The sequence below is a fragment of the Teleopsis dalmanni genome, chromosome X (genome assembly GCF_002237135.1).
Source record: "Teleopsis dalmanni isolate 2A chromosome X, ASM223713v2, whole genome shotgun sequence".
NCBI lineage: Eukaryota > Metazoa > Arthropoda > Insecta > Diptera > Diopsidae > Teleopsis > Teleopsis dalmanni.
In genome coordinates, this window is record NC_051848.1 from 61,394,093 (window position 1) to 61,538,271 (window position 144,179).

Genomic DNA, 144,179 nt, shown 5'->3' on the forward strand with positions numbered 1-144,179 from the left:
CAAAATTTGATGCAAACTCTTTGATCAATATTTTTTTCCATTGTTTTTTTCGCAACGCACTACTGAGGTGAACTGGTTTCAACAGCTGCCGTAAACGAACTGTCTGACAGATCGCGCTCATTTTTTGCATAGTAATTTTCCTTAATTGCTGCCAAACTACATAAACTTAAAATATCGAAAAATATACAGCGCGCGAATTTTAAATGAGAATTTCCGAAAACTTTTCGGTCTTAATGTATTTTTATGCATACAAATCACATAAAGAGTGTATTTGGTTAATCGAAATACATACTTCATAAGTGATATATGTCTACTATACATCTATACTTTTCTCTTCTATACTTCTTCTTAGAAATTTTATTTCTTTAATAATTCAACTAAAAAGTTAAATTGTAATTCAATTAATGTCGTTTTTGATCAAAAATTAGTTATTCAGTTTATTTGTAATATTGAATACATACTAAGTACTTCATTGAGTCACATGAAGCTGTGCTACAGCTAAAAATATAATTAATATGCTCGTTAACATTACGACTCCCACGTTCATTACAACGGACCGGGCCGTCTTTAAGAATCTAGTAGATGTTGGAGGAGGGTTGAACCAACCTGAAACTTTAATGGACCTGGAAGAAAGTATTCGAAACCTTACGTATCAAATTAAGGTGGCTTTACACAACAGCTCTACTATCAAAAATAGAAAACCCATCAACTACTTCAACATTCCTCAACATATTAAATACATGATCAGGCACCGTAATAGAGTCCGTAAATTTGCCCAGATTACTGGAGACCCGGAAAGTAGAAGAGAACCCAACCGACTGTCTAAGGAAATCAGAAGAAAGATTGGCATCTTTAGAAATGAAAACTGGGGCGAATTCCTATTGGGACTAGAAACCGGTAATAAATCCTTCTGGGCCATAAACAAATATTTCAGGTTGAAACGCAAATGGGCAGTGCCGCCTATTCATAGGGCGACTGGCATAGCGTACACAGATTCAGAAAAGGCCGAGGCCTTTGCTGACTCTTTGGAGCTTCAATTCCAGCCAAACGAAGACTATAATTATGACTCTGAAGAGGAAGAACATATCATCGCAGAGGCTTACAATATCTTGGCACAAGAGCCTGATGGAGACATCGCGCCTTGCTCTAGTGATGAAATTGCTCTAATTATCTCAAGATTGAAGATAAAATCTGTTCCAGGGTACGACAAAATTAACAACAGATGCTTACGTAACCTTCCGGAAGATGCGATCCATCTCATTGCAAATATAATAAACTGTATGTTTAGGCTAGGTGAATATCCTAAAATTTGGAAACAGGCTACAGTTGTAGCTCCCGCAGAACTGGCGCCCGATTAGCATACTGTCAGCTCTGGGAAAGTTAGCTAAAAGAATTATCCTAGATAGACTTAAAACTTCGGTGAACTCACTGAATATTCTCCCTGATGAGCAATTTGGTTTCAAAGAACACCTCTCCACAGAATTACAACTGGTACGAACAGCTCAGCTGATACAGTCTGCCCTGAGCAGAAGGGAATCAACGGGTATGATTACTTTTGACATCGCCAAGGAATTTGACAAGTTCTGGCACGACGGCCTTATAGTTAAAATATCTCGTTTTGGTATCCCAGTCGGGTTGATCAAAATCCTTGGCAGCTTCCTTCGCGAGAGAATGTTCCATGTAAGAATCAACAGTACCACCTCATCAGTACGAAGAATAGAAGCGGGTGTTCCTCAAGGATCCCCGCTCTCCCCCTTGTTGTACAACATCTACACGTCTGACATCCCAATGCTAAGTCCTTCGGTATTATCATTATACGCAGATGACACATGCTTGTTATATTCTGATAAACTTGCCAGAAATGTCACCAACATGCTGCAGGAGCATATTAATCTCATCCTGGGGTTCTTCCATAAATGAAAAATAAAAATTAACAATGAGAAAACTAAAGCCCTGTTTATTACACGTAAACACAGGCAACATCCACCGAGAGTAAGAGTTGGTGACATTCTGATTAATTGGGAGGATAGCATTAAATATTTAGGTATCACGTTTGATAAGCGATTCACTTGGCATAAGCATATACAAGTCAAAAGAAGTAGTTGCGCTAAAACACTGCAATGCTTACAACCACTTTTCAAACACAACAACCTTAGCGTGAAGAACAGAAAACTGATCTATAACCAGATAATTAGACTAGCATTACTTTATGGGTGTGTCGCGAATAGCAAAGCTGCCGACTCTACTATACAAAAGCTACAAGTCGCTCAAAGTCAGGCTCTCCGAAGACTCTTCAAAGTGCCTTGGTACATCCGCACAAACGACATGCTAAGAGACCTTAGAATAGACCCGATCAAAAAATACATAAGGGACATAGCCCTGAAGTTATATGCGAAAATTGACAGGCTATCCTACCTACCACTATCTAATCTTAGAGTAATCACTCTCCCCATGGGGAAGTACGCAGATCTTAGATCAATTACTGAATAATTATGAATCTTATGAGAGATATACAAATTAGTCAATGAGATGGGTGGGACCCTGTAGTACTCTTAGCTATCAACGAGTAAAAGTGCCCAGTTGCGCTGACTCGAAAAAAAAGGATCAACATTACTCTATATTCAAATTTTTGTTAATTATAATTATCTATATAATAATAATAAAAATTCAGAATTCCAAAAAAAATTATATAAAATAAATTTCAAATTTATTTTATTGCATATACGTTTACTTCTAAATCGCGCTCTTTATAATTCTGCATATAATTATAATCAATCCTAAAAATAAATAAACATATTTAATATTCTACTTATGAATTTTCTATGCTGCTTCATCTTCATATTTTTACTACTACTATGCTTCTTTTGAAGAGGCGGTTCGATATATTACCACCGATATATCCTTTCGTTTTTTATAGTGCACAAGAAATATTGAAATCGTTATATGTATATATTTGTATTACAAACATAAAACTGAAAAATAAATATAGTTCGCAATGTTTTTGACTGATAAATATTAGATCAGTTTGTAGAGCTCAAATTTGATAAATTGCATACCACATACTTATTACTACTTAAATAAATTCAAGACTTTAATTTTACGCTTGATACTACTGAGTTCTTCCAACATTGAGCAGTTAGTTATGTAGCGTCGTTAAGACAAAAGCATTCCATAAGTTAATTCTTCTTTATAGTCAAAATGAGAGGCAACACTGTTAGAGTTATTTGTTTTGGGTCGAATTTTATTCCAATACTTGTAAAAGTGCCATCGATGTTAGTAGAAATAATTTTCCAACTGAGATAAATAAGATATTGCATTATCCAATAGTGAAATTGCATTGATAAATGATTATCATCTTAACTGAAAAATATGATTTTATAAGAAGAGATGAAATAAATAGTACTTAATTATAAAGACGACTGACAGGCGTCTAATTCAATCACCTGGATATTTTGTTAAGTGTATTATATAAAATGTGATATATTACAGATAAATTAAAGTAAAAAAATTTTATTAAGATAGAAACGTGATATATATAAATCAACTTAATGTTTAAGTTGTTGAGGGAGGAAAATATCATTTGCCCGAATTATAGATGCAGTTACCTTTTATATCTGATATACCATGTTGTCATAATGAGGAAGTGTCCAAATTACTAAATGGTTCTTTTATATAAATATATATTTCTATTGTATACAGACCATAAATATATGATATTTATATAAAACACATTTCAGATATGCAGTCCATTCTTAATATATTTATACTTCTTGCTGAAAACAGTTCTATGCCAACATGATCAATATTTAAAATAATATACAGATATTTCTCAGCGTATACATATATAATTTTATGTATTTTTTATATATAATAGGTATAGTAAAACAAAATCCATTATTTTTGCAGTGAATTGAAGGTTTTTTGCATAGTTAGAACGATCCGTTTTAGGTCAAATATGCGCCGTTTTGTTCGATAATTTCTTACCATTTTGAGGGCAATAACCATTTAATTATGTCACTCTCATTTGCACAAGCTTCTCTTGAACAGAATTTTTCATCAGAAAAATGTTCGTAATGGACAGGAACAGATGAAAATCAGTTGGTGCAAGGTCTGGACTATGTGCATAAAAACTTCCCAATTAAGCGTCTAGAACTTTTGGCGACTCATTATTGATATGTGTGGCCTTGCGTTGTTCTGATAGAACACAATTCCTCTTCTATTGCCCAAAGCTGGTCGTTTGTGAGCGATTGCTTCCTTTAGTGGATCCATTTGTGCTATTGTTGACAGTACAGTTCCTAATTAAGAATTTTATCGTAGGTGGACAGCTCATAGTAGATAATTCCCTGCCAATCCCATAAAACCTCCATGGCTGTCAATCCTGGCCGTGGCTTGGGAACCGTTTCAGTCGGCTTACCACGATTCAATCACGACCGTTTTCGCTTGACGTTGTTGGAAGTGATCCAGTCAACATATTTCATCACGTCACCAACCGCTTCAGTAATGGGTCGATTTTGTTGTAATTCAGCAGCGATTCGCAGATGTAGATTTGGTCCATAAGATTTTTTGCATTAACTCAAGTGGCACTCATATATCGAGCTTCTTTTCTAAACCGAAAACCAAAAACAACCGATGGATTTGCTGAACCAAAGCTGGATGTTTATGGTGGATCAAAAACCGAAATAAAATATTTTTTTTTCAATTAAAATAAAAAACATTTCAAATTCAAAACTAATAACATACCGAATGAATATAAAAAATATATTTTCTATATTGTTTATTTATTTCTTAATTGTTTTTATTTTATTAAAATTAAACTATGTATACTGTATATAATATACAAATTTTTTATATTATAATTAAATATTAACTCTTTTACGCTAATAGGTTTTTAATAATCATAATACAATATAATATTTTTAATAATTAATATATTTCACAAAATCAAAACAAAAATCATATATTTTGTATGTATTTCTTTTATATGTACGTCTATTATATATTATGTCTGACTTTTATATTATATATAATAAGTGCTAAAAAAATGTTACCGATTTCACAAATACTTTTAGATGAATATATTTTTCATTATGCCAGCTAAGAATTCAAAACAAAATAATTATTAAAAAATAATCTTTAAAAATATTCTCAATTAAAAATAAATATTTAACAAAATTTTAGACTTTATGTAATGCGATTAACGACTAGTTAAAATATTAAAAACAAAAGCATTCAAGCAAATGTAAAATGTACAATATATAACAACAATAAAATTAATAAAGATAATAGATCTTTAAAAATATGTATATATTAAATACATATTTACGAACAAGAAAAATAAAAATATATAGAAACGTATTATAGTAAAAACGCATTATTTGACAATTATAAAAGGTACTTTCCATTTACATAAAGACGAATATATATCATCTATTTTTATACATATATATAAAACGTTTCTACAAGTATTTATTTACTATTATGTTATGTCTTGCATTAAAATATTGCTACCAGGAACCGTAAGGCTAAACCTATAACAATATATATTTAAACACGAATTTCAACTTCCAACTAACAATCCAGTAAAGTGTAATCATTAAATATAATTTTTAATATTATATATATTTTGTTCTTATTTCTCGTACGCAATGTTAATTTATATGCCCATATATGTACATAAATAAACTTAAACGTAAATAACTGTGTATTGAGAAAAAATAACTTTGAAATTAAAATATTTTAGTTACAATTTAGTTAGATACATATTTATTGAGATTATTTCAATTATTTAAAATATTTGATAACAAATTTTATAAACATTTTAAAATTAATCATAAATAATATTTCGACACATATGTACAATTCAGCAATGGGTAAAAAATACAATTTTCATTATTTTCATTTCTTAAATTAACATAAAATAACAAAAATACAAGTGATATACATATACACTCATTTTTATGCAAATAATATTTAAACATTTTTAAATAAATGACATTTTCTTGAAATTATAATAAAATAAAACACATTGAATAATTAAAAAGTATTAATTACATAAGATATTATTAATATCATAAAACGTAATAAATAATGCAAAAATAAAAAATATACAAAATATATAACAGTATTTAAACATATATATATAGTGAAAAACTATTTAAATTGATAAGAAGAAATTACTGTTTTCTTTTTTTGTGTTAATATTTCTTAAAATTAATAAAATTTAACAAAAAAATTAATTACAAAAAAGTAATTAAAAATATTTATATAATTATTAAGAAATTTTAACGGATTTTACATATACACATAAATGTATATACAATAATAGAATAAAGTATTAATTAAAAAAAAAATTGTAAAAAAACAAATTGTTACAAAATATTTACATAAATATTAATTACTTTTTTTTTCACAATAATCTTTTGTTTTATTTTTATGCTTCTATATAGGTAAAAAGAAAATTGCAAGAAAATTGTTATAAAGATATTAACACAAAAAAAAAATAAATAAATAGAAAATATTAAAATTTATAAAAGACGGTAATCATGGTAAGAAATTTTTTATAAATATATCAATACATTAAAAAAAAAAAATAAAATTTATGTACAATAAAATCTACAGAAGATATTAATATTGAGAAAAAATTTTTATAAAGATAATAATACATAAAAAAAATACCGGAAAATAATAAAATTTATAAAAGATAATAATCGTTTTAAAAAAATTTTTATAAACATATTAAAACAAAGATAAAAAAAATAAAATTTATATACGCATACATATGTGTTATAACGTACATATATAGGCAAATTTGTATATAATTAATTACTTAACTCTTAAAAAAAGAGTATTTATATAAATATGTAAATATTCAAGTGTGTTTATAATATATAATTTAACGTGTTTCTGTGTATTTGTGTATATGTAATATATATAAAATTAAATATATATACGGAATAATTAATATATAAATATATAATATAATAATATTAATAATGTCTATTTTTTTTTTCTTATATATGTATACATACATTTTTTTATACGCAAATAAAGTAAAATATTTATAAATATATGCATTGGTGTATATCTATATATTTTCATATATGTACTTAGTTCAATCAGTTAACAATTAATCACGACGTCGAATATTTAAAGCAGCGCGGCAGCGGCATCAACAATAGTAGTCAGCATTTCGAAGATTATTTGGCGCTAACAATATTAAATACTGGACCACTTCGCAGAAAGACTCGTCTAAGGACACTTCTAAGTTCAGGTTTTAAATCGAACCACATAATTTCACAAAGTTGGGTATAATAATTGGAAACATGTGTTGCAAACTAAAAAAGTCAATAAAAATGTATATATGAGTAATGATCTATATAGCAATTAAAATATAATAATTATTATGTTAAGTTTATTTATTAACAGTTAGAAATCCACATAACCCTGAAGAAGCCGAAAAAATACGGGAAACGTGAGGTAAATCAAAAGGAAAAAACTATTTTTAGAATATAGAAACTTTCTATTAGAAAACAATATATTGAACCATCAGAATTTTTTAAGTAATTTTAACAAGTAAATTTTAGTATTTATACATATAATTATAATACTTATTATTAAACTGAGAACGGTATAACTGAGCGGTATAACTGTCTCCAACAGCTAAGTCACGTGGAAAGTAATATCACCTAATAAGAAAATAACGAAAGACAGATAGGAAATACCGTCCTTATTTTAAATAAGTTAAAAATAATAGCTCTATCGCATTATGAAAATAAATAAATAAATATAAAATAAAACAAATAAAATAAAAAATTATAAAAATTAAAAATGAAATAAATAAATAAAAAACAAAATATATAAAATATTAAATAAGTGAAAAACAAAAATACAAAAATAATATAAGTAAAAAATCAAATAAATAAAAATAAAATAAATAAATAAAATAAATAAATAAAATAAATAAATAAGATAAACAAAAAATAAAATAAATAAATAAATAAAATAAACAAAAAATTATGCAATAAAAATATAAAATGATAAATTATTGTTTAAAAATGATTTATTTTATTTCTTTAAAGAATTAATTTTTTTGTTAGAGTTTTTGTGATATATTAAAGAATTCATATTATTATCTATTATTATTGAAAATTACAAAATCGAATAATGATAGTTGATATTAATTAGAAAACAAATAACCAACGGTCAATGAACAGTTTAATTTATGAAGTTTAATCAATAATTATCAAGTAATTACACGGTAAATACAAAAAAGTATAAACCTCAATTAAAAGTAATCTGCGTCCGTGCAAAAATGTTTCAGACTTAAAGCAAAGAATTTAGTAATTAATTCTGGATCACTCACGCAATATGTCAATTTCTTTCACCGACAGAAGTTCCAAATTTTATTTACTTAAGGAATTCATTTGAAATTAATAATAAATTTTTTTTTGTATAAGTAAATATTTTCTTAGAATAAATTTAGGAATAATTTTGGTAAGAGTCTCACTATCAATTTAGTAAGCTCTTAGCCAGCAAGAGAAGCATTAATCATTTGATAAGATTATATTAAAAAAATATATAAAATTATTAAATTATTTATATATATAAAAACATATACTAAATATATAAAAACATATATTAAATATATAAAAAAATTTATACTATACCCTGGTATCATCTAATTTAAGAATACGCGTCAGTATAAGTAACAAAAGCGTCGTCCATGCATCACGATGTGCTTCACTTTTCAAATTTAGGAAATAGGACAGCGCCTCCTTACATACACGCACCAATTCGAGCTCAATACTTTGCCAATCACTTCGTCGGTTTTCATCACAATACATTTTAAAGTAGATTCTAAGCACACAAGCCAATGAGGCAGTCTCTTGTTTTAACAAATTCGGTTTTACAGAGCCTTTGAAACCGGCACGCCATAAAAGATTACGTTGATCTTGATCTGCATTGAAACGTTTGGCGAAACGATGTGATTGCATTAAACAATCAGCCAGCTGCAAAAGTTGTCGTGTTCGTAAATAACTATACATGCCCTGCTCTTCTCGCTGACAATCGATAATGCTATGAGCGGCACTAGTACCTGTTAAATCAGCAGCCGCTTGAGCTAAAGTTTCAGCATCTTCCTTACGCGATGTTGCCGGAAAGAAAACAATATTGTCCATTGTCTGTATTAATTCTAATTGCACAACGCATTTTATGAGCAGATTTTCGAAGAGGACATTATGTGGAAAAAGCTGCGTCTGCTGATGATACATAGTCATCGGTGTTCCCACATTTTCATCGAAGCTGGTATTATAGACGGAATGCTGAGAATGGCTATGATTCATAATCATTTCACCTTTTGAATTTTTATCATACGAATTTTGTCGTGAGAAAGTCTTCCTCTGTGGATATTGTTGCTGTTGTTGAGTCATTTGGATTTGTTGTTGTGTTGGACGCCATGTTAACAGTTCTGTTGGTAAAGTGGCATCGAATATATCTAGTATACACTGACAAGTTTTATCCCAAGTTGCCTCATTAAATTTAAAACCATTTGAGATTACAAGATTTTCCAAACAATTTGTACCAGATCTTGCTAACTGTTCATTGCTTTGCTGTACACACCAGTGCAGTTGTGCAAACAAATCTTCCAGTAACAAATGTCCAAGAACATCAAAATACTGCGTAAATACATCAATAATGGCATACAGCGCATGGTTACAAGTTGTTGTCATCCATTCAGATTTTTCAGTTACATGTTCTGGTAACTTCATATTGTCGAAAATGCGGAAAATAATATTAAACAAATCTTTCCACCAATTTGGTTTAAAACTTTCGCCGTGTGTTTTCACAATTTCGAAGAGCACCGTCAATCCACGTGTGCGTACATCCAATTTACAGCGATTCACAACACATGATAATGAAAATAACATTGGAAACCAGCCACGCACCCATACACGATCCTCCTCCGCTACGGATATATCATTTTCCATACCAGCATGTTCGGCAAACAAATGCGGTGCATCGTGTACACATAATGCGCATGTGCGCACCAAACGTATAGCTTCCATACTTGTATCTGGAAATCTTGCATTACAAGCAAATTCTGATAAACATTTCACAGCATCTTGGAACGAGTCTACCATTATGGCAAATTGTTTTTGATACAGCTCACCAATGATTTTGCCCGTTGTTTGAAATGCCAACTCAACTATAGCCTCCTCATGATCACCAGCAGCCAGATGGAATATCGAAAATATGTTCTTCCAACCGGATTTGATATTATGTGCCTGTGAATTGACCATTTGCGCTATGCAACGAACTACCATATCACGTATGGCTGGTGATTGATTCTTTTTCATTATATGCTCAAAAGGACGTAAGAAGTCTTTTTGGAAACGGAAATTAGCGAATTCTCCCTTTTCCATAAATTTCATGGACAATTGACGCAAGGAATCGAGTGCAAAAAATGCAATCTCTTCGTTTGTATTACAGCCAACAGTGTTGAAGTGCTCACCCAGCACTTGCCAAATACGTGACCATTGCAAACGTATACGCTCCATATTATAATAGGATATCTCAACGATTTTTTGTAATGAAAACATGCGCGGTTGAACATTTTGCAATTCGTCTACAGATACCTACAATATGAATAAAAAATAATTAATAATAATAATAAAAATAATTAATAAAATAAATAATAATTATAATTAATAAATAAATAATATAAAATATCAAATATACTACAAAAGCAGTATTTGACAATACAAATTATATATTACAACGTGTAACTGACAAGTTTATTATAGGTAATTATTATTCAGTACTCTGAACAACTTTTTTCATACCCTATGTGTCTATATAGGTTAGTGCGCGAGACATCACGCTTCACAATTGCATATTTTTAGATGAAAAACACTAACAAAGAGTAATAGAAGCATCGTTTGTGGAAATAATGTAATTGCATATACTTATTGAGGCTTGTTGGCAGGTGCAGTTTTCTGTAAATGTAATCAATGTAACCATTTTAGAACTAAGAAGAACGCATCTCGAAAGTTATACTATATCCCTATATCGCACTAGTTGTTATGGAAAAGGCTACACATCGATATGGAATGCGTTTTCATATTACTACACCAACAAAATTGTAATCTCTTTCTTTTTCAATAATTTTATGCACGGAAACTGCTCGTGATCAAGTAAACTTCCACTCAAAAGTTTTCACTCTCTTTCTATAATGGTTTTATAGTAAAAAAACTATAAATATGAATTAAATATAAATATAATAGTCACTTCCGTCTGAAAAATTTCGTTAAATTACAACTTATATTTACAAAATATTGGTCTCGCCCCTGCGATTCGTGGAGTAACATTAGCATGACTTTCTCAGCATTACGTTCCTAGATTAGTTTCTATACACAAGAAAGAATATATAAATCATGCAACAAATAATGCCTCTACAAGCAGAATAGTATTGAAATTTAAATTACAGTCTTAAAAAATTATTTACGAATAATTAAATACAAGAATTATTTCCAAGACCACTGATGATGGATATTTGGCAATACTCGAAACAGCTATATGGTCAACCAAAAATACAATTAATTAAAATAATATAATGCATTTTTGTTGTTGTAGTTCACTACTATTCGAAAAAAACCTCCTTGTAAAAAAAACAAACTAAATAAAAAGTGTATAAAGCAAATATGAGATTTTTATTAGAAATAAAATAACTTTTATTAAAAGTCATTAAAAGTAATTAAACTTAGACTAATCTTCGGTTGTTTAAAGTAATTTCAATCTTTAAAGATTAAACATGCTTCACTTTTACGTCGTAAGTAATAATTTAGTCAAGATTAAAATTGTAATACTAACACATCAGCGAATTTTAATGTCATTAATATATAAATTTGTAAATGAACACATTTGCATGCACGATTTTTGTAAAATAATTTTGTTGCGTACTTAACATAATTAACACGTATTAACCAATTTAATAAATTGGCTTTGAAATGAACTTAAGTTTATCTACACTTACCTGACACAATGCTTTTACAAAATCAACAATCGCATCACCATCCAATCGTATTGACCCAGTAAAAATGCGGTCTACAGCAACAACGACGCTTTGACTACTCGTTTCACCGATATGTTCTTTGACACTAGGATTCAGTGAGTCTTTCAACGTTGTCTGTGCGCCGGACAAAAACTGTGGTCTTACGCCAGTTCCAATTAATTGCGCTAATTCCAATTGACTAATGCACTTGACTATATCCAACCAGCTAGATCCTAAATAATTGCCATCAGTATGTGCAACCATAATCAGTGTTTTGATAGTATCAATATTTTTAGCTTTCATCTCGTTTATAGGTGAATTAGCAGTAAGCAGTGTAAATCGTGCCAACGCCTGTACGTAAGCATCACGCTCCAGACTCATATGGAATATGCAAGCTATACGTATTGCACAGCGTATGCCATCCAAACACAAACAAGCAATTTCCGGATCATCACAATCTTGAAGACCAACTGAGAAAGCAGCCAAAAATGATGTCCATGCCATTTTAAACATTGGACGTACATGCTCCAAGTGCTTAGCAGATGTGAATGGTGACTTAACATGAGAAACTGATTCCATTAGATTCTTTGCTGTTGTCGATATAGCTTCCATTTCCATGTTCCACAATAATTTACGTCTCTTTTCATTAGCAATATATTGTTTACCAGGTTTGTTGACTGTCGTGTTCTTCATTTTTATTTCTTGCCCAGCTATTTCATCGTATATAGAAGAGAGATATTCTTCGGGCAAATCATCTTTACTATCCTTGCTTATGCCTTGATTAATTTTAATGTATTGTTCTTTTGTCATTTTGATTTTGACTTGCGGTGAATGCAGATCAGTTGTTAACATTATGATCGAATAAGCAAGCACGTAAACTGTATCAGCACTCTGGAAGATTTTTATATTTGGATTGCATTCCCAGTAACGACTCGCAAATTTTTCCATAAGTCGATCAATTTTTTGTGCTTCGCCTGGTAAACGAAATTCTTCAAGTAATAAACGTAAGGCCGCCACTACTTCCATACCATGAAACTCGAATGCATCAATATATGCGCACATAACTTCTTTCGAATGCTCATCATTGTCACCAATGTACTCGCCAATCATGGTCTTATCAAGACGTTCATCTTCATGTAACCATTTTGCAATATCTTTACAAGAAAGACCCAAAAGATTTTTCTCCTGCAAAAATTGTACGCCCTTCTTAGGTTTGCGATTAAAAAGCTCAATCCCAGTCTCCATAACCTCTTTACGCATTTTACGTTCTTCTAAAGCCTCAGGCAAATCAAGTACTTCATTATTTTTAACACTACCGTAGGAATTAAGACTGTGGCTGGAACCACCATGTACAGAATGTATAATTGTATTGGTTTGCGATACATTATCGGCATTGTCGTGAGACACATTCAGCTCATGATGATGATTAGTTCTTTGCGCAGTGCCATCATGTGCATGTGGAGAACGCATGTTCGGATTCACATATAAATCTTGACTCCATTCTACCATACATTTCAAAATTGATACCAAACACTCTAAGCCACGCTTTCGCATTGACTTCTCCTGCATGGGATTTGCACCCAATTCTACCGCTTGACGCCCTTGAGCAATCTTAGATAAATCATTTACCAAACGTTCAAATAAATTAGCTGCCGAGAAATCGCAATCATAATTCACATAAATATCCACTACAGATTGTGCATCTGCACAAATGCGCGTCAAAGCTTGTATGACCATCCACTTATGCTCAAAAGAACTTGATGTTGCTTCCAGAATATTAAGAAAGATTTCCTTAAAGAACACTTCAATTTGCTTCTTGAGGTGCACTTTGAAATTAGATAAAAGCGCCACAAATATGGATAATGATAATTCGAACACTTCTGGTACTAAACTAACACCATTTTTAGATAGCGCTACGCACAAATACTGTTTGATTGCCATGATAAACATCTCATTGGAACGAAATACTGGACCAGCATTTTGTAGTATTGAAAGCAGCAAATGCAATGACAAAACCTTTGAACGTAACTCATGTGACTTTGGATCGGGATGACCTTCTGGTAGAGGCTTCATAGAAAGTTTACAAAGTGCACGAAAAACTAGAAACGCATCTTTTTGCAGCACGTGCGTAAATTTTGCAGTAACAATAGCATCGCTTTCACTATGGGCTTCAACACTCTCTTCGGATGGTGCATGATTTAGATCACCGTCAATTGGAGATAAATTATTGGATATAGTGTCTTCGCCATTCACTTTAGGAGATGCCGCTTCTTCCTTAAGTACTTCTTCTATTGCAGCTAAAAGAATATAAAAATAGACATATTGTAGTCAATTAAAATAAATAGTTAATTATATATTGAAAATATATCTTTAAATGTAAATATGTATAATGCAAGAATATGTTTTATTAATATATAGACTCTTTAAATAGAATGTATAATACCAATTGTTTATACAAGTAGTAGAATTTAGCATTTAAGAATATGTGAGGAAAGACACATTTTTGACAGATCAAAATATGTCAGCTAGAGCAAACTCCCAGCAGGTGTATTGAGATCCCAATCTCTTCCCCTACAAAACTTACAAGTTTCATTAGAGTAAATTCCCAGTTTTGTAAGGTAACAGTTCAACCTAAAGTGACCTATCAAAATTTCTTTAATTATTCTTATATTATTTTTACTTAGTTGCATACAATCCTTAAATCATTTTAAGTTAAAAGTTCCTATAAGCGATTTTGAATGCACTGGCCTGGGTTGTTGTTGTTGTAACTCGCTAGGATCTAAAAACAGGATTCACGATTACATGGGATAGGATGAGGAAGAGTGGTCGTTAAAGGTAGGGGAGTTGAAATAGGGAGAAGTGGAGTATTGCGGTGGGTAGGACTTAAAACTTGACCAGTTCAATGTGGTGGATCCAAAGGTCAATTGGACGGAGGTTTGTGTGTGCGGTGGGATAAGAGAACAGATGGGTGACGCCATAGGAGGTAAAGCTGCAGTTTGAGCAGATGTTAGGAATAGACGTTTTTATATTCTTGCTTCATGGAGGAGACGTCGTTCTTCCTGGGAGATGTTAAGCGGAAACCTGTTGAGAACCTTGTTGTGTTGATCTCGAAGAGGATACTGCATCTGTGTGGATGGCTGTACGTATACGTTTAACTCCCCCCAAACGGATTATATCAGCAATAGCCTTAATGGATTATCCCAATATACTTATCTTTGTTATTCTTCTATTTTTTAAATAGACTAAAAGAAATAACTTTTAGTTAACTAATAATACAAGCACCACGGTTAACCTTTTACTAATAAATTTGTCTGCAACTTACTGCTTCAATATAAAAGCACTTTACTGGCTTTGTGTACCCCCCACACCCCTTCCTTTATCCCCCTAACTCTAACTCCACCTATCCACTTCCTTACTCATGTATTCGTCTTGTGATTCTTACATGTTATCTGCTTTCAGATTCCGGAGGACTACAACAACAGCAACAATTCCACTACATCTTAATTCCATGTATGTGTCTACTCGTGGAAGGAGACAGTACTTACTATAGCTAGTAATAATGTAAATTATCGAAGGATCACACAATTTTTTTTTTAATCTGAAGGTAGAGTTTTTTTTGTTTTTTCATATATTTATAGGAACTAAATCAAATTTCTATATAGTGCCTAGTAACACAAAATCTTGATTCAATTAATTTAAATAAATGATGATAAATAATTTTAAACGATGGAAAATAAATTTTATAATAAAAAATAGTTTTTTAAGAACGAATAAAAACAAATATTAACAGCTGTTGTCTCAAAGCAAAAGCTGAACAGAAATACGGTCCACAACACGTTATGTGGCGTCATAAAAACTTAATTGAAAAGATAAATATAAATTAATTGAGTTGCGTACAATTCAAATGGCTTGACTTTAATCATTTATAATTATATAAATTTATGTATAAAAACAAAACTGTTTCATTTAATAATAACAAGCACTTCAAAAAACAGACACTCTACTTAGTTAATAGAGATTTTTTTTAAATAAACACAACTGCTTTTAAAAAATAGATATTTGATATGTAATTGAGATAAAATTGTTCTACTAAAAATGATGATGCATTTTTGACCTCTGCAGAACTTAGTGCAGAACTAATTAATCCTTGCGACATATAAATATGAAATTACTTCCAGAAATATTAGTTCATATGTGATACTGATAAGAGGTGCAAAAAGGTATTTTGTTGACTCACACATATCAGTTTGATTAAAACATAATGGAAATTAATTCTATTAAAAATATAAAATTATTATTTTTACTGCATTGATTAATAAAATCATATCATATATATTCATATTTATATACTTACAGCTTATTATCTCTTCTAACACAGAACTTGCAAGACCTTCAGGCGAGTCATCATTTTCGATTGCATCATGCGTATTCGACGCTGCTATTGGTGTATGCACCGAATTGCTATCACTGCCACTACTATTGTGATTAACATGATTGGCACCTGTTGTCTGTAGGTTTACTGGAGGCATCTCATAGATTTGATTCTCCATACGTGCAAATATTACATTTAACATTTGTGTAAGTGTAGCGCGTGCCGTTGTTTGGTTAACCAAATTTTTGCTAGACAAGTAAATGTCATAACACGTTCGTACAGCTTGCAAAACGGTACCTTCATGTATCTCCACATGTTGAGATGTGACAACTGTTAACAAAGCTTTAATTATTTGCAATTGCACACCTTCATCGGTTTGTGGTCCATTGAAACAACCACAAATCGTATTCACAATACGATCGATTAACAGGTGACCTGGACTGGCTGAATCTTGTATGGTACCCGTCAAATGGCCATAAGCTATTAATTTTTGTAAACAATCCAATGCAGTGACAACAATTCGCGGTGATTTACTTTTACATGCTAATTCGAATGGCAGGAAATATGTTTCTGCATTAATAATGCTAGCAGCATCATTTTTAGGTAATGGCAATGCAGCACAAGGTAACTCATTACCCTCGGCTATTTGTCCAGCATTTATTAATTCATTCTTTATTTGTTCCAATGCGGAATCGCAGGACTTTTTCAATTGTGAGTTTTGCGAACGTCTTATATCCTTGTCCGCAAGGATTTTCTCTAATGCACGCACAATAAACATTTCTTTAGTTTTTGTGGGGTAACTTTGCATATTGCCAAGGTCCTTCACTATAAACTTGTCTTGGATGCTCAGTGTGCAGGCAATAGCAAATCAACACATCCTCCTAGACTTTGTTTTGATTGTTGTTATGATATCGTAATTGCATTTTTTATATATAACAAAAAATTTAATTACCAAAAATAATCGCAATTAGTAAAGTGAAATCGAGCACTAAAAATTATCACTGTTCATTGAAAAAAAAAACGTCATCAAACGAATGTCAACGAGAAAACCAATTTAGTGATGACAACTTGGAATCGATAAGACTCAATAAAATCGATTAATCTTTAACGTGTAACAGCTGCTTGCGACATCAAACGTCAATTTCTAATTTAATTCAATGTACTAACATATTTTGCTTACTAATTATAATTATTTTAATTATTGTTCAAATACTCACTTATTAAACTTCTTAAAGTTGTTCTTTTAATTAATATTTGTACTAAAATTTTTATTATTTTTAATGAATTGTACGAACAAATAAATTTTCGCATGCGAATATCTAAAAAATATATATTTTCATTCTCCACTTTCATGTGTTATAATTTTTCAACATTTAATTTTGCTTCAGTAAATACTTTCATAAACACAACTTAAATTATAAAAAACTATAAAGTTTTTTGAAATTTAAATCAAACTTTTCTTTCATCTGACTTATGGCAATGCCTGCCTATTTGATCTGATCATTTTTACGTCAACATTACTGAAATAATTTTTTAGCCTAACATTTGAGCATTTATGTATGTACAGCCAATATGTCCCAAATGTGGATATATTGTAACCATGAGAAATCTCAAAAACTGTTACAGCAACCCAACCAACGATCCCAGCATTTTGAACGCAATAACGAATAACGACTACAATATAATAAAGCTACACCTACCAAAATATCTAAATATCTATAGCTAAATAAAATTTAGATATAATTGTTAACATTAATATAAGCACAAGGCGAAGGATCTAGCACTCCAGTTCATTATTCTTAGTTAACTTTAAAATAAAAGTTTAAAACTGGTTTAGACCCATATATGTATATAAAGACTTATATACAATAAGATTATATATTATCGTAAATAGAACTAATAATATTCGTTCTATGAAAATCTACTTATTTAGATTTTTGAGACTTAAAAAAAGATTTTAAATTATCAAAAACATTTAAGAAACAAAATATAAGAGCTCTGAAAAACAATGACTTAATTTAAACTTTAGTAAAATCTATAAACTCATTTAAATATTTACTTAAATCATTATATTTTTTATATATTCACGTTCTAACTGACTGTAAAACAAATCAAATTCTTTTAATTTTCGTCCAACCATTCCAACAACGAATGAATTCACTGTACAGCTCTAATAAACTCGATTAAAGTCATTTTAGAACAAAACTATATTATCAAATATATGAAAGTATCACCCCTATTCTGAATATTCCTCAAAGTGTATTCCTTCCTAGAATTGAATTCCCCTATATAATATATAATAAAAACTGATCATTATTGGTTACTTACATATTAAATTAAACTCTTTTTTTACTAATTTCCCACACAACTTGCTTGGGAAAAGATTGGCACGAAATATAGACAAAACTCCAATTTAATTCAAAATAAAGGAAATGGGAAAAGAGAAAAAACTCTCATTCCCATTTCATTCAGAATATGGGATGAATTATTTGTTTTTTGTACTATTTTTGGCGATAACGTACTAGTATTTAAAAAGTAACTTGTGTATTTTATTAGAGGTCTAAGAGAAAATAATTATAAGGAATTATTTTTTAATTATTGTGTCTTTAATTTACGAAGAAGTTCCCTCATTAATTTTGATATTAAAATATTAGAAGAAAAATTAAGAGTATCATAACGAACTAAATCATAATTTCATAAATAAATTTCATAAATGTAATCATTTCATTTCATTTCAATTTATTGCCTTTACTTTATTCATGAACTGACATACACCTAATATACACTTCTTAGAAGGAGATACATGGGTCTAAATCAGCAAAAATGGTTTTGATCCAAGTACTGCAACCATTTGCTTTATTTAGCGCAAATAAATACCTTAATTACAAACTTTTGCTCCATCTGTAGTTTTTTGTCACATAAGTTCTAATTATTTCACCGCACAAACTAATTATTTAATTATTTAATCTATACTTTCATCTATTTAAATGAGTAGAGGTCTTAAACTTAGATTCAATTTGAATTCAATTTGTCCCCACTTTTCACTAATCAGCTACTAACATTTTCCTTTACATTATAACATAATATACAACTTTAATTGATGCTATATTCTATAACTAAACTACTACTATAATCTATAACTCTATTTACTGCCTATTATTGTTTTCCTCTCAAACATCAGAGCCAAAATATTTGAAGATAATATATATTAAATCTTATAAATTTATCCAGTAACACTCTGTTTCTAATACATTCTCAGCTTCACTAAAATTGTGTAGTGAATCTGAGAACTTATACTCTATAACAATCTTTAACTTGCCGAAGATATTTTTCTTAAAAAAAAACGAACAAGATAAAGTTGAAAAAACTCTATATCTCTTGTAAAGGACCTGTAGAGCAGATGCTATTAATGGATCACAAGTTTATATAATTTACGATGGGCTGTAAAGTGTGCGCAATGACGGGGCAATCTCGGTGTGGTGAAGTTATAAATATGACTGGACAACACTTGGCATTAATTCTTTAGTGATATTTGTTCTTTAAAACACAAAGTATGTCAAATCCATTCGAGTCCTCCACTTAATATTTCCTGAGAGGTGCAAGGCGTCCCCTTATGCAGCAATAGCTGTCCTAACTCAATTGAGTCCCGAATATAGCCATGTACTAAACAAACAGTTACAATAACAACTTTGAGCTAAGCAAAAGGTTAATTATACTATGATGCAGACCTGATGGTTGGAAAGATCTAAACCGTGTTCCGGTTGTATACTTCTGTATCCAAATTATGTATTCATACATTTTTCAATTAATTAATAATTTATTTATTTTTTACTGGTATGCATAAAAAAATATATCTCGTCTGTAAATTTAACAACTTAAATTAATCAATTACTTAGATTAATTATTAGATTAATTAATTAATTATATCTGAAAAAAAACTTACTAATTAATTAACGACTATTTACAGTTAATATACAGTAGTTTATGTTAAATGAAGTCTACTCTATTAATTGTCATTGAGTCAAATCATTCTCGCTAACCTTTTTAATAGCAACTTTTTATTTTATCCACTCCCACTGTGTCAAATCATTTCCACCTGCCTTTTCAATGGACTCGTATATATTTAAACTTTCTCCAGGCGGTATTTCGTAGCCAATTTGTAGACCATATGGATTAGATGGAGTTTTACAATCCATTGTGCTTTCCTTTCTCAATGCTGTGTCTATTTCCACAGATGAGAAAAAGGCAACAGACATAGGTAAATCTTTTAAACCAATGCGTGATGAACAAAATGAACGCGTTAGTAAGTTCGTTATGTGCATAGCCAACGCAGCCTTATAAGACATTTCATCCTTAACCAGATATCGTATTTCATCATGAAAACTAAGACAAAAACGTACATGTGGACCCATAAGCCAACGCATAGATACAAGCATTAGATGTAGAAAATCAACTGCACCGCTTTGTACGACCCAGTTGATGCGTGTTGGCAGAAAACGGCTTTCATTGCCAGAACTGCTTTCTAAAGAACGACTTAATCGACAGCCCAAAAAAGGCGTTACGGGATAAGTACTTAAAGCTATACTTTCAAGTCTGTTAAACATGGCACTTTCAGTGCCACCAACGAATGCTGATTTGTGAAACATTTCAGCAAGCGGCCGATTGCATGAAACAGCAATTTTCATAGCCTCATAACTAGAGTAACTGGAATAAAGATGATAAATATTTGACTTAGGAGTGTATAGGAGTGCACTATACTTACTTCTTATCTTCATATGAATCCAAATGTTCTTCACGTATTTTATACAGACGTTTACCTTTGGTAATAGCAAACATTTTCATCGCTTTGCTTTTAGCTTCAGTGGCTGAAAATGTGGGATTAAATTGCTTCAGTAATCCTTCGGTAAAGTTTTGCCCTGCTCCATAAATGCGAGCATAATTAATAACTTTGGCGTGATCACGTGAAATTGCAACAGCTTTAGCTGTAACCGAATGCATGTCAGTGCCATTCTTTTTGGAACCGCTTAGTGTCATCCAACCTAATGGTGTAGCACCATGCACACCACAAGCATATGCATCACCAAGTACAGAAGCAATCCACAACTCCTGCGAATCAACATCAGCACCAATTATTTTATAAGTCGGCGGTGCTTGCACCATCGCTCGCAATTCTGAACCAACACGTTCACGTTGTGAGTTAGATGCAGTCAACCAAGTGGGTTCCATAGCTCTGCGTGTAAGCGTACCACAAACCACAATTTGCGGACATATCGCACCATAATAAGTATTGTCATTAACCGTTGATTTTAAACGTTCTGGCAAATGATCTTTTGGCAACCAAGTAACCATCTGCCCAATGATGCGATCACGATTATTACGCCAATAAGACATCATACGTGCAATTTCTATAACACGTGACGCAGAGTCGTTCTCTGTATCGCCACTACTCAACACATTTTCAGAAAATTTATTTAAGAAATCTTTTGACAATGGATTGCCCACGCGAAAAGAACTACCATTTTTGTGTGGCAACTTCAAGAAGTAGCAACAGTTTTCTAGTACCTTATTACACCAAACTCCTGTACCTTTATACTGTCCGCCAGTGCGATCCTTTTTTATTTTTTTATAAAAGTCACGCTTACTTAAATTGATGTCCAATTCATTGTTAAGATTGTCAAATGCATAATCACTTTCATTTTCGCTAGCGCCCATATGGTCTAATTCAACAACTGGACAGCGTTCAGATAACGCTTCAATCGGTATGCGACAATTTACATTATCCGCATTATCAGTTAGATCATGGCTTTTGCGAAACGGCACCAGAAAACCCCAGCCTTGTTCTCGTAAATAATGCAAAGGATAACCCTCCCAGCATAATGATAATAGTTTTGGTGCAATTTGCATGCCAGTAGATATTTCAGTGGCACCTGGATGCCACTCTTCTTCATATTCTGCATTTGATGCTTGCATAAATGGTGGCTTTTTACACAACTTACGATACCAAGCCGGATAACCGGGTAAAATTGGACGTCTTGCTGGCAACAACTGTTTCATATCATAAAGATATTTAAATTTTTCCTGCAAGTCATGTTCTTCTTTCGGCAAATCCTTAGAATTTTCACTAACGCTTTCACTTGCAACCACTGGAGTATGATCAAGCGATTTTGTTTTAGCACCAGATTTTGAATGCTTCATTTTAAGTTCTTGTGTACTCCAATCTTCATCCCAAAGCCATAAATGATTTCGATATTGTCCATCATGCATAAATCTACAGGACTCATCCGCGCGACGAGTTAAATGGTATTTCGACTCAATGATAAGATCATCATAAGTTAAATCGGACTCCCTAATATAACGCAACCAATTGGCATTCACTGGTAAATAGGCGCAACCAATTTCTAACATGCCTGCAAACGTGGCTGGATGAGGAAAACGTTCAGCAAATAATGGAAAAAGTACCTTTAATATTCGGTGTGTAGCTTCCACGTCACTAGCACAATAATCAACAAGTGCTTGAAAGCTTTCGCGCACATCATTAATAGAACCTTCAACAAATATGTTACGTGGTTCTTTTGTCAATGTTTCACCGCCACAATATAATTTGTGCACTTCTACGAGATTATTTAGTGAACTTTGTGCTCTCCATTCAATATCTTCTGTCGGTAATTCTTTTTTGGATTTCATCATAGCACGCTGATAGCTCGTTATACCACTTACGCAGACATGCAAAGACATTGTGTCAACAAAACGGGTACCCACATCATCCAGTAAATATTGTTCACGTATACGCGCTCGATCATATGAAACATTATGGCCAACGATAATTTTCGGACTTACTTTACCCAATGGTATAAGCTCATCCAACGTGTAGTTGTGATATGTATCTTTTTCCAATTCTAAATTATCTTCTTCAGCACTTGCTAATCTTGGACTTACCCAGGAATACCAATGCTTCGTACCAACTGCAGTCGCTAATACAGGTGCACCACTCTCTTGTACACATACCTCCACATCAAAAACCAAAGCATTTTCAGTAGGATATTCAATAGAAGTGCCTATACCAGTGTTGTTATCATAAACGGTCCAACCCTCACGAAAAACCCACTGACTGGGACGTTTTGGTAATTCTGCACATTGTACTAAAGGCATTAAGAGACTTTTATATGGCGCCACCTGTTCTTCAGCAATTGTATAGAAATGATCTTCAATGTTATTACCACGTAGTGGTGGTAATTTTATTTGCACATCCTCCAAGCGTTCAGTGTTTTCTATTTCAATGCCGTGTCGCTTAAACTCTGACAAATAAAGACGTTCGGTAGCTTTGTCCAAGTGTGGTTGACGTTGTGCCTGTTTGAAAATCTGCTCATGTAGGTTTTTGGAGATCATTTGCACCTTAACCATATTTTCAAAATACTCACTCGAATTATTTACATTTTTTGCCTTTGGTTTTGTATTACTTGCATTCTCGAAACTATCGCTTGGACTATTGGGTGTTGCGTTGATTCCTACTTCTAGTGGTTTAGACTTTGGGACAATTTTTGTTACTGCCTTGGCTTTTTTAAAAATTTTAATGCGACTGGTTGGATAAATTTCACGATTTAATTTTTTCGAATAAGAACGAATAATATGCATATTGCTTTGCTGTGGTCCAAATCAAAACATCTTTAATTTTCGCGCACGACCGGCAAACAGTGATAATTTGCATTGTAAACTTATCGATTACTTTTGTATTCGATACATTTTATATTGCAAGTGAAATAAGTTCAGAATATATAAGAAACTTAACATTTTACAAATATACACCATCTTCTTTTTCCTGTATAGGACTTATAATTTCATCAAGTAAATTCTTGAACTGACCATAAAGATGTTATGGATAGTGCCAAATATCCATCATCAGTACTCTTTCCAAACATTGATTGGTTCTACCAATAAGTAGTCCAAGCCCATTTATAACTTATTGAACTGAAATTCGACACTAGGGGCTGTCAATTCGCTTAATTTTTTTTTAAACAATGCAAAATACTCCATTAAAAATTAGCTCATAATATCAATATACATTATGAACTACATGTTTTTTGATAATTTGTCTGTCCGTCCTCATAGTCGGTCAATTAAAATATAAATTACTAAGTACCCTAGTTTATCATATCTAAGATTACACATACGGTAAACGTGTCTAGCTTGAAGTATTCAATTAGGTACATATTGAAAACTACTATTAAAATATTGAGTAATTAAAACATTTTTAATAAAAACCAACTTTTAAAATTCAATAAAAATTAAATTAAAATTTTTAATAAAAACTTAAAATTTGATATTATTGGATTTTAATATTAATTGTAGGCGTTTTCGGTCTATAGTTGCTTTTTTGTCTAAACACCTTATTGTGAACTTTCATTGGAAATTTCAACGAATATTCCAACCAAATGTCAAAAGTTTCAAAATTAAAAAATTCAAGCAAAATTAAAAAGCTTCACGAATTTGAAAATTTGGAAATAAAATATTTAAAAATTAGCAAAACTGTGGAAAATAAATATTTTTCAAAAATATATACATAAATATATACAAAAATATATATGAGTACATAAAGAAAATATAATTGAAAACCGCTTTTAATTTTTTAACTTATAAGTTGTATAAATATTGTAACCTCTTATTAATTTTGTTGTAAATAAAAATTTCACAATTTCCTGCATTCTTAAAATTGCTTTTAATTCATTATTCATTTTAATTTTCAATTTTATATTAATTATATATTTTTATGCAAAATGTAATTTGCTTACACTATGTGCACATATGAAAGATTTTGCAAAACACAAAATTACGGCTATTGATATATTTATTTTATATAAATTAAATGTTAATATATATATAAACCGTAATAATAAGTATGGAATGTATTCTTACTACAAACTATTTAGTGCGAGTTGGAGTAAATTGATGGTAAATTGAGGGAAATAGTAAATTCTGCGAATTTACTATACCAACATTCTGGCAACAAATGTTGGTATTTACCACAATTTCGAGTAGGATAAATTAAGTAAATTGGGTATTACCATTGTAAAAATTTTATAAGATATTTAATAAATAAATACATAAATTTGAAAACTTTTGACAGAAAAATAAAAAATAAGTGCAATAAATAAGTGTAAATAAGTGCAGTGCAAAAAATCCCTAGGAAATTTCAATTTACTTTATATGAATTTACTCGAACTCGAACACGTCCTTAACAAGACTATTATAAACTTAAATTTATTACTCAGCATGACAGATATATTGAATTTTATGTAAGAATATTATAGATCGAACGAGTTAGTTCGAAATAATTACACGAAATTGAAAAAAATGTTTATAGATTTATATGATTTACATATTAGAACAAATTATTTAGTATTTTTCCAAAACATTTTTTTATTAATACTTAAGATATTTATAAAAACTATAAATGTATATATTTTTATTGAAATTAAATAAAATATATTTTATGCCATGATATTGCTACATAAGAAGTATTAAAAAGGATAAATTATCTCTTACAATGTTTTTATATATTTTCTAAAAACTAAATACATATAATACTTCCAATTACTCTCAACACACAAATAAAAGTAACCATATAAAGTTATATTTCATGAATCTTTTTATTATCGCTAAACATTTATCGATTAATTCAAACAGCTGTTTCACACATTGATGAGGTTATATTCCAAACATTGTTTTATTACTTTTTGTTTCATAATAAAAATAGTAAATATAAATAAAATAAAATGGCACAAAGTAGACTCGAAAAAGTTGGCACAATTTTCACAAGGTATTTGTAATTGTTTTATAACTGAGTGCACATACAAATTAAATTAATATTTTCAAGGGTTCAAGGTTTGTTGCGTGCCGGTGCCATGAAACCAATGGACAAGCCACTGTGGTATGATGTTTATGAAACATTTCCTCCAAAATTAGAACCACGTTTCGATCGTCCAGCACCAGATATGAAAATAAGAGATATCTTCTATGAAGAAGATATTGTTCGAGCGTAAGTAGTTCTTTGCTAAATTATTTATAAATCTGAAATTTGTCATAATGCATTTTATAATTGCAGAAAATATCATAAATCAGTCAAACAAGTCGAAATGGTTGGCTTAAACAATAAAAAAGAATCTAGTACACAACAATTTATACAAATATACAATGACTTAAAAGCTCAAGGTGCACTTGACGAAGAACAAATATTTAACACAGCAAAAGATATTTTAATGGAACGACGAAAACCTACACAGTGGGAAGCAACAGAAACTGCTGAGTTGGAATCTGAAACTAAAATTAATTTAATGTCAGACTTCAAGGAAGCACAAGAGAACTGGAAAACAAAACAAAACACAGAAGCCAAAACCACTCCAAAACAAACCAAAAAACCTTTGGACATTAAAACTCTGTTCGAAGATTAAAATAAAATAGAAGTTCAAATTTTTAAACTAAGAAAAGTATTTGTATTATATATAAATAAATGAGGTCTAATAGCCTAGAATTCGTTGTATATACAATAAAGCGATTAGTGTTTTATAAACAATTTTAACAACTACTAATATTTGTTATGTGATAGTCCAAAATAAATAAGTAAGAAAATGTCTTGTAATGCTATGGATGACCAACAAAAAATATTAATTTTTTGTATAACAAAAGTTTAAAAATAATCTTTTGTCAAAGAGTGAGAAAATGCACACATATAGTTAAACCTTAACCACCGACTTAAACTTGTCAAAAATATAAACATTTCCAATGAAAATTGCATGGACTACTGTCATCAATCTTAAACTGTACATGAATTTATGCCAGGTTATAAGGTTTCTGGCTATTCTATGATATACAAAACGCTTTGTAATGTTGAATGAGTTTTCTGATCGAAATATTGACAATAAGTGTCTTTTAAGCAAATTTCATCAATAGATTTTGAAATTTTGTTAATTTTGAACTATGCGACGTTATCGCCTTATCTTCATATATCTCATATGTTTTTGTTTTTTGTGATTACAGACGACAAATGATTCAGATTAAAAAGATTTAAAGTTAATGTAATTTAATAATGATTTGTAATCCTAATATTAATTGATACAAATTAAAATAGTCTAAATCAAAAATTAATAAAAAATATGAACAGAATTTATTTTTAATTTATTCAATAATAAATTTTTAATCAAACTAATTAATTTTTATTTTATTTGAACATTACATTAAAATTAAATTAAGATGTAATTAATTTGTTATGATGTATTAATTTACATATTTATTTATTAAGTAGACTAATATTTGAATATATAGTTCACAAATTTTTTCAATGATGAAATATACGTAGCGCATGAATTCTAAGATTTACTTTCAGATTGCTGCACCAAGCCTTTTCACATTAGGTTAATAAACATTATTTTTCAAATTTTATTCTAAACTATTTTTGTATAAAGTTTGGAGTGGCTAAAAAAATTTTAAATAAATTAGTTTTCATAGTATTTTTTAAAAACGTGTGAAATATATAAAAAACTGTCGTTTTGAACAACCTATATCTCCAAATCTTTTCAATATAGATTAAAATCATTAAAAAATTTAAGTTTGTCGTCGTGGGTAGAATCTATAGCTATCTTTTACTTTAAACGGCTTTGTAGCATGCGTTTTTTTTTTTTCAAAGTTTTTGCTACATCTTTCTCTTTCCAATAAAGTATTAGAAAATGATATACCAAATCTAATCAGAAAAAAGAATTTTAGACCATCCTTATCAATACCAACACCAACTACTGACAAAAACGCGTAGATTCTTTTTATGTTACCGAATATATAAATATATTGCATGTGAAGTTATATTTATAATATTTTGTTTATAATTTAAGACTATTTTAATTGTTCTGTTATTATTAATTTTATTAATAATTTTAATTAATTTCATTATTAATGTTATTTTATTAATTTTATAGTATTATGCTTTTCTATTTAAAATAAATTTCTTGTTTAAGGAAAGAATGATTTATTTTATTATATTATAACAATTATAATATTTCACAGACTACGTCTAATTGGTACTATACACTATATTTGTATTGCATATATAATTATTATATAATAATTATTATAATTAGTGAAAATAATTTTAATAATATAAACAATGTTGAGTAATAAATATGTTATAATTAGGAAATATTTATAGCAATACATTTTAATTTTACAAAAGTCTTTGAAATGCAGCTCTGTGTTTATTCGATTTAAACATACTCTACATGCTTTCGATAGCTATTTATCAGTGTGCTGTCATCGCCGTTTTCGTGAATCTGAGTCAACTTTGATCCAATTAGGAGCGGTTTTCGGTGTTTTCTATTATATTGAAAAGATTATAAATCTTTTTTGTATTTTTCACAAATTCAACAATATTTTAGAACTTAGTTAATCGTGTAGACGGCCCAGAGTCCGCGATTATCTAAGCGTGTTTTGTCAATTAATAATTTAGAACTTAACATTCTGTTACTTGTTTTTCTGTGAAGCTATTTTATTAAATTCTTAACGCATAACAATGGCAGAGCGGTATACATTTGGTGGCTCATTGGATGCAATCACCTGTCATGCTTGGAATAAAGATCGTTCACGTAAATAAAGTTACAAACATTTTGAAGTGTAATATGTTAATAAGAGTGCACGTTTATTTTTAGTAATTGCTTTATCGCCCAATAACAATGAAATTCATATTTATGGACGCAATGGCAATGAGTGGAAGTTAGCCGATCTGTTAACTCAACATGATTTACGTGTTATGGGCATTGATTGGGCGCGTAATACAAATCGTATTGTTAGTTGTGCTTCTGATCGTAATGCCTATGTTTGGACGCAGAGCGAAGATGGCAAATGGAAACCAACATTGGTGCTATTACGTATCAATCGTGCGGCGACTTGTGTTAAATGGTCTCCTGCTGAGAATAAATTTGCTGTAGGTTCAGGTGCACGACTAATATCAGTATGTTACTTTGAATCTGAAAATGATTGGTGGGTCTCAAAACATATAAAGAAACCGATACGTTCTACTATAACTTCCCTAGATTGGCATCCAAATAATGTGTTACTTGTAGCCGGTTCAACTGACTACAAGGTATGTTGTATTATAGTCATATTTAAAACATTGTCTAAATTTTAATAACTTTAACAGGTGCGCGTTTTTTCTGCATACATAAAAGATATAGAGGATCAGCCTACACCGACTCCGTGGGGAAATCGTATGCCGTTGGGCAATTTAATGGCAGAATTTCGTAATTCAACATCTGGCGGTGGTTGGATCAATGATGTTAGTTTCTCGAGTGATGGTAATAAAGTTTGTTGGATCGGACATGACAGTTGTATTAGCGTTGGCGATGCAACGAATGGCAATGTTGTTATACGTTGCAAAACAGAATATTTACCATTTTTGGCTTGTGAGTGGATTTCACCAATGTGCATTCTTGTTGCTGGTCATAGTTGTGTACCATTAGTATACGCTTTAGACAACGACCGAATAGTGTTTATTAGTAAACTGGATAAGTCACAAAAGAAAGAATCAAGCGGTATTAGCGCAATGCGCATCTTTCAATCGCTTGATCGCAACTTACGTACAGAGAACTCTGATACTCATGTTGAGTCAATCCATCAAAATGCAATCAATTGTATACGTTTGTTTAGTGGCGGCAAGAGTGATGGTAAAAGAGTCAGCACTTCTGGTGTTGATGGACAACTTGTTATATGGGATATTGATACAGGTTTAACTAATTCCATGAGAAATATGAAACTCTAATCATTTGCATTTTTAAAACTTATTTGTTATATAAATAAAAAAAACGGAAAATTCCAAAAAAATATAAAAAGTAAAAATAATGGACAAATTTTTTATATTCGTTAAAATATTAATTTGTATGAATGTATATAAATACTTATTATTTCGTATTTTTTAATCAGCAAGTTAAGTTTTTCACGTTTGTGAAGTTGAGTCATACACTGCAAGACCTGATAAAATTTTTATCAATTTTTTTTGTGCGTTTATGATTTCATTATATAAATATTTGAACAACTGAAAGGTTTATGATTATATGCGTTAGTAAATAAAATGTGGTCTTTAAGATAATATAAAAAAATGTATATGTAGCTCAACTAGCATAAATAAGTTGCTAACATATTCGATGTAGTTCTAATAAATTTGTAAAATATTATATGTTAGGTGTACTTAAGGATTCAAGTAATGTTTGTGTTATATGTACATTATTATAACACATAGCGGCTCAACACTAGTCAATTTCAACGACTAGTAAACTGTTTTTCAACACCCTCCGAAGGTGTTCTACTTTCACAAGTAGGTCCCAGCAACATAACACATAGTATTTTATATGTATGAAAAGTAATGATTTGACATGAAAGTTGACTTCCTGTAAAACTTGTAAATATATTAACATTTTTGATTACATTTAAATTATATGTAAATTTGTTTATATAATTTGTTTTATGTAAAACCCATTGCTTACATCCGTTTTGCACAAATTTTGAACATTGTAAGAAAAATTTTTTTATAAGAAGTTTTATGTAAAAAGCTTACTCATCAATTTGTTAAAATTCTGGTAATGGAGTAAAGAAGACATTGACCACAATATAGATAATGTTAGGTTAATCTGGCCTTTAGTACACCAAATAAAACTATAATTTTATGCAAATTTGTGGTAGAGAGATCATGTAAGATCTTAACATATTGTGAAGTGTAAGAGTTGCTTTAAGCTGCGTTCCTGAGATCTTCTCTAACTTTTGAATTGCTGGAGCTGCCAAACCGTTTAAATTTCTTCAAGACGATGCAGGATTTAAATTTTAGAATGTTTCAAGCTCTGTTTTTCGATAACCATTAAAGTTATGTATACAATGTTATTGATCAGCATTACAAAACTATTAACGATATATGTTCATCTGTTTTTCTGTTTTTATGCAGATTGTACGTCTATCTGCTTCATAATATGCAAACAAGTCTTTGTTTTTGATTTAATTAAACGAATTTATTCATTGTTGTTGTTGTAATACCCTGCCCTATAAGGCAGATAACATGAAAGGATATGGTTACGTAGAGGAAGTATCAAAGGTTAAGGTATTGTTTAGGAACAAGAGTGGATTAAAAATGGATGGGATTTTATTTGAAACTAGCCTGAGTTAAGGCAGAAAAACCTAGAAACTCCAATGGAATGGAGTCAAAGATCAGTCTGGCTCCAATATTTGTTAGTATTCATAAAAAACGACTAAAAAATAAACATATATAATATATAATTACATTAGTTTTTCACTAGGGAACACAAATTTAAGGTATTTGCATAACTAACGAAAGATTTATTAAATCAACACTTTATACTAGATTTTTTACATAATTATTTGTCTTAACTTTAAGAAAATGTTTGCAAATCTTGCTTTTTTTATTATATAGAAAGAATGAAAGCGAGAAATTCCATATAGTGCCACTTTTTGAAATCATAAACCTTTTATTTTTTTAAGAATTTTGAAATTTGTCAGTGTCTTAGATTGATTATGTACGCATACCAAAAATGTATTTATAATACTTTCTAGTTTAGCTTATATGTCCGCAAATAAGATTAAATTATAGGGATTTAGTATAAATTTAACGAGTACATGTTACCAGTATAAGTTCCACAATAATTTAATTTTGAATATATATATAGTTTATGAAAATCAGACTGTGTGATTTGGAAAATATTAATAACTTGGAGACTATATATATGTTTTATATATCATTACCATTATATAGTGGAGATTCTATAAACAAAGACAATCTACATAATATTGTCTTTCTGTTACTACACGTTAAAATGGGCAAAGTTGTGTACAGTATGAAAGAAAATAATTGGGACTTGATCTTTCTGTTGATAATTTAAAGATCTTTCGCAGGAGATATTGAGAGAACTATGAACTTTTAGTTATTTTGAAATAAGTTAAGGCATACTTAACGTAATCTGTATTATTGGTGTTTTGATGAAAGTTAGAATTTTAGAAGAGCTGAGTAAGTAATAAACATTTATGATAAATGTTAGGCATCTAACCAGGGGGGTTCGAGGGTTTAACATACCTCCGATTAATTAAATAAACAAATTTTTGTTTTTTGAATTACTGAAATCTCTTTGTGGTGTAAATTTTTAGGTACGGGTATGAGCAGTGTGTTTATAATTTTTAATAACTGCGTCAAAATGGTTTTAAATCGTGGAGGATTTTCGAAGTTTTGGAAGTAATAAAGGTTTTTTTTATAGTATATAAATATTTTGTTGAATTATACATATTCTCTATATCTGACAAAGCCATAATTTCACGTTCAGAAAACTTCTGATCGTTGCTCACAAAGCATCCTCAGTAATTTTGACGTTTTCATTTTATTATAATTATAGTTGTTATAAGTGTGTTGGGAGAGATGATCATCTGAAAAGACAAATGGCTCCAAGACGTATATCATGGAATTCTTGGGATCTTTTTCTGAGCTTTAGTATTTTATTAATAGTTCATTAATATTTTGCAAAATTAAATTCAGCTTTTGTGAAGAGTGATTTTACTTTTACTTTACTGTAGTTGGCCATTACAGACGTGAGTCGTCCTTGGCCGCGTCGAGCAGCCTCCGCCAGGAAGCCCGATTAGTTACTTGCTGTTGACAGTTGGTAGTACCGTGCGGCCCCAATTCGCTGGTCACCTAGTCATTCCACCAAAGATGCGGACGTTTTTTACCGCGTTCTCCACCTACGGGTACCGATCTTTTTAGCCGGAGTACTTTCTATGTCAATATCGCGGAGTAGTTCATCGTTTCATCTAATTCGATACTCGTCGCCAACGCGTAAGGCATCGTAGATCTTCCGAAGAATTTTCCTCTCGAATGCTCCTCTTTCTGCTTCTTTTTTTTCACCAGACGTCTCTGTTCTCTTCTCTTTTGAAGATGCCGTTCTGTAGCAACGCGCGTTGCAACTGAATGCAGTGTGGCTTGATATGCTGCGTCTTTCTCTGTAGTAGCGTCATGACACTTTTGGTCGTACCAGCTATTTCTTTGTATACGGTGATAGCCAACACATCTTCTGCAGTGGTGTGCATGGGGTTGGAGATGTGGTTCCATTGTGCGCATATATCGGTTTTTTCAGAATCATTTTCCAGATACTGGGAGAGTCGGGTAGCGAAGTCATTAGTTGTCTGTTGTGATTGCAGACTGATTTTGGCTGCCACAATATGATTATACGAGTCGATGTTGGCTTCTCGGAAGTACGTACATCTAAGACACTGGAAGCATGCCTTCCGTCTATTATAACGTGATCAATTTGAGATATAGAGTTTTGATCAGGTGACAGCCATATTGCCTTATGTATGTTGAGATGTAAAAATCTGGTACTACTAATCACCATGTTTCTATCCTCGTCGAAGTTCATCTGCTCTCTTCCATTATCAGAAGTTTTTGTATGAACTTTTTGACAGTAGCACGAAAAATACCTTCTTTACATAACTTTGAGTTGAAGTCTCCTACAACGATTTCGATGTTATGATGAAGACACCGTTCATATGCTTGCTCAAGCTGTTCATAGAAAGTTCCCTTGGTGTCGTCGTCTTTATCTTTCGTTGAGGTATATACACAAATTAGTGTAATGTAGAAAAATTTTGCCTTAATACGGATTTTGGAAAGCCTTTATTGATGTGAATTTTAGACCAAATTTCTTAACCTTCAGTTTATCGAAAATCTGACTTCGAATTTTTGCTTTGTAACATGGCAGTTATAGTAAATGTCACAATGTTCTCGTTTAGAGTATCCTTCTCCCGTCCATCGCATTTCCCGGAGGGTGGTAATGTCAGCCTTATATTTTCTGAGGACATTAACCTGCCTGTATAGATGCACCTTTTCTGTAAATACTTCGGACGTTCCAGGTGCATATTTTTAAATTGTGTTCCTTATAACATTTGCGTGTGTCAACAGTAAAGAGTTTCTTTATTCGAGGCTGCCTCTTCGTTTGCATTAAAAGATGTTTTTAAATGGTGGATTCCAAGCCTGACTCATAACCTCATATATCCATGAGAAGGATTTCGCTGAACACATTATTATACTAGGCACGGATGATTGTAGCTATCCAGAGGAGGCTACGTGGGGACTGTGTGCCAACTTGGAGAGAACAGTGACATTTACCATGATAAGTTAAGTTAAGTTTTGTAATAAATAAGTTTATAAATTATAAATAACTTATACATAAGTTTAATAATAAACAACATTTGTTATCTTAAAGAATTAAGTAAGCTTCAGTCCAGGCCCACAATAATATTTGAAACTGTGGAACTCTTACGAAATGATTATAAAAATAGCTGACTTAAAAAAAAGGATCCACAGAACACATAGGAAACTACAGAAGAACTTTTTCTTTTAAATTTAAAAAAGAAGATTTTACTTTAATATTTTAAATCGTCTTTATCAATTAATGAAATGAAACTATCTTTTAAGTGAAAATCACCCATTTTTTTTTAAAGCGATATTTCACGATTGATGATATATTTAAAGACATAGAAACATACAAAAGAATGCATTTATTTAACTGCAATAATTAAGACTAAACTTAAATTTTTTAAAATTACCTCAAATGATTTGTACAATGAAACTAGCTTTTAAGTGAAAATCATTCAGATTTTCGAAGAAGTTATTCTGCGGCTCTGCGGTATACTTACCCGAACTTTTTCTCTGAAAGGATTTTGAAGTATCATGAAAAGATCATACTATTTTCATAGATTTTAAATGTGTGTTTGACATGATTGGAAAATTTCATCATCACAGGTCTAGTAACTTGAGTGTTTTTACTTCTATGTTCAATATACACTAAACTTTCTATAGTAACATTGATACAGGTGGAATAGGATAACAACCATCTTCTGAAATATAGAAGTAATGCAGGATTGTCCACATAATTTAATCCTATTTGTAGATTCTGTATACATGATGATAGTGATTTACCATTATTTGATAAAACTCTGTCTATTTTGTTAAAACGGAAGTTAAAAATCAATTTAATAAATATATACTACCCAAAATAATGTAAATTATTATTAAATTAATTTAATAATTTATACTTGAAAATCAAAAGAAATGGTAATACAAAAAGGCAGAGAACAAATCACAAAAAAAAAGCTGGAGCCTTTTCGGAATTGATTTGGATATGGTGTGATAGTGTAAGTGTTTAGATATCTAGAATGAATTAAATTATGTTCCAAGTGATTGCTATTATGTTCCAAAGTACTATATATAATATAGCGCAGATTTGGAGATATAAAGAGGTAGAAAAATTGTTCCAATTTTTCATTAAAAAGTATTCTTTTTGAAACTAACCCATTCGAACTTTTTCAGTAAACGTTACATTTTGATTACATTAACGGAAAAAAATTTTATATTAACGGAATATAAAATGATCAAATAATAGATATCAATAGACATCTAAGGGAAATAGCAAATAGACTATTTATATATTTATTAGTCACAATGTCTTGAAAAGGAAAAGCTTTGTTACATTCCCCTTAACAATCCTACCAATGGAAGCAAATTTTTAGAATAACTATTAGTCCACTTTAGGACCCTACTGTAATAACACTCGGTGGATGATTAAGTTCAACCCCGGCAAGATCTCAGCTATAACTTTTCAAGGTCTAAAGCGTTATCATACCTGCAGCTTCAAAGTCTCTGGCATCAAGCTAAAGCTTGATAATACTCCCACTCGGCTTGTGACCAAGCTGAAGTATCTGTGTGTTGTACTGTCCTACCGGCACAACTTTATTCCTCTCATTAACTATGCCATCTGCAACGTTTAACTGAAAAATGTCTTTCGCAGGCACAACTAGCTTAACTGCAAAGTTAAGCTGCTCTGCTATAAACTCCTCGTTAACCCCCTTCTCATGTACGCCTTTCCAATTTGGTCTGCAATTTCTTTCGCCCAGATGGAAAGAATCGGTCTTTTCGAGCGCAAGCTCCTTCGTGATTGCACCAATTACAAGCGAAAGCTTGACGGCAAGCACTTTTCCAACACCGTCCTATTTGACGCAGCAAAAATCAATAACATCGAAGAGTACCTCCTTTCACTCGCTCGAAGGTACCTTACCCGGCTACACAACTTATCCCTTTATTTTGATGAGTTGGATTTTGATCTTTGCGTCAGCTCTCTCTTTAACTTCGCCTCTGGTGACTCTGGTCCTGGACCTTATATAATATATAATAGTTATATAATAATTGTCTCTTCAATTTTCGGTAAGCACAACTTTGAAAGCTAGCACTTTCAACAGGGGAACATTTGGATTTATGTTCCCCAAATGTATAAATCATCATCAATCAATCAAATTGAACGTTTTATTTAGGATATTCATTAAAAAGCAAAATAATAGGCTGAGTATAAAATAACTTATCCTTATAAGATTTATGTACAAATTTATGCATTAAGTTGTATTTTATCTGGATTTCTATTTATAAATTTTACAAAAATATTAGTTGTGTATATTATAGGCATTTTTTTATCGCGTTAAAAAAATATTAAGAGTTGTTTTTGTACTCTAAAATTGTACTCTAGTATCGATAGGCGCCTAACGTTATGTGGCTAATTTTTTTGTTTGTTTATTTTTATTTTATTTTTTTTGTCCTTTCTTAATGACAACATATTAAGCTTTTATTACATTCCAATTACTTCCGTCTGTCCGCACTAGTGGTTGTTTGTTTATATATATCCTCATTTCTTTCATAAAGTATGAGATGTTGTCAAATTGTCAAAAGAGAACTCTTAAGTTTTCAAAAAGTATTTGTTTAATCTTCAATGTTTCCTCCATATTCTTTAAAGTAGTCTCCTTTTAATATTATGCATTTATACCGCTATAGTTATCGGTTAAGGAAATATTAGTGGAACACCATTTTAGGTACGACTTTAAGCTCGTATTGTTATTTCTATTACAAATTCTCCCAAAGCTTGTACCATTAATAAACTTTATATAGTATTGTCACCATAGTTCTTTTTTGACATTTTGATTGCTTTCTCAGATTTTTTGAACTAACATTTTTCCGTACAAATAATGTCGAATACACTATTAGTTCAGCAAGCTCAAACTAAGCATTGCAGTTGCCTTAGAGTTAACACTTCTATTATTTACAGTACAACCAATACACAAAAAACTACAAGTAGCATTCAAAATCAAAATTTAAAATTATCGTTACTATTTGATCGCATTCCGTATATTTTTTTATATCTCTATTTTTTGTGTATAACAGTTATTACAATCACTAAGCTCTTACAACTCTGTGTGGATTAGAACTTCTTTTATGATATTTTTTCAATAATCACGGTTCATGTTGTTAATCTTGCAATTTCGTATGCTCATTATTTTAATGTGATTTTTTGATGAATTTTTGGGTTTCCAATTTATCCTGTGTTTCTGTAAAAACTCTTTTATTCTGCTGTCATCTACAATTCGGATAACGGATAAGTTAAGCCACCTTTTTTGCTTCGCGTTGACTAAACAACTGATGGTTTCGTGGTTCGAGGAAACTCTAGAGGTGTCACCTTCAAGATATTTAAACCTATTGAACTGCCTGAAGTTTTAAAAATTGAGTTTTAATGCCATATAGTCATATGTGTAAGGAACGGCTGTATATGTATTTTATTTATTTTAAATTTGGTCTCTCTGGTGATGTTTTATGATTTTTTTGTAGCCTAATTTTTCGCAATTTTTTTGTTTTTGTTGATTACTATATACTTACTCATAGTTTACTATATTTAATACAAATATTACGTTTTATCGTAGCACTTGAGTACTATCAATCTAACTATATTACATTAAATATGTCATTTATATGATAGATATATTTAAATATAAATATAAATAATTTTGAAATTTGAAAAATATGTGAGTGACGTTATCTATTAGAGATTTTTAATGATACGTATATCCTGGATTGGAGTTACCTTTATCATTTTAATCAATTAATTATTTAATAGTTATTCGGGGTCTTTAGTAAAAGGTTTTACTAAGAATGTTTGCCCTGCTTTCTGCTAAGGCCTAACATTTGTATAAGAGATCACAGCTTTATAATTCAGGCAGTACTTTTAGTTACAAGTGGTTAAAAGTTATATAATATTGCCGATATTGGTACTATTAAAACTAATTAGTTTCCTAGTTCTAGATTGGTTTCTGGATGACCAGATTTAATTAGTCTTCGTACAAGTTGTTTCTTTTTCGCACCTCATTTGTACAAAGAAAAGCATATTACAGATTCTCAATTATTGATATTGATATATAAATATTTACAGCACCATAGATGTTGATATTATTTATTAGTGTGCCCTTGTGTGCAAGCTCGTCTGTTCAACAGTTGCTACGATAGTCCTAGTTTTCAGCTGGCCGATATGTTGTTGTATCCGCTAAACTTGTTAAGTGATATAACACAGGATAGGATGACCACTGATTTGATATATGCAAAGTCTTTGTCAGTAATAACTGTACTATGTTAATTTTAAAAATACTTTTTTAAATATTTTTTAATGGTCTGGTAATATTTAAAAGTTTAAGTTTTGAGGTAAAAGCTTTGCTTCTCTTGTTTTGGTAGCTATAATTTTTTATATAATATTAATAAAATACAATTTACAATAAAGAAGATGTAAAATAGTATATATATATAATAATATAGAATATTCATATACATATTTATATATATATAAAATATGAGACATTGTCGTTGTAAATTTTGACAGCAGATATGGATATGACAAGAATTGGTTAGATTTTGCGCAGTAGGAGCTTTTTCGATATATTTTACTTGAAATAATTTTGAAAATTTATAAATGCTGAAAAAAGCTATTCTTTGAACTTGAAGGAAAAGATAAAAACATTTCGTTCCGGCAATATTTGATATCGAATAATCATCACGTTTTAGATGATGCAGAAAAATTAAATTAACGTATTCGAAGGTTTATATATAAACCGGTTTTATATTAATATTTTTAGTTATAAATAACTTGTAAATCGAAAATATATATATACCTAAAAGGACTTTACTTAGTGTCGAACTTCTATATGTCATATATTCTGTAGCACATATTCTGATAGAAAATAGTTTGCTTCGACGCATTGATTGATTTAAGATATTAATAGTCATTAAAAACAGCAAATTTTGCAATTTTATATTACATTCCATAACTGAGCGATGCAATTTTCGCTTCTTAGTCTTCACATTTTCAAATTAATATTTGGTCTTAGCATCTCACTTCAACTGCAGATGTCCAATGTTAAAAAATCAAAGATGCTGCAATCAAGCTTCTGATAAGCGCTGCAGGTAGATCCTTAATATTTCGGGAATATCGAGCTTCTCTAAACGATCTAGCTAGGCATGTTAGTGTTCAACTCACACAGGTATCTGCACATAGCGATATCTCTGGCAACTGTAGAACAGATAGAACCAAGGGAAGTAATATAAACTTCATAGGAATATGATATAAAAGTATTGGATACTGTAAGCAGTTCTAATATCTATATTGTCAATGGTTTCAGTTATAATTTCTGCGAACTTCAGTTAAGGCTCCGCTCCGTTTGACGTTTTGAGTACACTAATTAACTAACTAGCCAAATACACACAAAGAATTTAACATTTCTTATAAAAAGAACAAAAAAGTACCAACTGCAATAGGCTCTCTAACCACAATAACAGCTTAGTTTTAAACCCAATTTCATAAGGTTTAACTATAAGAGGACTTTGAAGAACCGAAGTACTTCATTTGTCCGATAGATTTGTGAACTACAATATAAATCTGCAGGGTACCATAATTAATAAAATTTACTCAATGTGTTCGGATAGATATGAAATAAATATATGTATATATAAAATAAATATCAATTTAAAAAAATTCAATGATTGATCATTTTTGAAAAGATTTTATGACTCTTTCTCAACAAATGGATTAGTGGATTAGTTGTTTCTTAAATTTGTGTTTAAAAAAATAAGATTAATATTATTTATTTTTATTATTTATTTATTATTTAAATACTTAAATTGTATATTTTTTTATGTGTTTACAATAATAGTTTTTAAAGAAAAATTAAATAGTAAAAAAAAGTTGGCCCTAAATAAATAAAACAAGATTTTTAATTTACATATCTTTGTTATTAGTAATATTCGAACAATATTCCTGATACTTGAAAATAGATCATTTTTTTTTTTTGAACATTAAAGTTCAAAATTTAAAATTCAATTTCACTTCCGTAGCAAAAACGATTTACAACCGATCTGATAGACTCTAAATTTGAATTGAACTACGACAATAAATTCGATTGCCCTTCATATTTATTAAAAGTGCAATATTATAGCACAAAAATGCTGTAAAAGTATATGTAATGTCAAAGATTATCATGATTAAAATATGTGTTGTAAGCATAATGCTTTAATATCCGTTTATCAGAATACAAGAATTCATGCCACGGTGTTCACTATCCGTATCGCAAATTAAAATTGTGAACAACAATTACTGTATACAATGTAGCATAATTAAGATAATTTGCAGCACTAATATTGTTATTCTCTTATAATTTTTCTTAAGATAAGTTAATTATTCTTATGTGTTGAAGTATTTTTAAATTTTAGATTGTGTGTTTGAAACTAAATATAAACGCGATTTAAATTATGAATATGCAGTAAAAATTTTTCTATAGATAATAAATAAATATTATAAAACGGAAGTGATTGTGCCAGTGATATAAAAGTCTTCGAGAAAGTCTCCTTTTTTCATGTTTTAAGTTTAAAATATATGTTATAAAATTGTCAAAAGAGTTTGAAAACCTTTTTCTTTAAGTTTTTATTAGTACACAAAAATCGAGTCCAGGAGTTTAATTGTTAAGATGTCAGAAGTCATTAAAACCACAAATTTTGTAATTTTATATTACATTTTATAACTGAGCGATACAATTTTCACTTTCTAGTCTTTACATTTTTAAATTAATATTCGGTCTTGACTTGGTTCTAACTGGACAAGAAACGTTAAATTAAAACAGGCTATTACATACCAGAAAGACATGCCAACTGATTTAATCTGTAAGAAATCCGTGTTTCACCTTTTTTGTCAATGCTCATCTAGAGCAAATAGAAGATTACAAATCTTTGCGATAATAAGATTCTTTGGGGCAATATAAGAGTTTTTTGGCCTATGCATAAATAAAGCTATTCTTTGTATCACTACAGATTAGTCAAGCCATGATTTAAGCTTAAGTGGGCTTTGTTGTACAAGACCTTCACTCCAATCTAACGTAACCTAATTGAACATTAAAATTGAAGTTTGTACAGAGCCCTGAAGTTATAAGCGAAAACTGACAGGCTATCCTACTTACCACTATCTAATCTTAGAGTTATCACTCTCCGCACGGGGAGGTACGCAGATCTTAGATCAATCACTGAATAATCATGAAGCTTATAGGGAACACATAAATTAATCAATAAGATGGGTGGGACCCTAATACACTTGGTATTATTCTTTAATTTTAAGTTAAAATGTCGTTAAAATTAGAATTTCTTAGTAGTAGATGCAGATAGAAGCTTTTATCTTAGTATTTTCCTCCAGACCAAAATCAAAGCAGGACATTCAAAAAGAAAGTGACTACAAAGTTCACCTGCTTTGACATAGCGTAGACATTTTGTCTCTTCAGATAAAGATAAAGATTGTTTCCAATGTTACTTTAAAAATATTTATTGGTTTTACATGTCCGTATGTAATTGTTGGACTATAACTTCGAGGCTAACAATTTTGAACCTGTACAAATAATTTTGGTACAATAGCTTGAAAAAATAATGATGCAATAATAATGAATATACATATATTTATTATTTTCGATGGCGTGAGGGGGTGAACACAGCTACTCCCTGACTACGTGCCTGCTGTCAGTCCAATATTAAATCTTATGTTAACTATAAATTATTGAGATATCTTTCATAGCGTAAAATACGTATAAACATTGTTGCTTTAAAAAAAATAAAACAATTGTACAATGTATTTTATTTGTTTATATATATTTATTTATTTTAAAATGTGTAACAATGAATATAAATAGGTTTTTATTTTTCATACTAAAATTTATGATGAATAATTTTACTTTCACTTACAACTGACTTCCTAAAGACTCAATTTCGTTAATGAAATACAACATATCAGACTCATTCAAACATGAATTTTGTAAGACCAAGCGGAAGAAATTTGGTGACTGACGAAGTGGCTGATAAGTAATCATCATGGAACCTTTACGTATCATACCTTCCTTAATCTTTGGAGCTACAGCGTGTAACTTAGTATAGAAGGATTCATTACGTTCCATATTTCGTAAACTTGGAGGAATATACCAAAAACTAATATTAGTGCATTCTGGTTTCTCTAAAACCAGTTCGAAACCAGGACGAGATTTGATTAATTTTGTGAAGTACTCAGACATCTTGAATACTTGATCAATATGTGCCTCAAGACCTTTGGTACCCTTTGCTTTCCACATGAACCAAAATTTGAAAACATCAGCACGACGTCCACACTGTATATGCTTATCACCGGTATCGAATGAGGTGTCATAGAATTTATCTTTTTGGAACAGATAAGTAGCATTAGTTGAATGACATTGACCGAGTATTTCTTTGTGACGTGTCAAGAATGTTGAACATTGCTGTGAGGCTGCCAATAATTTATGTGGATTCCAAGTAACAGAATCAGCTCTATAAGATTTGAGATGTTAAAAGATTCAAAAATATACTATTTATATCTATAATTAAAATAATGCTTAAAATATTCACTTACCTTTCAATGCCTTTAAGTAATGAACGATATTTTTTAGAGATTAAAGCACCACCACCCCAGGCAGCATCCACGTGCATCCACATATTGTATTTGGTGCATATGTCTGCAATACCAGACAAATCGTCGAATGCACCTAAAACTGTAGTACCGGCAGTTGCAGAAACCATCAATGGCTGACAATCCTCATTGACGTACTTTTTGATTTGTGACTCCAGTACGTTAAGATCCATTTTTCCAATTTTGTTGGTAGTAACTTTGCAAACGTTTTCACTACCAAAGCCCATAAACATGGCTAACTTTTCAACAGAATAATGTGCATCTTCTGATGTGAATATAATCAAACGTTTTCTTCCGAAAAGACCCTTTTGCTAAAGAACAGAATGTAAAAATTTTATTATAAAAATTAATTGCATATTAATAAAACGATATGTAAATATTTACTGTAGAAAATATAAAATATAAATTTTTCATTCTTCTTCTATGGTATAAATTATTTTTTTCAATAAATTTGTATATGATAAACTAAATCCAAAAGCTACAATTTATAAGGTGTAAACCCTTTCACATAAGTCTATATATGTTAGAAATAAAACGTAAAGTGCATACAGTGAACTTCAGAAAAATCCAAAAAGCTACAATTTATAGGGTGTAAACCCTTTCACATAAGTCTATATGTTAGAAATAAAATGCATACAGTGAACTTCAGAAAAATCCAAAAAGCTAAGATAGTTTTAGCAAAGCGTCTTTGAGCTAAATGGACTAGGATGAAGTTACCACCTTCATCCTAGTCCAGGTACCACCTGTGCATTATAATCTAAAATTGCACAGCATTCTGGATGGTGCCCGAATTTGTACTAGTAACAAGTAAGTTAAGTTATAAGTAAGTTATTATAAAATTAATCAAATTAATAATTAATAAACACATTTTTAGTTTTAGTATTCCGGGGGGAAGAAGGCTACTGATGCAGAATTCTGTTTGAAATATATAATTTTTTTTATAATGATCGGACTATGAGGTTATAATACATATTGAATCCAAAAAATACTTCATTATCTTTTATAATTATATCACAATTAAATTTATAAAATAAATAATACTCTGTGTTTGCATATTTATTTCATGCCCTGAAAAAAGTATAGTTTTCATCAAGCACAGATCGGTGTTAGAAAATATATTTTTAGGGCATGAAATCACATATTTAAAATACTTTATGGGTTTATTTAATGTAATATTTGCAAGGATAAATGTGTGCGTTTTTGTTGAAAAACATTAGATAATTCGCTTTAAATACACAAGGGATGTTTACCCAATTTTCAGATATAGACTGAATATATTATATATATTATATTATATTATATTATATTATATTATATATTTTTCATATAGAGCTTTCTTTGACATTATGTATATCGGTAAATATTGAAAATCTACATCTACTCTCCCCATAACGATGTTTTTTTTAGTGTTTTAAACCATTTTAAAACGAATCACAGATATATTATAGAATCGGCAAGGTTCAATTTCTGTCCGTATAAGATCAATTTTTCCACAGTTTGACTTTATTTTAATAATTTTAGTTGTAGTAGAACTAAATTAAAGAAAACATAATAACGTAAAAAACTGAACAGATAATTGATATAAACAATGCAGAGAAGAATTGTCTTGGTTTTGATATTATGTTGGTTATGCTTTAATGTCCTTTTTTCAGTTGAGCTTTCTGCTAAAATAAATACTATCTTTTATAGTTACTTTTCGACTTGATAGCTTACTTTGACGTTTGATGCTGTGTGCTACCTCTTCTCATTATAAATTATGATATCTACAGACTTAATCGGATTAGCCTTCATACTCCAAATTTGAACTTAATTTTCTTTTTGCACGTAACCAATTTTACTTTTTTTCTGGATATTTCAATATGTCTTCTAGTGGGGGTAAGAAGACATATTCACATGAGAAGACATCATCAGCATTTATGACGGCATCACAAAACTAAATAGAGTGTAAACGATTGATGTTCATTTACTCCCTTGAAGTCAGTGTCTTTCACAATCCCAAACCGCTGCTATATACTTTTTACCTAGTATTTAATCGATTATAAAAAGACTGAAATATGAAGTAGAATATAGGAAGAATCTTTTTGATTCGATGAAAAAGTTTTTCTCCCATATAGTATCAACACATATATTTAAAATTTCAGTGTATATATGTATGTAACTTTTATTTAAAAAATTTTAAATAAATATATTATTATATAATTAGTTTGTGAAATACATAACTCATGAATAATTTAAATTAATAAGTAGAACAAAAACTAAAGATCTTTGGAGAGCGGTACTACCAGTTATTAAAATTTTTTACTAAATTACAGAACTCATTTACAATGTAGGTATGCCAGAAGTAAAAAGACAAGAAATAATTTCCTGAATGATACTAATAAAGTTATACATCATAAATAAACCATACTTATATATTTAACAAAAAAATATCAAATTTTTCTCATCTTTCAAAAGAAAGTATGATGGGACCAAGGGAAATAACATAATAGATTTCATGTGAATATGATATATAAGAAGGAGGCACTGCAAGCAATTCTAATATTTATTTTATCAATGGTTTTAGTCATAAGTTCTGCGAACTTCAGTTAAGGCTCCGCTCCGTTTGACGTTTTGAGTACACTAATTAACTAACTAGCCAAATACACACAAGGAATTTAACATTTCTTATATAAAGGAAAAAAGTACCAACTGCAATAGGCTCTCTAACCACAATAACAGCTTAGTTTTAAACCCAATTTCATAAGGTTTAACTATAAGAGGACTTTGAAGAACCGAAGTACTGCATCTGTCCGATAGATTTGTGAACTACAATATGAATCTGCAGGATAGCATAGAATGTAAATAGAATGTAATACTAGATAAATTCAATATAATTAATAAAATTTACTCAATGTGTTCGGATAGATATGAAATAAATATGTGTATATATAAAATAAATATCCATTTAAAAAAATTCAATAATTGATCATATCTGAAAAGATTTTATGGCTTTTTGTCAACAAATAGATTAGTTGTTCCTTAAATTTTTGTTTAAAAAATAAGATTAATATTATTTATTTTTATTATTTATTTATTATTTAAACACTTTAATTGTATATTTTTTTATGTGTTCACAATAATAGTCTTTAAAGAAAAATTAAATAATTTAAATAGTAAAAAAAAGTTGGCTCTAAATAAATAAAACGAGATTTTCAATTTACATATCTTTGTTATTAGTAATATTCGAACAACAATATTCCTGATACTTGAAAATGGATCATTTTTTTTTGTACATTAGAGTTCAAAATTTAAAATTCAATTTCACTTCCGTAGCCAAAACGATTTTCAACCCATCTGATAGACTTTAAAATTAAATTGAACTACGAGAATCAATTCGACTGCACTTCATATTCATTAAAAGTGCAATATTATAGCACAAGAATGCTGTAAAAGTACATTTAATGTTAACACAGTATATATAAAGGTTATTATAATTTATATATGTGTTGTAAGCATAATGTGTTAATATCAATTTTGATAGAATACAATTCATCGCGTTCCAATTTTTTATTGCAAAGATTTTTAAAATTTTTCTGAATTTTAATATATGTTTAGTTTAATACATATATAAAGGAATTATATATTTTATGTGAAAAAATAAGTGTAAACATACGTGATATTTAATAAGAGTCACTAATGTTAAATTATTGCAAATTAAAATAATTTGAAAATATTTAGTATTTTTTTATAAGTAATAATTTAAAAACGGGAAGTATTCACAATGCTTCAATAATAATCAATAATAATTTGCAAAAGAATTTTATATATTGAGTGTTTTGTTTAACTTCAAGTTAATTTCATTAACTTTGCTTCATAGTGAACATAAATGGTTGGTATAAATCATCCGAAAGCCAGATAACAGAAAAAGTGAACAGTTCCTTACGTGTCCGCAAGATTAGTGTAAGATCGAAGGCTCGGCGAGTTAAAGCGGACCTGAAAATCATATATATACGAAATTATAAAATCCATAAATAACACTATTAAGGAAGCTCTGATCCACATTGGGTTGTAATAGCTATGAATGTTGATTTCATATATTCAGCATCAGTATTCGAAGTGACTAAATCATTTCACCAAAAGTATAAACATTTAATAACTGTTGGCAGTTTCTTTCAATGAGAATCAAATAATAAATAATTATTTATAATTAATGTAAAGGCTGAAGTGAAATGAAATAGGTATAAAGAACTAAAAGAGTGAACTAACAATTACTTTAATAAATAATAAAATTTTTTAAATTTATTTATCGACCTGTTTATTAAAATGATTTTTTAATCTGGCTGTAGGTCCCTTCTTGCAATATAGACGATAAAACAAAGAGGATAATGTACCATATATGTAGTTTTAATAATATTAACTTATAATCGTAATCCTGAGGACGACTCTCAAGGAGAGTCGAAATATAGAGTATAAGAAGTATAAGTATAAGAAATATTAACTATTTAACAAGAAGGAACCCACAGCCAGATTAAAAACTTTATAAAAAATCACTTTAATAAATAATTATTTTCATTCACAAACAAATAATCGTATAAGATCGATCAATAGAAATTCAAGTTCATTGCATATTACCATACATAACACTACGGATCGTATAAGATAAAATTTTGATAATTTTTAAAATATTTGTTTAATTACAATCTGTCAGTTTCCGTAGCAAATTATTTTAATTTTAGTTAAATTGAATTATAGCAAATATTATTCAGATACATTTTTTTCAAAACTTTGAGGTGTTGAGAAGGCAATTAAATTGTATTAATTTAATTTCATTTAATATAAAAAAAACCATATAATTTTTGGCACAATTGATAACCTTTAAGCAAAGAATAATACAAAATTATTTAGCTTTGAGTTCTTTTAGATATGAAATCTGAGTTACACATGAACTCATTCATGAAATTGGTGAACTGAACCAATCCATCCATCAAGACCAAAACGTTATGTGTTAATTGCTGTTGGTTCGCTGGCTTTTTGCTTGTTGGCTCAGTGGTTCGCTGGCTAAGCTACACAATTAAAATCAAGGTAAAGACAAGGTTCAAATCATCAAAAAATCGAGTTGAATTCAATTATCAGTTAGAAATTAGCTTTACATAGAAAAGCAAAAATTTTTTATACTTGCAACTACAAAATTATTGGCTATGGTCAGTTCAGATAGTTTCAAGATCGTTCGGTTTAAATGCAATGGAATGTACGTACTCATATGCGAACGTATGCGGCAGTGCCCGTTTGGTTCTATAATTTGATAATTGATATAACTTGCTGGTATTTACTGATTATTAGTTACTTTTTTAGTATATATTCTCTACATAAATTTGTTATATACATTTAGAACGAAATAAAATTTTAATAAAATGGAACTTTTGTAATTAATACGTTAATTTAAGATATATAAATGAATGTTTTTAAAGAACTTAAGTGATCTGTTCTATGTACAATAAATATTATATTTCAGTTAATGGAAATATTTACTTATTTTGGATACACTCAGAAAAAGATGTTCTTACCACATACTAGGTAAATTGATCCGTATATTTTGTTAGAAAAATTTTAGCTCATGTTGTAGAGAAGATATAAAAGCCAACATATGGTATTATTGAACCAACATGATGCGCCCAGTAAGTATATTTTAACCTGAGATTTAGTTGCAATCTGGTCAAATGAACCAAATTATTTTTCTGAGTATAGCGCACCACATGGTCCAATATTAAAACTTGATATCAAATATGAACTAGATCTATAACTTTAGCAAAGAAACATATCAAGCTAATCTGTATCTAAGCACTTTAGCAATCAAAATCTAAGTAAACAAATAACAGTTTAACACTATCAAATACTAATAAGGCATGAAGTACTTTTCTGGAAAATCTAACAGATGATATGCTATCACAATTTGCTAAAAATATCTTGGATCGATTTTGTAGAGGAACTCAGAAGAATATAACGAAGACAGTGTTAATAGTGTTTAAAAGCAAGGAAACATTGAAGTTAATGAATGCACAAAATATTACATCTCGTAGGTAGTTGGTAGGTACTTTGAACTAGCAGAGGACTAATACACACCGTGCCATGAAGAGAAAGATACGCTGAGATTGTAAACAATATAATGTGATATTATGTAGCTTAAATCAAATCTTCCACATATAACTTAAGATTACTCAGAATTAAAACACTGATGAAGTTATGTGTGATACAACTCTAACATACAGTATATAAAATACTAAATTAAAAACATTATCTTTAATACTGTTTAAGAATATTGAAAAATTTTATTGTTGGTGTTGTTAAATAAATGAGACTTTTAACACATAAATTTAAGTAGCTAGTCAAAGAAGAAGAGTCTCGCAAATCCAAATGTTTGTCGATGAAATGTAAACTATGGCAACAAACGACATGAGAAAATTAAATGTTTTTATAAAAAAAACTGTTCAAAAGAATATTTGATTCAGTAAATTAAAACAGAATTTGGAGATATTGATACGGGGTAACAATAACAGATAGTAATCGGCGCTACTGTTCTTGTTCTTGCGACATACATTTTCTTAGAAATCAGAATTTAATTGCAATGGGTGGCTTGCTGTTTCACATATTCCATTTCAATATTTTTTTTAAATATAGTATAAACTAACTTTTATTATGTATGGTATAAGACAAGGTCGTTGTTGTTGCAAATTTGTTATTTTTTGTACATAGTTTTTGAATTTGTGTTGTTGCTTTGTGTTTTTTGTTCTCATCAACTCAACTTAAATGCATACATAATGAGTAAAAAACAAATAAATAAAATTATAGAAGAAAAAAGTTCTAATAAAGTTCTAAGCTGACATATTGTTTACTCGCTGTTTTTATAAACATTAATAAATGTATTATTTTTATTTTTTCTAAGAAGATCATGAAAATGAAATCAAATTCAAATTAAATTTAATTTTAATACATATGGATTTATAAATAAAGATATCAAGTATATCTATTTCATTTTGAAATGTTTTGTTTTTTTTTGTAATGTTTTAAACAAATGTTTACAATAAAATTTGTGATACATATAAATTATTTTTTACATTTCTATAAATGAATTTGATACAATATATATGAGAGAAGTGTTTGGAGAATGTACAATATGTCCAATATATTGGGTATTTATATTAATATGCTTGTATTATATATGTTCCCTCTTCTTTTTCCCTCTATAACAAACTTTTCGAAGTTGGATTTATTTCGAAGAAAAATGTATGATACTAAATCATAAAATATATTAGTTAAGTCACTGATATATTGTTCATAGAAATTAAGTAAGTCTTGATCTGTTGATCAAGTTATATTTATGAACATACACATACGCATCCACATAAAACAAAGTTGAAAAATATGTTTACCGATTTATGGGATCAATAGAATTAGAAAATTTTTTAAATTCTATGTCTATAATATATTCTTCAGATATTTAAAAGTGTGAGGATAACCATAAATAGACTTTTTACACTAACCAGAGACAATATCAAAATTCTCACCGAGAACTAAATGGTACTTCTAGAGAAAATTAATTATCTCTTTTGTGAAATGTATATTAAAACATCTAAACATATTAAGTTTGTACAAATTCCCCAAATATATATGTTCACAATGAATATGTTGTGAGTCGCAGTATTCTCCACTTAATTATATTAATAATAAAATTTAAGTTTATTTAGTTCACAGATTTCTTATACATATTAAGACGATATATATGTGAGGTAGCTCTTTGGTTCGAGATTTTTTTTTTATTTAATTTCAATTTAATATGTGTTCTTTCAAATATTGTTGTAACTTTTAACAATTTTTTGATAAATGAGATTTGAGACCTGATAATTTACAAGTTAGGTAGTTCTTGTTGTGGAAAACTACTCTCTTTTTTTAAGAATAGAAACTAATCTTAATGGTTTCCTCTAACACTCTATTACTCTATTATGATTCAAAGTAAAATTACGAATTAAAATTTCGAATTTTATTTAAGGAATTTTAATAATAATAATAATAATTAAATTGAATTGTGAAGAAAATGTACAAGTTTCAAGATAGAGTTAGTTTCTATATATAGAATGGATTATTTTCTACACAAAATGGATTGGCTTAAGTACAGAGTGAAATTCAGACGAATTATTACTATTAATTATTTTTTTTTTCAAAAAATATAATTTTCATAATTTGTAATAATAAGGCAATGTGAGTTTGAACTTATCATACAGCCAATATTTATTTATATAAGTATGAGACAAATCCGATAATTTTTGGGAATTACACCCATTGCGTATGAGTAACATATTTTAGTAAAAAAATTTCCCAATGCATAGGACTACATAAATTGTATAATTAAATTTTCATCGTTAACTAACTTACTCAAGGTGTAGTACAAAGTAAAAATAATAATAAAATATTAAAATAATAATATAACAAAAATCCCCAATGCAGACCGTATGCAAGACAAATATCTGATGTCATTTTGTAAAAAGAAATGATTTCAACTATATTTAATAATACTTTTCTTAAAAGATTAATATAAAGACACAATATTTACTAAGAAAAATTGTTTTTCATTTTCTTTGATTGTAATTTTATTAGGTATATGTTATGCCAGAGATGACCTTTGTCTTTGTCACCAAAGTTTAATCCAAATTTGTCTCTTATTCTCATTTTAAAAATGTTTAATTTGTATAAAAAACAGCGATAGTCATTTGACAATGACTGTCTGCATAACACAACCCTTTGAAGTATATTTTTATTTAAAAAAAATTTGTAAAATACACTTAGTTGGAACTGAAATTCTATAAAATCTAAATTATATTAAATTAAAAAAAATGTAGATCACAAGTATGACTTATCTACACTAGGCGAGAACTCAACACAAATTATGAAGTCATAATATTCCATATACTACACTAAACTTAATTGATTTAAATTAATTTTAAACATTTTTTTTACATATGAAACATTATTTTTATAATGAAACATATCATTTATGTATATAAAATTCATAATAATAATAAAAAAAAATTAATAATTACATACGCCATTTAGGAATTTCAGGGCTAAGTTTATTGGGCGATTTGTTAGTTTAGAAGTATAAAATATAAAAAATATTGCTTTTAACTAAATAAGGCTTAAGTAAACAAAACATTTGAAAAATTAAGATAATCATATAATTGCTACATATTGTTTTTTATTATTTTATTTTGTCGACGTTTAATAAGATGTGTTAATATAACTCGCCCTGAGAATATAGTCATTAAAAATAAATTTAAAACGTTAGCAATAAAAAATAATAAAAAATTTCTAAGAATTACACGCATGTTTTGATTTTCCAGATATTTTGAAATATAACATATGAATAAAATATAATATTTTCAATTTAATTTTTTATTAATTATATATATATTTTTGAATTTATTTAAACTCTTTGTACAACCATAGTCCAGTCTCAAAACTCGTAGATAATTTTAATAGATCTCTTAAATCAATAAATTTAACATTCTAATTTAAATTAATTTCCCTCACAGTACATGTTTTTCTTAACTATAATTTTTTAAATCAGAAAATAAATAATTAAGTCATTTGAACATTTTTTGAAGGGCATTCGAAAACATAACCCATAGATTATAATTTTCAGGGCGAAGGACCTAGGAGTCCTGTTCCTTATTGTTAGATAACTTTAAAATTAATTTTAATGTTAAATCACAAATAAATGGAATTAATGAGTTACATCAATTATATTAAGCTGATATGATAGTTCTTCGTTTTAACCTGGAGTGGGAGTAATAAGCAGCTATTGCGTCAAAGGATATTATTTTCAGTTAATAAAATAATAATAATATATGGAGCTAATGCTCTATATATTATTTTCTGAATGTCGTTTCAGAAAATTTGTCCACTCAAGAGTAGTACCCGTGCAGTAGTGATGTCCATTAGAGGAGTTTTCATTGTAAAATCTATCTATAATAATAAATTTGACAAAATATCTATCAAGAAAGTTTTTACTGTATTCATATTGAAGTGTTGAAAAAAACTATCAAAATGTTCTATTAAAGTAAAAATGAGAATAGAATAAGAAGTTATCTTAAGTTTTATCGAATCTTCATATAGGCGGTGATTAATTATTAATTTACTTATTAGATACATATTAGTTATACGAGTATTCCGATATTATTTTTAATTAAAAAAGGTTCCCTAGAACTCACCCTACATAAGACTGTTTCAATTTCATTCAGTTGTTGACTCTGTTTGACTGTGTATATTTATAAAAAAATATAAATGCAAAATTTCGATCGATTTCATCCAAAACTACATAGGTAAATACATAGACTACATAGACAGACAGACGGATAATGCAAAATTTATTTATTTTATCGTGATGTTAAAAAAATATATGCAGTTTAAATGGCCACCGACGTCATATTTACTGACTGTAAATAGTGTATAGGAAAATTTGAATTAAATTATTTATATATAATACAAAAATTAGTGTTATTATATTCCATAACGATTTCTACAGCTTTGTTTTACTTTATGATAAGCATGTCTTTAAGTAGTTTTTAAAGATATGGAGAAATTGACTGTTAGTCTGATACTATGACTGAATTTGAAAGGCTATGAAACTCAATTTGTATAAAAATCAAGTCATCGTCTTTATGAAATATACCTAATTTCTATAAAAATCAGGTGATCTTACATATAAAATATGAAAATAATTCTGATATATACCTTAGATGAATTTCAGAGACTTAAAAAAATATCATTCGTATAAACATTAAATAATTATGTTTATGATATATATTTATTTTTATGTTTGTTTTAGAATCAAATTTTTGCAATGAATAAATAAAAAAATAAAATCTCCAAAAAAAAAACTACACTGACTATTATTACACTCATACATTAATATATTTATAATATAAATAGTATTTAAAATTATATTGCTTTTTTTTCATTACTTTCTATGCGGTGTTACTCCGACACAAAAACCTGTAAGATTGCGTTATTCATTATTTAACTTCTTTCCATAACTTCAATATTTTATAGCAAACCAATCTTATCTATGCTATGTTCAACTTAGTTTAGCTTAAGTTAATCAGACTGACCTATGGGTCCCTAGCGATAGTAATAAGAGTTATCCCTATATGTAGATTTTTGTCGTAGATTGAACCTTTATGTAAATTTTTGCATAGATATTTTTGCAAATTTTAGAAGTGCGTGAAGTTCTATTCCTAAGTCAGCGCTACCAAGAATGTTTGACTCTCTGAAGATATATTTTGTTTAATGTATTGTATATTTATAAAATGTAAGAGACGATAATAATACCAATATAAAAGTGATTTTATTTTTAATAAACAATAAGTAATGACAACCAATCCTTAAATAATTGTGTTACTCGTACTTTCCTAAAGCTTAAATCGTATATCATATTTTATCCAGTAAATTCTGCCTACGTTGACATATATATGGAATTTGTCTAGTACACATAGCAATAACGTACGAAATAGATGATGAGTGCCTATTGTAGCGTAATTGCATACTTTGGAATGTGTTGAGTTTTATTCGTACAAGAAATAAACCAATTTTTTACATTTATGGGATTTGAACATAGACCCTATTTTCCTTAGTTGTAGTAAGCTCACATCATGTATTTAACATACAAGGGGTAGTTAGAGAAATTAGGAGATTGGTTAATATTTACCCCCTATAGAACTCACTTTTTACTTGTATCTCTACATATAATTTAATAACAAATAATTCCTTATATTATCTGCTCTTACACTGTTTTTTGAAAATATATATATATATTGTTATTTATTAATATCAATTATAATATTTAATATTTATTTTTAATAAATTAATAAATATATGTTATTTATTAATTTATTAATATCATTCCTAAATGAAAGCACCGTTTGCTTACAATCGCTCAAAATGCAATAATATCAATTTACTAAACAAACTAAGTAATTATATTTACTTAATACGATATTAATTAACAACTGTTGGGTAATAAAGGATAATATTATTTAATTGTCTCATTTATAAATCGAATTGTCACCTAGTGGAATAATACGCTCCGTGTTGGGAATCGCCGTTCTATTTAGATTTCTATGCACTTTTAATTTATTATTATTATTATTATTATTATTATTATTATTATTATTATTATTATTATTATTATTTTTATTATTATTATTATTATTATTATTATTATTATTATTATTATTATTATTATTATTATTATTATTATTATTTATTATTATTATTATTATTATTATATATTATTATTATTATTATTATTATTATTATTATTATTATTATTATTATTATTATTATTATTATTATTATTATTATTATTATTATTATTATTATTATTATTATTCTATTATTATTTTTTTTATTTTGCAGAATTGAATTTATCTTGGATTCATATCGATTTGTACCTCAACTAAAAATTATTTCAGATTCTATGCTTACTCTTTTCTTGGTATGCAATATATATATATTAGAAAATTATAAAATATTCTCTAATAAAATTCTTTTATTTATTTCGCTTTATATCACTTTCCTTCTTTACTCTATATTTTTTTACAAAACTTTTTAAATATTTCTATTTTTTCTATACACTTTCACTTCTTCATTCTTTATTTTACTTTATATCACTTTCTTTCATTGCCCTGTAATTTGTATGTTTTATGTATTTTTATTCTATTCCATATATTTTCTATTCTCTTTCTTCATTTAAATTTTTTTCATTTCTCTATTATTACGATTTTTTAATTAAAATACGTTTTAAGATCCTTCATTATTATCTGTTCATTCACTCACCTTAGAATCGGGTGCATACTTGTAACGTGCACAACTGATGGCGTATCCATTTGATATTGAGCCACCAGGACAGAATATACCATCTCCATAGCCATTATTTGGGAAGCCAACAATGCGACGCATCTCACTTAATACTTCCTCTTCCATCAGAGTAAATATCGGTGCTACTTCATATGTATAAACACTTGGATTTAGAGCATCAGTTAACCATTGACCAATTAAGGCATATGGATCCACACCAGAATACAATTGATTTATAAAATATGGATGACCGGTTTTTACCGAAAATTGTATAGTTTGCTTCAGAAGATTTTGTAGTTCTTCATGAGATTCACCATCTTTGCGTAATTTAAAATCAAACAATTGTTGCAGTTCGTGTGGCGCATGCCACTCAACTACCTTATTGGCACGATTTGTACCATCAAAGACAGCCGATTTAATAATCTCATCCACGCATTCGCGAATAAAACTTTCAAAAAGCATTGGATCAGGGTGACTAGCCATTAATGCCACTTCCTCGGCATAGCCATTCTTTTTGATGTCAGTGCCATTGCCGTTCAATTTGTTGTCATTATTAAGCACTTTCGATTCCATTCCGTTCTCATTGCTCTTTTGTAGAAGATTCATTTTATTTGCTTGACCAAGTTGACTGGCTGTCGATGCGGTAATATTCTGTGCAGCTGCTGTCATTGTTAGACCAGCACCAACTCCACCCACAATGCTAGCAACATCAGCGCTGTTGTTTTGAATGTCATTGCCAATTGATGTTGCTACGGCTGTTGCCGACATTGTTGCATTCGTATCCGTCTTGGCTGCAACCATTGCCAAATCTTGCTCCACTGCCTTTAATTGTGTTTGCTTAAATATAGAATCATTGTAGTGGCTACGTATACTTTCGCTGGCGATCATTTTTATTTGTTTATTTTTTTATTAAGTTTCTGTTTCGTGATTTAATTAGTATAGTTTACTTTTAATTAATTTTATTTATATTGTTTTTATTTGAATATTTGAATTAAAATTTGTTTATAAATTTTATTATTCAAACGTACACACTTTTCAATATTTTTGATTTAATTTTTTTTTGACTATGATTTGAGTTGGAATTTGTTTGGTTGTTCTTTTAAACGGTCAAAAACAATTGCATAAAATATTTTAAATAATTTTTAATTTTCTCAATATTTTCTCAATATTAATTTTTTAAAATAATTAATTTCAATTTTTTATAAAAAATTGTATTAGGAAGAACACTTGCGTTTAACACTTCTTTATACTTTGGCTTTACACAAATGCACTTCGCAAAATTTTGTCAAAATTATTGTTTCTTTTCCGTTTCACGATCTTAACAAGCATTCGTCAAATCCCGCACTGGTTGCAGTGAGCTGACTGCTGCTGCTTTTATAAGAACTTTTTTTTGAGCGTCCAATGCCGTTTGTGGTGAGCTGGACGGACTAACCGTTGTTTGGGGTAGACAGTGTGGCAGGCATAAAGCAGCTTTCATCAGAACTCATACCGACGAACAGGCTTAATTCGGTTTTAAGTAACTGATCAATGGAACAGCCGATCGGAGGCGATCGTATACACGTTTTTTTTTTGTTTTGTTCTTACGGTTTTTCTTATTGTTTTTCTTTTTGTTTTTATTTGTGTAGTAACAGAACATCGTGTATATGCTCATTCATTATTGTTGTCGTTTCGGTAGTAATTGCATATGTGTAATTGTTGAGAAATACCCAATCGATCTCTTTAACGGCACTGTTCGGTTGTCGCTATAACAGCGAGAGCAGCATTTAAATTTGTGCATGAGCATCTCGGTTAAGCATAACGCTAATTCACACTTTCAGTCAATCAACTGGCATCAGTCATTATTTTATTTTAAATCGGGCACTTTAATTAATCATTTAACAAACTTTTTGTTGCTAAAATTAAACAATTAAATTATTTGAATTTTAACAAAATTAATGCAAAATTGTTATATTGTCAATTTTGACACACTTAAAGAGTGATTAATATAAATTGAATGTGGAAATTGTGATTTCAATAAAATTACAATATATCTGATATATATATATCTGATATACTAATAATTATATCAGACAAAGTATCGTAGATTTGGTACTATTTATAACGATATTGCTTATAATAGATATATATAGATATATATAGATTTTATATATAGATTATATAGATTGTATAGATTATATAGATTATATAGATATATAGATTATATAGATTTATTTTATAGATTCAAAGGTATTTGCACTCAGAAAAGTATACCCCAACTTCATATTAGTTAAATTGATCTGATCATTTTAATAAGATCACAACATATCTGATATATATATCTGATATACTAACAAATATGTCAGACAAAATATCGTCTGATAACGATTTTGCTTATAATACAATGGATTGGAAGGCATCTCTTTGGATTCAGAAAAATATACTGAAACCTCATACTAATTAAATTGATCTGATCACTTTGTTAGAGAAATTTGTTGTCATGTGGTAAAGAAGATTTGTAAACCAAAATGTGGTATGGTTCAACCAACATAATGCATCGAGTAAGAATATTTTGCCCTGAAATTTATCTAAAATCTGCCAAAATCAACAAAATTATTTTTCTGAATATGTGTGAAATGTTTCTTTTAATAATAAAAATATTTATTTTTTTTACCGGACTTTAGCTCGTTTTTTATTTTATATTACTTTATATAGCATAAATAAATATGATTATTTTATGACCAAATAAATTTTAAAATAATGTTCTCTCAGTCTAATTGGTTAATTTTTAATTATTGTTAAAAATAAAAATGAAGAAAAAATAACAAAATTTTTTATAGTAATTTTTTAGTAACGAAAAGATCTTTATTTAATCAATATTTCGACTAGTGTCTAAAGGTTTCCTGATGATGACTTTAGACTTATGTCGAATTATCGATTAAGTAAAAATTATTTTAAAAAATTTCATTGTTTTTTCTTAATTTTTATTTTTAACAATAATAAACAATTAACCAACACTTTTTTATAAATAAATATGTAAATATAAACATTGATTTTATTTGTTAATTTTAGACAAAACTTATACTTCATATATTTAAAGCAGGTACTTTGGTTCACCCTCAATGTTGGTGGTGTCTTTTTATTAATTTAACAAAACTTAAGAGATCAAAATACATATTTACAAAAATAAAAACTATATTAGATCAAACACAATACAAATATATTGTACCTTCTAGCAATTGACTGGATACCCTAACATAGTATGTTGACAATAAAAAGGACTCACAAATTCAAATAGGCAAGTCAGTTTATTGGGGCTAACGAAAATCTACTAAGCAATATCTAAACAATATAGATTTTATGACTCTTTCTCAACAAATGGATTAGTTGTTTCTTAAATTTGTGTTTAAAAAATAAGATTAATATTATTTATTTTTATAATTTATTTATTATTTAAATACTTTAATTATATATTTTTTTATGTGTTCACAATAATAGTTTTCAAAAAAAAATTAAATAGTAAAAAAAATTTGACTCTAAATAAATAAAACAAGATTTTCAATTTACATATCTTTGTTATTAGTAATATTCGAACAACAATATTCCTGATACTTGAAAATGGATCATTTTTTTTTGAACATTAAAGTTCAAAATTTAAAATTCAATTTCACTTCCGTAGCCAAAACGATTTTTAACCCATCTGATAGACTTTAAAATTAAATTCAACTACGAGAATCAATTCGACTGCACTTCATATTCATTAAAAGTGCAATATTATAGCACAAAAATGCTGTAAAAGTATATGTAATGTTAACACAGTATATATAAAGATTATTATGATTAATATATGTGTTGTAAGCATAATGTGTTAATATCAATTTTGATAGAATACAAGAATTCATATTGTTCCAATTTTTCATTGCAAAAATTTTTGAAATTTTTCTGAATTTTGATTTATATTTAATTTAATACATATATAAAGGAATTATATATTTTATGTGAAAAAATAAGTGTAACCATACGTGATATTTAATAATAATAATTGCAAATTAAAATAATTTGAAAATATTTAGTATTTTTTTTATAAATAATAATTTAAAAATGGAAAGTATTCACAATGCTTTATAATCAATAATAATTTACAATAGAATTTTAAGGAATTTATATATTTGGTGTTCTGTAAATTTCTGTCTAATAAATTAATTTTTTAATTTGCATGTTTTTGTTATTTCTAACGTTTTATAACTACATTTAATAATATTTTAAGTTTTTAAGAACTTCTAAAGTTATTAAAATAGTAGTATTTTTAAAAGTTGAGTTTATTGAAAAGAAATAATTTTCTTTAAATTTATGTAAAAAGATTTCGTTGTCCTTTTCTATGACATGATTCAATGACCCAAGAGATTAACTCAGATGATTTATGATAAAACTAACTAATAAATTAAGTTGTTTTTTGTCTTTGGTTTAAATTTATCATTCTCGTTGTAATTAATATTCTCATAAACTACACCAAGTTATGTGATATCGTCTAAAATATAAGTTTGAACGTGCTAAAAGGTTTATTAGTAATCTTAAGTTTTGTTAAAGTTACACAAAATGCATTACTCTATAGAACGTGTTAGTTCTCTTTTAAGTTTTGACTAATAGTTTTTGAATAATAATCCTTATCTCTGTTATTAACATTTAAATATACAATTTCTAGTGGTCAACTTTAGTCTATAAAATTATTTTGATTGAGCATTTCGGACAATGTACATATATCGAAATAATGACTTCAATATATTCGGATTGGGCTGTAGAAATCAGTTACAATATTTAATAAAATTCAACGCCATTCAGACATATTAACGCTTCTAAAAAACACTTCTACATAAAATAGAAGCATGGCTAAAAAACGATTCTGTACTATCTTCTAAAAAGAAATATATAGTAAACTATGTGAAGAACAATTAATGTAAGCCAGTTAAAATAATCGGCAGAGTAAGATTTTTGTGAAGGTTGGTTCAACATCTCATAATCACTTGTCAGGAATGATAGCCAAGTGACGTAAATGAGACTATCAACTTAATGAAAATCACAATGTGTGAACTTTTTGAAATATAGATGACTTATTTTGTGACAAACAACTTATGGGGTAATCATGTAAACTATGAGATCACTACAACTTTATAAGATTGGATAGGAAAAGGACGAGGTATCATTTATGTTTCAATAAACCTGGAGCTTATGTGATTATTGGAGTACTAATGGAGCATTGTGGTATTGCAACAATGCTGCAATATTGCCACAATCTGACTTGTGAACTTTTCAGGAATTGTTTTAATAAAAAATAATTGAAATCTATCTATCAATTTGTATGTCTCTGCCCGGGATCATAGACATAACAGTTCGAATGTTTACGAGAACATTTTTTTACTGATCTGATAAAGATAACGAAAGTAGACCTATCGAATTTTAACTTATTTTGGATCAATCAACATGATTTTTATTTAAATGTCGGTTTCATTTACGTCTATATTGGAACCTTTTCTAAGACAGCCTACTAGTTCAGAAAATTAATAAAGAAAGACTTTGTTATTGTCAATATTCATTATAATCCTTGATTTAACTTAGATGCTTTGACTCAATGTTAGAACTTAATTTCTTATTATTGTTATTATTGTTATTTTATACCTCATGTGATACTCAGGCTAACAAATTTCAGTAGTTTTCTTACCCTTCGGTGTCTCTTTAAAAATAGACCTGTTAATGTGCAATAATTATAAGAAAATTGCGGCATTTTCTTACAATCTCTGAACTTTTATATTCAATTGCTTTTATTATTGCTTTTATTATATTTCGTAAATTTTAATAGTTAAATAATTTAGCTTCCCTTAGACATCGTAGAAAGGAATAAGTTTGATGGGTTTAGAATTAAATTAGATTGCTACGTAAAAGTTAGTTTTCATGATTATTGTATATATACAATAATATAAAACTGTATATGCAAATTTAGAAAAAATACCTTCGAGGTCTGGATGACTTAGTTTCAATAGAGTATGCAGCTCTTTCAGATTATTCCGAATAAACCGGTTTTACATTTGTGTTCTTTTTCAATCAATTTTTAAGGATGAGCAGTCTTTTTTCCCGGGCAATATTTAATTGTTTTCATTATATTTAAAAAAGTTGAAAACTGCTTCGGTTACATGTTTTCCTAGCGGTCGATGGCTTTTTGGATTTGGGCAATTTTTTTAGCAACAGTAATCATATACTTTGTATCATTTGGAAAGTAAGTCGTGACGCTTCGGAAAGACCAATTATGTTCTACATTCAATATTTATATAATATAGTTCTATCTGCTGTGACATTAATTTTTTCTCATAGATTCTTCCAAATTGATGCGGGTCATCTTCTGCATCGCTATTCTTGGAGTCAACGGGGGGAATATTGAAAATTACAAATTAATTTATTTAATAAAAACTTTTCTGAGAACAATAACGTCCTAAAATTTTAATTTCTATGTAAAATTTAATGACAAATTTAATTTAAAAAAAAATAAGCACTTTTGTGTTATTTTTTGTGGGAAATGGATTTAATGGTATTATGGTACGTATGAGTGACGTGTAAGGTGCCTGATAAATTAATTTTTTTATATAATTCTAAAAACAATATCACAATAGAAATATTTAGTTTTCAAGTAAAAGTTATTGATAAATCTGAATCCATTATAAAAAATAAAATTTTTTTTATATGTTCCTTTTTTTTTACTGAAAAATCGTGTGTATTTCTTTGGTCTGATGTGGAGGACAAATTAATTTTTAAAAAATACTTGTAAAGACGATACTGTTCTGAAATTTTTAGGCTTTATGTTGAATTTTATTACAAATCGAAATCAAAAATATTATATATGTATATTTGTAACATATTGTTTGAAAATGCATTCAATATTTTCATAGTGTAATGTATATGCGTTAGTTATATTGGCAATGCATACAATTAATATAATAATAAGTGGTTCTATATTTAAATGTGCAGTGTATACAAAAATACACTAATTGTTTCCAAGCGCATTGCATTGTTTACAAACAAATGCACAATTCCACACAAGGAATTTGACACCACACATATCGGCGGCACTTTGCCTTCGATATAACCATATGCTTGCCAGGCATTGACCGCATATACAACAACATCAACAGTAAGCGTACTCGATACAAGTGGAATCGAATACGCTTACTTAGCAATAAATTATTAAATATTAAAGTACTTACGCTGCGTCGTTTTGTACATAAATATAAATAAATATTAATATAAATAATATTAAATACATATATAATCATAAATTATTTAGTAAATAAGAAAGTACATACGCTGCGTCGTTATGTACCTAGGTTAAGTTGAAAGTAAAAAACTAAATAAAAATCAGAACTAGAAGTGCACTCATAAGAAGCGCACTAGGTTCCGAACAGCAAAACTTCCTTGAGTTTTTAATAAATAAAAATTAATGTTAGCTAAAGGATCGCCAAACAATATCGGCGTCTAAATATCCTTTGCGAAACTAATCATCAGTAATTTGTATATTACACGACACCCAAAGGTGTCCATTCTTTGGGTACCGGGACATACTGGCATACGCGGAGCAGTCACACCGATGACGCTCCTTTCTCTCATAAAAATAAAGGAGAACCAGGAGAAACAGGATTACTGGGATAATATACCAGGATTAAAACAATCGAAATGACTTATTGGTATGAACTTATCGAAGAAAAAACTTAGAATCATCACAGGAATCCTAACAGAGTGCTGTAAACTTAAACTAAAACACTTACAAGACTGGGTATAATTACGGATGCTAACTGTAGGTTCTACGAAGAGAATGAGGAGTCGGCCACACATTTGCTGTTAGAATGCCTTGCGCTAATGCACATACGGAATAAGCTCCTGGAAATGTATATTCTTACGGAAGAGGCAGTAAAACTCTGAAAAATAGGTTCTATACTACTTTCTATTGACGCAACAGGGCTTAGAGACCTACTCCAAACCAAGAAGGGGCACAGAAGACCCAACGGTCGCAGTGCCACATCCCCTAACAATAATAATAATAATAGTATGCATGTGCTTAATGTGTTTAGCAGGGAATAAAAAAAATTTCAAATAATTAAAATAATTATTTCAAATAATCAATAATTAAAATAAATTAAAATTTCAATAATTTTAAAAAATAATGCCATCTTGATAATTCTTATTTCTTAGTAAAATTTAATACTGAATATTCTGTTTTTTTTTTTGGAATTGAACAGTTAATATTAGTACTTATATATAAACATTCTTAATTGTTTAAACTTCTTCTTAAAAGTTCAATTAATTATCTTTAAATTTCAAGTTTCTATTTTTTATATAGTCTGAGATATGGCCGTTTAAAAATGTGTCTACAATACCAATTCTCAAAACCCCATATATCCCTATGTCTAACAATTTCAAAACAATTTCAAAATTTTTTCCGAGATACAGGTATTCTTATGAAGGAAGCTCATAAAAAATTTTTCAGCCAAATCGGAGATGATGAGGTCAAAAGGGATGTCGATTTGTGAAAGAATGACCCATCCATATACAATATAATATTTCATAAAACTTTTTTATTTTTGCTTATTTTGTTTTCAATGTTTTATATATCATTTTATTTTATTAGTGTCAAGTATTTAGTTTAAAAAATTACTTATAAATTTTTACATTTTTCTAGTCTGTTTAAGTAATTTTTTTTAACGAATTATAAATTATGCGGAAAATTAATTCAAAGCAAAATACGAACTCATTTAGCTTAAAATTCGTAATGCGGAAAAAACAGTTGAATCAGATTAAATTGTTTATTTATATTTGGGAATTACATATCTAAATAAAAATGAATGTTTCTCTGCACAACGTATTTATGACTATGTACCATATAAGCAAGCAACTTAGATACATTTATACTTATCATGTATAGTCATGATATGTTAAGATTCCCGTGTGGGAATCTTGCTTAAAAGTTTCCAGATAAACGAAAACAAAAATTTTTAGTGACAAGTTCAAGAACTTAATTTCAACCCATGGGTTTCTTAATAAACTGCAAAACTATGTTGCGAAAATAAAAAATTAGTTCGTACGTATGAATATTGAAGAAAAATTCCCATAATGAATTGAATTATTATTCAGCAGACGGTGAGTAGACAGTTGTCTTTCATATGAAATAGAAAGAAATGTAGCGTATCTGGTTTGATCACACATTGAATTAATTGGTTTGCATGACTTCTGTTTAGTTGCTGAGCCGATAGATAAGTTTCAGATAAGTTTCATTAGGATAACCTTAAACGCTCCCATATATGAATTTAGAGTTGACTTAATAAAAAGTCGTATAGCATGTACTTCAAAAAATTAATAATTTTAAAGTTATATTGAAATGTAAAAAAAAAACAAATTTTTTTAATTAATGTTTAAGTGGAGAGAAAAAATAAGGTGAGTTAGTTAAAAATTGTTTTAATTTTTTCAGTCTATGCGTGCTAATTAAAATATGAGTATTTTGTCCTCATTAGCTATGAAGTTGTGAATATATGAAAATTATATCAAAACAGCACAGTATAATTAAAAAAAAAATCAATGTTCCATCTCTTTCCAGGTCATTATTTGCATTCGAGGCTTTTGTTCTTTGTCGTACATATGGATGATATAAAAAGCATTGGTGTTTTTTAAATCATCCAATTTTTTAAATGAAGAACAAAAATCTTCTTCATTTAAAAACAATTTTTACAAGTATATATTGAACATTAATATTTATAACCAATTTTCTGGTAGCTTCATAATTGGTACGATTTAGAACTTTTGTGTTTTATCGGTGAGAGACAAGTAATTGGGCAAGTAATTTTCAGTGGCTCTTCGGATGATGACTGATGATCACATACGACGATATCAAGCGGTGAACCGACTAGAATGTGTCCAAACCAAGATTGATGGCCAGGAAGGTTTTGCGCTGTGTTTGATGGGATTGGCAGGGAATCATCTACTAAGATCTGATTGAGCTGTTTCCCCCTACGGCAAAACTCCTAACTCGAAATTATACTCGAACGGCCAACAATTGGACCATCTGAAAGAAATAATCGCCCAGATTACTTTTCATCAGTCCTGTTCCAACGCTAGGTTTAGCTCTTGGAACGAGCTTCAAGAGAGGTTTGTATAAATCGACTGTCTCAATTTTTTGTCAATGCGGACGAGGACTTTTATAAGAGAGATATAATGAAAATAGCAACAAGTTATCGAATAAAACGGCACATATTTGACCTTAATCAGATCATTTTAACTAAATGATCCAACCGAAAATAATGAATTTCTTTTTACTACACTTATTAATACTTTTTCATATACTCGTAGTTAAGGCGTTTATATATTTAAGCGTATTGACAAAATAAATAATATGAGCTTATAAGTAAATAAAAAAAAATGAAAAAAATAACTAAATTGCATATTTTGTATAAATTATAATTTTTATATAATAAATTATAATTATATTAAATAATTATCGTATATATTTATAACGCATAAAATAAAATAAATAAATGACCCCACTTGTCTCTTTGTCACATTTTATTATAATTGGAGTTGAGAATGGGTGCACATCCTTCTATTTTGCATAACATAATACTTGAACGAATCCTTACAATCAATGCGTATTTGCGTTTTTGCGTTTTATGTTTTACATATTGATAAAAATATTTCTTGACTTTTAAAAGGAATGTGACGGTATTACCACATTCAACGATTGCAGTAGTATTGGTTTCATTGTAGTATAACATATTATTAAAGAAATATGTTTTAGAAGGTAGGAGAGGAACTGTGTTCCATCAGACCTGTTCCAACGTCAGGTATAGCAATACCTTCAAGTATTGCTTGAAAAATATAGAAAAAATTTTTTAAATTTCATAAAATTTTTATTCAAGTTCAATAACAAATAATTAGCATTTGGAATCCATATTTAATTGTAATTATAATTAAAGAGATAAAGGTTACCAGCAAATTATAATATCTATTGTGAGTTTCCTAGAAATAATCCCCACATTAACTTATAGTAAGTAAAAAATACTGACTTCATGCAGTTTAATGAAGACATGAATGGCAGGGGCAGATAATATAGGTGTTTACTTTACTATATTCATCTAGCAGCACTAAATTCACGACGTTAGTAATCAAGGCATTTCATTTTTTTTTTATAATATAATACAAACAAATGATTTAAAGGCAATGTAAATTCAAATCCAAATTTGACATATACCTATAACTCTGCGGTCGTTATTGGTGCTACATTTGCTAACATTCCAATAAATCCATTTTTAAATGTGATTTTGTCAGCAATATCTGTATCATTTTAAAAAGTATAAAATGTATTACTGGAGTGGTTTCCCCACTATAGATGAGATTTTGATCTACTATCCATAATCCTGAATCAAAATAACAGACTAAACAATGAATTCGAGGCTAGAAGTTTCATGGAAGTGAAATGTTGGCAGATTAAATTAATTATCAAGGCAAATCAACTCCATATGATAATTGATATTGGATAGTTTCTAATTAAAGGTTTTCAACAATTATTTTAATCGGCTAATATGAAAACCTCTAATTTACGTTTTATTATACTAAATTTATCAAATAATATTAAGTATTTTTCAGCTTCACCGTTCTTTTACTATATATTTAAAAATTTTTTATTTGCATAATTACCTTGACGGCATCTGCTAGAAAGACTAACGTTAAGAAATTTACCAGAACGCATAGACTAAAGTTTATGTGTATCTAAGATTATTCTGTGCAGTATGACACAGTCTAATAACCTAATAAATAAGTTAGATAGGTTTAGTGGAAGAAGAGTCAAATCTTTCTCAAGTAACTATGAAATCCATTTTGATTCCACATTTCTTGTAGTTCAAGATATTAAGTTAGGCATATTAGAAGTTTAACAAACAATATTGAATTTCATTTTTACTAGAAATTCCAAAAATAATCATACTCTGTAGTAATGAGATTTTTATGTCAAAATACTTATAAAATACAACAAACAAAGCTCTTACACTAAAAATATTCAAATACAGTCAAATCTCTCTATAGCGAAATCCTCTCCATAACGAAGTTTTTTCAGGTACACAAATAAATTTTTGCATAGAAAAAACCTCTCTATAACGAATTTATCCAAGTGCTAGTTAAACACTCAACTAACAGTTTTGAACTTATGAGAAACTTCTTTTCAAGCTGTATCATACTCAATATGAGCTTGTGGATATGTTATTTAGTTTATAATAACGATGGGAACTCTTTGAGCTTGCGAGCGGAATGGTGAAGGGGGAAAAGAACATCATGTGCATTTGCTGAAAGTAAAAATTTTAAATGAAAGAGTGATCCACCAAAAATAGGGGGAAGAACATCATGTGCATTTGCTGAAAGTATAAATATTAAATGAAAGAGTGATCCACCGAACGAATGTGTGTGCTCTCGCTTTTAATACAAGTGTTAGAGAATTTTTAGAGAGGTTTAGAAATTTTTGAGTCTATTAACATGTTGGAAAAGTTCCTTGAAAAGTAAAAAGTTGAAATGTCCAAACAAGTAAAACTAATAGACTTTTTTCGACTTGAATAAAATAATAAATTATAAATATTAAAGTTCTATATAATAATAAATGAAATAGTAATTAATAGAAATAATTTTTCTAAATACAAAACAATATATGATTAATGTTTTTAATGTTATGTTTGTTTATATGAATAAACATGAATTAAATATATTCTTAAAATAAATACATATATATTTCCCAGTAAAATTCAAAAACAGCCTAACAAAAAAAAAAATGTTTAACCTCTGTATAACGAAGATCTCTCGATTCCTAAATGCAATGGAAATTGAAAGAATGTTATGTGTTCGGTTCCATGATAAGACAATATATATAGTTAAACCTCTCTATAATAAAGTCGTTGGTGCCTGCAAAAAACTTCGTTATAGAGAGGTTTGACTGTATATGTCGTCTTGCGATGGAACCGAACACATAATATTCTTTCAATTTTCATTGCATTTAGAAATCGATTATCGCAATTTCAAGAAACGCAAAATCTGCAATTACTAGTGTTCGCAAAATATATTAAACAACCATCTTTATCAAGAAATCGGACCACTCGCTGAGCTCATATTACCCAATAAAAGATGTTTACTTAGAGAAGGCATAATTCTAATGCATACTTGTATAGGTTAACCTAATACGTTATGACTTATTTTAAAATATACTGTATGCACACATTTCCATACGGAAGCATTATAAATACTTTAATTAGATACCCGCATTAAGAATATTAAACTGAGTACATATGAGCATATGAGCACATATGAGGGAGCAATGAAAACAAAATGAATTTTGCTTTACACAACCTTAAACTTGAAAATTTGTTACATATTTTCCGGTGATTAATGACATCTATGGAATAACGCATATCTGAGTGCCCCCCGCCAATGCTTCAATTGCACTGCATAAAAATAACAGAGGCAAATGCGCATTCGTTTAGATTTTTACACTTGATTTCTTGAAATCGCCTGACGTTATTTTAATTTTATAAACAAGTTTTATCAAACAGAAGACAGAAACCGGTCAATTTAATTTCAGGAAGTTAATGTTCTTATGTAAAATTAAAACAATAAACGGAACACAAAAATAAAAACAAAGACAATGAATGACAAGAATTTCACTATATGAAACCCGATGACACCTGACAACAGTTAATTCACCTTTTTCAGATATAATAAATTGAAATTCCAGGAAAGTCTGAAAATACGTACTAGTTGCTAAGAAGAAATGAGGTTCTATACTTTCACATACAGTCTGACGTCTTACTACAATCGGAATAATTTTTTGAAAGTTGGTGAATAACTTAGTCTAATATTGCAAACTCTTTGTTAATTGATTTGTTAATTGATGATAAATTCATAAGATAATTTTAAATAGACAATATTAGTCAAGTCATAATAACCCAAGTATTTACAATTTAATTGTATTTTTTTACCTCTATATAGATTTATATATCATGGATTTCCCAGAATTTGTCAATTCATAATTTATCTGTAAAAAAATATGTAAGGTATGTTCTAAAGTAAACAGAATTCTTTATACTAACATCCAATAAAACCCATTTTGTTTTATATAAGGGGATTACTCTTCTGCCGAATCACAATGATTTGAATAATTTGGGAACATGTCGAATTTTTCGCATTATTGGAGAGAATGTTCTTTAGGGTATTGGTTGAAGTCATTGAATGACATCTGTCATATCTCCAGCTCAAAAAGTACCCGGATTTTGTAAATAAAACACACAAATTTAAATTTTATTTCAAATTTATTTTATCTCCTTCAAAATATGCTCCTTCTGAAGCGATACACATATCCCAACGCTTAACCCAATCTTCCATACACTTTTTATAGGCCCGTGCAGGTATGGCTTTTAGTTCCTTCAGCAAATTCTCTTTTATTGATTCAAATGACTCTAAACGCTTACCACGAAGGGGCAATTTGAGTTTCGGGAACAGGAAAAAGTCCCACGGCGCCAGATCTGGCGAATATGGTGCCTAAGCCTGTCATCGCTTGGTGTCGTGTTTGGTCAAAAAATCGCGTACAACAAGAATTTTCCATAGTAAAAATCACTAAATGCATTTGAGGTAGTCTCACATTAACAGCTGCTGTAAAAAAACTAATTAACAGATGGCGCCCAAATTTGTACCATATGTCAAGAAAGAAAGGGTGTACCAATATAATGAATTTTATTTTAAAACAGATCTATTACTTAAGGAGTAGTTAACAAACAACAAATTTGAACAGAAGGTACATCTTAAAATACTTTTCTTTTATCGGCAAATAAAGATAAAATACAGAGAATTTAAAAATTGTATGAGTCCTAAATCTAAATGCGTGGAGTGGTTAACAATTAAAAAGCTATTGTTAGTCACAACTGTCAATTTTAAAGTTTACGAGCAATTCGTGGTAGTTACTCAACTTGTGTGGAATAAATCGCGCCCACGAACTAGTATTAGTATTCAACTTCAATTCCATTAATTCAAAAAAAGATTTTAATAGTTCTTTGATGTGTTTTTTATTTGATGGCTTCTGTGGTCATTACCAATACTAGGTCGATAACATATTACGTACTTACTAATTTACTTTCTTAGTTGAACAGTAGTCTCCGCCAGCCAACCCAATCAATGCCTTGCTGTCGATAATTAATAGTATCGAGTGCCTTCATATCGTTGTTCAGCTGGTTCTTCCGCCGAATATGCAGACTTCAACAGTGTCATTGAAGCAGTGTTTTATATGGTGAATTTTAAGCATAACCTTGATGCATAACTTCATATATCGTAGATTTCGCTGCACACATCACTTCGTATACGAAAAATTCGTTTATTGTATCCATGATCTCAGCAGCACTAGTACGTATTTTTTATTCAGAGACTTAGGGATGTTTTTACGGTGAGCGAAGATTGTGTGATTCAATTAAAAATATTTGGTAAGAATTTTGCCACTTCGACTCTTATTTTTGTATTAGAGCCATTTTCGAAGAGGTTGAAGTTATTGCATATTTGCTAACAAGTACAATATTTACGACATGTTCCTTGCTCAAAAATTAGCCTGCAATTTAAATCTGAATTAAATTAGGTTTATGACGAAATTTACGTCTTCATATGCGCTAGTTAAAAAGCTGATGACTAACTATAAACCACACCAATCAGCTGCTTCAACACTACGGTATCGGTGATGACGCGTTATTGCGTAATAGGAAGACATAATATAAACCCGGGTATACCTTATAATAACTTTTATCGAGATTGTGGCTCTGAGGATGAGAAGGAAACCGTAATACACCTCATGTGACAGTGTTCATCATTAGCTATAAGAAGATCTAAATTCTTTGGAGCCCCTTTTATTATCGATCCAATCAAGTCATCATTCAGCCAAAATTAGAGACTTTGTCAAGTCTATAGCACTGTGAGGTTGTTTCACCTTTACATAATGGGGAAGTCGTGCTTTATAGTCTTGATCGTGGGCTGACCTCTAATTGTCGCAAATACAAATGCTAAACCTGTAGTGCTACAACAGAACATTATTTGTGCTGAAATAGGCTTTGGGCACAAGGCCGCCACTCCAAAATAACCTAACCTAACTATAAACTGGAATGCAGTATCTGTCTCTTTTATTCTTAGAAAAAGTTCGTCAAATGGCATTTGTAAATCGGCGAATATCAACCAGAAAATTTCATGATGAAAAAATTTCCCAACCAGTCTTGGATGTTTCGAAAGGAATATTAAAATTATTTATTATATGTGTAGTAATGATAAATTGCATTTTTTTTGTTATAATCAGCACGTTATTATATTTATTTATATTTTTAATATGTAATAAAAACATTTAAAAACATTTTAGTCACTTGAATTACAAAACCTTAAAAACAGAAATCAAAAAACATTTACTAATAAATACTTTAAAAATTTTCCATCAACTATGATATTCTGCAGTGTCAATATTAAAGACTAATCTGGAGCAGATGTTTTACAAAGAATTCTACTCATATTTCAATAACACCGCGTAAACAAACAATTCTCTAAGAAACAATGATCAAAACAGTGCTTTCTGTTTAAAAATGATATAAAAATAATATAACCACACCCACACTTCACACATCTTATTAAGAATTTACTAATAAAAAAATTTCTGAATATAAATCCTAACTTTATTTAATATATTAAACCATAACATGTATCAAGTATCCACGAATCAGAGTAGTCAAATATCGATCGGAAAAAGACTAAAACTTTTCTGGTACGAGGGTCCCTATTTAAATTTTAAACTAAATAGTTAAAAAATTATTAACTTGTCGTTGAAAATTGTTTATTGTTTCTCGGTATATTCGCCTTTATGATTAATACACTTTTACATGCATTCGAACCATTTGTCCAAACATTTTTTCCAATCATCTTTAGACACCTCCAAAACATGGCTTTTAAATGCAACAACGGCTTCTTCCGCCGAAAAAAATCGTTGTCCACGCAATTTATTCTTGACGTTCGGGAACAAGAAGAACTCATTGGATGCCAAATCTGGACTGCACCAAAACAGGCGGATGATCCATCAACCCAATTGATGACTATTTGAATCATCAATTGATTCAAATATATCGTTCCCAATGAGACGAAAGGTATTCAAGAGGTTTTTTTAAATATATATTACATTTAAAACTATGATCGTAAACCCATCTTCTGGGAATGTGCCTTTAACAATATCTCATTACCACACCTATCATCTATTCATTGAATTATTATTCTCTCCAAGAAACAATGTAAACTTTTCTGTTGCATGAATCGCAGATAGATTTGCTCACCTTACGGATTCTATGGTTAGATGTTCCTATCTGTGTTTGCTTATTGAGGTAAAGAAGCATTATCGATTAATTTATACATGTTTTATGGTTATATTGATATTCAAGCTATTATGTATTTAACTACTTCCTTACCTCCAAATCATAAATGTTTAGTAATTATGAACGTGTTGCGTTCTTATTCTAAGTCAATAGATTCCTTATATTTGGTTTCTAAAATATGTCCTGTGAATAAATATTGTTTAAATGACCATCTTATTTTTACTGTACTGATATATTCTTGAATGGGTCCTTGTATCCCAGCGGTTAGATTCAGTTTTTTCGAGTACAAATTATTCTTCCCTAAAAAAAAACTATTGTGGTTGGGAAGACGACATGGCTATTTTATTGTTAGTTGCAAGTAAAATACTGTTACCCAAAGTCTGGTTTCCGAAGAGGCAACTATGACATCTCATTTCCTTCTTAAAGAAAAACTTTACCGTTGCAATTTAATTCTAAATTAAAATTTACAAAGAAGTTTACGCCTTCATATGCAATAGTTACAAATTGGATGACTAACTTTAAGCTGTTATGTAGTATTTGCACCATTTATTCTAGAGTCAGAAAATTTGCTGAATCTAGGTTGGACACTTACTTGCATTTAAAAGATTTGATTAACAATTTGCTCATGAAAAACTAAATATGTAACCACTTAAAAATATCTATAGTTCTGTTGAAACGGTTTAAACAAGGCAAGAAGAACTATCGATGCTATTTTATAACTATTGATGAAACGTAAAACCACAGTGAATTAGAATTAATGAATTCACTGGAACAGTTCCAAAAAATTGGTAAGTTTATGCTGTTAGTCAGAAAGTAACCAGGTATTGGTTATTGGAAGAACAGCGATGTTAATTAATCACATCGATAAAGATCATTTAACAACAAAAGTATACTATAAAATATTAATGGATAAATTGAGCGTTGGAAGTATCGAATAACGTCTCTATTTCCACAGCAAAAAGAATTTTATTTCATTAAGAGAATGTGATGGCTTCTTTGAAGCCTCCATATGTGTACTTTATAAGTTTCTTTTTCAATCAATTTTACTAGTCCATCTATTCACCAGGTAAAGGTGCATAAGGTATCTATTTTTTTCTGTATGAAATTGAAAATGTGGGTATAAAAACCTTTTTTTATATCAACGAGATATAGGGATATATGCCACAAGTGAAAATGTTCAAGATCTGGCACGAACGGACCATTTAAAGGTGTTCAAAAAACTCAATTATTGCTACGTTAAATGAAGATAATATCAACATAAAATTTATAAACGCTTTTTTTCTATATATATGCGCAAAACTTTTTGAACACTTCTTTGTTTTACGAATAACATCTTTTTAAAAATTTTGATAAGCAATTTTTACTATTAAAAGCGTTTAAAAACTTGTAGACCTCAGTACCGATTATTAATATACTTATCTATGCTATGAAAAAGAAATGGAAAAGGAATAGATATAAAAGATATTTTATTTTCTACTTACTCTTTATATATTTCTTGCGCCTTCAACTTTACCTAATATTTTAACATTTTTTGAGTTTATAAACGTCCCTTAAAGGATTTCCTGTACTTTCTAAATCTAAACCCTTAAATCTACTAAAAATGCTATTTAATCCTCAAAATTAATGGTTTTTCTTTTTTAGGGTTATGTCCAAATATTATATTGTGTTATATTCGTTTGAATTTTTTTCTGAACTTATTTAGCGATATTTAGAAGTAAATTTGTAAAGTTAATCGGCTACCTAATTCTTCTATTTTAGATGACTTTGATTTTCATTCACGGGTTGCTGTACACATAACTAATTCCCGATAAGTTAGAATACTTTACATACTATATTATTATTTTTCATTAAATATTTCAATGGTACACTGCAACCTATGAGTTCTATTGTGATATTCCTGAAAAGAGTCTAACCTGTACAATTTAAAATTATTAATAAGCATAAGAGAATTTTTGAGTTAAATATCCCAGACCTTATTCAGTTCAATAAAAGTCTAATAAAATTACAGCCCATTAGTAGATATGACAAGAGCAAGTTTCATTCCGCATTTCACAGATTCTATAAATGTCGATGTTCTTTAATATCATCGTTGATAGGTAATAGTTAAGTTGTGTGTGTTCAATTAAGTACAAGTTATTTATTTGGGTTCGGTCCTGTAAGCTGTATAAATCGTCTTTTCAAACAGTTTATATGAAAATTTAAACCTTATTCAATTGAATGAAATAGCAACGCAAAAGTTCTATTCTACATTTTACAAAGTCTATAAATGTCGGTGGTTTTTAGTCTCATCATTGATAGGTGGCAGTTAACGAGTGTTTGTTGAGTTAAGTACAAATCTATATAAATAAGCTGTTTAAATTGTCTTTTCAAACAGTTTATATTAGATGTTTCATACTACTGATGAAATCTGATAAGTGGATAGCACCCAAAAATGTTTTGATCCTTTATAAGCATCTTGCAAGCTTGTCAACTGTATTGTTGCAATCAAACCTTTCATTTCAAGGTATCCAGACGAGTATCATTTAATTCATAAAAACTAAATAATATATGTAATACGTGCAGACTCTGACTAATTTGGATTTAATAGTACGAAATTGGAGAAATTGTATAGTTATCAAGCTAACTATGGTATAGTGTATGGTATAGATTTTAAAAGTATATCTATCTATCTGAAAAACTGTAGAATTTATTTCTATTGTAAAGGTTAGGGTGAATTTGTATTCCTTTGTTCGAGTTCCACTTGTTTTAGCGCTTAATTGAGTTGCGTTTACACTATGATAGACTCTTACTTCGATTCTTGTGCAAGAATAAACTTATAAAGTAATACTGTTCAATACGTATTAAAAAACCCAACTAAAACTTTAAAATATTTTGAGTACCTCGAATTAGTAAAGGGTTCCAAATGCTTCGGATACCCTTCCAAACAAAAACGAAAGTCTCCACATACTGAGCAAAACTTCTATACTAGTTCTTTCATTCAAGGAAACCGCTGTTAGAGATACTGTACGGAAATAAAAAGAAGAATTATCATAAAACCCGCTAACGCTTACTCGGTAACTTTTCAAATAGTGGGGAAGCCGCGGAAGTTGTTAACGTTTTGTTATGACGAACGAGTAAGAAAGAATGAAACAGATTCGGTGATAAAAGTTATTTTAATGCACATAAGACCGCAGCGCTTAATTATAATTACAGGAGGCCACTCAACAACTTCATTATCGTCTGAGTACGAGTATTTAACAATTTTTGCACTTTATGTGTGAATAATTAAGGAAATACTCGAACAATAATTTTGAATAATTAAGCAGAAATATTTAAATTTGATTTAAAAAGTATCTTATCGCGCGCTCGCTACTCACCAAATGTACAAATTAATCGCTTAATCAGTTATAGTTAATAATAAGATTAATTATCCACAGACGAGGGTAGATGTGTATTATGTTAATTAAAATGTTAATAAGCTAATGCCACTAATAGTACGTTTTCTGATTTATGTTTGGCATATATTTAAATAGATCTGACCCGTGAAGGCCAGCGCTAATTATGTTTGGGTTGAAATACCGGTCACTCAATGTTTGTAATAATCTTTTAAACTCGTTTTGCACTTTTATTTTCAGTAATTACAAGTATCTAAAACTATGACAACAGCTGGCTTGCGTTCTTGGCGCTCAATTTAAGTGCCTCAAAGTGGTTCAACGTACTTAATTTTAAGATATTATATTCAAAAAAAAAAATTTATAATAAAAAATAAATTGACATAAACAAAAATGTACCGTAGCATTCGAGTAACGTTTGAGATACAAAATTATTGTTTCAAATCAATTTAAAATTTTTTGACCTTAAGGTATACTTTCAATAGTAAATATTTTTATTATATATTTGGAATGACATGAATATAGTTAAATGTTGAACACATAAGTTAAACTGTTAAAAAATATTTACTAAAAAATTTGTTTTTGTAACTCACATTTTTAGTGAAATTCTGAATATACTACATAACAAAAAAATCATTAACGATAAATATAAATAAAAAAAAGTTAGTAAAAAATTCGTCTGAGTTTTCTCAGAGGAACTGAACAAATCTTCCTACTATAGACTTTCGAATCACTGTAGTATCTTTCAAGCGGAAGTGATCGCCATAAGGGAACCTATAACTTGTCTGAAAGTGAATGATAAATTTAATAGGAATATATACATACTATCAGACAGTAATGCAGTCCAATTTACATTTCGGACGGTTTTTAACTGTTACACATCTCTAAACGAGATGTCTAATGTTGAGCCTTTTCCGAGTTAGTGCATCTGGGCAATTTTACTCTTTGATAGCTGAGGGGTTTCTGCAGAGTCCCACCCATTTCCTTGACTAATTTGTGTATTCCACATAATCTTCATGATTATTCAGGGACTGATCTAAGATCTGCATACCGCAGCTCAACATTTCTCTAATCTTGATTCCCGGTCACAGGAATATTTTCGGCAATTGCAAAGCAGACGGCAATTGCAAAGCAAAACAGAGCAAAAACAATTTTACCTGGAACACCTAAACAATCTTTAGGTTCTTTCTGAGCTAAACATTTCCATAAAATATGGGAAGACTCAACGCTATGTAAGCATTTGTATGCAATTTGGACACTTTCCAAGGACATTCAATTCTCTCATTGAGATACCCTGTAGAAATATCAGTCTTATAGTAGGTTTACTTACAGCTCATTGTAGATTAGGTAATCATGCTAGAAAATTGAAATTCATCTTTAGTTATATCTGTCGCAACTGTGGGGAAGGTGATGAAAGTGCTTCTCATCCACTTTGTCTTTGCTCAGCTCATGCACAGACTCAACACTTTAGGGGCCCATTTCTATGAAGAACTTGATCAATTGCAAGACCTCCCACTAAACAGCATTTCAAGCTTCGATTCCAAAGGTTATTTTTAAGATTTCATGTGGTTTTAAACAATTAGTTTTTTCATAATACAGTAACACAGTGGGCCAATAAGCCTAAATGGATCCCGTTGAAATCGCCGGTTTAACCTGATCTAACTTACTGCATTAGACAAGATTTGGCTTTAGTATTTAATACAATTATTCTGAAACCTCCGACATTTTCTAACAATTATTACTAGTGAGTCCTAATTTGATTTTTCAAAAATTTATTGCCATATTTATAAAAAAGTTGAAAGTTATAGATATAATTAAATTAGTTGTAAAAAATTCAATTAAAAAATTTTTTTTTACAAATGTTATAAACGTATGTATAATTTTAACTTTACAACGAATCATTCCATCAAACTTTTCTGTATATATTCCGATATTATTCTCAAATGATATATATTCCTCAAATGAAAGCGATATATAATTTTTTAAAAATCTCTATCTATAGAGTTATTTACCTTTTGAAAGTGTTATTTACCAAATTATTGCATTGTAATTATCTAATGATATCGAAATTAATAATAATAAAAATAATAATAATAATAATCCCTGCTACCAGAAACATGAGCCGTACATACACAAAGAAAATTAGCAGATATACTGAGTTAGTAGTGGAAACTAAACGAAACTGGAATCTCAAGAATATTAAACCCATTCCAATAAGCGCTGAAGTTGTAATTGACAAACATCTCTGTACAAATATGAGCACCTTTGGACTCTCGCAGAGAGTCAGTGATAATCGATACCTGTCATATCACCAGAAGTTTCATTACCTAAATTCTCATATACAAAATACAATATGTTTTGTTTTCAGCTAAGGCTTCAAAAATGTATTTTTATACCCATTAAGGAGATATAAATTAATAATTATAATAATAATATGAAAGAATAATCATATAAACTAATTTATGTCAAAATATAATTTAAGAACAACAGTTAATAAGGAAAACAATATGGTACAAGTTTATATATAATAGTCTAACTATATGGAAATCTAAACGAATTTTTAGTATCTCATTGTAGATTATCCATAATAGACCAAAACTCGGAGAAATGATTCCACAAATTAAATATTTCATTGAGTAAAGTCAATATTGCTCCCCGAAGCCAAAATTAAAGTCTTAACTTGTACATATAGCATGAGTTAGACGAGTTAGGCGAGTTAAGATAGAACATATTTTTCGAATCAAGTTCGGCGTCCCCATATTTTTGTTGTTCAAACGGGACAGATAGTATTTATTTTCTCCTTGTCTGAAAAATCACACGAAATCATTTTTTTCCTCAATTTTTTCCAATTTTTTTTAAATTTTGAAATCATTGAATATTACAACAAAACCAATGGGTTATTTTCACACTTTTCATTTTAATTTCATTGATCACCAATAAATTTATTTTTTTTTTTTATACGTAGCGTGGATACAACATGATACAGTTGACTTCCCTCTCTAAAAGTCCATATTAAAAAATTTCTCAATTACATTATGTTCTTATTAAACCTCAAAGAAATTTTATCATGGTAAAATTTTTAATGCTATTGTTTAGCACTTTTTATAGTTATATGGTGGTATGGAAGGTAAGGATGTATTTTATTTGGAGTTCTGAGTTTTTATTATTATAAAATAGATAATTATAATTAACAAAAGTATGAATATAGTGTATATTAATAATATTTTAAGCTGTAGCACATTGAGTTTATCAATGAAGTACTTAGTATGTAACCAATATTAGAAATAAACGGAATTGATTTTTGATCAGAAAGGACATTAACTGAATGACAATTTAACTTTTTAGTTGAATTATTGAAGGAATAAAATTTTCTAAGAAGAAGTATAGAAGTAGAAATATATCACTTATAAACTATATATATTTCGATTAACCAAAAACATTTTTTATGTGTTTTGTATAAATATATATTTCCTTGTGATGATTTATTAATATGTAATATCATTTCGAAGCTATAGTCATTTTAGTGTATATTTTTAAGAATAAATTAAGTAATCATAGAGACAAGGAACAAAATTAAAAGTGTTTTTTCGATTGCTTGCTATAATTTCTTAAAATACTGAAATCAAAAACGCTGTTTAGATAGATATACCCCACAACTTGAAATAGGTTTTAAATACAGTTGCACAGTATTTGGGACATATAAAGCACGAGATAATGAGTCATTAAAGAGAACACTTCTCAATACAAAATTTGTAAAAATCTTGAGAACTCTAAAAGATATATTCGAACGAAATTTAAAGAGAAGCAATGTTTAAGTTAAAAACAAATTTAAATATCATTCATAAAGTCCTGAAGTAGGAAATTACTTAAATTGAATTAATATTACATTAGTTTGCTATAAACTAGTTAGCTCTAGCTTATAATTAGAGAAGTAATAGAAATCTAAAAAAGACTTGCTAAGGCAAAAATCATATTACAATGGTTTGATCATTTTTTATCATCGAGAATATGACAGTTTTCAGAAAGGTCTATATAATTGGTATCTATATAGACTACATTAGTTGCATGGATAAGTGTAATATCCTATGATTATTAAGAATCCAACATTTTCAGTTTTTTTTTCCGAAGGACGACTTAAAATAAAAATTTTCATTTCATACCACAATAAATAATTAAACACTGGTACAATGGTACAAATCAATCCTTTTTATTTTTTTATTAGGAATGTGATGGGAATTGAAAGTTTAAAGTTGTCCGATATGACGTGACGTACTAAGTTTGAAAGTAACTTTTATCAAATAACTCATCTTACTAATGTAAAAACAACTAAATAGGAAATTAATTTCCAAAATTATAGTAGATACTTGCTGAAGTCTGTTTGGTAAGAATTATTTATTATTATGATTATTTATTTGAAACAAATCCTAAATATCTCTTCATACCTTAAAGAAATAAAAAAAGATGTGGTAATCCATATTCCGTCCGACTTCTCGGTATTTGTCTTCTTCTGATTAATCCTATTACGTTCATTACTTTGTATATTTCTTTATTTTGGGTGCGTAGTGTATGCCCATAACTCTGAAAACTCAGCAAAGTTACGTAAACCCATTTTGGGTTCATTATGGGTTCAAAATATAGGTAGATTTTTTATGCCCAATTCTTTGTGATCACAGCATCGCCTGTTATGTCTCCAATATTGTCGAATTTTTCAATGATTTCTGTTATTGTAAATGATATCTTCTGACTATTCTGAATAGGATAGTGCAAGCAAATTGTATCATAGGTACATATAGGACCATTTTTAAATTGATTTTCCGAATAGCATGTAGTTGCTAACGTTGAGGGAAATGTGTTATGAACATATATTATGCATACGTAGATTGGTGGCAATCTGAATTGTAATTCGTCTATACAAACCGTTATCATCGAATGCTAACGCAGATAAAGCACCGTGTGCTTTATCTGCCTAGAAAAATAGATTTGTTGTCTTCATTGCCGATTTTTTAACAATTTCATATTTAAATGTATTATCTTGTCCGTTTTGCTTTTTTTCGATTCGTCAGGAGCTTCTCGACTTGTATTCTTAAAAATAGTATCTAATACTATATAATATGCTGTTATAAATGATTTTCACATCTCAAGTTAATCGAGAAATAATTACATATGTTTTCTAAAATACAGATGACATGAATTTTTCAGTTACCTATCGTTTCTTTTGTTGCTATCGTACTGCACCGTTTCATCAGAAATGATCAGTGGGGCTTAATTATCGATGTTTCTAGATGCCTCTGGGATGTAGAACTCACTGCTATCAGATTTTAGAGCCTCTATCGTGATCGCATTTATATATTATATTTTTGTTGTTCTTAAATATTTCTCAGCAACAAAGAGGATGACTAAAGCATAGTTATTTTTACTTAATTCTGAAAAATCACTTCACCTATTTCTCTCAACTTTCTCATAGATGTATGATTATTATAATAAACCTCTTACCTAAACTTTTTTTTTTATTTATAAGTTTTTTAACAAAAGTCATAAATATATAAATCTATAAGTTTAGTATTCAACTAATCCGGCAATGCACGTATAAAATCATTCCTCTTCCGAAGTCTATATTAAAAAATGGTTAAACTGTATTACTTTCTTAGCAAACCTTTCATAGAATTTTTATCATGATTGAAATTTTAATGCTTCTGTATAGCACTTTTTAGAATTATGTAGTGGTATGAAAGCTATGGAAATAGTTTATTTTAAACATTGTTTTTATCATATACAAGCTGCAATACTTCATCAATAGAAGCCTAAGACATATGTATTTTAAAAATCTGGTGACCGTGAACTATTCACAACGAAACACTGTTGCGAATCTGTCATTAAGAAAGCATCAAAAAGGAAATCCACAAGCGCAAATATGGATGGATTGGCCATACGCTTAGGAACAGTTCAAACAAATTAACCCACCCAGCGTTAGGGTGGAACCCACTTGGCGCAGAACTGTCACAAGCGAAACGAGGAAATCTGTTAGCGAGCTTAGAACAATAGTTCGTAAAAAGACTAAATTTGTAATTTTGTAAAAGTACAAATATGACCTAATAACAATAATATATATTATATTGTATATGTAATGAAGATTCCTTTTTGAAGGATAATTTTTTCTTAAAACTAAATTTAAATTGGCTAGCGCTAGATGTTCGTTCAAGACAATCAGCACTGCGATACGAAATTCCGTAGATATAAAAGGCATATCCTATTTTAACAATAACATTTTACACTTGTCCTAAGAGAGATGATTCTCAATAGCACACTTAATCATGCTTTCGTACAATACATCTAACATATAGCATACTTATTTGGACGAACATGCAGAGGACCATCATCTGTCCATGCTGAAATACGAGGACTTACATTTTGACAGTAACTACTTTCATTTTGACATTTTATAATACTTATCTTGTGAGTAATTAAGTTATTTTGTGTATTAAAAGTAAATTAAATTTGAAAAAAATGAACCAATTATCAATAATTTAAAAGCCACCCTTCTGATGAACGACTTAAAGATGAAAGATTCTAAAAGTAAACAAATATACGGATTACTATCTTAAGGACGGACAGACGGATATCTTAACTCTTTTCTGATCAATTTTGTTAAGTGCAAGTTAAGTGCACACGTGCCAGTTTTCACATTTATCCTTTAAGCTAACTGTCAAAATTCAAATTAACTTTGACAACTGACTTGTTTATTAACCCCCAAGACATCACTGATGGCACCACTCAAAAGGTGTGGCCTTTAATGTGTGGCGAGTTTCGACGTATACATAAACACGAACCTACAAGCATACATACATACATACTGTCATTTATATATTTAGAAATAATTGTATTTAAAATTTAAATTATTGAAATGAGCAAAGGAAGAATATTGAACTTTCGCAGAAATTTCACTGAATTGTATTAAAAAATTCTTCTTAATTTTAAATTTTAAATCGACTTCATTATCATTTCTTTTATTTAAAATAATTAACATTTTTTTGTTATATATTTTATTTAAAGCTTCAGAACATATTGAAACTTTCACTAAAAAAAAACTTTTTATTGATAACTTATGATATGTTAATATGTACTAAAATGACTTATATATACTTAATGCGATATACTTAACGACAATATTTGTTGGAAAAACATTAGAAACTCCATCGAAATGTAATAAAAAATAGCTAACATGAGTTACTCTTAACTTAAAGAAATAATACGATCTAAACCTATGTCCAGAAAGAATAAAAGAAACAGAACATAACCTCGAACAACGCTACTAGCTGATAATATCTCAGACTAGCCTTTATCAATCACAATGGAAGTATTATATATCAAAGTTTCACCTTTAAGAGTGTAGATAGGTAGATGAAGTACGTGTGGATTGATTTGTTTCAATTAACCAGAAAGTTTTTTGTTTTGAAGATATATATTTCATAGATATTTCATAGCTAGACTCACATATTGATAAGTACAAGTACTCCATCGAATTCCAGTGTAGAGATATTGTGAAGTAAATTGAAAAATTCTGCAACGAAGTACTTAAATTTGAATCTACATATATTTAGGATATAATTATAATGAGATCAAGCACAATCAAAAAATAACCTAAGAATTATTGCAGGATTATTGACCAGTCTTTGTAGATTGAATAATCAACTATCGAAGTTAGAAATTCAATCCAACACAGAATGTGCTTGGGAAGTGCCCGGCATTAATGCACAAGCAGAAGAAACACTTAAGAGAGTATTTCATGGATCATAAGGATTCAAGATTAGGAAAGATAGGCTCTATACTGTCTTTCATTAAAAAGAATCGGAGTTGGAGAAACACTCTAATCCAATTAAGGGGCACAATGGAGCTTTTAGATCGCAGTACATGATCCTTTCTTTTAATAATAATAATCCTTGCTACCAGAAATATGAGCCGTACATACACACAGAAAATTAGCAGATATACTGAGTTAGCAGTGGAAACTAAACGAAACTAGAATTTTAAATCAAGACCATTGCAATAATAATAAGCGCTGAAGGTGTAATTGGCAAACATCTCTGTGCAAATATGAGCACCTTTGGACTCCCGCAAAACATCGTAGATACTATGCAGAAGTCAGTGATAATTGATACCTGTCATATCACCAGAAGTTTCATTACCTAAATTCTCATATACAAAATACAATATATTTTGTTTTAAGCTAATACTTCAAAAATGTATTTTTTTTCCCCATTAAGGAGAAATAAATAAATAATAATAATAATAATTGAAATCAACAAACCCGGAAAAAATCACATATTGTTTCTATATGGATGATTTGAAAGTATATGCAAATACGAAAGAAAATCTATATAAGCTACTCAAAATTGTAGAAACCTTTTCCGAGGATATAAAAATGAAATTTGGGATTGATAAATGTAAGATCCAAAATATTGTTAAGGGGAAATTCTCAAAGGTGGGACAACAATGAACAACGAACAGATAATAGCACTTAATGAAACAGAACATTACAAATATTTGGGATTTAACCAACACATAACAATTGATCATGCAGTTCAAGAAGATGCAATAACCAAAGAATTCACACAAAGAATAACTTAAAAAAAGAAGTTAAATAGCAAGAATCTAACAAAAGCAATTAATACTTATGCAATATCTTTTCTTTCGTACTCCATAGGTATCATAACCTGGTCGGACACTGATATGCAAAAATTGGACACGATCTTAAGGACATCACTAACTAAATTTAATTACCACCACCCGAAAGCCTCAAAAGAGCGAATAAATGTACCCCGAAAACTTGGAGGCAGAGGAATAAAAAACATTCAAATGCTCACCCTACAGCTAACAATAATTCTAAGAAATTACTTTTACAAAATAGCCCAAACATCAAACCTGTATAGATTTTTAATAGAAGCAGATGACAATCTTACACCCCTTAATCTGAAAAATAACATTCAACCAAATCTGATTAATATCAACAGCTTAGTTACAACCTGGAAGTCAAAAATTATTCATGACACGCACCCAAACGAAATAGAAAAACAACATATAGACATGGAATATACAAATAAATGGCTCACAATAATGTTCCCAGAAACTGAAGGCTATATCCTGGCTATTCAAGACGGAAAAATAAAAACAAGCAATTACGCAAAATACATATTAAAAACACCAAATCTAATAGACAACAACTGTAGGCGGTGTGGTCAAGTACCAGAGACACATTATCCTGCAAACTCTAAAAATAGCTAATGTAGAGACACCATATTACAAATACAGCCCGCAACCTGTGATAAATGCTAATCAAATCACAATATACTAGGACCGGTCCATTCTTACAAACACAATACTAAGCACACAAATACCCAACAGACCTGATATGATCATAATAAATAAACAGAATAAAACAGCACACATAATAGATTTTGCAGTTCCCCTTAATAACAACATTCAAGACACATACAACAATAAAATAAGGTGGTTTTTCGAACAGTAGTGAACTACAACAACAAAAATTTATTTTTTATATTATTTTAATTAATTGAAATTTTGGCTGACAATAAAATAAGTAAATACCAACAATTAGCACAATGTATAAAAAATTCACTAGACATAGATGAAGTAAAAGTACTACCAATAAGAATAAGCTCCACAGGGCTAGTACCGAAAACAACAATAATTTCACTTACACATTTAAATTTAAAACCATTAATCATAGCCCGAGTGCAAAAAACGGTCGTGTTGAGCGCGGCGAACATAATGAGGGAAATAATCGACTAAGGGTGTAAAACTGGATTACACTCCAACAGAGCGTATATCCTTTGGTCAATGACCCGGAATACGTTAATACCAGTCACCTGACTGTGAGTAATTCAAATAATAATAATAATAATTACACACATTATCTATAATAATTGTAATTGGGCAGACTCATTCTAAACCAAAATTTTAGATTGGAAAAGTTTTCAAAAACTTCAGATATCGTGGACTGTTATTTACTGAAATGAAATTTATATAAGTGTCATTTGCAAATAAGAAACAAATTGTTATCCATCCATTCGCATAACATGATAGGTGTTACCATTGTTTTACAACAAAACAACTTATATTCTTCAAAATGTTAATACTTAGCTTGGAATATGGAAAATGGTACTGCAATCTGTTGCTATGTATGGAAATAAAATATAGCACATTAAAAAATGAGAAGCCGGCAGGGTAACTGTATTTCACAAAAAGATGCGGAAGTCCTTTCAGAAGAAAACATACAGAAGCTCTTATGAATTATGAGCTAGGCAAACTGATATATTTCAGAAATATCACAAAAGCGAAAACATTTCATAAAACTGTCTGAAAAAATGTATAAACAAGCAAAGGCATACTACCAGAAGTTTATTTCATAACTTAGTTTCGATTTAAAGAGAATATATGTATGTCCGTAACTCCATATTGATACACAGTAGATACAGAGTAAAGAGTAATATCCTTTAATAAAAAATTAAGACTGCTTAGTTTACAATATACTATGAAAAGTTAAACATCTAAGAAAGAAATTGTTTAGGTTAGGTTATGTTAGTTTGTACCAGGGATCCTAAGAGGTTCACTTAGGCCTATTGGCCCACTGCGTTACCATACAAGCGAAAAATTCAAAGATTTTAAACCACCTTGAACCTTTGCCAAAGCCAAAGCTTGCTATTATAGGAGATACTACAATTGATCAAGATTCTCAGAAAAGGAGGTCTCTATAGTAGTAAGAAACCAGAAATTGGTTAAAGTAGTGCTTTCTCTTATCAAACGCTTTCATTTTTTTACTTACAGAATAGAGCAGCTATAACAAGTATACGTAAATCACTTACCACTATAAGTTCTTTATCACAGAACTTCGTATTCTTTGTTTTTCTCAAGCTTTTTAATTTCATGTCTACTATGCTTGTTCTCTTATTATTTTTCGCTCGATAAAATTATATATACATTACACTTATATCAATAGGATTTGAAAGGTTACAAAAATATTTGATATGTTACCCTTAATATAATTTAGTTAACATTGAAACTGAATGGAGCAACTTTTGCTTTAAAAATCTATGGAATATAGGAATAACCAACAGCAAACGTCTCCTGATCACTACTGCAATGAAATAACAGAACTGGAGTAATGATGAGAGAGTATATGCCGGCAGTCTAGAACCAAGTATGATATGAGTTAACTGCCTTCGAGTGTTCTGTTACTAAAGTTAATTTCATAATTGCAATAAAATGCACATACTCGTATGTAAATAAATAAAGCTGTTGAATTGCAGTAACTAATTTTCATCCAAAATTTTTCCATCAATAATTAAATAGAAACTAATGTTCTTACTAAACTTTAAGGAGAAAATCGCAAACATAATCAATTAACTGGATTAACAAAAATAATAGGCGAAGTGGTTAATAAAAGTCAGTTTTATTATATCTCAAAATTATTTAATTGCATTTTTCAATGATAATATATTTTATAGTTGAAGTATAAGAAAACATACAACTTAGAGCTAAAAGAATTAGCCCACAGCTACTAATAACACTAATCAAATTAGGTATGTGTTTTAGCTTTACATATCTTCAGATATCATCTTTATTCTAAAGATATCATCTTTAGATTACTGCCTGTATATACGGATCTCTAAGATTTCAGACTAAAAATGACATAACATACACTCACGTAAGAACGAAGCAGCAAATACAGTTGATATAATAATTGGGCACTGTTTAATACGTAGATCTATCAACAGTTAAGGAGTACTCTTCATTGTCTGCATTGACTGTTGTTGAAGCATGTAGTTCAGAGAAGAAAGTGTCACAGTTCTTCTTTAACACTACCTGGCATTTACCTAAAAGCGTGTATCTCGTTCTTAATTTTGGAAATGATCGCAATTTTGAAAATTCCACCCAACACAAGGCTTAATTTTAAAAGTAACGTTGACAACTGTGCCCAGATGTATAAATGCATTATACATCAATAAACAGGTCCAAGATTAAATAATTTATTATAGAGTGTTAAAGTTGACTTGATCTAGAAAATTCTTGAACTACTTAGGCAGTCAGCAGGTTGTATTTGGTGACACCGCAATATACATGGTTAAACGATTGAAGTGTTACCAACCACACATAAGTATATCTGCCTAACTGATATTGCCAACTACGTGAAATTCATACGAATGACAGCTGTTTATAAGCTACCTGTGTCTAAGTTTTACACAACAAACATTTTTCGAAAAAGAATTTAAACGTAATAGTGTGATTGCTTTATATATAGATTTAAAATTACAATCACAAGCACCTCATCATACCATATATCGTTCTTATAGTACAGGCAGTGTTGCCCAACGCTATGGTGGTGGACAACAATATCACCTGAAATGATTCGGAAAGTGAAACCTGACTTAAACGAAATCCATGTCGCAGTCGTCATCAAATGGCCAAAGAACTGAAAATATCTCAGCGAAGCATTCGACGCATATTCCAAAATAAGCTCTTGTTAAAGCCTTATAAGTTCCAAAAGACACAAGATCTTATACCAAAGCAACAAAAAGTTAGACTCGAAAGAGTAAAGCGCAACCAATTGTTACGCTTGCACGAACGTGGCGAATTTTCAAACATTCTGTTCTCTGATGAGAAAAATTTCCCCATTGAGCAGTTCATAAATTCTGAAAATGATCATGCTTACTTAACTTAACTGAAATTTGAGATTACGAAAGGCCATCCGAAGTAATTTTCGTTTTCCATCTTAAGTAATGGTATGGAGAACTGTGGATGGATGCTCTTCAATCGTTTTCATCGAGCCTGGTGTCAAAATCAATGTGACTTGTCAATGTGATCCAACATGACCCGACAGCGGTCTCGGTCTCATTAAGCTCGTGTCAACCGAGAATGGTTAAAAAATCATGTTCACACTTCATTTCCTCCATACAATGGCTCTCGAATTCGCCTGATGTAATTCCAATGAACTATTACAACTGGGCCATTTTAAAGAGCAAGGTGAGGACATGTCATACTAAATATGTCCGTATGGATGCGCTGAAGAAAGCCATTGTTGAGGAATTGTCCAAAATACCGCAAGATCACATTCGTAAAGCATGCAACTTATGTTTTAACCGTTTGAAGGTCATAGTCAAGGCAAAAGCTGGCCACATCGAGCTAGAATGAATGGATTTTAAAATTTTGATTATTTCCACAAATTTTTGTAATTTGAATCAAAAAAAAATAATTTCACACAAAAACGATATTGTCGCTTGAATAGGTAACACTTCAATCGTATATACTTATATGCTTTTGTCCACCATGATATATTTCATATGTTGATATGTATTTTATTATAATGCTTAGCTTACTGATAATGACTTAAGACTAAAGTCGAATTATCGATGAAACTTGTAACTTAAATCGTGCTTTTTTTATCTTCTATTCGAATCAGCCCAGTTCTGGTTCTAATAACTGCTGCTGGCTTAATTTTAGCTTTATCTTTGAAATGTAAAATCACAGACGCCAGAGTAACTGTTATGTGACTAGTTACAAAAAGCCATATGCATGATATTATTATTATGCGTCGATATAGCACAGAGATCTTCAGATACACCAAAGAGTATCTGTCGCAGTCTTATTTCTTCAATAAATACGAGTAATCATATATGTAGTATTTCATCGAGTTTTAATACATGCTTTTGTTGTAATTCACTGGGATCTGCTTGTAAAATCTCTTTAGGTGGTTGACCCGGCCATTCTTCAATCATTAGGTGTTTTGTATCTATCCAAAACTTTTTTCCTTTAACGCACCAATGTAAAACACATTTCATATGCCGGATTTAGTGTTTCCCTTTCTCCTTTACGAAGACTGCAAGTATCGTAATAGCTTTATCTACAACGCTATGCTATAAATTCTGTTATAATTTTTAAATTGTTCTTACTCAAGTTATATCTTATGTCAACTGAGATAATTACTCCCTACAAGCGATTTGGAGTCTGACAAGCCCTGAAAGTTTTTCTAGCATAATCATGGATATCCTCTGTTGTATACTGATCTTAATGGCAGAACCTACAAGAACCATTTTTATTTTAATCTATTGTTTTGGATGATCTTAAATAACCTAACAATAGGTCAATGTAGATTTGTTTTTATATTAAGTTTTAAATATTGTAGTTTTAAAATTAATCAGTTTCTTTAGTTTTTTAATTTCTAATAATTTTTTAATAATTTCTTTAGTTTTTTTACTAGCCTCTAAAGTTAAGTCAAATTTAAAGCATGAAAATATTCTTTACTTTTAACCACTACTCATCACTACCGTCTCTAAAAATCGCAGAAAACCCGGACGTCAACATACATGGAAAAAACAAAATGAAGCAAAACTGCGAGGAACTTTTAAGATTATATACATATTATATATATACTACTATTGGAATTCGCAAGTAAATTGTAAAAAGCAGTGCACCCAAGGACATTCAAACAATTCAAGTTATAACAACACCAACAGTTGCTTTTTAGATATTAATATTCAATAATCGAAAAATTATAGCATATCAGAGTATATTATTCTAACAATATTATTATATTTTATTGTGTTATTCTATACGGTCAGGTCAATACATTTTATTTACAATAACATAATTTGATGAGTTAATGAAAATCTTCGTCCGTATCACATCGCCAGGCAATAAATATTATTCTTGGTTTGTACTTGGGTAAAGAAACATCGTACCATCTGTGGAAGAAAAGAAAATCAATTGTTAGAAAAAAAAAACATCAAATATTATATATAGCATAGTAAAATAATTATATACAAAGACTAAAAATTTAAAATAAATCTTAAAGATATATACAGTCAAACTTCCATAACTCGAACTTCTATAACTCCAATTTTCTATAACTTGAACTAAATAGAGTGCAACAGGGTTTAGAGAGCAATTTACATACAATTACAAAAAAATTCTTTAACTCAAAGTCTTCATAAGTCGAACCTTTTCTTTGCAAAATGATACTTCGAGCTATGGAAGTTTGAGTGTAGTATATACCTAGCGTCTATTATTTTGGGACTATATGTTAGAATAATTATTGTTTTTGAATCATAATACGATTAATTTTTTATATTCGTTTAATATATTGTTTTTGAATCATAATACGATTAATTTTTTATATTCGTTTATTTGATTTTAAATCTAAAGCTTAATTAGAATAGAAAGATCCTTAGTAAATTTATTTTTGATTTGTTTCATAAATTGAATATTTGAATGTCTGACTTTCACTCTGTGGTATATATATAATCAGTTATATTTAAAGCTTAATTTAAAACAAAAACACCCGATTTATGGTAAAATTTTCCATTCAAAACAGATTTTTAATGTAAATTGATAAGTATTTATATAAAAACAAAAAAAACAGAAGTCATTTGTTTTGGAATGTGTATTTAATTTTGACGAACATGCAGAAAACATGTGACAAGTTGATCAATTACTTTTCTCTATAATATCAGTTATTGCAACCACTCCATCATATTTTCATTATTTAAAAAATCTAATTAGTTGGCATCACAAAGGCACGTATGAATATTAAAATTTCATTTAAAAAATTACATAAAGAAAAGCTATTTAAATGACCCCCTTAGTTGAATAATAAATATTTTAAATTGCCAATTAAAACTTTTTGATGATTATAAGAAAATTAAATTTTTTTGCATTAGGTCCGGCAATTATAATTATAAGGAACTTAAATTATACCTATTAGAGTTATAATCAATTTCTATTTTTTTATTTATTTATTATTAAAACGGTCAATAGTATGCTACAATCCTATAAGATCTATTTAAGACAATTTAAGGTAGTTAACAAACTTAACATAAGTTTATGCTTCAAGATTCCAGACTTCATCAGATTTAATGAAAACTGAATGGAGATACTGAACTCATTTTTTTGCAATAAGATGAGCACGTAAGATGGGCGAATGTTTTACTCTGCATTATACAGAGTCTTAAGGTGTTGATATGTTGAAGCATGTATAGGTAAGAAACCAAAGACTAAATCAATTAAAAATCTATATAGACTAAACAGGACAATTCTGCCAACGATCTGACAATTGAAAGACCTGATCAATAGCAGGTCTTTCATTTGGTATTGTGAAAGACCATAAACAGCTTTCAGTCTTGCACAAGATCGCTGCCAGAATAGGAAAGATCTTCCAAGCGATCTTTTGCAAAATTGTGAGAATGTAGTGAATGTGATGAAAAATCGTTGCCAGAATTGCACTGTAGAATTGGTGGAAGTTTAACTCTACATTCCACAGAATCTTAAGGTGTTGATATGTACAAGCATGTACATATAGTTAAAAAACTAGTGATTTATACGAGTTCAGATGTATTAAGATTAAGAGACCTGACAATTTATATTAAGATTTTAATTTATTAAAGCCTTAAGTTAGCATGATAAAAATTATATACGCACTATAAGTGTTACTTAATATATATACTATATATATACTATGTATAATAATGTTACGTTTATATATGAAATATCATACTTAATAATAAGTGCAGATAAGATTTCGTATTAATGTACAACTTAAATATTTAGTTTACGATAATTAGTGTGTATACAAATAATGTTCTTTATAAAATTTAAGTTCCTACTATAAAATCCCAATTGGATGTATAGATAACTTACCCATACATACATATTGGTATATAAGATTGAGAGATGTAAGTTTATTTTAAACTTATGTGTGTGTGTAAGTAAATTTATACATATTAATCAAATGCCGGTCGCTTTAAGGAAAGCAGAACTTTCATATGGGTTACAATAGCAATACGACAATAGCATTGTTTATTAATAACTTCCACATCTTTCTAAGTTATGTAAGGAGTATTTCTTCAGGTATAATACAATATACCTTATTGATATGTGACAGTATATTTTTAGTAAACAAATTTTTATGATTTAAACTAATATATTCTAGGTTAAAAATGGTTGCAATATCTATTCTATATAAACTTTAAAAAATGTTTTCAAGTAAATCACTTATAGGATGTCATGACAGTATATAGGTCTTCACAAATCTGCAAACATTTTTTAATTAATGTCTAATAATTGTCTGTTGTGTGTTTTGATTGTGTGTAATCTCTAATGGGAATCAATTGGAATTGAATAGCAATGCTCTTATTAACTCAGAAACTAGAAAAAAAAATTGACATGGATGGACCACATCTCACTAAAAGAAAGCAAAAATGCTATTAAGCGGAATTCACAAGCCGGCTATCGACCTGATCGCCATAAACAAACATGGGTCATTTAATTATTACCCAAAGTCAACATAAATAATCATGCGATAAAATAAGTTACACATCACAGAAACTATTTCGTTACAGAATTTCGTTTGCGCCCTTAGTTCCGATTGTGAGGCCCAATACCTGCATCATTCTTGTTGATAATACTTGGTATCATTTTTTTTCTATATAAATTGGTAAGAAATAAATAAAATAAAACAGAATTTAAAATATCTTATAGAATTACTAAAAGAGCTATTATAATGCATAAGTTGCCTAGTATTAAAATTATATTATAAGTAGTGTTCATGTACATTATTTAAAAAAATAATTTTTCAATAAACAAATTGATACATTTTTAAAAGTAACAGCGTTCAGCTCCTACAAATATTTAAAAATAAACTTTCGCTTCTAAAACTAATCCTATCAACTAGCGAATAATGAGATTTATTTGAATTATATATATTGAATATATTTACCTGGATTGTTGTAAAAGTTTCCGCTAAGACTAGGTTTTGGTGGAAGCTTAGGGGTGCCGTCAGATATTGGAAAAAACTCCTTTGGAGACGAACGTGGCTGCATGCCAACAGTAGTTGTATGTGGTTGTTGATGTTGGTGATTTTGATGTTGTGTTGTTTGCAGTGTTGACGCTAACGTCTTAAAGCATGCATATGTGGTATCGGATATTTGATATCCTGTCGGAATGTGCGGGGATATGGGTGTCATGGGTGTCATTGGTGATGTTGTCGTTGAAGAGCTTAACGCTGGTGATATAACCTGTTCGTCTAATGACGCTGCGTATACAGTATTTAAATGACCTGTAAACGGTGTACCTGGCATTGGATTCGTCATCTTTAGTGAGGATGATGATGAACCAGATGCCGAAGTCGATGAAGATGATGTTGTTATATTGGCTCCAGCTGAACGCTTTTCAATTGCTGAATTTCTTCGTATCATAATACTGCTAGTATTTGGTTGTAATAAGCGTTTACTTCCAATAAATTCGTTCGTCTGACTGCGAGGATATGTGCTGGTGGAATGATTTAGCCTGGGAGGTATAGGTGGAGGACTCAGTTCACCATCCCTTGGCGGTAACTTTAAAAACAAAATATACATTATTATCTATATATCTAATCTAAATTGAGTTGATATTTGCATTTAAAGCATCAAATAACTTTTATAAAGAATATTTACCGTTGGAGCATCAGGTGCCTGACGCTTTTGTGCAAGATCAGCACAGCTTTCGGTTCGTTCTTTTCTGCGAGGCGGTAACGGAGGTGGTGCTGTTCTATACTCTACATTTGATGCTGTAGGTACATTTACATGCGGAGAAACAGGTACTGTTGGATTATTAAAATCCACCTCAGCTACTTGAGAACTTGCAAAACCTATGAAAGCTGGATTACCACCAACAATACATTCTGTTGGACTGAAATGTATAAAATGTATGAAATATCACTTACAATTGTATTTCATTAAATCATTATATAAACAAATAATATACCTATAATGTGTGGTGGAGCTGCAACAAGATTTATTTGATGGCGCGGTATTTTGGAAAGGAGATCTTGCTGAATGCTTTTCATGCCGTGGACTAACTACAACTTTAGGCAACGGCGATGGTGGCATCGGTTCATTTTCTCTAACAATAGGATTATTATTAATTAACGTGGTATTATATTGATTAACATGTTGCTGTTGCTGTTGATGTTGATGTTGCGTATGGTATTGTTGAGATGATATTTGTTGATGTTGATGTTGGTCGTCAATTGTTGTCCAAGAAGTATCGAGACGTGTTGATGATATCTCGATAAAAGTAGGACTGAAAGTTGTTTTTTCAGTTGGTTCACTATTCCAAATATGTGCAACGGAAGTGTGTACTCCAGATGGTTTTTTTGGCAATTGCGGTACTGGTTGCGGTGTATCGCCATTTGCCTCAATGTGTTCGTCATTTTTATGAACAGCTGTCGAACAAACTGTTCCTCCTGTTTGCAGACCATGCACCCAATTGCTACCATTACGATCAGGTATATTAACACTAGCAAACACAGAATAGGCATGTGGATTATTGCTTTGACTGTGTGTACTAGTATTGCATGCCGTTGGACTATGTTCACCAATACCTTCATCATGTGTAGTAAGTACTGTTTGTGGTCGACTACTAAATGATGAAAGCGACGATTGTATTAGCGATACACTGCTACTGCTGCTGTTGTTGTTGCTATTGTTTTGACGTCGTGGTTTAATGCCTGGTGACTTCAACGGAATGGATGCCCATTTTCGTGGCTACAAAAAAAATTTATAAATTTTTAACTCGTTTTGTTTTTAATTTTTAAATTTTGTGCTAAAATATACTTACAAATTTTACAGGTTGCTTGCAACCTCTCGGCTCTATACGGAGACTTTCGTGATATAGGAAATTCGATATGTCTGTATCTGACATACCCTTAAAGGGATCCAAATTTTCCAAAAAGTTCTGTAAAAAATATTTTAAACAAGTTAGATTATTTTAAATCAATTTATTTTGTATAATTCGAGTATAATTACTTACTCTAATTTTTAAATCGACCATTAAACAATATGGTTGATTTTGGTACTGTTGTATCTCACCAATTATTTCGGAAACTTTCCGACGTTTTGAAAAATTGATGAGCTCCGTATTAGGCAGAAAATCAGGATTACCTTCTTCCAAATGCAGTATATTTGTTAAATATCTGCCGAAAAATGGCACACAAGGTGGATTAATTGAACGTAAACGTTCTTGGTATTTTTTTAAATGACCATCATTAAGCTCTCTACATTCATCTAAAAATTTTTCATAACGCGCTGGTAAACCCTGAAATGTTAACTTTAAACGATATACAGATGCACTGCCCATGGCAGCGCTTATTGACAATATGCCATTAAAATTATTTAGTTCCAGCATAACCATCATAACTTCAATAGCCCGTGCAACCATAGCTACACGCTCTTCATAATTTTCCGCTTCGATAATTGATTTCTCAATCCATCTTGTTACGTTTGTTGTGTGCTTCATTATTTTGAGCAAATTAGGACTTTTTAATTCTTTGTCCTTTTTTGTCCACGGTGAACCGACAAGTTCTGAAGGCTTAACGTTTTTGTACAATTCAAATTCAAGTAGTGTTAACTGTCTAGCCAACTCTAATGGATGTAGAGTTAACAAATTTATTTCTGAATCAGGAACATTAAGATGGTGCTCAATTGGTGGCGGATGAACGCCTTGTGCGAATATTATTTGCTTATGGCTCTTCTCTTGTTCGTTCTGAAATGTATAAAATAAATATATAATTAATCACATAACTAAAAGTAGTATAATATCATTATTATATGTTATATATGGTTAACATTACAATTTATATGTGTTTTCATTATATACACCATATTATTATATTTGTCTATTAATACACTTAATCTTATTTTAAAATATAATTAAATTATTTTTATACATTTGCTAATGTTATTGCCTTATTTAGCATTGTTATTTAACATTGTTAAAAACAGTTTTGTATATATTATTAATTATACGAATATTTTACAAAATAGTTAATTACTATGTATAGTAATATGATTGAAAATTCTTATATTTACCTTTCTTTGAACAATTTTTAAAACAGAGTCTACCCATTTTCGCATTGATTTACCATTAACATTTTCCAGAAAATGCAATAAATTCTCCAGTAATGTTGGATCTTTTTCAAAATCATAAAAATGATGATCGACCCAATGTCGCAAAACATTTAGCACACGGAATTGTACGGGTTGCACGTACTCTTTACGATATCTTTTCCAGTCTTCGCGTTGCGAATTTTTATGCATTTTATCAGTATCACAATTAAGTGGATCCTTATCCAGACCCAGCTGGTTATCCTGATAGACCAGGCTAGGATCCGGTATATTAAAGCGCTCAATTAAAAGCGTTAACAAATTTTGCGGTGAACAAAAATAACGATATGTGGTAAGGAAGGTACGCACGAACATAGGATCGGCGTATATATGATAGGTTAAACGCTCAATAAGTTTACATAACGTTGCACCCTATATTTTTATGTAAATAAAATAAAATTAAATTAAAGTAAAAACAAACTTATATTAATAAATTTAATACAAATGTATCAAAATTAAAACAAACCTTTATTAAAGGCACACCAGTACTCTCACGTTCTTCTAATACAATATTATCAGGACTATCAGGTATTGCAAACTTATAAATATCAGCGCTTGGCATACGTAACGGATGCTTTTTTTCAATATCAAGCAATATGCTATCCAATATGCGATCTAACATTGATTTTGTGTTAACCATAATGAGATCCGCCATCCAATCATTTTTATGTTGTGGATTTTTGGCTGTGAGTATGATAGATGGTTGCACGCGTGGTGCAATTTCAAATGAGTTTTTCAATTCCTCAGTATCGGCACGATCGTTAATTTCAACTCGACGCATAAAGAATTTTTCTTTAAGCCGATAATCATATGTTTGTGCGCCGGTTGATGGTGCTTGACGTTTCGTATTTGGCTTACAAAGCACCATTAGTCCATCAAAAAGATAGACTTTACGCTCAGCAATACGCTTTCCTGAACCCAATTTTCCAAGAGAATCCTCTATTCAAATTATAAATTTTGAAATCATATTAAAAACTATTATTTATTATAAATATATTTATAAATACAAACCTCTTACAAACTCGTTGCAATTTTGTCCAACATCTTTATCATCCCAATGCTCAACTGTATTCTGCAATTCACGTGTGCGTTCTATGGCTAGTTGACGACGAGCTCTACTGCTCATTGGAACACAAGACTCCCTAAAAATATGGAAAATATAATATTATTAACATTATTAAAATACTATATATATTAAAATAGTAGTGGCTATTATAAAATGTTTGTTAGTAGATAATAGACATTTGTCTACTGAGTCGATTGGTGCACTGTTGTGCATGATCTGCTATATGATAGCACTATTTATAATAGCAATAATTATGACAGCACAAAATGCAATGCTTAGTACCACAATGATTTCAACCAAACGATTAGCCAATATTGTTAGAATATTAAATATTTGTCTAAAGTATAAAATTATAAAATAAAATGCCTAAATTCTGTGAAAAATCCAAACTTAAAAGCATTTACAAAAATATTTTTGGAAACACTGTATTGTTGGATTGCAATTCTGTGTTGAAAACAGAGAAATTTATGCGGTAAATTTATTCGGTAAAATTTTGGTGTTTTTGAAACGATTTTTCATACAAGATTTGACACTTAACTTATAAAGTAGATAAATTTATAAGTTTATAAGATCTATAAGGCATTTATCAGTTTAGATGAGTATCCTTATTAACATTCGCAACAAAAACAAACTCCTCTGTCAACAACAAATTTTATTCGCAATATATAATATATTACACCTGAAAGTCGATATATTAAGCGACTAAGCAGCAAATAAAAATGTAAATGAATTACTACAAGCGTTTAAACAGTATTTTTTTTATCTGATCGACAAACTTCTATTACCTAAACGCAATAGAAAAAGTTTTCTACAGCTAATAGAAAAAATTCTTTCGTTTTGCAGTTCACAATACCAAAATTCGGCTTTGTCCATCTACGATAGAAACTTTTCTATTGTCTATTGGCAATAGACAACCCACAATAGGCACTAATATGTATTGAGATTGACGAAAACGTATACAGAAGCAATAAACAGAGTTCAATAATAGAGGCATAGTACTCATTAAGGAGAGGAAAATAACGGAAAAAGAACTAACCAGAACATTTAAGTGAAATACAAAAAATTAAAGTAAAAATATATTGAAAGATACACAAAAAATATTAAAGTTTCAGGAGCAATCTGATGTAGAATTTGAAACAATTCACCTATGACAATTATCACTCACTACTTCAATTATATTTTTATCATTCAAAAGCGTATTAGAATGACAAGGCAAATACGAGTATGTTAATCTTCTTATAAAATATTCAGCTATGTTGTTAAAAATATTTCAACAATTTACCAATTAATCCGTTCAAAAATATTAAATAATATATAGCTATATGCTGGGATATCAGTGCGATATTACAAATATAGTTACAAAATCCTGTATATCTACATTAAGAATTATAATATAGACAAACTTTTTTATATAAATTCTTACTTTAAACCCTGTTTTCTGCTTTTACTGCTTTTCTGCTTTATTTGGACTTAATTTTACTTTATATTAACTTATTTGATGCTGGTAAAAGTTTTAATAATTGTCTTTAAAGGACAAAACTGATATCGAATAAAAAGCGAAATATAAATGTAGAGTTTAAGCTTTTATGTAAATAGGATAAGCTTTTTATAAGAGTACAAAATAAGAAAGTAGAGTTCGAATTAAATTTAAGTTAGCTTGTAAGCTTGTAAGTTAAAATGAAATAAATAAAAACTAGTCTTAATCGAAACTTAAACGTGAACATTACAATAAATATACTTTACTTTAAAAATTTTAATAAATAACAATCCAAATAATTGAAAGAAAAAATACTTAATAGTTAACTACGTTAATATCTAAGATATTTTTGAAGTGAAATCATTTCGTTTAATAGTAAATAATAATACTTACTTAGGCAAATGCGCTACTATATTTTCGAGATCACATTGAAGTGGCCTTAGAAGGCCCTGTACTTGTTGAAAACTTTCAACATCTTCTTGCGAGGGACTGAGCTCCATCAGTAATTTAATATAATCAAAATAAACAAAAGCATGCCAAACTGGCACCAATAACAACTTAGGCAAATAATATTTTACAGCGTCGCGAAATCCATGACCTGCGGACATTAAAGACATGGCCTATAAAAAAAATAAATTTAATTAATAAAAAATATATTTTATATATATTTATAAATAATAACAACATACATCTGGTTTAGCCAATAACAAACTGAGCGCATCTTTGGATTGTTGCGACGTCACTTCTTGTGCATATTTGGTGTAAACATCAAATTCTTCTGCTTCAGCTAACTCCTCAAAACAGTTACCAACGCAGGGAGCACTTTGTTCTTGTGACATTTCAATAACATCCTCTAATGAGCCCAATAAGTTAACTGTCACTTCATATATATCCATTATATTGGAAAATATAGGCTCGAGCTCTTTAGTATCACGTACTACTTTAACCAATTCTTCACGAAATACACGTATTATCATATGTAAATCACGTTGATATTGTTTTTCATCATGTATGAGCTCCTTCACAACTTCTTCATATGTAGTGCTGGCACGCTGTGTGGGTAAGGTGGGTAATGGACTAGGTACTACATTAGCTTTTATATCGCTTTGATAAAACATATCCATTAGGACCTATGAATAATAAATAAGATAAATGGTATAAAAAATTTTAAATAATTATATAATTATAAAATTTACCTTATCAGCACACATTGCAACTTCAATATCTTCCTTGGTTATTTCGCAGTGTTTTATCTTTTTCACATAATTTCCAGCTAACTTTAAAATATCTGCTGAAATATATTCCAAAACAGCAACAAGAAAAACTGATACTGAATTATCAATCTTATACTGAAGTACATCCTAGAATAAGAAAATTTGCGAAAATTAATAAAAGTTATATACATATACATATATACATAAATCTATAAATAATATTTATTGACTATTATTTTTTTGCTTATTGCAGATATTATTTTCTTAATTTCGGTTTAGGATGACTAGAATAGAATACTATGACTAATAACAATCGATGATTCAGTACTATTCTATAAATCCAAGCAAAACAGTTGCACATTGCAATTTAAATAGTTTTTTTTTAACGATTTAATTAAGAAATTTTTCGACAAATGAAGCGTTATGTATTTTTTAATATATTAGAAAAGTAATTAAACTCAAATGAATATACGGTGTTGTATGTCAAATAATTTCTAATTAAGTTACAAAAGTAAATAATATATTGGAATTTAGTTCCGATATTACCAGTTATACAATAAAAATATACAGAAACTATATCTGTTTAATAATTAAAAAATACTGAAAATGCATTACTCTTATTAAATGAACTTTTTTGTTACTTGTTTATGATGGCGACAAAGTTTTCCAAGTAGTGCATTAGCACCATTTGATATCAGACACGCAGAAATAAGATTTTCAATCATTCTATGTAACGCTGACAAATCACCACTCAGTGATTGCCACACTCCTGGTGATAAGATTTATGATCATTTGACTTAAGTATCACAGTCAACACGGCCAAGGACGACTCACGTTTGTAATAGTCAATTAAGTAAAGTAAGTAAGTAAAGGCGTCGCTTTGGTAACACATACCCGGATATAACAGCTATGCGAAATCTACTCAAGAACGATAGGAATAAGAATTATGATAATTCACTTAAAAGTATTCTTTTGAATATTATTCAATAGAATGGATCCGTTATCACAGTGTAACACTAACACTGAAAGCATTTTCGATTTAATAACCCGAGAAATACAAAAATAATTTTAAATTGTAAACATACTAATATGTTTTGTAGTCTATGCTGCTGTTGTTGTTGTGACTTAATCAGCCACCCCCTTTTTGGATCCATGATGGGATGAGTGATCGACACTCGGTCGCCTAAACAGATACGTTAGGAATTACAACTAACCGCACTTAGCGCCTTCAGCTTATGTTAACATGTGCGATATTGAATGTCTTTCCATAGTCTAGAAAAAAGTCAACAGACCACGTTCCAAGAATGGCCGTGTCTACGTCCCAGAGCTACTCGTACTTTCAAAAAGAGCTGTACAAATAAATACTTGTGGGCTACAACAACACATTATATTTAATTATCTAAAAATACTTTACAATTCTGTGTCCGTTGAAAAAACTAGGAAAAAAATTGAATGTCTAAAATCTATCAGTTAGACGATTTGACAAACATGAATACATGAGAGTACTTGAGATATAGTTAAGTGAGTAGCAATCCTGATGCAAATTAAGTTAATCTTTATTACAGATATGTTGTTGAAACTGCATCACAAACTATTACATTGGGTTCGGTATGTAGGTTCGATAGTTTTAGCAATATTTGCACAACACAAAAGTTTAAATAAATTCAGAATATGTCATTTTTTTTATCCCATGTATGTGATTTGCGATATTTATGACTCCGTTACATCTTAATCATATTATTGCAATAGAACACAATAGTTCTAATAAATTAAGGACATTTCAATTAATGAAACAAATCAAATCGCTTATAAAACAACAGAAATTAATTTCATTTACTATATATTGTCACTATCTTTTACTATACTGACAATAGATGAAAGTTTAATTTTTTTACAGGCTACTCTCTATATTTCAAAAAATTAGAAACTCAATTCACCTTCCTGACCTACTCGTCGAGTTTGACAACGAAATGTCGTTCAGCACTCCCGAAAGGAACTACAAAAGGTAGATACTGGCGGGCTACAGCAACATAAACAACGACAACATAATAAGGCATACAAGCAGGTCCCAACGGGTTATCACAACAACAACAACATTACAAATAATTCATTAAAATTATAGTTATTATTAATTCAATAATGTGGTTGTCAACACTGCATAGAATAGAATTAAAACCTGACACAAAACCTAAATAGTTTGTAAGAGCTTTAGGGGCGGTCAGGCATACGTTACGGAACTATTTGACTTTTCAGACTGGTATTGTAGTCAACACTTCATAATGATTAAGTTTCTTAAGCACATAACATCACATTTTTTAAATCAAATTAATATTAACAGAATTCAAAAATCATTATTTGTCTTTTCAAAAAAATATAAATTATAAGATCTGCCACACATTAAAATTAGAAACATTATGTTAACACAAATTCTAGAAACTTCTGGACCACAACTTTATTAATGAATCAAACTTTCGTTTTTTTGCCTTAATTTTTTTTTAAATGCAATAGATTCAATTTGTTGTTGTTTTAGCCCACAAGGATTTGCCTACGTGGTTCCTATTTGGTTGTGCTGAACGACACTTGGTTGTCAAACTCGACGTGTGGTTCTGGAACATAGACCCGGCCATTCTTGAAGCCCAATAAATTCAATTAAAAAGTTTGCGTATTCCAGTAACTCATAAATTAAGCAAAAAATAATAATAACAAAAATTGACACATAATGAACAAAATAAGATGTGTTTATTGTTGTTGTTGTAATCCTACCAAGAAAATTTATTTTTAAATCCTTGTCGAGTGGTCGGCTTCGTTCCACTCCTGCACACTAAATGCATTTACTAAATATTATTGGTTTCAACAATCACACACTAGATTACAGTTTTATATAGAACATTATTAAAAGTGCTTTCAACTTTTAAGTAAGTACACAGAGTTATGGTAAACGAATGTAACAAAATATTTTGTTCACCCATCCCAGTTGCACATGTTGCCTAGCCCCACCCAATTTGGTTAAGTATGAGTGGCAAATAACAAAGTTTATTATTTCAATTTTCTAAATATTTTTCACTTGGTCAAGAATTTGGCACGTATAAATAAAATTATGTGCTTCATTATTTTTAAACACATTTTTAAAAATTATATTCTAATAATTCCATTTGAAAGTAAACAAAACAAAACAATAGCCAGAGTCATTATAAATGCAATTAAAATAAAAATTTAAATTTAAATTACCTTTTGCAACAATGAGTGCACTCGATCCGTAGGCAAAACAGATTTTCTTTTTTTGGAGCTAATTGTTTCCTTTGCTTCATTCAATGCCCACTCGTCAATAGGGCCTGGAAATGTTTTCTTCACTTTTTCCTCAACGTCCTGCAAAAATCAATTGCATTTCGTTTAATATTTTTTTTCTAACCCATTTACTATGGCAGTAAACTTACCTGTACAGAATGCGGTAATGGCTTAGCACACAGCATTGCCAGTATGCGTAAACAAAGTGTTTCCACATAAAGCAGAGCATCCTCTTTGGCTGTCAAGCGAGAATGTACTTGCTCCAAAACCTGCAAAAAACCAAAACAAAGCAACAATTAACAGTGAATCACAACAAAAATATGACATTAATTGTTTTTTTTCTATGTACCTTCTTCAGGGACGGCGTAAACAAACCCCTCCAGCGAGCTGCATTTTCGCTTTTTGTAAAATCATACCCGTCGGAGTCGCCGACCCCGTGCTGCGTAGAAAACATTTTACAACGTACACACGGGTACGGGTAGATTTATACGTTTTTATTATTTGCAGGCTCGTTTAAATAACAAACTAAACATTAAAATAATTTACGGTAGGCATGGCTAGATGCATATCCAACCAAACAAGGGGTTAATGCAAATAGTAATTTTGCTTTTTGCAATAATATGTCCTACGTCCGGCGTACGGCGGCGCAGGGGAATTTTCACAGCTCATACAGTGGGTATACAACTATTTATTCTTCTTCCTTTCATTCGGGGCAGGGGCAGGTGAACGCTTCTCTGCAATAGTTTTTCTTATTTTTCTTCTTTAATTAAACAATTTGCACACCGCACTTAATTATATCCAAAATGTATGCTTCTTGCCTTGTTCAAATAAAAAAGCCATAATTCACAAAAAAACTCCCAGCGAAAACATCAAATATATAAGTTTAAAAACTTAACAAATACTGAAAAATCGATTCAGTTTTCTCACTGCCGCGGGAATGAAAAAAAAAAGACTAACTCTTTAGGTCTGTTTAATCGTTCGATTTGTTTCATCAGTAAACACAAGAATATCTTCAGTGATTGTTGCATTCAGCGAAAGTTGCAGACATTTTTTGTGTGGATGAACTATTTACAAAATAAACAAATTTGAGTATATATAAAAGAGTTAATTGGTGATGTATATAAACATGTATATATGTAAAAACTGCTGAATGTGTGCAACATGCTGAAACCGAAAAGTGGTGGAAATGGTGAAAAATGTTGTACACTGAAAAATATATATTGCAGATATATATTTAAATTATATATTTGCATTATATATATATAATATTATTTCAAATATTTATATTGTTAAAATTATATTCTAATTATATTTACTTTATATTTCCCTTAAATAAACTTTATATTTAATATAAGTCAAATTTAAAATTTCATATATGGTACAAAAAAAATTAAAAAGTACACATTCTTAATTAATTAATTATAGTAATAAATAAAAGAATTACAATAATAATTCTAAAAACAATAATTTCAATAACAACATTTTAGCAATTGTAGTATATAAATAAAAATAGTATAACCCAAAATTAAATTTAGTTTTATAATTCAATAATAAGTTAATTTAGAAAATAATAAAAGCACCTTTTTTCGGTAAAATTGTGAAAAATAAAATATCACATCAATTAAATTGATTTTGTATTGCTTTGGCTTGTGTTAAATAAAAATAAAAAAATAGATGTAATAAAAAACTTTAATTTAAAAATAATATCAATAACAAGATCTAAATGCACTTTTATACTTTCATGTTTTTTTTTTAAAAAAAACAAATATTACATAAGTATGAATTCACATTTTCTATTTTTTTCTGTATATTGTAAAAATGAAAAAACATGCCGAATTAGATGAGCAAAATATTATTATTTTTTAATTCTTTTTTTTATGAATTTCAATTAAATTTTAGTTTTAATTTTAAAACTTGAAGTCTTGATTATTCGATAATGTTATACCTTTACAAAAACATACGTACATATGGTGTACATGTTTACGTTACTTAGTTACGCACTCTATATTCCGCTTAAATATTAAGTATTAATTAACAAATATTCACCTATCTGTATATACCACGACAACAATTTTAGGCGCACCGTTATTTGATGTCTTATTTTGGTGAATTTCACTATCTAATCAGATTTTTTAACAGCGTTATACGACAATATGGGTTGACTCTTGTGATATCAGTCATTAAAGTTAAAAATTTTTTTCAAACCACAAGAGTGCACAAGTAATTTATACTATCGAAATTAGCGCAATTTTACATTGACTTGAATAAATATATATTAATTAGTCGCATGCATTTTTCATACAATAGAAGAGCGAATTGCAGAACATTGTTGGTGAACATGGCAAAACAATGTTTCTTCACTCCATTATGTCTGTACTAATAACATAAAATAAAATTTTATGAATTCAAACTCATTCTAACTCTAACTGAAAACAGAATTCTAACTCATTTTATTAAAATTAAAAGAATCTAAAAATAATTGTACTTATTATACAATGTATTTACAGCTAATATGAATCTTGAGAATTTATTTTATATGAACTCCATTTTACACAAAAAATATTTAAAATAATGACGTAGTTATTTTCGTGTAAGAATCATATACAGTGCTAATTATTTGAAAATTAATTTAAAAATTTTTTGCAGTGTATTAATAAATTTTATTACTTGCTGTCTACACTGGCTACACTTAGGCAAGATTTTTATGTTCGAAAGCAAATACCCCAGTTGAAAAAGAGGTCTTCGAGAAAGTATTTGATACTGCGTCGTCATGTTTAGACAAATTTACAATACATTTGTTCAAAATATGAATGTAAATAGTCTCTCTTTGTTTAGCCTCTCATTTGTAGTGTTTAGAGCAACGTATTTGAATTTTGAATCAGATGACGTTATCTTTTTATAATTTTGAAGTAAAGTGAATTAACATTTTGTGAGGTAAATAAAACTAATTTTCATTTATTATACATACACAGCCATTCAAATATGTATATTATATTATAGTTATAATAACCTATATTCTTTACTTTCAATTAGACTGAATTGATGAAAAAATCTTATCGGGAAATGAATGAAATTGTGATTATGTTCTATAACTGCGGTGGTCCGAAGTAAAAACATCTTTAAGTTTCTTTGTATAATTAATAAGTTCACATTGTTTAATTTAATTTATTTTTACAAATGAATTCATAATTTATAATAAAATTTATAATGTAATATAAAAATTTATTATATAAAATAAATAAAAAAAAATTACGTACAAATTTCTTTCTACTTATTTAATGAGACACAAAATATAAAATTTAAAGATCGCCAAAAAAGAGAAAAAATAAGAAAAGGGAACAAAAAATTTAATGATTACCTGCGCTAAGAGCGCACAACTTTCAATCGAATACGCTTACCTGCGCTAAGAGTGCACAACTTTCAATCGAATACGTCCGCTATGCAATACATGGATGCATCCAGTCTTCGAGACATGTACGCAAAATGTCTTTGAAGACATTTGACTAATTTGTTCGAAAAAGTCTTCCAAAATGATGTCCATGTCTTTAGGACTTCATCGACGAAGGATTGAACCGTTTCCTACTGGGACGTATTATTTTCGAAATTTTCGTGTGAGTAAAAAAGTGAGAGTATGAGTAAAAATCTTGCTAAAAGTCTAACCAGTGTAGACACAGGTTCACATAATTTAAATGAAAATATAACTGCAAAATGTATATGTATAAAAAAATAAAATGAATAAAACAAATTATTGAATAAAATTATTATCAGATTTAAACTTTAAAAATAAATCAATAAGAATATCCTGTAAAATAAATAACAGAAAATAAATAAAAATAAATAAAAAACATTTGTATGTTCCTTTAATGAAGTAGGTTTATGCATACTTATGCATACTAGCTAAACTTACAATTGACAAAGGAATATATTCGGCCAAAGAATAGGAAAATATGTGTTTAGAACTGAGTCTTTTAATAACCAGTTTTCGGAGTATAGATCTTAAATTATTACACAATAATATATTATACAATAATAATATGCGAATACTAGGTCTAGATCTGCTAGGTCGGGATCTAATGTCATGTCGCCACAGCTGCAATATGGTATTATGCATAGTTTTTATTATGAAAAGACTCAGCACATAGCGACCGTACTATTTAAATGTAGAGATGGTCTTTTTAAACTGAACGTGATTATTCTTTGTGTAATCGTCATAAAATGGAATATATATATCATATTATTGGTGTATGTTCGATTTTCAGAAAAAATTTATATTTTTTTTTGATAAAGCCCTTTTGTCCGAAGAAGAAGTTAAAGTTTTGTTAAACGGTAGCAATACTTATAACCTGTTTAAATTTATAAAAATTGTTTTAAGTTACAGAAGATAAATTATTGAAGAATTTATATAAATAATAATGTTAATAATATGCACCGCTTTTTGCATGCCAATCTGACACTCAACAAATATGCAATTGTCAATTTAGATTTTGAGTAAAGTTCTATAATTTTTGTACAGTGTCTGACTTGCGATTTTTCCTTATATTTATCTCTTGCACCTCGCCCAAGACCTCGTAACTATTTGGCCAATTAAATGCTTTCTACATTGTCAAACCCAATGCGTTGCAAATCGTGCCAAGTTCTTGGTTATATTGCCAAAAGTTGCCGAAACGCTTCAGCCTGTGTAAATTATAGTCTACCTCCTCACGCCCCGCTCGACTGTTTCCGTATATATTCTGCAAATTATTCAAAACAGCATCCAGCTTCTTCCAAAGAGTGCAAAAAATTTATTCTGCAAAAAGAGATATTAAAAATCGAAACAAAAACTAAATGTACACAGCGGAAAGCAAAACACATCTCCAACAACAGTTTCTCTTGTATCATCTGGCATCAATTAGACACCACAATCTACTAACTTCTGAACTAATATAATACCCGCAACTCTCTCCAATGTTTCTATGTATACTACAGCAGAGGTAAAATTATTGAAGATGTCACTTTAAGCGAAAACCTTGTTATTTTAAACGAGGGGTCTGCCATACACTTTTCTACTCTCAACACATTCTCTCACATAAACCTTACAATGTGTTTAGCCGCACTCACACCTAAGTGTTCTTGGAACTTACTTCAAAATCTGCATGTCAGTGATCACGTTTCTATTGTAATTATCTTACTATCACATCTCCGAAAGGGTAAAGAAACGGCTAAAGTTCAAAACCGATTTTACGGATTGGGACAAATTCCAACAACTTTGTAAACAAAATAATAACAGATTTAATATTGCGAGTAAAAATAATATAGAAGCAGCCAATTTGGCTATAATCATTAGATCTGCAGCAAATTATTAGATCCCACAAGCAAAATCATCATTTATTAAAGTAGAATACAATACCGTGGTGGAATTCCAATTTGCAACAACTTAGAAGAGTTGTTTAGATCAAACTCAAATTTAGTTTCGTATAAAAAAGCTAATGCATTATTTAGAAGGCAAAATAAGCCCAAAATCAGAACAAAAAAGAGTTTGGCTGACATTAATGTGCTAACAGAGAGATATGCTACAATAATACTATAATAAATTCCATAAACATGGAAACTCCATAAATTTCTTCACATTGAGTAAAGGTATTTGCAAATTTTTTTGGAACGACCTGTTTTAATTTCTCCAAAGATTGTCACTTTTCATAAAAATTTATAATTAATGAGTTTTTTCTTTCAGAATGATTATAATCCTAGGACATTAATTGCTGCTGCAAAAAAAAATCGAAAATGATATTACAATAGTTGAATTTAGTAACGTCATGTGCAATGTAAAGGGAAAAACCCCGGGATGCGACCGTATATCATACTCCATGTTAATTAATCTTTAAACAATCTTAATAAATAAATTAATCGAACTATATAACTATATTCTTTAGAAAAGTATTTATCCACAAAGTTGGCGTACTGTTGAAGTTGTTCCCATACTCAAATCAAAAACATCTAGCTAGGAAACTAGGGACTATTGCCCAATTTAAATGGTGTCGTGCATGGATAGAATTCTAAAAAATTCTATCCATGCAGACACTAAAAAAAGCGGTGAAAAAGTGAAGGTTTGGACGCAGATCGAAAATCACAAGAGCATGGCTTTCATGAGCATACCAACATAAAAGAGATCCTCCTCAAAGTAATTCGAAAACGGCTCCAAAAGGAAATAACTCTCACCGAAGAGTGGGTGTGCTAGTTCGTATACTACATATTAATCTTAGGAAGTCGGGCACATCATTTTCAAGTCGGTCTGACGGTGCATAAGATATTTCATCTTTTTATCACAAAAAAAAAAATTATATTGCATTATTTTAATAGAAAATATATAATACTTTATATTATTATTATTACTTCTTATTAGTTTATAACATATTGTACATTTTCTTATTATAATTTTGTAATAAATTTAAAAACAAATTAGTTGATGTGTTGAGAATAAAGAAAAAATTCACCATGTGGGAAAGTTTTTAAATTTTATTTTGAATACTTTGTAACTAAAAGTTATTTAAAAAATTATTTTAAATGTTAAAAAGTATTTATTAAAACCAAAACTTAAATTTATAAAACATATCTCAAATATACTTGCAATAATCCAAGTAACGGGTACCTACGAGTACTTTCGAAATGCGGGCTAAATTCAAGTACTTATTTCCTTGCATCCAGCACTCAAGAAAATGTGCACGAATTTTAAAAAAAGGGTGCGGTTTATAAACTTGACATGTAGACATATTTTATATGAATAGATAAAATTAGCGTCTATGCATTTTAATCCATCCTCACAAAAAAAAAATGACATTCCTTTAGGATTAAGGACAATACAAAAATGTATAACAATTTTTGGTCTTTTCACAGTATTTACGTCATCTGAGCTTTTTTCGAAAAGCTTTTCTTTCTAATAAGAGTGTTTCTGCCTGACCGTTTAGTATAGTTGGGTTTCATGAGAAGTCCATAAAAATAAATAGTGTAAGAAAACTTAGCATTTAAAGTTAGTAATTATCCTTAAAAGAAAAATAAGATATTTACAATCATATTAAAAATATTAAATTTAAAGCTTATTTAAAAAAAAAAAATATTTTTTATAGTATTGTAAAAAAAAATATTAAACTAAACAAAAAAAAATTGAATTCTTTACAATATAAGAGCCTCAATAAAAACTTTTAATACACAAATTGACATATTTTTTCGTACATTTCTTATATGTTTAGATTTGATTGGCGGCTCTAATTTTCAACTTAAAGTTATACGTTACTATAGAGCATTATCTTAAACATCAAGTTAAAAGATATATAATTTTAATTAAATGATAACACACCTAAATATATTGTAAGTGAAGTATTTTGCTTCAAATTCAAGGGAATTATCTTTAACTATGGTGGGTTGGATGGTTGATTGAAGAGACAAGCCATCAGATAACTTTCCATGTACCTCAATTAGCAATTTTTCGCCGTTTTACTATGACATTTCTCGCTGTCAAAGAAACACTTCCCTAAAAATCTATTTCTTCTGGACGCTAAAGCAAAGCATTCACTGAGAAAGTCTTGAATGGTTTCTTCAAATTTCCACAATCTCTGCAGCGTGTATTATGAGAAATGCATAGTTTCTCTGTATGAGTTCCTCGACACCAATGATCAGAAAAAACAGCCGTAAACCCTACAGTATTCACACAATTCCTTTTGAGAAATGCCTAAGATCTACTTTTATTGTAGTCAGGCCATGTTAATCGGGAAGTTGCATATGACTTAAGTGTCTTTTATATGTTATTGACAAGCAGAAGAAAGAAGATGTAAGTATTTCACTTAATGTTCTCTAGGGTAACATAAACCGGTACCGCTAGGGACTTATCTAGGATAGCATCTACATCCCCTTAAAAAAATTTATTATTTTATTAGATTTTATAATTTATTGTTTTAATGACCAAATATTATTTATATATTTTTAAACGTGCCAATTGGTTAATGTTATATAATATACAACTTTTTTTTTAAACGACTATAACCTATAGTCACCTTTAGGGTACCGATATAATACAAATTTTTAATCAGTATTATACATATTTTGTTTAGAATTAAATTTATCAAATCCTATTAGTACATTTTTCAATGGATTTTGTATAAAAAATAATACTTATTGCTATAAATTGTTCACTTAAATGCCATATTGTAAACGTATTATTATTTTTTGAAAGCCTGTCCTAATTTTTTTTTGTGGTTCAGTGCATAGAGTCTACATTTAATTAGTACTATTTTCAATATAATATCTCACAAACAATTGATATTTAATTTATCAATCAACAGTATCTTTATATGTTTAATAAATCATTGTGAAGAGACTTACTTCCGATTAAAATTTTTAAATTATTTATTTATGCACCCTAAATAAATTTTAAATGTACTTTATAGATGGTTTATAGTTTATAGATTGCTAGACTATGATGCTATAAGTTTTACTTCTGTTTCAGTAACTTTGCTAATAAAAAAAATAGTCGCATTAAGAATAAAGAAAACCCAAAGGCGATCATGTACTGTTGTTCTGTTTATGGACTACTGGTATGATTAGTACGAACTTACAAAACAAAATCGGGATGTCATTGTTAATAGCACGAAACCCTGATCAACGATTTATTTTTTCCTATGTTGTTCAACATATTCTGGACGACTTTTAGTTTTAACTTAAGTGTTCTATATGTCATATAAGGATATTTATAATAAATAAACACTAAACAAGTTTTTTATCATATTCGTCTCGTTGTATGGACATTGCAGAATTTTGGCATTGGATAACAGTGGTAAAAAAGCATTATCATCGTTCGAGAAAAAAACTCGTGAGAAGATCCATGGTCTTGTATACATACATATATACAGTTATCATTGAATTAGATGGAATAATGAGCTCTTTAAGCTATACTAAAACACTGACATAGTTGAGTATTTAAAAGCAGTGGCTTCATTGACTTGATCATAATTCGGCTACTACCATATTTTATCCCGCCAGTTGAACACATAGTAAAGGATTTTGACATTTTTAATCAAAGAATGAGATGACGCAGGAGTAGAAGTTACTCGGTACAACCAACCGATAACAAAAAACAGCTGATCGGGCTGATTGACTAAGTCTGCTAAATATGAGTAAGAATAATACTCGTCTGTATTAACTAATTACGTAAAAAGTAAAAATTCAGCAAGTTCGGTAATTATGTTGTCTTCAGAGAAGTAGCTGCCACTTTCGCTTCCAAGTAGCTGCCATCTCTCCTTCCAAGAAAGCAATCTTTGAGTGCAGCATTTGTTTTTAATGTAAAATTGAAACTTCAAAATGGAGTTTTTAAAATATTTGAGATTAATTTTTTTTGACATTAAAGGCGTTTAATAACATATCAATTAAAAAATGAATTATTTATTTGTTTAAACAATTTATTTTATTTTTTTTGGGTACATTTGAAACAGTCCATTTGAACTGTAATCAACATTAAAGTGTTTGTAAGTTTTTAATTAATAGAAGTACTGTGTACACTCTTTTTCTTATACCTTACAGTTCCATTGGGCGACGCACTCATACATACCTCAAATAGACTCCGATTTAGAAAAATATGTTTAGCTACTATGTGGCTGCAGAATTACACAAAATTGACTGTCTTTTCTCTATAATATAAGTTTCATTACATGTGAATATTCCACTGACTAAACAAAATTAGCGGACCCAACCGCATATGAGGAACTCTCGAATATACGTATGTCAGCAAGCGTCTACAGTCAATTAGGAAAAAACAACTCTTTAGACTATACTGATTTTCGCTATTCACTGCCAACAATGAAGCATACTCACCAGATATTGAAAATTGTGGGTCAGAAAAACAAATAAATCATTATACCAATCTATTTTCAGATGTCCAGTACTTGCAAAAACGTGTATTTCCACTATAGGTTCTTATGACCCTTAATGTTTAACCAATATTTTCAGTCTGTATATCAGGGATGTTGCTAACTTTCTTAAAACGACACTGTAGTTTCCTTGAGAAAAAGGGATATCCGTACCGATAAATCTTATTGTCAGCTAGTGATTTAAAACTAAAACTATTCCATTTTTTGTGGTCTAAGTGATCCCATCTTCCATTGGATATATATGTAAAATTTCTAGAAAATTTATGACGAAAAAGGATTGCCAAACAATGTTAATAACATATTAATTTATTAAACATCTAGGCATAATTTTTTTTAGAATTGCTGTATCCGTCTGTGATATTGGTTGGTTGGTTCGAAAAGTTCTAAAAGCTTTGAATGGTTGTTGGTTTAGCTAAAAAAGTTCTTTAACTTCTTATTTACCATTGTACATCGCTGAATGCAAATTTTTCTGCAATTTGTCCTCTCATGACCTTGATTATGCATGCTGACGTAGAAACATTTTATGGATTATTAATTATATCACTGTGCTCTACGATGTATTCTGCGAATTTTGGATACTTGGTGAGACAGCTTCTGCTTTGTACATTTCTCATAGGGATACATTTTTTTTATATAAATACTTAGTAAAATATGGTAATTAAGGAATATTTATATATGCCATTAAACGAGCATATATACTTTTATGCATATATTAAGAAAAAAATTTTATATATGGGTGTAAGTCTTATAATAGTTACATTTATATATATTAATATAAACATACCAAATAAATATTAACACATAAAAAATTTTAGTTTTTATACTACCATAGATAAATTTGTTGTTTATTAGTTCATCAGTCTTTCCTTACTTAGTCCTCCATGGTACCAACTTTCAAGAATTTATTAGACAGTTTTAGTTAAGTTAGGTTTGGAAATGTTTGGGGATATACTAACAAATTGTCCACAAATTTTTAGGATAAAATCAGATCCAATGTCATGAAATAAGGTCTTGAGTATGAGAACTATCCTACACATGAAACCAACCTTCATCATCCATATCTGTTGGGTTAATACATTATTTACGTGATGTTTAAACCTATTATTACTATTAATTATTTCTTTCTTTAAAAGTTATAGGAATTGCTTAAAGCGTGACACGTTAAATTAATCTCAAATTGATGTTGGGGACACATAAGGTAGAAACGCATCCACAACATAATAAATGTTTGACAAAGTTTTCCAAGCATTCATCTAGACGGCGTCTAATCTCGTCGCATGCATACCTATCAAGCAATGACCAGTAATTACGAACGTGAGAAGATTAATCTGTTAATATTGTTAGACTTAACAGGGTAGTAGTTATATTGTGGCAGCTTCTTGTCTATATCTGCTTTGATATGCGAATAAGAGTATTTTAACTCATTCTACTACAATATAATTGAAATAACTTAAAGGTCTATTGGGATACAACTTAGTGAAGAAAGCGAATATTCTTTTCTGCAAAAACAATAGCCGCCATTGGATTTTGAATTCATAAAGCAACTTGAATCACTCAACCCAATACCATATTACATACTCTCTGCACATTAATATATATTTTATGCGAAAAAATTCTATAAACTGTGTACCAACACATTCCTGACATATATCGTTTTTGTATATAGACGTCTGAATAAGTTAAAATATATTGCAAGTATGTCCGTGCATTATGTTTTTACTAATGACTTCGGACATACACTTAAGGAAGGGAGCCCTTAAATTGAATATACGCCTATTGGCGAGTGCCGGGCATTGACAGAGTAATTGAGTGAAATTTTCTATTTCCTTCTATAATTCTTAGCTCTGACAGTAGTTGTTGGAAAGAGTCCGTATCCAGTCAATATATTTACCAAGACAAGATACTGACTTTATCTTGTTAGTATAGCAATAGTGTTACAAAGTTATGTGCACTCGCAAGATTAATCATTTCTTCCGTTATTTTCTATCGATGGCCATCTTATAAGTGTAATGTGTTAAGAGTCCATTTTGTAATAAGGATATTTACAATGTACGGCTTTAATACTTTAGTAAGTGAATCGAAGAAATTTTTGATATTTATACTTATATAATATACTATTTATATTTTTATCTATACTATTTAACAATTTATAACTATATTTTTGGGTCAGCAGTTAGTTTACATATTTATAAGAAGTAATTTATTACTATATAATATTAAAAAACATAATCATAGTACTTTTTTAGAAATTATTGTACATGTCGGATAATTCCACCCATTTGTTTTCATGTTGATTCGAAAATCAACACCTTCACTTAAAGAAAGCTATTATTCATGTTTGCATCCATCATAGAATACATTATTAACCAAAAAATTAAGAACCATTGGTCTCTTTTATTATGGAAAGCTGGCATAAAAAGAACGTGCCGTGAGCGCAATATAATTTTCTAGGTAAATATGAAAATTACTTCTTCAAGTTAAGAGTACTTGGAACTTGTAGTCTCAAAAAATTATTTACAGATAATTAAATATAAGAAATGATCCCTAAACCAATGATAATGTCAGTCAAAAAATCAATTACTTAGGAATTGAAAACAGTAGTTTATATTAAAAACTTAGTTTCTTTCGTCAAAACGGTTGTTAAAAATTAATCATTCTGTAATTGTAAAATCATAAACAAAGTGCAGAAAATAGTATGGTCCTTTAGTAATAAAAAGACTTGGAAGCATTTGTTTTTTTTCTTTTTGGAGATTTAGTATTTTTAATATAATTTACAGTGATAAACTATACATAATAAAACAAAAACGTTTCCGCTTTTCAACTTTAAGCCGTGTTTGCATAAACTACGACTTTAAGAACTTGTAAGTTAAATTAGGTCATGGTGATCTCATATATAATTAGTGAATAAAAGTTGTGGACACTATCAAACTTCTGTCATTGTGTAACAATTATATAACTTTAAAAACTCATACGTTATGTTAGATATGGAAGACGATCGCCTGTTGATACCCACCTAACCCAAATAGTTCGCTCTTCCTTAAACCATCTGAAATTAATATTCATAAAGTAATATACAAATATTATAATATTAACCTTGTCCTTTATTAATTATTGCAAATTGCAGCTTTTCATGTCAAGCAATTCCGATGTAAAATAAAAACATATTTATAAGCAGCCTCTTCAACTTTTCAATAACACTCTCTCCAAGTTGCTTTATTCTTTAGAAATAATATACTTTATATGTTTTTTTAAATTATTTCATATTTTATTATTTTTTTTAGAATTTAATTTTTTTTCTTAATTTAATAATTTGTTTAACTTTGGTTTTGTTTTGTTGTTTTAAGAAGAAGATTTAAATGCAAATATACACATACATAAATATGCACTTCAATATCGTAAAATAATTATATTTCAACAGAGCAATTAAATTTTTCTCTTTTATTTAAATATATTTATTTAATTATTTTAAACAGTCCATTTTTTAAATTTCTTGAATGATAACTTAATTAATTTTTTCTTCTTGTTTTAGTTTTAGTTTAATTTTTATTTTAATTTATGAGGTTCATTCTTGAGGTTTTTGTTTTCGCCAATTATTGCAACAACCTAAAAATAATTAATAAATATTTATTTATATTTTCAATACATAATAATATATACATATATATATATATATATATGTATGTATATAATTATAATTATATAATTACAATTATAATTAAATATTTGCATGTATACATATATATACATATATATATATATATATATATTTATGTATATTATACATATTGTGTTTAGTAGTTTTCTTTTTACTTATAATTTTAATTAATGAAATATTTTTTAATTTATAATTTTAAATAATTTAAAATCTTTGTACATCTTGAATATTAACTTTGGTTTTTGACTATAACTATAAAGTGTGTAATTGAAATACGATTTGCTTTCCTCTATCCATTAATCTCAAATAAGTTTAGCTTTAGTGTAATTTAATAAAAATATAAATTTAATTTAATTTAATTTAAACGTTTTATTTTGGTTATCCTGATTGCCATATGAGTAACAATTATCATCTGGAGCATCTCCATAATTTTTTAAAGCCAACGTTATAAGTTCAGTTCTGTTCTTTAAAGCAACGACCACAAATGCACCATTTGGTAGAATTTCGCATGTTGATATCTGTCCAGGTGGTTTATATACAGCCAAGGATTTACCTTATAACAAAAAAAAAATAAATAAAATTAGAAAGTTAATAAAGTTATAGTATTTTTATATCAAAATTGTAAAATTATTTTCAATAGTGTTTTGCTTAAGTTAAGAAAAAGGTGTTATTGTTTAGTTTTGGAGATATTGCAGTATATTTTGAGAATTATATTAGATAGAATGGATTTGGAACATTTTTTAAATCAAGTTTTTCCCATCAATTTTAGTAACGATATGAGTTATCCATCTAATTACTATTACTATTACTCACTAATGCGTCAATGTCTAACAAGATAGAATGGATCCAGAGTATTTTTGAAGTCAATTTTCTTCAATCAATTTTAGTACCGGAACTACTTTGCCCATTATTTCTTTATCCGAAATGAGTAGTCCACCTTAATACTTTATTCGCTAACACTTCAATGTTAGACAAGCTCCCAACATACATTTCTCGCCCTCAATGCATACATAATTCATCTAATAAAAGTATGAATCTAAAATTCTAAATGATATTTTAGAGATAATGTAAACTATTAAGAGAATACCAATTCACCTAATATTCCGATTAAAAAAAAGAATTTTTGTTTAAAATTACCAGAAATAGGCGAGTTACGTTCGAATTGGTTTAAAAAATTTCTATCTATGATTGCAAAAAACTAACTATAAAAACAGAGCAAACAAAACTTGTTTAGGGTGCTATAAAAAGCACTTTTAATTCACGTTTCACTAACCAAAGGAAATCTTTGTTCAAACTAAATATAACGATTTTATTGCTCTATTCTGTTTTGTATAGTCTTTCGTTTATCAGACAATCAAGGACCATTCTCAACAGGGAGTCAAATTGCTTAAATGTACCTGTTATGATATTTTCCTTGTAATTTTATCATATTCTAGCTTTTAAGATTTCTATATGGGCTAGAACAACAACAACAACCGTTACATTATAACATATTTTAAAAGGCATTCTCTGGTTACAGTGCACTTACCTGTATTTAGTTCCCAAACACGTATTGAATTATCTCGTCCCTCCTTGTCTCGCGATAAGAGCACTTTTCCTAATGGATCCAATTTCAAAAATGTTACTGGCGCATTATGACCAATTAATGTTGATCTACAATTTCCAGTCACAAGATCCCATATCAATATCTTTGCATCTTCCAGACCAGCAATAACACAGGCATTCACTTGACTAATAGCCAGAGAAACAGTATTACATGCTGGTTTCCATTTCTTGAATAGTGTACCACTTTGCAAATCATAAACAACAATGAAGTTCGGTGTTGGCTCATTGAGTTCCTTGGCAACAACGCATACATATGAACCCTCATAAGTGATTGCAGACAAAGAGGTTTGAAAATCGTGATGAGGAATGCGTAAGTCGTAAAGCAATTTTCTTTGTGTGAGATGCCATACTAAGAGTGGAAAAGGCTTCTGTGTTTCATCACCGCAAACCAAAATGCTAATGAATATATATATTTAATTTTTATAATTATATAACTTTAATAGCAAACATTTACCGTCCATCTCCGGATACCAATAGAGAATTTAAGAATCTATCCTCACCTGCCTTAAAGGTAGTAACGCAATCACCTGACTCTAGATTCATTAAATTTACATACATACGATTGCGGGAAAGGCAAACTAAATGGTTTTGATCATGAAGGCCAAAATAGGGCATTTTCTGATTCATTACACCTTTAAGTGTGACCTATTGTATATATTTAAAAATCAATTAATCAATTAAAGTAATAAATAAATTTTAATAATTTTAAATGCTTTTACTTTAAATCTTCCTTCATCCAAATTGATTACTCTTATTTCTCTCCTACACAGCACAGCCGCTTCATAAGTACCAACTGGACATAATGCCGTTGGTTGTGATATACCTTGTAATTCCCGTACTCTGGTACAGTTTTGTACATCCCATATGCAAACTTCCTCACGTTCGGTACTTATTGATGCTACATAATAACCTTTCTGTGGCAAATTGACCAAAACATCATAATTGCTGGTCATAGTTGGATCATCTTTTCCTAAAGACGAATTCAGCACTTCAAGGAAAGGTATTTCAATTTCATTTGTAAACTCTAGCCATGAACGAATTTTCTCATCATTCTTCAATGTTGGATCTTCTTTTACACGAGTTTTTAAGTAAAATTTAATAAGCGTATAAAATTGGTGGCCATCATAGCAAAGCTCATGCATATTGCTTTTAAGGAAATCTTTTAGAAAAGTGATATGAATGCAAGGCTGCTCTTCTATATTGGACATCCATTCGGACTCTAGAATATCATGCATTAAGTGTACCGGTCCAGTGGAATGCACTTTATCAGCGATCCATTGCAGATCAGTAAAATAAAAACAATTAAATAACATTTCAATTTTATTCGGAGCGGCGTTGTCCTCAATCAATGCACAAAAATGGTGATAAGGCAGTTTTAAAAACTTTTGGAAATTATAACTAGAAGATATAAAAGATTTGTTAAATTTTGCGGTACATATATGATATAAACGAATTGAGCATGTCTTACCTTGTAACGTTCCCCTGTGTAAATGTATTATCCTGTCTATCAAAGAAGTCACGTATAGTTTTATGTACCAGCCATCTCTTCTGTGAATACTTCTTTAAAACAGCATTACGAAATGTTTTGTCGGCTATTCTTATATTTTTTAAACTAATCAGCATAGGCCCCATAAGCCAACAAAATTTCGACCATATTTTAAAAGCGACCTGCGCCTCTATTTGTGCATGTTTCTGAAATATTCCTAAACAGTCACTTTCTCGTATGCCCCATTTTGAAAGAGATACAATCAATAGCATTAGCTCCACGTGTTCTGTTGAAAACTTCGTCTCAAGCACATGTAACATTTTTCCTAAAATGTCAGATACTTCAGTTATGGATATTGATAAGTGTCCCAGCCAAGCTAGCCACCACAATGATTTAGCTTGAAATGGTGTTTTGCCATGTAAGTTTTTCCAATCATTTGGCAACTTCAATGCACCATTTGCAGCATAAAAATCTCCACCACCTGAACTCAATATATCATTCCACTGTCTTTCTGTGAATTGTTTCAATTTCAAGAAGTTTCTATTTGGTATACCAAGTTCAGCTAGACTTTTAAGAGCTGTATTTTCTTCTTCCTTAACATTTTCGGTAATTGTTAATATTACTTTAGACATGCTATTGAGATTAGTAGGTAACCAATTAAAATTTTCTCCATGCAGTATATCATCCACTGAATCAATTATAATAACAAAGAAATATTTACTGCTCTCTAAGAAATCACGTATTACTTTGGCATAACTCTCCACATTCTGAAAGAAAATATTTTAGTATATTATGTATAAATAATAACAACAACAACAAAATATAAATGTATAAAAATATAAATAATTGATATAAAAATAATTAATAAGATTTGTGACAATCTAGTTTTAGTTATAGTTATATCTAGTTATATGTATAACAAAATATATGTATATTTTTAAGTTGAACTATATATAGGACAAGTACTAATACATAATATGCTTTAAATACGAATATATGGATTATATATATAGATTAAATATAAAAAAATATATAATATCATATATTACATATAATTATTACATTTTAAAATAAATATATAATAAAATTATTATAAATCGGTTAGGCTAGGTTGATTTGTATGGCTGCTAACCACCACACATTGACAGAGTGGGCCACAAATTGACTTAACTATATATATTTGGAAATAAGTACATTTTTTATTTATTTCAAAACATGCTTTTCTTTTCTTCCTCTGTCATATTCTTCTTTCAGTAAAGCGTAAGGGAATAGAATTAATGAATATTAAGCTGAGTTCCTTCATTTTACAATTTAGAGAACTTTCATTTTTGACATAAACCACTTTGATGTAAATTAAACATTTATATGTTCTTGGAGCCAACATAATTTTACGGACTATGCATTTTAGAAAAAAAAAATATTAGGTTTATTAATATAATATTATTTAAAACTTAACTATGTTATTTTAATAAATAATAAAAGCAATTATTTTTAAACTCATCGAATGCAGTTGGCGATCGATTCATTTTTAAATAGTGATATATCACTGTATGCAATATATAGCACTTGTCATACATAAATACATAAATTAGTCAATGAGATGGGTGGGACCCTGTAGTACCCCCAGCTATGAAAGAGTAAAAGTGCCCAGTTGTGCTGACTCGAAAAAAGGATCAACACATACATACTTAACCTCAGTTTATTAAATTGAACAGATTTGTTAAGAACAATATATTTTAAACAGTATTTACTACAGATTAAATTATAATTAAACACTTTTAAATAAAAAAGAATTGCATATCTGATTATTTAGTTTATATAGCAGCAATGAAATATGGTTGCCCGATGTTGGTTACATCGTCTGTACCCAACTTGTGTTCCCCACATCTATTTGCAAAAGTTTAATCGTCATTTATCAAAAACTGAACTGATAGTTAACATAAAAGGAACTGAAAACATAAATATAGACTGATGGATATTGTTAAGTCGATTTGTCTTTGTAGGGTCATCATTATAGGTAAATACAGCAACCACATTAATATTATGTTTCAATACTTCTTTCTATTATAAGGTAAAAAGTTTAAACTCTAAGAGTCTAATAGTTTTAGCTGACTCAGCTTCAAATTTGCAGTCTCAAAACATTATTGACGATAATTATGTATAATTAAATACAAGAATTATTTCCAAGACCACTGATGATGGATACTTGCCAATACTCGAAACAGCTGTATGGTCAGCCAAAAATGCAATTAATTAAAAAGAATTTCACTACTTTTCGAAAAACCTCTTTATCTAAGTTTTAGAAATTTTTGAACACATTTTGCAAGTTTTTTTTTTGTTTACGAAAATAATGAAAATTGTAATATTAATGCATATACTTAAAAAAAGCGATATAACACAATATGTATGTAATATTAAATATTAGAATATATTGAAAATGAATATATATAATAATTCAAAATATAGTAACTTAGCATTATATTAATATATATGTTAATAAGACAATAATATAATAATCTTATATAATACTAATAATTGATAATTGATAATTTTTATCAATTTTATATATTTATTACTATTACTTTTATATATTATACTTAATAATTATTTAATACAATATATCTTAATGAACTTACATGATCTGCTTTACATTGAACGCCATTATATAAAACTGACATTTGATCCGCTATTGATCCTAATAGTGTGGTTAAGTCTGCACTACGTGCGGTTAAATTACAATACCTGTAAATTTTAAGAAAATTGTACAGATTGCTATATCTACCTAACTGAGTACATTATATAAATATTACCTTAATATAAGTTGGGCTTCTGGTTTCCATCTATGTACATTTTCCATAAGCTTGGAGACTAGCACGCTTTTGCCGCAACCACTTGCACCGGATACTATCAGGGGAGACTGACTGTTGTCTTTTATATATCTATAATATTTCATATATATTTTATGTATTTAATAGAATAAAAACATTCTCAACAAAATGAATTACCTCTTCAAATCATTCATGATATCAAAATTTGCAGCATTTTGTGCTAAAATTTTAGAATACTGACCAATAAGATGTACTTCTTCTAGTAATATCTTATCTACACCATTTGTGTTATATGGTATACTATTTTTATTAAGATGTTCATCAAAAATTCCTGTAATAGACTTATCTAATAAATTCTCTATAACGGCGGTTAGTTCCTCATCTAAGATATTCATTGTAGGCAGTATGCGTATAAGATTTTTTTCAGAAAGATGTGATTTAAGTTCAGCATAGATTTTTGTGATGCGTCTCAAAATCTCAACGTCTAATTGTGTGGCATTTTCAGGTGTCTTGGAATACTGTGCACCAGTCTGTACCCATATACAACGTTTAGCCAATTCCTGACTCATTAGCACCGTGTTATTAATTTCTTGTTCAACAACGGTTGTCATATAAGAATCTTTTAGATCATCCGAGAATAAGCGCAATAGCACATTGAGCAGATTATTTAGTTCATCATTGACTTCTGTAGAATATGCATCGATTTGTTGTGTATGCAAACGATGACACATTGGTTGATAAGAATTATCTATGGTATACCATTTTTCTAAAAGTATTTTTTCTTCATCTGTAGCCGCAGTTAAAACCGATGTAAAATCTTGACTTTCAATTGTCAATGGCAACATCGGCATGCCTAATGATGAGCCTAAAAACAGTATGGGTATTATATATGATGTTGATGAATGCCTTGAGATTTCTGATAGACAATTTGCAGCTTCTTCATGTCCGCCTTGAGCTTCTAATGGGCTGTGCGTCCAGCGCTTAACCTCTAATAATTTTGTGAAATCTTTTTTCACTGCAGCATCGGTTTCATGCACATCCGAAATGATGAAATCAAAACCTCTACTTTGGCACTTACTCGTGAAGTGTTTCTGTAAGCTATATATGACTCGCTTATGCTTCTTATATTCTGGACTATTATCCGCTAAAATATAGATCACAATTTTCTTATCTCTTTCAATTTTGCGACTAGGCGGTGGTTTTCCTTGTAAGATTGCTAGATTATTAGGCGTCGATTTTTGACCTGAGATATCGGAGGGAGCTGTAGTAGCCAATGGCGTACTAGTTGTAGAATCTAAAAACATAAGATAAATAATTTTTATTGTTTATTTATCATTTTTTTGATTGAAATTAAATATACATAATTAATTAATTTACGATGACTTATTATACTTTTTTGGAAACTATATAGGTTTAAGATAAATATAGACGGTGCACTCTCTATATAGTAATCTTATACTTATAGATATAGGGTAATACAATAGATCTTTTGGTGCCATACTACAGATTTGCTTACCGTTAGTGGCGCATTTTTCTCCACTTTGATTTGCCTTTTTCGCATCAATATTTTTGGACGTTTCTTGTTCTTGTGAAACATCTGTGTTAGGTACTCGTATATCGGGCACAAATTCAGGATCAGCTAATGGTGCTAATTTTTCGTTATTTGCATCAGTCGATTTTTTACTGTCTTTTTTGTTATTAGTTGCTGCCTGATACGATGGAGTGCTAATAATAATATATATAGTTAGTTATATAATATCAAATTTTATACTTGTATATATTATAAATATACTCACTCATCTGATTTTTCTGATATGCTGTCTTTTTTCTTTTTTTGTCCTGAGCTGCATACATTACCCATGTTGATGAAGTTTCTGGAACAAGGCACAATAAGTAATTTATTATTTTCAAAAATATTAGAATGGTCATTCACAGAATTTAAATGAAGAGTATTTCAGAAGTATAAAATTATGAAATATCATAAACTCGTAGAAATTTTTTTAATGATCATGATTGTAAAATATTGGTTTTATGGAAAAAAATATATACAAGTAATTTTAAAGCTTTCTGATTCTCTCTCATAAAATTTATAGCAATATTATATTAAATTAATTAATTTGAAATTAAATTTTAATTAATTTTTATTTTAATGTTTATTGGTAATGAATATTTTGGACAAATGTTGTTAAAGTTATTATAATATGTAGTTTAATAAAATTAAATTTTGAATTTGTTTTTCGATCTGATTATCTTAATATTGTTTTTTTATACATATTGTTTTCAGCTATATTTTTATTATTATATTCTATATTTCGACTCTTCTTGGGAGTCATCATCAGGATAAAAACTAATTAGTAAACATTAATAAATATAAATAAAATATATATCAATTCGTCATGTTTTTGTTTCTGTTTTCCATATTGCAATATGGATATTATGGATAATGGATATTAAAAAATATTCAAGAAACGTTTAATTTTTAAAAAAGGTGACCTGTAGCCGGAAATATAATATTTAATAAAATTATTTGAACTACATCCTTTGTCTATTCTCTAATCACAAAAATAAACCTTTTGAGTCTTTGGATAAGCCAACTATATCTAGCAACATGATCATAGGAACATATTCATATATTTCGCTTTGTTAATTAAATTCACCACTATATATAATGTTAACATTCTACATAAATATATATTTATAATATATATTGAAGACTATAATTTCGTTCCAAATGTATTGTTTTCTTCAAGAGATATGACTTTGGTTTAAGTTTTAACATTGATCTACTTATACCAATTGCACCATGCGTTGCCTTACTAAACTGGAATAATTAAAAACCATTTCAAAGCTCTAATAAAGCCCACGATGCTCTTTAACGGAAGGTTATATGGATGACTAAGATTCTCCAGTAAGTAAGTCCCTAATATGATTAATATGCGTCACACTTGACAGTAATAAAGCTGTCCTTATATACACTCTCCTAACATGGTTTCTTGACCAACAGTGATCAGTAAGTATTAAAATAAGACCAAATAAATATTGTTATTTGATGTGAAGTCCATATTCTTAAAAAATTCTTAACATAGCATGCAATTTCTTGAAAGATTTAGAAGTATTTTAGCTTGTATTGTTTATTGTAACTTAGAGCTATGATTCAAAAAAAAAACTCTGATCGGTTAAATGAAAATTGTTGTGAATAGATTTGTTTTGAATTTTGATGACTTATTAAAACATATATATATCAATAAATTGCTTTTACTTTTATTAATAAAAATCTTACATAGTTTGACAATAATGACAAAAAATGTTCTTGTTAATTAGTGCAAAGAAATGCTGAAAAAATTTAGTGGTAAGGTAAGGTATAAGATAGATTTGTATAAAATAGTGCCAGGTAACAAATCATGGATCTTTGTGTATAAATCTCAAAACTAAACAGCAATTGATTATATTGGTGTTTCATGAGGAACCGAACTTAACAAATTTTGTTTGAGCTCGAAGCACTACGAAACAAATGGACATTAGATTCACTAAGTTTCAGTGGATTCATTCTCATTCACTAAGTTTGAGTATATCTTTATGACTACTTACAATGAATAACTCTAGGTCATAATACCCATGACTTCAATTTATATGTGTAAGCAAATTAACAAAATTAATTTTCAGGACCGTTATGTATACTATTGCTTTTCGAAAAGAAGGTTTATTTTTAGCGGCTACAGAAAATAAGAAAGTATAATATGATCTAAGATGCAAATAGCTAAAATACTTTCGTAAGGTAATGGCATTAGCTATTGTATGTTGTTGTTATAGTAACTATTTGTATGCTAGAAATCAATCACACAAAAACAGGACAAGAAGTACATAAAAAGGGAACTTGATAGGATACAAAACATGTATAAGAGGCTGTAGAGGAAAAATACACCACTGAAATAACTCTGTAATATTAAATGTAAAAAAAACGCACTGTTTAAACAGAGATAACTAAATCATAGAGATGTTCGAACGAGTATAAGATTCTTAATCAAAAATTTTTTGTTTTTTCGAACTAGAAAATTTCTAAGTGCTACTCAACAGCACTGATTTTGTAGAAAGGCATATACTGTTATTATTGTTTTGGTCTTTGTGGTCTAAATTTCAATTACCAAAATAAAAAAAAAATGAGTTACCGAAAACTCATTTACACTACCAATTGACAGGGAGCTCTTACATTGTGACCGAAAAGTTTCCGGTCATAAATAAATAAAACGCAAAATTCTTAATCTTCATCAATATTTATTTTATCTCCTTCAAAATATGCTCCATTAGAAGCGATACACAAATGCCAACGTTTCTTCCAATCATCAAAACATTTTTTATAGGCGCTTTCCGGTATGGCTTTGAGTTCCCTCTGCGAATTCTGTTTTACGTCTTCTATGGATTCAAAACGCGTTCCTCTGAGTGGTAATTTGAGGTTGGGAAACAGGAAAAAGTCACACGGTGCAAGATCAGGTGAATACGGTGGCTGTTCGATGGTATTTATTGAATGTTTGGCCTTAAAATCGTTGATAATGTTGAACAAATTGAGGTGAATCGGAACAAGCCGGGCGTTGACACGTCGCATACACAAATTGTCCACCAAAATCAAACGAGCCATCTCACGACCGATGCCTAGCTCTCGTGCTATCTCTCTAACACTCACATGAGGATTTTTGAACACGATTTCCTTTGCCTTTTCAATGTTTTCGTCGGTGGTAGAGGTCGAAGGTCGTCCAGAACGCGGCATGTCTTCGACGGTCGTACGACAGTCCTGAAAGGCTTTGTACCACTCATAAACTTGAGTTTTCGATAAAACTGATTCCCCATAAGCCTTTTGTAGCATTCGCAACGATTCTGCACACGAAATTTCGTTCGAAAAACAAAATTTGATGCAAACTCTTTGTTCAATATTTTTTTCCATTGTTTTTTTCGCAACGCACTACTGAGGTGAACTGGTTTCAACAGCTGCCGTAAACGAACTGTCTGACAGATCGCGCTCATTTTTGGCATAGTAATTAAGGACAGTGCTGCCAAACTACATAAACTTAAAATATCGAAAAATATACAGCGCGCGAATTTTAAATGAGAACCTCCGAAAACCTTTCGGTCACAATGTATGTGCAAATCTGCTAACAAGTTTTATATTTATTTTGTCTGTTCTGTTTCTATATAATATATGGTAGTTACTTTTAGTTAATGTTAATAAGCATACATTGTGCTACATTACAATGCATGTTATAAATAAATTTCTTTAGTTAAGAGCCTTCATTGCTGGGTGCATTTATAAGTCAATTTTTAACATGCAGAAAACTCTAGTTTTAATTTTTATATATCAACAAGTGGGACTTTCATATTGAACTCCTTAGTTTGTATATATATATATATGTATATTATTTTTCAAACACATCCTCGATTTATATATTTCGAATAGTATGTTATAAAAGATTTTCACATGATTATATTGATATAAGCTTAAATGATCATTTTAACAATTGATCATTTTAACAATTGATCATTTTAACATTCTAAGAATCTTACGTTCTATTACTTTATACTACAAATAGAATAATAACATACAAGGTGCATTTCATAGTATACAGAACTTTTGAATGATAGGTAGTACCTATTTGTGAATAGGCTGCGCAAACTTAATATATGGGCTATAAATATAACAAGAATAAGGTGCTTCCATTCTATTAAAGTTCAGGATAAATATTTATACATATATAATATATATTAATATATTTTATAAATATAATATATATTTGTAATGTTTGAAATTGTAAAATTTTGTCATATACCAAAAGAACACTGGTAATCAAGGCTCATCACTTTAATGTTAAATTCTTTTGTTTATTTATGTATTAATATTTTTTATTTAAGAAAAAAAATTACCTTTTATAAGTTATTTTCATAATAAACTATAAATAATTTATTTTTTACCTATCTACTCTGAAGATGGCCTACGAGATAGACCGAAATATCTTTATTATAAAAATTTTTTTTAAAATAATAATAAAAAATGTTGACATAAATTAATTAGTGTAATTTATGGATTTTCACCGGAAGTCAGTTGAAAATGAAAAAACTTATAATAAAATATAATTATAATATAATTTATATCTGTGATAACTTTCTTGAATCCAGTAATGTACTTATTGTAACATCCTTCTTAGTTTCGTTTTTATAAATCCATTATTTTAAAACTGATATTAAATTTCCATTTTCTTTAAATAAGTTTTTATTCTTTGTAGAAAAAAAAAATGTTCTTTCAGATATATAACAGTATAAGTAAAAGACAACTCTTTTTTTTATATGTACGTACATTTTAAAACTATGATATGCTAATTAGATGGCCTCGGAGTTCTCCGAGCCATCACATGAATTCGGTATTTTATTTAACACGGTTGTCATATTAGTTCTGTTGCTAACTACCGACCATACAACACAGATAATGACAGTAATTTCACTTTGTATAATATGAGAGAAGTAGAAGACCTCATAAACTTCTTGGCGGGCTATTCATTGTTTCAAGCACATGTACTGTCTTCAAGCACATGTACTGTCTTCAAGCACATGTACTGTTTTGCTGAATGGAACAAATGGGAATATCTCATAGCGTTACTAAAAGAGAAGCGGTAATCTAAGAAAGCAATTTTTGTGATATGTGATGACTATCGATAACTATATTTTTATTATATTTTTTTAGTTGAAAATTTTTTTTAAAACTATCTACTATCTATCTACTTTGATTATTTATTATAATTCTCAAAGACAGACATATTGTTGCCATTACATACCGTCTTATTATAATTTTCTTTTTCATTTTATACAATTTTAAGTAATAATTCAAAGTGTAAATAATTCTGAACTCCAAAAAAAACAAAAAACTACTAATACAATATTTTATTTTAATTATTGCTATTCCATATTTTAACATACATGTTTATATTTCATCTTTAATGACCATCACACAAAATAAAATTCTTTAAATAAAAATAAATCTAACCCTTAGAGTATAAAAAATATTTCTTGTTGAGTAGTACTTAATGCTACTAAAATCATATTTCTAAAAGCATGAAAAATATGACCCTAATTCTATTCAATATGTTTATTGAAATCAAAAGAAGCTTTTCAAAAATTCTATTCCATCCCATAATTGGAGAATGCAAAAAGGATACGATTAAAAGAACAATTTCGTAAAGAGAAAATCAACTGACAATAGATGATAAGTTAATGCGGGTTATTAGCTGGAATGGCTTTGAATTTGTGGACGCCTTATTGACGTAAATAAAAAATTAAAATTTATTTGTATATAAATATAAAAGGTGGAATAGGATCAAGGATATGATTATAACGTTAAATTTAAAGAAGATGTCAAGAACTATTCAAGTACAAAATGTACAATTACTGGCACGTTTCGATGCAGCCAAACTAGGAGATTATGATGCATTCAAGTGATGGCATCTTCCTCTCATTGAAAGTTTAAAAAGAAAAGTTTTCAAATTTATATTTAAATTAAATAAAAAGTTTTAGTTTCTAGGAATTTTTATTACTACAGAGCCATAAAAATATTAAAAAGATAAAGGCATAGTTGTTCAACAAATATCTCAAAGCCAATAAAACAAAACTTTTTCTTCATTTTTACAGAAGCAACTTATATCTCTGAAAAAGTAAAGGAAAGTTTTTATTAAGATGTTTAATTAATTTAAATTAACTCTTAACTTTTTAATGATAATAAATAGAAGAAACAAGAGATATGAGATATTCAAAGTATTTTGTAATATGAAGATAGATGAAGTTTTGTTAAAAATTATTTAAGATACTTAGAAACAAGAAAAAAAGTTAGTTTATAACTACAGTGAGTTACATTATTAATTATTGAAAGCTTAAAAACTATTTCAACCCATAATTTAGTTTTAATTGCGATGTTTAATTTAAATATATATGCATTAATATAACTTAGTCTCATGCAGTCTTGTCCAGTTCATTTGAAATATGTTAGTAGTAGTATGGTATTTTTATTTTAGTTCAAAAACAGTATAATATTTCAATCTTAAAACTAATCTTACACGTTAGTTTATGCTGTTAATAACTAGATTACTAAATATTCACACATTAAAATATTGCTAATTATTGAACTAAAGACATGGCCCAAATGTCATCTGCCATTGAGATATTCCTTATGATATTATCAATCAGTTTTATTTATGTTCTAAACATAAAAACTCGTGCAAAAACTGGTGCAAAATATCTTTCGATTAGTTACCCAAAAAGCTTGGTTTGGTACACAGAAGGATCAAAAATGGATAACGGCACTGGTGCTGGTGTATGTGGACCCAACACCAGAATTTCGGAGACAATAGGTACATAGCCGAAAGTTTTCCAAGCAGAAATTCACGCAATCAACTTATGCTTAAGATCCAGTGTCTTCAATATCATTTGGTATGACTCTAGAATTGTTATTTACTCTGGCAGCCAGGCTGCTCTGTCTTCTTGAACTTCTAAGTCGAAACAGTTCCTTGAGTGTTATGAGCTTTTAGAGTTAATTGCAGCTTGGAAAAAGTTAAGTGTTTATTGGGTTCCGAGCCACAGAGGAGTTTTGGGAAATGAACAAGCTGAAAAGCTAGCCAGAACTGCATCAAAAACTGGTTTTAAAGGCCCTCACCCCTTTTGTGGGTAAAACTGGGCCAGTACAAACCAATAACCAAGGAGAGGAAGAATCGTTTACGGCTGGTGTGGTGGGAAGGTTTCCTAGGACTTAGGCAAAGCAAAGCACTGATCAAATAGTACTTTTACAAAAACATTCTTAAATCATCAAAAGATGATTCAAGGTTGCTAACGGGTTTCATTACAGGTCATTATGGTCTGAAATATCACCTATATAAACTTCGATAATCTGCTAATTCGGAATGTAGATTATACTTCAAAGATGAAAAAACTATTATGCATATTTTTTGTGACTCTCCAGCTTTAACAATGCACAGAAGAAACTTACTTCATATTGAATTTCTGTCACCAGAAGATATTAAGAGTTCTTCTCCAGATTTAGGTCTGGACTTTGTTCAAAAATCTTTAAACAGTTTTGTGTAATTGAAAGTGATTTTGGTACAATAGGTCTTTTCTGGCCTCAATACCGGCTGTTGTCGATTTCACGACAAGAGTTTTAAAATTAAAAAAACTGACAAATTGCATGATACATCAATTGCTATAAAAGACCTTGTTGACTGCTCTTTGATGCATACAACGTATAATACTGTCATTGCACCATCAGATTTTCATATGTCGCATCTCTGCAACAGTATGTTATGTCATAAAATGGGACTAGAAAGAAAACTGTAATAACATCTGTCCAGAAGATGTAATGGGTAGTCAGAAAATGAAAAAAACTGATCGAAAAATATGTTTAAATTTTATAAATTGGAGTAAGCATTTTTTAAATAAAAAGGAGGACAATAATTTGTACTAAAAAGTTAAAACTTTTTACTCAATACAAAATAACTATGTATTTAGTATCCGAAATTTTCTGCGCTAATTATCAAAAGAAGGATAAACTTATTCCAATAATATACAGAATAATATATATTGTTCATATATATATATATATACAGTACATAGTGTATATGCATATATATATATATATATATATATATATGTAGCGAAATTATCTATTGGCAATTACATGCATCGGTAAGATCATTCTCGAAATTTCATGAAATAATTGGATAATTTTACAGTTTCAAAGTGAAGTCCTTCAAAAGATATGTGCCGAATTTTACTTAAGTTCCAACTACTACTAAAACAGCTTTTAATATTTTCTGAAGAATAGAGTTTCGTATATTAATCAAAGTATATAAAATAATAGAAATAAATAACATTGAAGCGTAATAAACGTTAAAAGGATTTTCAATTTCAGTTTCAACAAGATTTAGATCTGCACTCCGACCATTCGCCAATATCTTTAACTTTAATGATACGATCATAACGAAAAATCATAAAGCATTGCTTAAATACAGTGTAAACCTCTCAACTCCACTGAGCACTTGTGATGTACTTGAACCAGTTCATTAAGAAAATTCAAAGAGCGACTTGGAACAGTACCCCTGAATATAAAAGAAAAACTGTAGGGGAGAACTATCCAAGGGAAATTATGAGTCTAATAAAAGAAAAAAGGAAACTAAGGAAAAGATGGCATCAAACTCGATCTCCTCCAGATAAAAGTAGGCTTAATGAAGCTACTAAATGTTTAAAAACTGAGATTCGTCTTATTAAAAATGAGTCAGTAAAAAATTATATTTCATCAGTTGGTATTCTCGATCAATAAATCGATCGAATAACAAAACGCGAACTAAAATCAGCAATAAAAGACTTGAAAAATAAAAAGGCGCCTGGCTTTGAATTTATAACATCCGAAGTTTTAAAGCAGGTACCAGATAAAGCTGATCGTAAATTATTAATGCAATTCAATGTAACAATAAATCTAAAATATATTCCTAGCCTATGGAATATCGCGGAGGTAAAAATGATTCCAAAAGCAGGCAAACCACTAGAATGGATATCGTCATATGGACCAATTTCAATTTTAGCAACCTTTTCGAAGCTCTTTGAAAAGCTATTCTACAAGAGACTAATGCCTATAATAGAACCCGAAAAACTAGTACCAAACCATCAATTTGGTTTTCGTGGCAAGCATTCGACTATAGATCAAGTACACCGCATTGTCGATGAAATTGAAAGGGCTATTGAAGGTAAAAAACAGTGTTCTGTTGTATTCTTCGATGTCTCACAGGCTTGCGACAAAGTCTGCCACAAAGGTCTTTTGAGTAAACTAGAAACATGTTTGACGTCGTCATATTTTGCGATTTTGAAGTCTTACATTATCTCGAGGTTTTTTTATGTAAAACACGAAAACTGTTATTCAAATTTTTCTGCGATAAAAGCGGGTGTACCTCAGGGGAGTGTACTCAGGGGAATGGAATGTACATCAGGGGTATGGTCCACTACCATACCTGCTTTACACAATGGACTTGCCAATAACACCTGAAAGTAAAATTGCAACATTTGCAGATGATACTGCTATTTTGGCGATTGCTGACTTCGTTGAATAATCAATAACCAAATTACAAACAGCTACAGATTCGTTAGGCAATTGGACAAAAAGATGGCGTATCAAACTAAATTCTGCTAAATCTGTAGATTTTACATTTTACAAATGTAGATTTTACAAATAAAAACATACAGTACTTTCCTATTTCGATTCAAGGTACTCGGATACCATATGCCAACACTGCAAAATATTTTGGTATAACGTTGGACGCAAAATTACGATGAAAGGAACACATAAAAAAGAAACGAGACGAGCTTGATATGAAGTTGCGAAAAATGGAATGGCTAATTGACTGCAAATCCACACTATCTATGCAAAACAATATTCTGCTATACAATCAAATTTTAAAACCTACATGGTCGTATGGCGCTGAACTATGGGGGAGCGCTAGCCACAGTAACGTCGAAATAATCCAACGTTTCCAGAACAAGGTTCTACGGAGCATTTTAAAAGCGCCATGTTACATTAGGAACAGCGATATACATCTTGATCTAAAATTGTCCACATTCGCTTAAAAAGTAAAAAAGAAAGCAACAAGTCACAAACTGAGATTGCAGCAACATGTTAACACAGAATCTGTTAACATCATAACCTCGTATGGACAACAAAGACGACTAAAACGGCGAAATGTCGCTGACATGGCATTGAATTAGAATGTAAACTAATTTGTGTAGAAAATTGCTTATTTATGTATGCATAGTATTTATTAGATTCAAGCTACTCGTTATTTATAATGTAACTAGTTGTAGCAATAATAAATAAAAATAAAAAAAAAGTTTCAATTTAAGCTCGGTCATATAACAACCAATGACGTTGAATTCTCGGATTATCCTGATATGAGTTCGTGATTTAAAAACATATCAAAGCAATGGTCTCAATTGTTTTAAGTAGTCTTAAATATAAGTTTCAGGAGATAGTTGACAACGTTAAAATATTAGAACATGTGTGCTATATTTTAGAATAACATGTGTTTATCAGAAAACTGTTTGGAGATATGTCTTGAACACTGTTTAAATATATGATAACACTTTTTAAGTAATACATACTTAAAAAAGGAATATGGTTCCATTATCAGATTTCAGAGCCAAATCGGCTGACTGAACAACATTCGGCGAAAGCGTATCAAAACGCTTAAAGACACAACAGGTAGCCGGGAATATTATAGAATTTATGAAATACTAAAACCTATCAATAGTATTATATACCGCTTTTAAACTCATCCTAAATATGCATAATATAAAATACAATAATTTTTTTGATATTAGGATCCAATTATGTCTATAAACTTTATTAGTTCTAGCTACCTCAGTTTAAATTGGGTTCTATTTAAAAATAGAGAACATATGTATAAGTTCTATAATCGAACTATGCGGGAGTACTTAATCAACATACCCATATACGGTTACGTATGTTGAACAAATTCAGAACAAATGTTTGGAATATGTAACCTCTATTTAGAGAGCTTTAATTTACATAAGAATTTCAATACATTGTTAGTAAAAGATAAACCAAATAGCCATTCAAGTAATTCAACACAAAATTGCAAAATCATCCAAATCAAAATGCGCGAAACCAAGCATTATCGAAATTACTGGGCAGTAAGAGAATTCTTGAATAGAATTATATTGTTTTATTACCAGCTCATTTAATACAAATTAATTGATTAAAGATGTAATTACTTAAATTACTAGCTAACTTATTTTTTTATTTTATAAAACTTATTGTGGTTTTCACTAGAAAGAATTGAACTAAAACAAAACCATCAAGTTCTGTGAAAAATATGTGGTCAGAGGTATGGTTAGCCTAAGGATTCACTTGATTTAAATATTAAAAATTAATTTGGATTTAAAAATTTCGTCTTCATTACCATACTTTTCTATTAGAAATAGATATCTTGTCATAGAACACAAAATTCTTATTTAAACATATTTTATAATATTGTACAGTTTACCAAAAACACAAAATTCTCACAATTTATTACACTTGCTTCTTCATCAATATATAGAGGTGGATATTTTAAAGACCTTGATGCCAGGACTTTATATATCGAGATAAGGAGAAACTATATCGAAAAATAATAACACAACACTTTCCGAATACTCCTCATACGTCCCATGTCAGTGGAAAACCTTAATTTTTAAAAAGACTATCTGAAGAAGTGGTGTTTCTAACAATATAAAATTTTTGTGCATAAATATTTATTTCTATATTAGACACAACACTTTTCGAATATTTATTGTACGTCTTATATCATGAAAAACCTTAATATCTTCGAAAACACTATCTGACGAAAAGTCATTCTTCAGAAAACACAAATTTTGGTGCTGAAATATTTATTTATATATTAGGAACAACACATTTCAAATGTTTCTGTTCTCAGGGAATAATATTAACCTTCAAAAAGACTATTTGAAGAAGAATTATTTTTCACAAAATACAAATTTTGGTCCTGAAATTTTGTTTAAATAAAGACGAAATACCTTATAAATTATAGCTAAATAATAATAATGAATTAAATTATATAGTACGGTATTGTACATATAAAATGCTTTAGCTTACAGATAAAAATAAAATAAAAATAATAATTAAAATAATATAGTGTGGTATTGTTGTTCAGATAAGTCGCCTAATCGTACTAACTTAGATGGATAAAAACCCATTACTTTATATGTGTGTGTAATTTCTTAGAGTTCAAATCAATACCGGCGATGAAATTAAGTCCCTAGTATTACAACCAGCAGTTCGGGAAAGCTTGCGGAAGACCAAATAAATAAAATACTCAGATATTAGCGTGATATAAACAGTTAGCTAGACAAACAGTATATTAAAATAAGTGTACGTTTACTACTTACAAAGTGTATACGACAACTGAGAATATCAAACTATGTTGACTATTCTGTTTAGTCGGGTTTGATAATTCATAATGCATCGTTTAACGCTAGAACAACGCTTCCAAATTGTGGAAATTTACTTTGAAAAAAATAAATCTGTTCGCGAATTTCATAGAGCACTTCGCCGAAGAATTGTATTTATTGATGAAGCTCATTTCTGGTTAATTGCCTACGTCAATAAGTAAAATTGGCATATATGGAACGAACATAATCATCAAGCATTAATCCTTAACGTATCACCATTACATCCATTAAAATTGACTGTTTGCTGCGGTTCACACGCTGGCGACATCATCGGTCCTTATTTCTTTTGAAAGGAGGATGGTGTTACCGTTACGGTGAATGGTGAACGCTATCTAACTATGCTGATTGAATTTTTGTTTTGCAATTTCCAAAAATTAATCCCTTAAATATCGACGACATTTGGAATTTGGTTCCAACAAGATGGCACAACGGTGCAACTTGTCATTCAGCGCGCTTAACAATCGCTTTATTGCGAAATCAATTTAAGAACAACATTATTTTCAAAAGTGGTCCTGTTAACTGGACCCTCGTTTATGCAATTTAACACCTCTCGATTACTTTTTATGGAGCTATGTTAATTTACTGGTTCATGCCGACAACCGATAAAATAATAATTCTTAAAGCATTGGAAGTCAATATTCATGCCACCATTGACGCCATACGGCCACATTAATTATAAAAAAAGTCTAAAATTTGACAATGTAATTCGTAGCCGCAACGGGCATATGTCGGCGGATAAATCATATTCCAAAAACAAATATCATGAAATTATCTGCCAGGTTATAATAAAAAAAATTTAATTTCAAAAATATTTTATATCTTGTATTACTATTTTAAGTTCTCATGCAGCTAAAACAACACCCGATATATCAACAATAGGAATGCCGGAAGTAGAAAGAACCGTGTATTAAATAAACTCTTGTCTGTTCGTTTCTCGCAATAATTATATGAACTCAAGAAATTGGAAATATAGTAGGTGGGCTCCAACATTAACTGTTCGCGACACTACGTCCATAGATCAACTATTGTATCCTAAGTGGATAGAATACCAAGCTTGTGTATTGGTTCTGATTCTCATATAAAAAGATTATTACAGAATAATGAATGCAGATTGAGTTAAGAATAATATTACTCATGTGTAAGCTTTCAAAGCAAAAGAGCATTTGAAAAGATAATTGTTATTTATAATATACAATGTATGTCTTAACTAAAATATCTTAAATATGAGTTAAAAATGTAATAATTAGTAAAATTTGTTTTAGTATGATTATATCTTTTTATATATCCTTCATACTCGTATTACGCTTAGTAAGCAAGGTTGAGTAACAGTATTAACGGTGTCGTAGGTGCAATAAACCATGGATAGTCACAATGTGTGCGTACCCTTTTAACTCTTGAATCCTTTTTTCCTTTCCTACAAAGGGAATTGAGTTAGTCGAGTTAGTCGAGTTAGTAGAGTTCATTTATTTTTACTATGTGTCGCAGAACAAAAGCATTTTAATTAATGAAATTACATTCTATCTATTTCGTGCTCAAGGCTCAAAATCTAATGTTAAATTGCCTTTAAATTATGGATTGAAAAATCTTTTTTCATAGCCTATTTAGTACAATAATTTCATACACTTCATTTAAAATGAAAGGTGTGGTCTAGAATAGGCAAATAAGGTTAGTGCATGCAAATGAAGTGCCTGTTCACGCCGGAGTAGCATCAGCTACGTACGCTCGTGTAGGTTTGTATATGTATTTAAGTGTATTTATGGATTTTTAATTAAGCTAATATACAATATATAGGTTGGAAAAAATATACTCACTAACCTGTTAGGTTACAACAATAGCTACAAGCACAACAAAAATAGGAAAAACAACAGCTATTGATAAACATATAACACATTAATTACTTAAATTTATGACAATCTCAGTACTTGCCACTTTTTATTAACAAAATTTTTATTTATAATATTATATTATTTGCTCGCAATTATCGGAACTACCTGTGTATACCTGTGAACTGTAAGTTGTCTACTGCACACAGTTTAAGCTGTGAACTTTATATTGTATCTGCCAATGTTCCGTGTTGTTGTGTACGTGTATGTGTATGCGTGTGTGTATGTGTATATTAATAATTTTTTTTCTTTTATATTAAATCCTCATTATCCCAGCTGTACATAATTATAAACGATTTTGTGCGAACGAAAAATGCATATACACAATGTCGCGAATAAGCAGCGTTTGTATGTGTGTGCTTGTGTGTGTGTGTATTTGTGTATGTGTGCTTACTAATTGAGGGAGTAGGGTGGGCAGCTTTTCATTTCAACAACAACAATATTTACTCTACCGTTAAAACCAACCAACCAACAACAACAACAGGTCAACCAAAATAACGCAAAAGGAAAACGCATGCTCTGATTATTGTCTTGATAGACATTGTGTTAGCAATTAAGGGGTGGGACGACACAGGACGGCACATTTAAAGTTTGAAGTTAGTGTTCTTTCTTCTAATATGTTTTGTGATTTAATATTTGTTTTTTTTTTATTCTTCTTTTGTTGCTTTTGTTTTTAGTGTAATTATAATTTTATGTACACACTTCGTGTTGTGCATTTTATTGGCAATTTTTTTATAGTTGCTTTTTTTGTTTTTATTTATTTTTTTATTTTAATTTATGTTTCTGTTTATTTTATTATACATTCACCTTTTGGTTTTTATGCTGTTTATAACAGAGATGGGCGAAGACAATTTACTAATCGTATGCTATAATTATTACGTATACGCATAAGCCGCAGTCAACAAAACATGTTAAGTATGGATTGCGTTTTATGTATGTTAAAATTTAAGATAAATAATGACATTTTTATTTAACTATTATTTTATGCAATTTAAGGATTGCATTTATTTTAAAAATTAAACACATTTTGTTGGAATTGTTAATGTAATAGGGAATGTTTTAAAATGCATCCGTCTTTTGCACAGAATTTTGCAGCACATAAATGCAACAATACAAAAACTTTCTTACTGTATTAGTGTGCCTGCCCACCCTTGAGTAATATCCTTTAACTTTATAACTTTAAGTATTTGATAAGGTATGTGTATTTGTTTTTTTTTTGTTATCTTTTTCGTGCTTAAGAAATAAAAATATTTTCTTTATAGTTTAGTTTAAGTTCTTTTTAATTAACTTATAAATATGTACATATATTCTTATTCAAACATTTCCTTATTAATTTCGGTCATTTATTTCATTAGAAGTGCTATATATGTGCTTCGCCACAGGGGGGAGGGGATACAACTATGTTGAATATCTGCTAAAAATAAATTTTCTTCTTCACTAAGATCTACTTTTTGTTTCAGTTCATAATATTTATGTTATAAATACATTAATTCATTTTCACATATATTTTTATTAATAAAAGCAATTTTTTATTTTTGTTTTCTTTTTATTTTATCTTGTTTTTTGTTTTTGACACCAATCAAATTTATTATATATTAAATATGAGCATAAAAATTAATATAGATATAACAGATTTCTACAGTGTTTGTATGTATATCAACATGCACTGCGTACGTAAAATTATATGTGTACGTACATTTCGTACAGTGACGTTTGTACGTATATATATACCGAATATAGAACATATATGAATGTATAAATGCGCGTATACATACATATCTACAGATCTATATACGCTCGTATGTATATTATAATTTTTTGTCACCAAATGCTTTAAATTTAATACATTTTATTAGTTTATTTAGTTACAAATTACTTACACAAATTCAATTTTGATTTTATTTTTATTTTAAATTAGATATTTTTTGATTTAATACTAACTGTTTGTGTTGTTGCTGTTATCGACGATGTTGCTTACTTATCTAGTAGCTTCAGCTTTAATATATGCAGCACAGAAATTTTTTTGATAAATTAAACTAAAAAATTTCTAATTAATGTATTGAATTAAATATATTTTAAATAATGTATATAGGTTTGTGCACATATACGATTGTTTTCTTTTTTTGTGATTTTCATTTTTTCGATAACATTTTTAAAATAAATTTTCACGAGCGCAACTTTTTCACTTCGACATCGGAAAACAAATTAAAAATTTTCATATGCTTTTCAAATAAATTTGTATTCAAAGTTCTCACAGCTTTCCGTACTGCATAGTAATGCGAAAAGCTCTTTCTTGTTTTTAATATAACACAGCGAGCAAGAGAGCCAACTGAGCACTGAATCGAAAATCGAAAGACTTCGTTGGTACAGGGACAGCGGTGTATAAATTCCTGCAGTCAGAAGTTTTTGTATAATTTCCCTATGCACTTCAAGCAAAACAAAGGAAACAACGGTACTTTGTAGGAATTTTAGTGTTGCCAACTCAAGCAACTCAATAACTTCTTTGCGAATAAATAATATTTATATATTTTACACATTGGAATATAAAAGGAAAATATATTTTAACTTATAACTATTCAGTAAATATTTACAAACTAAACCTGAAAACTATTTGTAGCATATTCTTAATCATTATTATTTTAAATTCGATCCAAAAATCTTTATGTTAATATAGATTTAATATATATAAGTAAGTAGCAAACTAACTAGCCATCGTTGGCCCTTTGCTTTGAATATTCATAGTAATGCTGTCTACTTATCATATTACAATGTCCATTGTATGTATATATTAATCGATGTAATAACTTCGTCTACTTAAATTTTGTTTTCTTTATAACCACTGTCATATGAATTCTCCGCTTTCGTTTCTGATAATTCTATTTGGTCCTCATTACTTTCTACCGGAAATTTTTCTTGAATCAAATTGTTTATGTCAACCTTTATGAAATTATGTTCCGGCAATTCTCATCTATATAAGTGGCAATGATTGAAAGTTCTGTATTTTCTTCCCAAACTTTAATTTGTTAAAAATTTAATGGCACTTTGTCTTCTTCGCTCCATTCGCTATAATATTTTAGCAAGCCATTCCAAGATTTTTTAATATTTAACGAGGATATTTTGTCCCAGGACGTAGCTAGAATCTGAATAGCTTTTTAGTTTTAACTGCAAATTTACATTAAGACCGAAAAGTTTTCGGAAATTCTCATTTAAAATTCGCGCGCTGTATATTTTTCGATATTTTAAGTTTATGTAGTTTGGCAGCACTGTCCTTAATTACTATGCCAAAAATGAGCGCGATCTGTCAGACAGTTCGTTTACGGCAGCTGTTGAAACCAGTTCACCTCAGTAGGGCGTTGCGAAAAAAACAATGGAAAAAAATATTGAACAAAGAGTTTGCATCAAATTTTGTGTTTCGAACGAAATTTCGTGTGCAGAATCGTTGCGAATGCTACAAAAGGCTTATGGGGAATCAGTTTTATCGAAAACTCAAGTTTATGAGTGGTACAAAGCCTTCCAGGACGGTCGTACGACCGTCGAAGACATTTCGCAACGCACTACTGAGGTGAACTGGTTTCAACAGCTGCCGTAAACGAACTGTCTGACAGATCGAGCTCATTTTTGGCATAGTAATTAAGGACAGTGCTGCCAAACTACATAAACTTAAAATATCGAAAAATATACAGCGCGCGAATTTTAAATGAGAATTTCCGAAAACTTTTCAGTCTTAATGTATGTTTATTTATTTATTTGGTGACACAAAAATTCTCTGACCTTT

At 29.4% G+C, this 144,179-nt stretch overlaps 7 protein-coding genes across 12 annotated transcripts; 2 read left to right on the forward strand and 5 right to left on the reverse strand.

Annotated features, from left to right (window-relative positions):
* Positions 1-3,854: 3,854 nt before the first annotated feature.
* Positions 3,855-17,729, reverse strand: LOC119662611 (brefeldin A-inhibited guanine nucleotide-exchange protein 1). Of its 6 annotated transcripts, none has more exons than XR_005250834.1 (6): positions 17,639-17,729; positions 16,404-17,583; positions 12,032-14,346; positions 8,667-10,634; positions 7,107-7,334; positions 3,855-4,638 (listed from the first exon to the last, which is right to left on the reverse strand). XR_005250834.1 is itself a non-coding variant. In XM_038072266.1 (6 exons), exons 3-6 carry the CDS (start codon positions 17,227-17,229, stop codon positions 7,197-7,199), a joined length of 5,247 nt encoding a protein of 1,748 aa, XP_037928194.1. In that variant the 5' UTR covers positions 17,230-17,302; positions 17,374-17,583; positions 17,639-17,729; the 3' UTR covers positions 7,035-7,196. The 6 variants fall into 6 exon arrangements, 4 of the variants coding, with proteins under 4 accessions (XP_037928195.1, XP_037928194.1, XP_037928193.1 ...); XR_005250833.1 differs by having other exon boundaries at positions 3,855-4,649; XM_038072266.1 differs by lacking the exon at positions 3,855-4,638 and having other exon boundaries at positions 7,035-7,334; positions 16,404-17,302; positions 17,374-17,583.
* Positions 17,730-20,371: 2,642 nt separating this feature from the next.
* On the reverse strand, positions 20,372-24,053 carry LOC119688964 (DNA polymerase subunit gamma-1, mitochondrial). The gene is made up of 2 exons (XM_038103663.1): positions 21,184-24,053; positions 20,372-21,125 (listed from the first exon to the last, which is right to left on the reverse strand). The coding sequence occupies exons 1-2, from the start codon at positions 24,051-24,053 to the stop codon at positions 20,480-20,482; spliced, it is 3,516 nt and encodes a 1,171-aa protein (XP_037959591.1). The 3' UTR covers positions 20,372-20,479.
* A 2,059-nt stretch (positions 24,054-26,112) lies between these two features.
* Positions 26,113-26,981, forward strand: LOC119689378 (probable 28S ribosomal protein S23, mitochondrial). Its single transcript, XM_038104200.1, has 3 exons — positions 26,113-26,235; positions 26,293-26,454; positions 26,521-26,981. Exons 1-3 carry the CDS (start codon positions 26,192-26,194, stop codon positions 26,864-26,866), a joined length of 552 nt encoding a protein of 183 aa, XP_037960128.1. The 5' UTR covers positions 26,113-26,191; the 3' UTR covers positions 26,867-26,981.
* Positions 26,982-28,716: 1,735 nt separating this feature from the next.
* LOC119689357 (actin-related protein 2/3 complex subunit 1A-B) lies at positions 28,717-30,286 on the forward strand. The gene is made up of 3 exons (XM_038104175.1): positions 28,717-29,044; positions 29,108-29,541; positions 29,599-30,286. Exons 1-3 carry the CDS (start codon positions 28,972-28,974, stop codon positions 30,214-30,216), a joined length of 1,125 nt encoding a protein of 374 aa, XP_037960103.1. The 5' UTR covers positions 28,717-28,971; the 3' UTR covers positions 30,217-30,286.
* A 12,213-nt stretch (positions 30,287-42,499) lies between these two features.
* Positions 42,500-57,157, reverse strand: LOC119687766 (cysteine sulfinic acid decarboxylase). The gene is made up of 3 exons (XM_038102230.1): positions 56,177-57,157; positions 43,253-43,620; positions 42,500-43,170 (listed from the first exon to the last, which is right to left on the reverse strand). Exons 1-3 carry the CDS (start codon positions 57,083-57,085, stop codon positions 42,573-42,575), a joined length of 1,875 nt encoding a protein of 624 aa, XP_037958158.1. The 5' UTR covers positions 57,086-57,157; the 3' UTR covers positions 42,500-42,572.
* A 34,416-nt stretch (positions 57,158-91,573) lies between these two features.
* On the reverse strand, positions 91,574-105,984 carry LOC119687196 (protein son of sevenless). The gene is made up of 15 exons (XM_038101448.1): positions 105,367-105,984; positions 105,167-105,286; positions 104,961-105,098; positions 101,715-101,879; positions 101,208-101,648; positions 100,912-101,138; positions 98,987-99,117; positions 98,442-98,914; positions 97,901-98,347; positions 96,843-97,574; positions 96,651-96,767; positions 95,796-96,577; positions 95,486-95,720; positions 94,771-95,386; positions 91,574-91,741 (listed from the first exon to the last, which is right to left on the reverse strand). Exons 1-15 carry the CDS (start codon positions 105,469-105,471, stop codon positions 91,701-91,703), a joined length of 4,770 nt encoding a protein of 1,589 aa, XP_037957376.1. The 5' UTR covers positions 105,472-105,984; the 3' UTR covers positions 91,574-91,700.
* Positions 105,985-118,765: 12,781 nt separating this feature from the next.
* Positions 118,766-142,447, reverse strand: LOC119689176. The gene is made up of 11 exons (XM_038103947.1): positions 142,346-142,447; positions 126,281-126,358; positions 126,001-126,209; positions 124,662-125,778; positions 124,467-124,595; positions 124,293-124,398; positions 121,639-122,423; positions 120,890-121,568; positions 120,625-120,815; positions 120,094-120,566; positions 118,766-119,118 (listed from the first exon to the last, which is right to left on the reverse strand). The coding sequence occupies exons 2-11, from the start codon at positions 126,343-126,345 to the stop codon at positions 118,916-118,918; spliced, it is 3,957 nt and encodes a 1,318-aa protein (XP_037959875.1). The 5' UTR covers positions 126,346-126,358; positions 142,346-142,447; the 3' UTR covers positions 118,766-118,915.
* Positions 142,448-144,179: the final 1,732 nt, after the last annotated feature.

Excerpts from the sequence above, each read along its gene's own strand:
- LOC119662611 (XM_038072266.1), bottom strand. The coding sequence starts at position 17,229 with ATGCAAAGTTACCCCACAAAAACTAAAGAAATGTTTATTGTGCGTGCA. Across the intron at positions 14,347-16,403 it reads GTTAGAAGAGATAATAAGCT|CTGCAATAGAAGAAGTACTT; the intron begins GTAAGTATATAA and ends ATATTCTTTTAG. Across the intron at positions 7,335-8,666 it reads TTAAATTAGATGATACCAGG|TTTGCAACACATGTTTCCAA; the intron begins GTATAGTATAAA and ends TGACTTTTTTAG.
- LOC119688964 (XM_038103663.1), bottom strand. The coding sequence starts at position 24,053 with ATGCATATTATTCGTTCTTATTCGAAAAAATTAAATCGTGAAATTTAT. Across the intron at positions 21,126-21,183 it reads GATTCATATGAAGATAAGAA|TTACTCTAGTTATGAGGCTA; the intron begins GTAAGTATAGTG and ends TCTTTATTCCAG.
- LOC119689378 (XM_038104200.1), top strand. The coding sequence starts at position 26,192 with ATGGCACAAAGTAGACTCGAAAAAGTTGGCACAATTTTCACAAG. Across the intron at positions 26,236-26,292 it reads GTTGGCACAATTTTCACAAG|GGTTCAAGGTTTGTTGCGTG; the intron begins GTATTTGTAATT and ends AATATTTTCAAG. Across the intron at positions 26,455-26,520 it reads GAAGAAGATATTGTTCGAGC|AAAATATCATAAATCAGTCA; the intron begins GTAAGTAGTTCT and ends TTATAATTGCAG.
- LOC119689357 (XM_038104175.1), top strand. The coding sequence starts at position 28,972 with ATGGCAGAGCGGTATACATTTGGTGGCTCATTGGATGCAATCACCTGT. Across the intron at positions 29,045-29,107 it reads TTGGAATAAAGATCGTTCAC|TAATTGCTTTATCGCCCAAT; the intron begins GTAAATAAAGTT and ends GTTTATTTTTAG. Across the intron at positions 29,542-29,598 it reads CCGGTTCAACTGACTACAAG|GTGCGCGTTTTTTCTGCATA; the intron begins GTATGTTGTATT and ends TAACTTTAACAG.
- LOC119687766 (XM_038102230.1), bottom strand. The coding sequence starts at position 57,085 with ATGATCGCCAGCGAAAGTATACGTAGCCACTACAATGATTCTATATTT. Across the intron at positions 43,621-56,176 it reads AGTATGCACCCGATTCTAAG|CAAAAGGGTCTTTTCGGAAG; the intron begins GTGAGTGAATGA and ends TCTGTTCTTTAG. Across the intron at positions 43,171-43,252 it reads TTACTTAAAGGCATTGAAAG|AGCTGATTCTGTTACTTGGA; the intron begins GTAAGTGAATAT and ends CAAATCTTATAG.
- LOC119687196 (XM_038101448.1), bottom strand. The coding sequence starts at position 105,471 with ATGTTTTCTACGCAGCACGGGGTCGGCGACTCCGACGGGTATGATTTT. Across the intron at positions 96,768-96,842 it reads TGGTCGATTTAAAAATTAGA|AACTTTTTGGAAAATTTGGA; the intron begins GTAAGTAATTAT and ends TATTTTTTACAG. Across the intron at positions 95,387-95,485 it reads AGGCACCTGATGCTCCAACG|TTACCGCCAAGGGATGGTGA; the intron begins GTAAATATTCTT and ends TTGTTTTTAAAG.
- LOC119689176 (XM_038103947.1), bottom strand. The coding sequence starts at position 126,345 with ATGGGTAATGTATGCAGCTCAGGACAAAAAAAGAAAAAAGACAGCATA. Across the intron at positions 124,596-124,661 it reads ATCATGAATGATTTGAAGAG|ATATATAAAAGACAACAGTC; the intron begins GTAATTCATTTT and ends GAAATATTATAG. Across the intron at positions 120,567-120,624 it reads TTGGTATCCGGAGATGGACG|CATTTTGGTTTGCGGTGATG; the intron begins GTAAATGTTTGC and ends TATATTCATTAG.